We start from the raw sequence: 144,179 nt of genomic DNA, 5'->3' as shown, positions 1-144,179 counted from the left end.
CTTTTACCCGTATCCACTAATAAAATGTATTGACCATTCACTTGCAATACAAAAAAACTAAATTCTTTCCAAAATTGTTGCCGCCTAACTAGACAATCATGTACTGGCTGGCTATTCCGCTAACAGATGACAGCACCTGCTTGATGCCTCTTATGCCTACAGACTATTTGAATTAGGTCATTTGAGTGGGGATTACTGGTTGGGAACTTTCTTTCTGATGAATTTGGAAGATTTACTGAAGCAAGGACCTGAAGATGAAAACTTCATTTCCCATCAGTGCACTTTAACATCCACGGCTGTAATGCCATTGTTTCTCACCAACTGAGTCAAGAATTTATGACTACAAAGTGAATCAGCTCCAAAAGGCAAGATAAAGGCTGGAAAACATTCTCTCTTGGTAAAGCAAATGAAGTGACTAAATTCTAATCACTCACTGGCCTAAAGCTTCAAGGAGGGGGAGGTGGACCAGGTTTCCTTCCACTGCCGTTCTCTTTGTCACCTCAGTGTTTTATAGGGGTATGCAGACATTCAGAAAGAGAGCTTTGCTGAATTCATAAAATTCAGTCTTAAAAAATAACTTGAGAGCAGCTGAAATGAAAAGAACAAATAAAATGCAATTAATTCCACGGAAGCTTGAAATGATTATTTCTTCATTTTGCATTTGAGGATGTATATTGTGTGAGTTTGTCTTGTATTGTTCTACAGGTTTTCTAACTGGCACACCTTTCTTTATGAATGGACTGTCCTTTCCTAAATACTCTCATATGGAGGAACATGCTTCTGATAAGAAGAGCACTAGGGTGTCTTTACTTGACCTTTTATTTTTACTGATGTTTGCTCCTTGGAAATGAATGGGGTTTTTCAATTGAAATGTCTTACTATTGGTCCCACAGGATAAGCCACAGACTCTTCTGCTCAGAGCTGTCACTAGTCAGCTATTCTCCTATCTGCCTTGAAGTAGTTGAATGTTCTGGTCTCAAAGTAGCACCTTCTATGTAGCCATGCTCTTAGCTGCCAGTGTCATCTTGAATCCAAACACCCTCCCGCAAGGGACCGCTGGTTCTGTAGTCAACTAAGGGGAAAAAAACGGTCCATCCATGCTTCCTGATTTAAAATATAAAGGTATATAAAGGTATGGTGTCCCTACACGATTCCCTGCAGTTGAACACTACTTATCTTTGCCGTGTTTCTTCAACTCACTTGCAAGTCATTCATGCGCTACCTTATTGTGAGAATTGCTTGGTTTGAAGATGATTTAAAAGGGTAGGAGAATACTTTTGTGCCTCTGCTATAGGGATGCTTTTCAAATCCACACAAACTTCCTGCAAATGCAAAAGCATTCATCCTGTATTGTCCTAGGCTACAATATAAAAATGTTTTCTGCTCCCAACCTCAAGAGCTGCTGAAACCGGGAGGGGCATCGTTTTTTTCCTTATCTCCTTATCTCTTAACGGGGCCATCCATGTCTTGCCACATGATTCAGAGATGACTCCCTGCAGGAGCCATTTCTGTTTAAAGGCTAATCAAGGAACCACCGCATGACTCAGAACAATTTGAGCCCATTGCAAGATGCTCTGCCCAGGGGGCAGGAGCTAAGCATCCCCAGCTGGATATAATCTGAGTTTTGGGACACCACAAGCAGTCTTTCCACTGGCTTCCTAGAGGAACGGCCACCCTCACCCACTGGTCTTCAGAGGACAAGAGCTACCAGATGGTTTCTACAGGATCACCACTTCAACAAGGCCATTTCATCCGGACTGCTGCCACCACCCTAACTAGCAGGGTGACAGGTTGTATTCTGTCCGTGGTTTTTCTTTTGTATTATTGCATGTATTTGGTTTTTCCCCTTTTCCTAATAAATTGTATTTCTGACTTGGAGTCTTGCTGCCATGCTGGATTTCTTCAGACCGACTAGCTCCTGACACCAACAGCCAGAGTGGGCTGCCCCCAGAAAGCTGGCGAATCCAGGGTGCAGCTGTAGGGCACAGCTGCTCTATGACACAGGTGGACTGCATTGGGGATAGGACTGCGCCGAGGGCAGGGACAAGGAACAGGGAGAGGTCTTCTGTATGTTTTCCAAAGGAGTTTCTTCCCTGGAGGGTCAGGGACACAAAGACACTGACCCAAATGCATACATCAACTTAGAAATGGGGAGAGGTCCCAGAGGAGGATACAATCTTGAACACACTGGGAGCAACTGGGGGTGGACCACAAGGCGGGGAATACAATGTTTAAGCCAATAGGGGACTACAGGGGAGGAGAATAACTTAAACAAACCAATGGGGTTTTGAAGACTATAAAATTGATAGGGAAGTTTCTAGAGAAAGGGGCAGGCTTGGGGAGGGATTGACATTCAGTGGGAGGAGGAAAAGGGAACAAAAGGGCAGGTCTTTGGGGAGATGGACAACTAGGGCAAAAACTAACAACATGGGGGGGAAAGGAACAATCCCTTAATAATAAAATATGCTCCAACAGCACAAAGCAGGAAGTATTATCAAACTGACTACTCAAACTGCATTACAATCAAAAACACACACTGCAACAGCGACAGCATCTCTTGCTGGTTTTGCTTTCAAACCAGAAGAGGTGCCAACCAAAAAATTAGCAAACTTAAAAGTTAATTGGCCGCAGTTTTGATTTCCTTCTTAAATATATTACTGCTTGTCTAATTGGCTTAGCAGCATGTCTGTTCTTAGTGCCAAGCAGGGATTCACTTTGCCAGGCATGGAGGAAGCTTCTAGGAGCTTTTCACAAAAGATTCACTTCTGTGGCTGGCTTCTTCCCTCCCCACCAAAAACCAAGCCATGCAAAACCAACACCTTAACTAATCCCTAGTACTTAGTACGCATCCAATAATTCCTTTTAAACTATACTTTACATTTTTTACCAAATGCCCTGAAAAGAAATGGATCCATAATATTGATCAAAATAGTTCCAGTTCAATAGAAATACTGGGTCATGCAACTCTGGTTTACATAACTAGTTTTTGTACAATCAACAGGAGCTTTTTTCGCCTCTAAAGAAATGTTTCCTGATGGTTTGGATCAGAAGATCCAGTATTGCCATCGTGAGATTTTTGTTTTGAAGGCCATAGGCTGTGCTCAGTGTTTTGGGTATATTCTTTGTTGTGCCTTGCATATATTTTGGATAGAAAGCCAGTAGAGATGATGTCCTTGCTGCAGTAGCCAAGCTAAATAAGGCAGAGCGTCTGGCTGATGTACTGGAGCTGTAGACTATCCACCAGTCGCCCAGGGCGGTGAGGATCTCTAAAGGAATATAGTATTGGCTATGCTCTGGAAGTTTTACAGAGAGAAAGAGCCTCATCGCTCTAATGATTTGTCTCCTGGAGTTCTGAAGAATATGTTGTAAAGAAGAAGGCTGCTGTCTTTCGCAACAATCTTCCGTGCATTCAAGAGGATAATTTAACTTCTTGTCTGAGAATGAAAGAAATATTAGTAGTAATGAGTTCTTTTTTCTCTGGCGGTGCATCACTGATTGAGTTTGGGTAGGTTACATTTTATTTCTTTTTTTTCTTTAAATATTACATCGTAAGGTGTTCCAAATTCCCAAATTCTGCTTCACTTTATTTTGTAGGCCAGACTGGTTCCTCTTGTCTCGGCTGTATTATTGCAGACCATATCTGAATGAATTTCTTTTTTTTTTTCATTTTGAACATTATTAGATTTAAACTGTATGAACAGAACACTTTATTTATCATTATTTTACCAGTTTGGAAGGAAATAGAGAATTTTTAAGAAAATGACGCAACTCCACTTGTGGTTTTCAATGGAAGAGAAGAATAACAATGTCCTACATTCGCAGCATTGTTTGCAGTCATATTGCAGCTAGTTTCCAGCAACTTAGGTCAGGTTCTGGAAGCAGGCACCCATGATAGTATAGAAGTCTAAGCAGTTTCATTTTGGCGGCTTTTCTTGAACAATAGCTAATATGTCTCAACGTTGTGCTGAATCTTGTGGTACAGACTCTTCTTTTGAGGTCTGAACTCCTTGCTGGACTACTGTATCTCAGAATCAGCTACAGTAAACCTGTGTTTCCTTATAGCTTTAAGAATTTGGTTCTAATCTATAAAAGCAAGAAAAGGTTGCCATATTAATACAAGAGAAAGAAAATGTTAGGAAAGCAGTTAATGGCATGGGGTTTTTTCCTACAAATTGGAGCAGAGATTTAGTTGTTTGATGGGGTTTTTTTTTTGCTTCTCAATGGAATTTTAGAAGTGGTTGGGAAAGAAAGTGTGGATTTTTCAGGTTTGCCTTGAAAGAAGAATAACAGGGGAAACTGTTGAAAAGAATTAATCCAGAACTCTATGCCTTTCATACAGAGTTTCAGAAGTGAAAAGCAGGAAGAGACAGTCCAGACAAGATGATTGAATAGAATGAATTCAAAATAGCTTTCTTTTCCCTCTGAATTCCAGCTCTAAAGCTTATTAATATTAAGGTATTAATAGGAAATACATCTGTCCTAGGGTGACATTATGATGCTTGTATCCCCATTCATGTGTTCTGTGAATGTTGGATATTATGTTCTGTACCTTTAAGACTGGCTCTGAAGAGGGAATGTTTTGTTTTGGTTTTCTTATCAGCCTGGCGGGACACAGAGACTGCAGCTTTTGCTTTTCCTGCTTTTGCTTTTCGCTTTGCTCTCTCTCACTCTTGCTTGCTTCGCTTCTGCTTGCTTTTGCTCATTAGCTAGTTTAGCTAAACTGTCCAAATTTCTTCCTGGACCATTTCTCCTTTCCTTTTACTGACCATTTTGAACCTGCTCCGGACTAGGACCTGGGAAACACCGAGAGTTTGCACCTTGTGGCCTGCAGCAGCTGGCGCAGCACTGGAGGGACTGAGAAGAGAGTGAGCACCCCCCCAGGAGAGACTTTCTGAATTTGTCATCTTTTTCAGAGCGGTGTCATCCGGAATTGTTCCTTTTGCGTGCTGGGGGGTGCTGTGCCTATTAAATAAACAGGTTCGTTCCACTTCTCTCTGAGGAATCCTTCCCGAACCAGTTGCGGGGAGGGGCCCTAATTTGGAAATTCTCCTCCAAATTTGCCCTAAACCAGGACAACATCGCAATCTCTAAGATTTAAAAATGGATGATGAAGTTTTATATCCAGTAAAGTGTAAGGCTTCACATTTTAATCTGATTTGCATTTTGGTGAAAGCCGGGCATCCTTTGCAATTTACCAGATAACAAGGGATTTAGAACAGTAAGTATGCAAGTAATCTTTTGGACCCTTCATCTCCCTTCTTATGACAATGAATACATTTATTAAGCTTGTTGTCCTGGCATGTTTTTATTCCATCAGGGGATTTGATCATACAAATGTCTAGTCATTCTTTCCTTGTTTTCAACCACTCTAAGAGCATTAATCAGAACTATTCAGTAGTTCTTGATCTGCAACAGTGACGAGCACTAGACTGGTAAGAGTCAGTGGGCATCAGCAGATCCCCTATGACAGCACATGGCAGGCTGTTCTGGCAGGACTGAAGTTTGAGGGGCTCGAATTCTGTGAAATAGAACATTCGAGGGATGGGAAACATGGCAACAGATTCTGAGCTTTCAACCCACCACATGAGCAAGTAATAAGGCAGGTAATTTTCTGTGGAAATTTCTTTAGCCCCAGTGTTGTGGATGATGATTACTCTTCCTACCTCCTTTGGCCAGCTACCAGCTTTCCCCTCCATTACTCTGCTTCTGGACAGAAAACCAGAAGAAGGGATTTTTGACCAAAACACCTATCAGGACCTTAGAGTGTTTTTTGCTCCAAAATGTTTCAAGGCAGATAGGGAAACAATTCCATTTTCGAGAGTGTGTTGAGAAGACAAGGTTGAAAGTTAAAAACATTGGGTTCTGTTTCTATATATGTTACTGATTGTGCTTATTATCTTAGTCATGTAATATATATATATATATTTGGTAGGGTTTGTTCTTTTTTATTTTTCTTGGGGTTTTTTTCCTTTTTTTTTTTTTTTGATGCATCCTTGAGATAAAAGGCCAAAAGTACAGAAAAGTTCTGTACGGTTAAAATACTTTTGAGATGCCTCATGCTGAAAAACTTGTAGCTACTGCTAAGGCCCATTGGCCAATTCCTGCTTCATTTCTGAGAAGCTATAAAATTCCCATCTGTATTTTAGTTCTAACAATTTGTTGTTATGGTGGAGATGCAACTTAAGAACAACCATTTTTGAATCTGTAGGGATGTATTTACCATTTTATAGCTGCCTTTTCAGTTTCTGAGCCACTATTGAAAAAAAGGAGAAGTATCTACACTGTTTTCAACCTGTAGACCATCCACTACTGTCCACATGCTCAGATTCAAAGGCAAACAAGCCTGTCTGGCCTCATTGGGAGGAATTATTTGCCTTCAAAAGACTAGACTAGTATTTGATTTCCACCAGCAGAGTCCATTGGGCAGCTCCTGTCACCTGCATTTCAATATTTAATCCTCCTCTATGTTTACTGTGCAAAGCTCTTTCAGAATGATGGTGTGCCCACTGTCTCACCAGCTGTGACGTTTGCAGCGAGTCTCCCACGGAAAGGAGCTGTAAAAAAGGCAAGCCAGGGCAGTGATTTCTGTTGCTCAATACCCACAAATCAAAGCTATTTAGTCTAATTTAAGGCTGAAAAAGAATTCAAAATGCCTTCAAAGGATTCAAAAAATCATCAGACAATACTGCAGTTCAGTATTCAGGACAAGAGCATATCCCACAGTGTGGTGGTTTGACAGGAAATGTGTTTTCTGGGATGCTGTGGTTAGGCCAATAAATGTTCAGATTTTAATATTGGCACCTAATGTGGCCATTGGGACATTGGATGTGCCTCTGAGAAAACAGGGTTAAAAGCAGGGCTCTCCCCTGGGAGGCTCTCTTGGGTTCCGGTCAGGGAAAGGTTCAGATCTCCCCTGCCTGGCTGCGGGCTGGGAGGGGCAGGGGAAGCCACCCGGCCGGGTGAGGTAGGCTGGGGCCCTGGCCAGAAGGGAGGTGAAGGCCCCTGCAGGATGGAAGGGTGGAGGAGCACTGAGAGGCATCGGGCAGCCCCCCCCCGCCCCCCCAGGAGAGATAGAGAGAGAGCTGGTGCCTGTTCTTGGCCGGCTGAGAAGGAGAAGAGGGGAGTGCAAGAAGGTGCCTGGCAGGGCAGCCATGGGAGTTCTGGACAGACAGAGCCTCAGATTTTTAACCCTTTTCTTGGATGATGGAAAAATGCTAATCCTCCTGGAGTTGAATGAGAAGAGAGATATAGAGGAGATACGAGGAAATGGGCCACGAGAGAAATAGAGAAGAACGCAGGTGGAAGAGATGATGGAGTAGCTTATGCTGGACTCTTTGTGTGTAGCCATGGACAGAGCCATGTTTCCTTGTGATACAGGGACTGCATTCTAGGGGGAGGCAATGCCTCAGGACCAAGAGGGTTCGGTGTGGGTACCCCTCGGCCCCAGGGGGTGAAAAATATGGGGGGGACAGATGTCCCAAAGTTGAGACTGTGCCTTTTTGCAGTGGGACGAAGCATCCTTAAAAGTCGACCCTAGAAGCAGCTCTGGTCTGTGTTCAGTGGTGAGAGCAGTGGACATGAAAGGAAGAGGTCACCATTGGCACAAGAAGGACTCCTTCTCCTCTTGATGAACTGAGGATTGAGTATTCTGAAGGGTGGTGCTGGACCAAGAGTCGATGATTTGGGGGATGTATTGTATTGGGAATTTGGGGAGGAGGAGGAGGAGATGTATTTGTGAAGTTTTCATTTTCCTTGTGTGTTTCTTTTTTTTTTTTTCTCCTTTCCCTTGTAGTTTAGTTATTTTTTTTTTTCCTAAGTGGGAGCCTGCTTTGCTTATTCCTGGTCACATCTCACAGCAGACACCAGGGAGAGAGTATACTCATGGGGGCAATGGCATTGTCCCAGTGTCAAGCCATGACACACAGGCTGAGAGAATGAGGGCTGTTTAGCCTGGTGAAGAGAAGGTTGCATGGAGACCTCAAAACACCTTCCAATATCTGAAGGGAAGCAGGAGAGGGACTCTTCATTAGCAACTCTGGAGACAGGACAATGGGCAATGGCTTCAAAATGAAAGAGGGCAGGTTGAAATTAGATACTCGGAAGAAATTCTTCCCTGTGAGGGTGGTGAAGCACTGGCACAGAGAGCCTGGAGAAGTTATGGACACCCCAACCTGGTGTTCAAGGCCAGGCTGGATGGGGCTCTGAGCAACCTGAGCAAGTAAAAGGTGTCCCCGCCCATGTCAGAGAACTAGATGGCCTTTAAGGTCTTTGTCTACCCCGGCCATTCTATGATCCTGTGATTCTGCTGTGGTAGCGTTCAGGATGGAGCGTGTTCTGCATGTTGGCCATTTCCAATACACCATTGGTTCCAGGTGCCTTACACTAGCTTGCTCCCTGAAAATTCTGTCAGAATGAAGAACATCTCTCTATATATTAGACACATAATAAATGAAGAAATGGGTTTGCACATTTGTCCACTAAGTTGTGGATGAGGTTGCTGTGAAGTTTCATTTGGTTTTCTTGTTTGCTCATGAGGCCGACGGTCCTTGTGTCAGCTGCCTCAAAGGCAGCATTTGGCTCCTCCACCTCCCTTCTCCCTCCTGCCTCTTTCAATTTCTTTCCCTTGACAATTTAATGTCGTTTTCCCTTTCATACCTGAAAATCCCTGCATGCTTCTGGGCTTTCTCCCTTTTCATACAGATCTTCTTCCACCCTTGACAATCCATACTTTTCATACCATAAGGGCCTGCCCTTCAGGCATAAAAGACTTTGATTCCTTATTATATCTATGGGAATTTAATTAATAGCTTCATGCCTTTTCATAGAAAGAGTAGGGAATTGAGAGCTTGTTGCCTGAAGTACAGAAGGAAGAGAATGAAACATGAATCATGTGGAGTGGAAAAGTTGCTCTCTATTTTCTTCCAAGAACTACCCCAAAAGATGCAGGGGGTGATGAAGCCTGGCTAGATGAGTTTCCCTTCTAATGGAAGGAAACAACCACGCCACTTCATACAAGTCAGTCCTATAGAAGAGAGAAATTCACTTCTGGGAACATTGCAGGATTTGAATGCAGAGTCACACTCATCCTTTGTTGCTTTGTTGTCTGCTTGGCATGGAACACGCTGCTTTGAAGAGGGAAGTGACTAACAGACAGTCCACTTTACAAACACATCTGCTTCCCTCTTCTTCTGAGACCTCAGCACAGAGCCCTCTTTGGCATGGTACTTCAAGGTAAGAAGGAGCGGGCAGAGGGCACTGGGAACAGACAGCAGTTTGCAGGTTGTATAGGAAAGAGGACTGCCCCTTGAATGTGGTGCAAATACAAACTTCCACCAGTTTCAGGGGTACACTTCAGCCAAGCTTGTTGTCCTGGCACATTTTTTCTCTGTGAAAGGCTTTGCGGTATGATCTGGACGACAAGAGACGCAGAATACGGGGCTACGTAGTGCTGAGAAGGTAAGTGCCTGGCCCCAGGGTCTTTTGGCAGAAGCAGTGCACTAGAGCCGTTGGCTGCTGCCACAATGATCTGTGTGAGAAACAGATGCCTAATCCCCTCCGGGAGAGTAAAAGCAGGATTGGTTACAAGAGTCGAAGAGCACTGGGCTGGTGGCTGCCGCATACCAGCTGTAAAAGGAGCATGACTCCTACTGGCCTACCAACCAAACTCATGGTGGCAGTGGTAAGGATTAAAGTTCAGTGAGAGCTATTTGTGCCGCTACCTATGGCCCTTCTGTGGAAACAAATGTGCCTACCTTTAGGTTCCGAGATCCAGAGAACACAATGGTAGTTGCAGCGGAAAAGGGAAGGACAGAGCGCACTGGTGAGCTTGATGTGGCTTACACAGGGCAGGCAGAAGGTGCAGCCCCAGTCTCGCTTTTATTTCTAGAGCCTTTTTCTACGCAAACAGCTGCTGGATGTTTGCAACAAAGATGTGAGTGTGAAAAAGTGAGGGCAGGTCTATGTGGGAAAGAAGATACAAAGCATTGTGCGCAGTTTAAAAGCTGTTTAGAAAAAAAAGGAGTTACTTTGAGAACATCTTCTGTCTTGACACTTCCACCTGTGTGATCTTTAGCTGCTTTGGACATGGCCACAATGAAAGAATGTGAAAATATTTGCGCTGCCAATGTCAGGTTGCACAGGAAAGAGGGTAGGTTGGCAAATGCCTTCTGTCCTGGCACATCTGTCAGTCAGAAGTGCAGCTGAAAACGCTTGGCTGTAGCGATAGTCTCTGTCACTTTGAGAGAATGTGCTGATGCACGTATATGTATCATTGAGAAAGTACGTGAGAATCGCTAGTATGTTTCGTTTGGTTGACAGACTGCAAAGGGACCGTTATGGCCAGCACTGCCTTTTTGTTGTAGGACTTTTTCTTTGAGAGCAGCCGCTGGACATTTTGAAGCTGTTTGGGATCTTCAAGCGTTCGAGTGCAAGATGGTACCTAGATCTTGAGGGAAAGTGCATATCTCCAGGAAGCTGAATGCAGTTCAGTGGGTGCAAGTTACATGTTGAGCAGCTGATGGCCCAGAAAACTTTCTAAAATGAAGAGGCCATGCTGCAATTGCCTTTTATTTTGAAGCTTCTAAACTGTGCAGCCAACAATGAAATGATTCTTTGTAGAGAGCTTTTTGGATAATTGGTTAGCTGAGAAAGGACATTTCGATGTGATACCGATGGATAAGGATAGGAGATACAAGCTGGGAACTAAGCAACCAGTGTCCAATCACTGACAAAGGTCACAGTGACCTTCTCTGAAACGGGAAGACGGGGGAGAAAATCGCTTGCCAGAAAATGTAGATATCTTAGGTAGAGAAGCTGGAAGAATGCAAACATAGAAGCAAAATAATTATTAGAAGATAGAAATAGGTGTGGTTGATCCAAGTGTGCTTTAACCAATAATGAACTCAGCTTTTGCAATATGTATAAGCTTCATTAACACCAATATAAATATGTGTGAGTTTTCAATAAACTTCGGGATTTGCCATTCACGCATATGGTGTGTCGCATTTCTCCCGCCGTTCACGACAATTCTTCTTCCTTCTGGGCTACATGCAGGATCCCATTCTGTCAGTAACCGAGAGCCAGGATCCACAGCGGAGCTCTTGTCCCTCCACTGCTCCCACACGAACGGGGCTGGGCTAGAAAAGTGCTTGTCTTTTTCCTGGGCACTGCCAGCGCTCTTCTAAATAACCACACCACAGCACTGTCAACTCACAAAACCAGGACACGCACCGAGCCCAGCTCACAACTACCCCCAGGACCCAGCCAAGTCAGAAACGTCCCTGCTCTCCAATCAACTGTGTCAGGACAAAAAGATGTCACTGATCTTCCCCTTCCAAGTGGATACTCTTCTTTGCCCCACACTCAAAGGCCGACACCAGATCTTCTGCCCTAACAAACTTTTTCTCTCTCACAGAGCCTGGTAACAAACTTGAAAATGTTGGCCGAGCTCGCAAAACTGTTGGTGGAGAAAGCTCTTTGCTGCCTACAATTTCAATTGCACCCATCAAACTATAAACGTGCACCCTGCTATCGCCACTTTCCTACTCAGCTCTAGGTACCACGGTAAGCCTTCAATCTCTCAGAGTCAGGATCCAAATGGGATGGCACCAGGGACTGCTCACACAGTCCCTAAAGCTACAAGGGACAAAAACCTGTCCTGCAGAGGCCTGGCCTGGCCTCTGCATTGCCACTGACAGTTCAACAACTCTAAGCCAGAGAACTGCCTATTGGGAAAAGCCTTTCAATTCACTGAGACCACCCAAAGTGGCCACCCAAACTTTGCCAAAGGGAGGAGGAACTAGAAGCCCATCTCAAAAGAAATGGCATCCCCTCCTCCAAAATCCAAAGCATCCAGGGCCTGATCCTCTACAAAGGTGTCAGACCACTGTTATTGGGCATTACCTGTGCGGGGCACTAGCTAGGCTGCACACCAAGACCCAGCGCAGCTCTTTACCTTGTCCAAAAGAAGTGTGCTGGCAGAATTTCAAGAAGGCTGCCTTGAGAAAGTGGAAAACACATGCCAAATGGATTCTTGCAGGAAGGAGACTGCCTTCCAAAGATGGATACTGACTCCATGATTGTACAAATTGAGTCAGTGCTTCCAAACCAAATATGCCAGCATAGAAAGTTGCTGCCGCCCTTAAGCTGCACGACACAGCTTCTTATCTGCACCTCCAACACTGGGGCTAAGTTCTTTCCTTCCCATGAGAAAGCATTGCTGTTCTCCTTCAGGAACTTACTGAGCAAAAGTTGCATACCACGTCCGGTACTGACTCTGTCCAACAATGGCTCCTACACAGAAAGGACCAGGACAGAAATGTCTTGCTGTACTATACCTTCCCACGATACCTTATCATCAGCCCTACCAACATTGCCACCATATCTTTTACTTCCCAAGCAAGGAAAGGCACTCCAAGTCACTTGGCTTTGCCTTGCCTCCAGTACCATGCCTAGTTTTCCTAGCCTACCCTACGCTAGCTTTGCTTGCTTGCCTATGTCTGCCTTGCCTAGCCCTTCCAATAACTTCCTGGCTTTGCTTTGCCTTGTCTACCACTCTTTGCCTTGCCTTCCATGCAGGTAAGGCAATGCAAAGCAAGTGTAGGCAATTGTAGGCAAGTCAAGGGACAGGTTGGCAAGACTGAAGCCGTGAGGGGAAAGCAAATGGAGTGGTAGGTGAGACAAGTGCCAGAAGTTAGAGGCAAGGCTGGGCATAGGAGGTAATGGTAACCGGAAGGGCTAGGCAAGGCCAAGCCCTGTAGGAAAACTGCAGGCAGGTCAAATGTGAGGCATGGGTATGCAAGGGAATGCAAAGCAATGGAGAATGAGCAGGGCATGGCAAGGAAACTGGTTGGTTGCCCAATGCAAGGCAAGTGGCAGGTCCATTCAAAGATTGCTGGTACACAAAAGCGGCCCAGACGGACCGCTCTGTCCAGCCTTGATCTTGCATGGGTCATGTCTAATCTGCACCTAAGACACTTGGGTTGCCTGCTTTCCTTTGTATGCAAAAGAACTGTCATTCTGCCCCTGAAGCCCAAGGGTGAAAGATGAACTTTGTGTCCAAACTTCAAGACATGGAAGCATAGATGTCAGAAGAAAGCTGTCAGGACAGATAGGTGTGCTTGCACGTGGCCTCCTCCAGGCTTCTTCTCACAAGCTCCTGAAATGCTGGGCCTTGAGAAAAAATAGCCAGTGGAAGCCTGGAGAATCCTAGGAGAAGCAGGCAGGGCAATGCATGTTGAAGAGATTCCACAAAAAGAGAGGTGGTGAATTCCAGGTGGGGCACTGGTGAGCAAGGTAATGCAAGGCAAGGAAGGGGTTCAAGGGCAAGGCCAGACAAGTGGTGGCTTTGCCAGGCAACACAAAAGAGAGGGAGACAAGGCAATAAGAGTCCTAGAAGGAGAAGGAAATGAAAGATTGGAGCTGGACAAATGGGAAGGAAAAGAAGGATAGGTGAGCAAGTCAATACAAGGCACTGGGTTGCTATGAAGGGCAAGGGAAGGACATGCATGGGTCAGGAAGGCAAGGGAAAAGAAAGGAATTGTCAGCAATGACAAGGAAATGCAAGATTGGGTAGGAAAGGCAAGGCAATGTGGGGGAGGGATAGGCAACACAATGGGTATCTTAACAGGAAATGTCCATGCACAGCAAGGCCGAAGGAGAAGTGGTAGAGAGGTCAAAGTGGGAAATAGGTGAGTGTGTGCAGCTAAGAAAGAAAGAAAGAAAGTGCGTAGCTCTCGTGTCTCTGTGTGTGTGTGTGTGTGTGTGTGTGTGTGTGTGTGTGTGGGAGTGAAGTTTGCAGGATGTAAAGCAAAGAAAGGTGTCTCTTGATTGTGGAGTGAATGGATGTTTTTGAACGTAAGTGGCAAGGTCCAAGCAACCTTTTCATCCTGGTACATCTGTGTCTGTGAGATATAGTCAGAAACGTCTCCTTTTAGATTCAGACTGCAAGCAGGACATAGAATGTGACTGTGTGAATAGCTGAGCAGGAAGGCACATCACATCAGCATGTTTCAACAGAAGCAGTTAGTGCGAGAAGGAGATGGACGTGTGGGACTCCAGCAATATGGCAATGCACTCAGCTGAGAAGCAAAGTGCAATGCCTCGGTGTGTGCTCTGAAAATAAAAGGCTGCAAGGAAAAAGCAAGGGGACAGGCCAGTGAAATCTTTCTGTCCTGGCACACTGAGCTGTTTGAAGGTGAACCGCTGTTTGGTTTCACTAAGGACTCGGAGACATGGAGAGGATGTGCTTGTCCATGTAGCTGAGAAGGAAAGTGAGAAGCACCGGTACGTTTGGCAGAGTTTGTAGGCTGCGAGGAGAAGGTGACGGCCAGGCCTGGCTTTTGGCTGTGGCACTTGTTGCAAGGAAGAAGCTGCTGGATGGTTAAGCTTTTGGGGATCTGCAAGAGTGAAAGACTACGCTGGTACCTCATAAAACTAATGCTTGTTGATCATCTGGCTGAATCTATGACATAAACCAGAAGTGAAATTTCCCCCCATTTCCCTCAGTTTTTTCACCTTTTCATCCAACAGCCTGGGCCTTTTTGAAGCTGCTGTCAAACGCCTTGCCTTGGAAGCTAGAAGTATCTCAGTTCACCTGCTAAGAAACAGGGAAAAGAGCTCAAGTCAATTTCAGAATTGCCCTGAGCAGAGCTGGTGTTTCGGTACCGTAAATTTCCATTGCGAATATGTGCAAAAATCACCATTTTATTAGGCAAACATTTGAAATACACTAGCAGCTTCATCTTCTTGTCGCTGCAGTCCTTGGAAGTTTTGCTATTTACTGAAACAGGAAACAGGTCAAACACAAGAAGCTTAAGAATCCAAGCTCACTGCCATTGTACAAATAGCACAAACTTGATGAATTCAAGTTACCATTGTAACCTACAGAACGGCTCTATTCAAGAAAATGGATGTGTCGTCCTTCACGGGGGCAGAAAACCTTTCTACCACGTGAACTCTGGGAATAATCCATCATGCCTCAGTGTGCTGTGGCTGGTCAGAGAGCTACACGATGGGTCTCTTTGCCTATGGCACTCTCAGGGCTCAAAGCTGCACATAAACTCCCCCTCCTTACAGACATGCTAGTAAAGCCCACCGAAAATGCCGTTCTCCAGACAGCTTACTGAAACCAGCTAGGAGTTCCCAGCATCACGCTGGGCACTTCTGTCCACAGATGGCTTTGCTTTTAATGAACCAGAACAGAGCTGCGTTTTTCTAGTCTTTAGCTCTACTAAGGTATTTGATGTAACATGGCGAGAAAAAATCTCTTTTGACAATGATAATAACAGAGGGGATAATGTACCTTTTGCTGCTATCTTCTTTTGCTGCTCCATTTTGCTTGCTTTGTTATTGCTTTCTGTCAAAGAAACGCCAGCAAAATCCCTCATCAAGTCCTGCTGTGAAGACAGACTGCCAGAAAGGTAGAGAAACTTTGAACCTTTCCAAGACCCTTGTAGCACGTGTCTTGGTCAATTGGTATGCAGATCCTTTCTTCCAGCAGGACTTTTTTGCACCGTTAGCGCGCATTGAACTGAATCCCGTACAAAAGCAGTGAATAGAGGAATTGTTCTCTTTCCATTGGAATGGTGATAAAAATGCATATCAAATAAAAGCATTTTAGAGCAGCAGGAAGATTTTCTATGTAGCTAGCAAATCATAAAAAGATGCATATTTACCGGTGGGGTTCCTCTCGGAATTTCAAAGAATTCCAGACAGAAAACACAGCTTAGTAAACTGCAAATCTAAATCACAGTATCTAGAAAGGTGACATGAAAAAGAGCAAGAGGAAGAAAACCAAAAAGAAAACCAAAGGAAGCCAGAAATAAGGCACAACCTCTCCTCCTTCTCCGCTTACTACAGTACCTTAGAAGTACCTGTGAGTGTCCTAACAGTCACATAAGTAGAAAACTGTGCCAAGAACAATTGTGGAAACTGGAAAACCGTGCTATCCGAACAGAAACATAGGGTTTGCTTTCACGACGATTAAATCTGCATGCAATGCGTACGGTAAGGGTATGTTTTGTATGTTCAAAAACAATTCAAAAATATTTCCAAATTGAAGGGGCTGCTTTTTATTTCTTTTGAATTACTTGGCTAAATATGGTGCACGTTAAAATACTGCAGAGATGTGGTTCATTTTACAGATGCCAACTGCAAAGGAGGCAAGCATTTTGTGTGCTTAAGAAAGTCAAGTATTGGAGAGTGTTTTTGTTACTTCTTTAGAAGGTTAGAATATGCGTAAAAGATGCTAGCTGGGGACTTACAATTAATGAATTATTTACTGTCACTAGGTCAAATGACATTAGCTTTCAAAAAGGAAAAGGAGTCTTATTCCACGTGCCAATGTTAAAGTAGATTAATAAGCCTTCAGCAGAATATGGATATGAAGAGGGATATGACATGAAAGGGTAAGCAACACTGGTGACAGCAAAAGGCTTACCTGCTTCACACAAATACAGGAGATAAAATACTGTTTTTTCACAAACATTGCTATCCAGAGCTTTCCTTGAAAAGTTTCACTGCCAATCATGAGAGTAAAATTCTGAGTGACAGTAAAATTCACTCTATCATGAATAAAATTTACTCAATCATGACAGCAAAATTTGCTCAATGATGAGTAAAATTCTTAGTGTAAGCGAAGTACCTTAAGCAAAGGGTAGCTCAAGCATAACTGGCATTTGATGTCAACAAAGGCAACTTGGCCTGCACGTGTCACATCTACTGCATTCAAAAGCTTACTCTGTCTCAGATTCCTTTTGAGGGATACCAAGGCAAGCCGTTAAACTGCATGAAAATGATGACTTAAAGGAGGATATATTAGAAGCATGGAATAATGGTTAATGTTCTTTTCCTTCCAACTGCTTTGTTTGCCCGTTTAAATTTTTTAAGTCCTTCCTGGTATCACCGTGGTAGCAGTGCAGCAAGTGTTTGGTTGTAAGCTGTCCATATTGCCAGCTTCTGGACTGCCTTCAGAAAACTTCCCACTGGTTTTGTCTAGAAATCACAAGCAGTAGAGATGACAAAGACTGCAGAAACCTTCTCATCTCCTTCTAGAGCAGGAGCGTGTCTTTGACCCACTCTTAACTAGACAACTTTCATCAGTCATGAGAGAGTCTCATGTTCAAGAGCTAAGCAATGACAGCTGTAAATGACAAAAAGCACACTGATATTTTCTTGGGACTCCAGCACAGAGCAATGAAGGAGCTTGAATTCACCTTCTTGGAAAGTTTTAAAATGCACATGAAGTTTAGGAGAGGAGCTAAGCCATGGTAACTTTTGTTGAGTATGTCTGCCTAGACAGAGTTTCCATCACCGCAGAAGGAAGGAATGTCATTTAACTCACATAATCATCTCTAGCTGCTAAGCTGCGCTTACTGCAGATTATCCGCAACATATTTTACGGGGTGAGCTTTTATGTGTAATCCCTGAGTAACATTCCAGAGAGAAGTATTTTGGAGGGGGGGAAAGCCCAACTCTTAACTGTTTCAAATAATGGTTACATTTGAAAGTCAAAAAAGATGTAAAACCTTTCTTTCCTAGACCTATTACCAGCACAAACTGTACCAGAATTTACGACGCTTTTATTATGGCAGCATAACTCTACCGTGGACGCTCTCGCTCTGGACTATTCCTTAAGAAACAAAGTCCCCGAGAGAACTAAAACAAAATTAGCCAAAAATATTGGGCTGGATGATTTCAAAGGCTATGTACTAAAGGCCAAACACTTGTAATAATAGTAATGAGCGGACTAAAAGTTAAAGCATTACTCAGTTCAAAGATATCTTGTTCTCACAGAAGACTGTAAAAAAACTCTATTTTTCTGGGTCTGTTTTGTGCATTTAGATGTACCTTCTACTCCTTTCCACTGTCTGCGAATGTTTATGACAAGGTTGGAGGACCTCATGCAACCTTCTAGAAGTAAAGAAAGACAAGCCAGTCAAGAAAGGCAAAATTGTTAATGGCAGGTGGAAAGAGGGAGGCCAAGAATAGAAAACAAAAGAACAATAATAATTAAACGCCCTCCCTGTCTTCTGTGAAAAGAAAAGGCACAGACAAGAAAGAACTACTGCAAAATTCTCACGAGAAAAACGCACTTGATCTGGCTCAAGTATTTTGTGCTACATTTCTTGCTGTTTTCTCATGCCAAACATCTTAACCATTGAAGGTGTCCCTTTTCTCTTTCTGGAATACAGCTAGGAAGATGGCTGTGTCATTGCTGTCAAGCTGTTATTCTCAGAGGTGTCCAGTTGAAAGTCCTAGATGAACTGCTTTGCTCTGTCTCTTTAATATGGCATGACTTAACCACTTACAGTTTCAGCAGCTGAACTTGCCCAGCCCTACAATTCTTTAATCTTTGAATGGTTATATTAGCTCCTTGGCAACTGGCATTTGTAAGTCCATGCAACTGTGCAGAATTTGCACGATGAGATGATGCCAAATGAGTCATGGCAGTAGATTAACTAGGACATGCAAAGCAGAGAGGAGGGAATGAGAGCACAAGAAGAGGGTACCATCTCCTTTTTTTCTGCAACAGGGCTAACACCGTAGAAATCAAAAGGAACACAAATCCTCCTAGGGGTAGTTCTTGCAAAAAACAAAGACTTCTTTTTGTGTTCACAGATCACAGCAAAATGCGGATGACAAAACCAGGCCATTAAGTCACATACAGTATGAAGCAGTATGAAAGAGGAAAGCAGCTGAGAGCGTCAACCCTGCTGAGTAGTCTCAGTATTCTTCTCGACATTAGCAGAAATTTGAAATGAGTCTCTGAAAATTACAAAGGAGGCAGAAGAAAAGGGAGCAATGACTCCTCTGGCATAGTGTTTCCTAACAGGGATCTTCAAAATGTAAAGATTGTATCATCCTTTCAACTGAAGGAAGGTATTAAAACAACAGGAAGGAAATGGCATCACATGCTAGAAAGACTCTGGGCAGTGTACTTCTAGACAGAAAGGCCACTGATGGAAAACCGACTAAACTGGCACCAATGCAGCAGCATTGTATTAAAGTCCAAAAATACCCACCGCTTCACTCTTTGCCATTCCATTCATATGGACACAGCAGCTCTGCAACATTCCTACTGATCATCTCCTTGGCCAACTGGGAGTGAGGGTCCCTAGTGATGCAGAGTCCCCAGGCAAGTGCAGAGGGGAGCTGCTTTTTTGCAAAAACCAGGCTTTTGAAGCACTCAGGCCTTTATCAGTTCCATAGCTTTAAGCCATAACAAAATTCATTCAACCAACCATCATACGCCACGCTGTGAACACGTGACGATTCTAGAACTTGTTGATCTACCTCTGATTCAGTGGCCTCACCTTCCCATAGTCCTTTTCTACTTAGCCAAAGTATCGGGCCTCAGCCCAAGGCCTTCCTTTTGTAAGCTTCTACCTATATGCAGCAGCAAACCACTATTTTCTTCCGTGCCAAGAGTTTAAGTAGATGATTTGCATCTGCCCTTCCGGTGAAACATAATGGGGAGAGAAAATTCTGTTGGAAATGTTCAGTCATTCAGTTTTCTAGACAGGCCAAATCAAAAGAAAAGCAAGCTATAGGATTGTGTACTTGCTCTTACAAAGCACCTGCTGCCCTCTGACAATGAACTAGCAGAAAACCAGCAAAAATAAGACTTGAGGCAAACAAGCCTTTGAAGGGAATTATGACATGATAAAGAAAGACAACACATTTCCAGCTTGTCGAGATACTTGAAATGTCAGCAAAGGCTTGAGGGCAAAGGCTGAACGAATGGGGAAAGGTTACAAGAATCCCAAGAAAAACATGACCATGGATTAAAAGAATCCCAACAGGTCAACTGACCTGTTGAAGTTTTCAGGAAATCAGTGGCTGCTGATTTAGATAGGCCATTCAAGTTAATTTCCCCGTGCACCTTCCACTCCTTTTTCACCTGTCACCATCACAGGGTGAATTGGGACCATGGAATCACAATTCTTTGGATTCTGTTCTTAGCTTTAGGAGACAACTACAGCAGCTGAAGTAGCTGTTACTGATGTGATACCCAGGAACACAGAGTTGACATATTTCATTCATGTCCAATCACAACTAGCCATATCTAAGAGGATAGGATTGGCCTCTTTTCATGATGCTTTTCTTATTTTACAGCCTGCTATGATTCTGCTGAAACTTTTTCATTAGTTTCTCTCTAAAAAGGAGAAAGTCCAATGTCCCTCCCTACTGGTGCAGGTTTACCATTCGGTTTGTCGAGTCTAAAAATGGAATTGGAACTAGCAGGAATTACTGTGTTTAAAGCATCCGGTCCGTTCAGACAGTCTCCGGTCGATAAAAGCCTAGATGTTATTGGCTAAATACTCTGTTTCCCCCAAGAGCGGACGCACGCAATTTAATCCAACTTTTTATAACAAACTCAAATAATACAGAATCCCGTCATACAAAAGAGTCACAAAGAAGCAGGAAGAATTATCGGACCATTTATGGTAGCAAACTTCTCACCTTCTTTTGGAGTGAGCATAATCTGCTAGCTGAAGTAACAAACTTGAGGACAGAAATCGCCCTACTATTGCGAAGTTGTTGACAAGAGAACCACCTAAGCTGTGTGACTTTCCCTTTTCTATTCATTGGTCAAGCCTAGTAGCCTAAAATTTACGGGCTCAATCAAAGACAAATGCAATCTAGTCAGAGGTCTATGAAAAGTCCAAAACTAATCAGAATTCTTCTTAGACAATGGAAATGGAAGCAGAGCTACCAATTTCCTTGCCACATATCCCTAAAACTCATTCCTTTCTAGTCCTAACTAATGTATAGCCACCAGTACAATCAGGAAAAGATGAAACTTACAGATGTCAGCAAGGGAAGGATTTGAAAGAACTATTCCCATTATTCATCGTCTAGACAGCAACTATCATTAAAATCAGAGCCCTTTTAGAAGGGCTTTCCTTGTGGGAAATTCAGGACTCCAGGACAAGGGAGCGAGAGGATTAAGCAGAAGCCGTTGATTGTTGACATGATGCACTTACACATTCTAAATCTCTGCACACGCCAGGCCCGCATTTTTATCTTGGTGCCTTTGTTATGTCCACACATTCTGTGTGTACCTCTCAGAAGATAGGTTTGGTTACAGTCCAGGCGCTTTGCTGCCCCCCGTTATCGAGTTCTTGTAGTCTTGGAATTTGGTGTCTCAACTTCTCTTTCTTCTTTTAGCACGGCTTATGTCTTAGTAACCTTGATGAATTCCAGAGGGCTCTGAGAAAATTCTGAGAAGAACATATTCCAGCTGGATGGCTGGTGCACCCTGTAGTCTAAGAGGTTCAGCTACATTGCTACAATTTCCCCCTTCTTCATCTTGCACCAGCTAAACCCTTTTCACTGTATTTACTTCCAAGAGGCTCACCAGTTTCATGATGCATGGAATACCAAGAAGCAATATAATAATGACTACTAGTAACAACAAAGTTCCCTTTACAAGATCTTCCAACCATCGAGTTGTTTCCCATCTCTCAAACCATTCCTGCGTAACCCTCTCATTCCCAATCAATTTCTTCATGTTATCTTGTCCTTGTTTGAGTTTCCAGTGAATGACTGCAGAATGGTTAGAGAGGTTCAAAAAACACATTCCTTCAAAATCCTCACACTCTTGCCCATGTGCTAACAAGAAAGCTAGAGCAGCATTATTTTGCAGTGTGCAATGACTAATGGTATCTACACCAGTGAGAAGCTGATTTAAAATCACTGATCTTACCTTGAGTTGGTTGACCACCCAGCACCGCAACTTATTAAGCATACTCAAAGCTTGACCAACAGCGACACCTGCTGTCAGGAATGGCACAATTAATCGAGAGGAGCGCCCAAACCTGTACACAACTGAGGCAAGGGCGTCTTAAGCTTATGCTTCTTCTTTCAGATCCCGGGAGGCGCAGAATCGAGTTCTTCGCGCACAGAGCATTGTGCCGGTGGCGGTACGCTCCGGTGCGGCGCTTGTGCCGAAAGACGCCCGAGACACAATGCCGGTGGTGTTAATATTTGTTTGTCGCGTTTCGGAAGCTGCTGCTAGCCGAGTCCCCCGGAGGCGGAGAAGCGGCTTCCTCGCACACAGAGCATTGGGCCGGTCGCGGTGAGCGCTGGAGAGCGGCTTGTGCCGAAAGACGCCGCGGACCGGCACTTAGCTTCGGAGAGCTGCGTATCTGCGTCTTCTGCGTGTCTTGCCGCTCAACATTCAGCAAAAAGCTTTTCCACCATATCTTGCAAAGAGAAACTCTGCCAGTAAATAAAACATCCAAAACCCTGTTCTAAAGCTTGCACGGAGGTCTGAAAAGAGTTTTGAAATACGGAAAAGATAGTTGTGCAGAACTCGTTCTTTCCGAATATAATAACAATGGAAAAGGCAGGAGAGTGGTTAAGTACTAAGTCTGGATGCTGCCCACACTGTGCCTTCGTGGTGCGGCTTGCATCTTCGCTTTTGGGAAGATGCCGCGCTCTCCGTCTCCCGGAGGCGAAGAAGCGGCTTCTTTGCGCACAGAGCATTGTGCCGAGCGCAGGGAGCTCCTGAGAGCGGTTTGCGCCGAAAGAAGCCGGGGACCGGCACTTAGCTTCGGAGAGCTGCGTATCTGCGTCTTCTGCGTGTCTTGCCGCTCAACACTCAGCAAAAAGCTTTTCCACCATATCTTGCAAAGAGAAACTCTGCCAGTATAGAAAACATCCAAAATCATGTTCTAAACTTGCACGGAGGTCTGCAAAGAGTTTTGCAAGAAGGAAAGTTAGTTGACCAAAACTCGTTCTTTTCGAATATAATATCAGTGGAAAAGCCACGAGAATGGTAAAATACTGTTTTCTCTAAGTCTGAATGCTGCCCACACTGTTCCTGTGTGGTGCGGCTTGCATCTTCGCTTTTGGGAAGATGCCGGTCTCTCCGTCTCCCGGAGGCGAAGAAGCGGCTTCTTTGCGCACAGAGCATTGGGTCGGTCGCGGGGAGCACCTAAGAGCGGTTTGCGCCGAAAGAAGCCGGGGACCGGCACTTAGCTTCGGAGAGCTGCGTATCTGCGTCTTCTGCGTGTCTTGCCGCTCAACACTCAGCAAAAAGCTTTTCCACCATATCTTGCAAAGAGAAACTCTGCCAGTATAGAAAACATCCAAAATCATGTTCTAAACTTGCACGGAGGTCTGCAAAGAGTTTTGCAAGAAGGAAAGCTAGTTGACCAAAACTCGTTCTTTTCGAATATAATATCAGTGGAAAAGGCAGGAGAGTGGTAAAATACTGTTTTCTCTAAGTCTGAATGCTGCCCACACTGTTCCTGTGTGGTGCGGCTTGCATCTTCGCTTTTGGGAAGATGCCGGTCTCTCCGTCTCCCGGAGGCGAAGAAGCGACTTCTTTGCGCACAGAGCATTGTGCCGAGCGCAGGGAGCTCCTGAGAGCGGTTTGCGCCGAAAGAAGCCGGGGACCGGCACTTAGCTTCGGAGAGCTGCGTATCTGCGTCTTCTGCGTGTCTTGCCGCTCAACACTCAGCAAAAAGCTTTTCCACCATATCTTGCAAAGAGAAACTCTGCCAGTATAGAAAACATCCAAAATCATGTTCTAAACTTGCACGGAGGTCTGCAAAGAGTTTTGCAAGAAGGAAAGCTAGTTGACCAAAACTCGTTCTTTTCGAATATAATATCAGTGGAAAAGCCACGAGAATGGTAAAATACTGTTTTCTCTAAGTCTGAATGCTGCCCACACTGTTCCTGTGTGGTGCGGCTTGCATCTTCGCTTTTGGGAAGATGCCGGTCTCTCCGTCTCCCGGAGGCGAAGAAGCGACTTCTTTGCGCACAGAGCATTGAGCCGAGCGCAGGGAGCTCCTAAGAGCGGTTTGTGCCGAAAGAAGCCGGGGACCGGCACTTAGCTTCGGAGAGCTGCGTATCTGCGTCTTCTGCGTGTCTTGCCGCTCAACACTCAGCAAAAAGCTTTTCCACCATATCTTGCAAAGAGAAACTCTGCCAGTATAGAAAACATCCAAAATCATGTTCTAAACTTGCACGGAGGTCTGCAAAGAGTTTTGCAAGAAGGAAAGTTAGTTGACCAAAACTCGTTCTTTTCGAATATAATATCAGTGGAAAAGCCACGAGAATGGTAAAATACTGTTTTCTCTAAGTCTGAATGCTGCCCACACTGTTCCTGTGTGGTGCGGCTTGCATCTTCGCTTTTGGGAAGATGCCGTTCTCTCCGTCTCCCGGAGGCGAAGAAGCGGCTTCTTTGCGCACAGAGCATTGGGTCGGTCGCGGTGAGCACCTAAGAGCGGTTTGCGCCGAAAGAAGCCGGGGACCGGCACTTAGCTTCGGAGAGCTGCGTATCTGCGTCTTCTGCGTGTCTTGCCGCTCAACACTCAGCAAAAAGCTTTTCCACCATATCTTGCAAAGAGAAACTCTGCCAGTATAGAAAACATCCAAAATCATGTTCTAAACATGCACGGAGGTCTGCAAAGAGTTTTGCAAGAAGGAAAGCTAGTTGACCAAAACTCGTTCTTTTCGAATATAATATCAGTGGAAAAGCCACGAGAATGGTAAAATACTGTTTTCTCTAAGTCTGAATGCTGCCCACACTGTTCCTGTGTGGTGCGGCTTGCATCTTCGCTTTTGGGAAGATGTCGTTCTCTCCGTCTCCCGGAGGCGAAGAAGCGACTTCTTTGCGCACAGAGCATTGGGTCGGTCGCGGTGAGCACCTAAGAGCGGTTTGCGCCGAAAGAAGCCGGGGACCGGCACTTAGCTTCGGAGAGCTGCGTATCTGCGTCTTCTGCGTGTCTTGCCGCTCAACACTCAGCAAAAAGCTTTTCCACCATATCTTGCAAAGAGAAACTCTGCCAGTATAGAAAACATCCAAAATCATATTCTAAACTTGCACGGAGGTCTGAAAAGAGTTTTGCAGGAAGGAAAAATAGTTGTCCAAAACTCGTTCTTTTCGAATATAATATCAGTGGAAAAGCCACGAGAATGGTAAAATACTGTTTTCTCTAAGTCTGAATGCTGCCCACACTGTTCCTGTGTGGTGCGGCTTGCATCTTCGCTTTTGGGAAGATGCCGGTCTCTCCGTCTCCCGGAGGCGAAGAAGCGGCTTCTTTGCGCACAGAGCATTGGGTCGGTCGCGGTGAGCACCTAAGAGCGGTTTGCGCCGAAAGAAGCCGGGGACCGGCACTTAGCTTCGGAGAGCTGCGTATCTGCGTCTTCTGCGTGTCTTGCCGCTCAACACTCAGCAAAAAGCTTTTCCACCATATCTTGCAAACAGAAACTCTGCCAGTATAGAAAACATCCAAAATCATGTTCTAAACATGCACGGAGGTCTGCAAAGAGTTTTGCAAGAAGGAAAGCTAGTTGACCAAAACTCGTTCTTTTCGAATATAATATCAGTGGAAAAGCCACGAGAATGGTAAAATACTGTTTTCTCTAAGTCTGAATGCTGCCCACACTGTTCCTGTGTGGTGCGGCTTGCATCTTCGCTTTTGGGAAGATGCCGTTCTCTCCGTCTCCCGGAGGCGAAGAAGCGACTTCTTTGCGCACAGAGCATTGGGTCGGTCGCGGTGAGCACCTAAGAGCGGTTTGCGCCGAAAGAAGCCGGGGACCGGCACTTAGCTTCGGAGAGCTGCGTATCTGCGTCTTCTGCGTGTCTTGCCGCTCAACACTCAGCAAAAAGCTTTTCCACCATATCTTGCAAAGAGAAACTCTGCCAGTATAGAAAACATCCAAAATCATGTTCTAAACTTGCACGGAGGTCTGAAAAGAGTTTTGCAGGAAGGAAAAGATAGTTGTCCAAAACTCGTTCCTTTCGAATATAACATCAGTGGAAAAGGCAGGAGAGTGGTAAAATACTGTTTTCTCTAAGTCTGAATGCTGCCCACAATGTGCTTGTGTGGTGCGGCTTGCATCTTCGCTTTTGGGAAGATGTCGTTCTCTCCGTCTCCCGGAGGCGAAGAAGCGGCTTCTTTGCGCACAGAGCATTGGGTCGGTCGCGGTGAGCACCTAAGAGCGGTTTGCGCCGAAAGAAGCCGGGGACCGGCACTTAGCTTCGGAGAGCTGCGTATCTGCGTCTTCTGCGTGTCTTGCCGCTCAACACTCAGCAAAAAGTTTTTCCACCATATCTTGCAAGGAGAAACTCTGCCAGTATAGAAAACATCCAAAATCATGTTCTAAACTTGCACGGAGGTCTGGAAAGGGTTTTGTAATACGGAAAACGTAATTGTCCAAAACTCGTTCCTTTCGAATATAATAACAATGGAAAAGGCAGGAGAGTGGTAAAATACTGTTTTCTCTAAGTCTGAATGCTGCCCACACTGTTCCTGTGTGGTGCGGCTTGCATCTTCGCTTTTGGGAAGATGCCGTTCTCTCCGTCTCCCGGAGGCGAAGAAGCGGCTTCTTCGCACACAGAGCATTGGGTCGGTCGCGGTGAGCACCTAAGAGCGGTTTGCGCCGAAAGAAGCCGGGGACCGGCACTTAGCTTCGGAGAGCTGCGTATCTGCGTCTTCTGCGTGTCTTGCCGCTCAACACTCAGCAAAAAGCTTTTCCACCATATCTTGCAAAGAGAAACTCTGCCAGTATAGAAAACATCCAAAATCATGTTCTAAACTTGCACGGAGGTCTGAAAAGAGTTTTGTAATACGGAAAACGTAGTTGTCCAAAACTCGTTCCTTTCGAATATAATATCAGTGGAAAAGGCAGGAGAGTGGTAAAATACTGTTTTCTCTAAGTCTGAATGCTGCCCACACTGTTCCTGTGTGGTGCGGCTTGCATCTTCGCTTTTGGGAAGATGCCGGTCTCTCCGTCTCCCGGAGGCGAAGAAGCGGCTTCTTTGCGCACAGAGCATTGGGTCGGTCGCGGTGAGCACCTAAGAGCGGTTTGCGCCGAAAGAAGCCGGGGACCGGCACTTAGCTTCGGAGAGCTGCGTATCTGCGTCTTCTGCGTGTCTTGCCGCTCAACACTCAGCAAAAAGCTTTTCCACCATATCTTGCAAAGAGAAACTCTGCCAGTATAGAAAACATCCAAAATCATGTTCTAAACTTGCACGGAGGTCTGCAAAGAGTTTTCAAGAAGGAAAGTTAGTTGACCAAAACTCGTTCTTTTCGAATATAATATCAGTGGAAAAGCCACGAGAATGGTAAAATACTGTTTTCTCTAAGTCTGAATGCTGCCCACACTGTTCCTGTGTGGTGCGGCTTGCATCTTCGCTTTTGGGAAGATGCCGTTCTCTCCGTCTCCCGGAGGCGAAGAAGCGGCTTCTTTACGCACAGAGCATTGGGTCGGTCGCGGTGAGCACCTAAGAGCGGTTTGCGCCGAAAGAAGCCGGGGACCGGCACTTAGCATCGGAGAGCTCCTTGTCTGCGTCCTCTGCGTGTCTTCCAGCTTAACATTCAGCAAAAATCTTTTCCACCATATCTTGCAAAGAGAAACTCTGCCAGTATAGAAAACATCACCGATATTGTTCCAGAAGTTGCACGGAGGTCTACAAAGAGTTTTGCAGGAAGGAAAAGATAGTTGTCCAAAACTCGTTCCTTTCGAATATACTTACAATGGAACAGGGAGGAGAGCAGTAAAGTACTGTTTTCTCTAAGTCTGAATGCTGCCCACAATGTGCTTGTGTGGTGCGGCTTGCATCTTCGCTTTTGGGAAGATGTCGTTCTCTCCGTCTCCCGGAGGCGAAGAAGCGGCTTCTTTTCGCACAGAGCATTGTTTGGGTCGCGGTGCATTTCGGAGAGCGGCTTGTGCCGAAAGATGCCGGGACCGGCACCTAGCTTCAGAGAACTCCGTATCTGCGTCTTCTGCGTGTCTTCCAGCTTAACATTCAGCAAAAAGCTTTTCCACCATATCTTGCAAGGAGAAATTGTGCCAGTACACAAAACATCCCAGATCTTTTTCTAAAAGATGCACAGAGGTATTCGAACTGTTTAATTAGAAGGAAAAGATAGTTGTCGAAAACTTTTTTTATTCGATTATATTGTGAATGGAAAAGTCAGAAGAGTGGTAAAGTAGTCTTTTCTATTTGTTTGAAAGGTGCTCAGGTTATCCTTGTATTAAGCAGCTTGGTTCTTAGCCTTTCGGAGGGTGCCGCTCTCTCCGTCTCCCGGAGGCGAAGAAGCGGCTTCTTTGCGCACAGAGCATTTTGCAGACCGCCGGGAGCACCTGAGAGCGGTTTTTGCCGAAAGACGCCGGGGACCGGCACTTAGCTTCGGAGAGCTGCGTATCTCTGTCTTCTTAGGTTCTTGTCGTTAAACACTCAGCAAAAATCTTTTCCACCATATCTTGCAAGGAGAACCTGTGCCAGTACACAAAACATCCCCGATCTTCTTCTAAAAGTTGCACAGAGGACTGCAGAGTGTTTATCAAGAAGAAAAACATAGTGTCCCAAAACTCCTTTTATTCGAATATAATGTGAATGAAAGGGCAGGAGAATGCTAAAGTACTCGTTTCTATCAATTTGAAAGCTGCACACGCTATATCGGTGTGCTACGGCTTGCATCTTCGCCTTTGGGAAGTTGCCGTTCTCTCCATCTCCCGGAGGCGAAGAAGCGGCTTCTTCGCGCACAGAGCATTGTGCCGGTGGCGGTGTTCTCCAGAGAGCGGCTTCTGACGAAAGACGCCCTGGCAGGGGGCTTCGTTTCGGAGAGTTCTTTACTCTGCCTTCTGTCTCTCTCATCGCATAAAACTGAGCCAAAAGCTTTTTTACTATGTCTTGCCAGGACAAACTGTGCCCGTACGGAAAGCATCTCCGCTCTTGTTCTAGAAGTTGCACGGAGGTCTGCAGAGTGTTTAGCAAGAAGCAAAAGAAAGTTGTCCAAAACTCCTTCTTTTTGAATGGTAATGTGAATAGAAAAGGCAGGAGAGTGCTAAGGTACTGTTTTCTTTAGGTTTGACAACTGCACACACACTCCCCATGTTGTGCGACTTTTTTCTTGGCTTTTAAAGACGCGGCCGCGGTCTCCGTCTCGCGGAGGCGAAGAAGCCGCTTCTTTGCACACAGAGCATTGTGCCGGTCGCGGTGCGATCCCGAGCACGGCTTCTGCGGAAAGACGCCCGGGAGCGGCCCCTACCTTCGGAGAGCTCCGTATCTCTGAATCTGCGTCTCTTGTCGCCTACATCTTAGCAAAAAGCTTTTCTACTATGTCTCGCAAGGAGAAACTCTCCCAGTACAAAAAGTATCCTTGATCTTTTTCTGGAAGTTGCACGGAGTGTCAGCAGAGTGTTTAGCAAGAAGCAAAAGAACGTTGTCCAAAACCCCTTTTCTTCCAATGTTAATGTGAATTGAAAAGGCAGGAGAATGAGGAAGTGCTGTTTTCTGTACGTTTGAAAGCTGTCACAAGGAGAAACTCTATCAGCACCTCAAGTTTTCCTCCATTTTACTCCCGAGATTTCTTTTGCTGTGCAGTCAAGAAGCACCCTTCGTTCTTAGTTATGCTGCAGGTTGTCTTCAAATGGCTTTGCTTTCTGTCCCCTCCTCCCCATTTCTAACAGGCACAAGCACATTCCCTTCCCGGAACAAAATCCTGGTAATAGAGCCAGGAAGACTACGCTTTGACTTTGAGAGCCACAACTTATTTAAGAGAAAATAGTCCATTCTTTGAGACCCAATATCACACATCTGTGTGCAGGAGGAAGAGGGGTGCGTGCGTGCGTGAATGGGAAGTGTACTCGCCAACAAACTAGAGCCAATATTAGTAACCAACATGTAACAAGTGTGGACGTATATAATTCCCTGCTCTTTTTTGGATCTTTTTTCTTCAAGGTTATTTTGCTTTTAAAAATTTTCTAGTCATTTGAGAGATTCTTCTTTGTTTGTGTGAGAATAGAAATCTCCATAAAGCTTACTACGTAAAAGCAGGCTAATCTTTTGGACTTGATGATGACTATTTGGGAGATGATATTTTCATCTGCATAAATCAATTTCCTTGTTTTGGAACTATTTTTGTCACGGAAAGTAGTAAGTTTCAAGATGTGTTTTTAGAAGGTGCAAAAATTGAGATCCTCATTTGTATCAAAGCCATACAAAGAATATCCCTTAAAACCATCCACTCCATCATTTCATTTTTGTATTTTTGTCTTTTCAATAGCTAGTTCTCACTTTCAGATGGCTTTTAAATGCCCTGTTTTGACACAATTTTGGTATTCATTTCTAAGCTTCAAAATGATATTTAAAGAAGAGTAATTTCCTGTAACTACTTGACAGTTTGCAAATTAACATCAAAGTGGAGGGAGGGAGGGAAGGAAGTGGCAGAAGGACTTGGCAGAAAGAAGGACATAGTGGGAGGAAGGCAGTGAAGGAAGAAAGTGGGGGAAGGAAAGAAAAGAAAGAAAGAAAGAGAGAAAGAAAGAGAGAAAGAAAGAGAGAAAGAAAGAAAGAAAGAAAGAAAGAAAGAAAGAAAGGAAAGGAAGGGAAAAAGAGGGAAAGAGGGAAAGAAGGAACGAGGGAAAGAAAGAAAGGAAGAAAAAAAGAGAAGGAAAGAAAATTCCCAAATGTCAGAAACGTTAAAGATGATAAAATACTTGTGAGTAATTTCCTGTAACTATTTGACAGTTTGCAAATTAACATCAAAGTGGAGGGAGGGAGGGAAGGAAGTGGCAGAAGGACGTGGCAGAAAGAAGGACATAGTGGAAGGAAGGCAGTGAAGGAAGGAAGTGGGAGAAAGAAACAAAAGAAAGAAGGAACGAGAGAAAGAGAAAGAAAGAAAGAAAGAAAGAAAGAAAGAAAGAAAGAGAGAGAAGGGAAGAAAATTCCCAAATGTCAGAAACGTTAAAGATGATAAAATACTTGCGTGTATGATAAAGAGCGAGGAGTAGATATTAGATATAGTATTGCTAAATGGCCCATAAATGTGAGACCCAAACAGTTCAACTCCTTGGATAGCAGTTTCTCAGCATGAATATGTTATTTCTAGCTTCAACTTCTTACTGCTACTGTACAGAATGATTACCATAGAATAATGGAATGGTTGGCTTTGGAAGGGACCTTAAATTCACCTACGTCCTCCCCAGCATGTCATTGTCAGGGACACCTTCTACTAGACCGCCTTAAGCTCAAAGACCCATTCAAGCTGGCCTTGATCACTTCCAGGAATTGGTCACCCACAACATGTTCTAGTGTCTCACAACCATCTTGGCAAGGAATTTCTTCCCAATAGCCAAAGGAAACCTATCCTCTTCAGGTTTTAAAGCCATCCACACTTTTCCTATCGCTCCGTGCCCTTGTGTAGCTCACCTGCCTCCTTCTGGTAGGCTGTCTTCAGCTACTGGAGAGCTGCTCTAACAATTTGCCCGGAGTCTGCTCTTCTCCAGGCTGAGAAAATGCCTGCGGGACTCCGGCTTGATGACAGACTTCTTGTGCTGCACTGGGGGCTCAGACCATTCTTCTTCTTGGAATTGTTGTAGGATGCTCAGCCACTCTTGACTGTGGTACAGGTACACAGTTCATTGTGGTACAGGTAATAAATAGATGATTGTTTTAATAAAGACCCAATTGAAATGATAAGAGCTAAATTTTAACGCAAAATTAATTGGAGAAAGATTCCTAAACCTGTGGCCCGTTACCCCAGCCCATCCATTGATTGTAAATGACATTCCTTGCAGATGTTATGATACATGAACCAAAGGCAAGTGATGGATACTGCTTAAGATAGATGTTCTACCTGCTTACTGCAATATGTTCTTATCAGTCTAAAACAATCCCCCGAACATGAAGAACAAGAGATTACATCATGAAGTAATGAAGTGCTTGGGTTGAAAGTAAAAGGCATTTGAAAGAAATGGGTTTGGGGGCTAACACAGCAAGATCTCAGAAATGGAGTGCCAGCTTAGCTCTCTGCTTCAGAGACAAGTGAAGCAATTCAGAAGCGTCTTCCTGTGAAAAAGGTTGACAGATCTTTCTGCACAACAGTTAACAGCCGGCATCAGAAATGGGTGCAAATAACATACTAGCCACTACAAGTTTATCATCCTGGAGTGGAAGGGCCACTCAGACTCATAGCAGTGGTCTTGCTGCTGTGCCTGTTCAAATAGACAGAAAAGAATGAGGAAAACAAATTTTTCCATCTAGTTTGTTTCAGTATTGGTACAAAGACTATTTTCCCGCCCTCAGGAGACAGCAAAAACAGTCAACAACTGAAATGCTTCAGAAATGGAAATGATCTGAATCACAAATATTTCTTTTCACATCAAAATTAAAGCCCAAGTCATAACTGTCAAACAGATAGAACTATTTAAAGATGAATGTACTATACATACTAAAATATTCCCAGAGATAACTATTGTGTCCTTAGTCTGTTTAAAAGTCTAGACTTCCTGGTAAAAAAACTTGTACAGAGCTGAGGTAGCTCCACGACATTCTCTTTTCAGATTAATTAAACTCTTCAGTCTCACCACCGTTACCAATGGATTTCCGTAAGTCCTTGAAAACCAGTAATTTCCCTTTTTTCCTTCTATGAAAAAAATGACAGTGACAAGAGTTATTTGCACTCCCTATTTTCTGAAAAGCCTGAACATCAAGCCTTAAGAACTTTATCATCAGTTTTACTTCAAACTAAATTGGAAGAGAATGGCAGAAAGAATGGGAGCCTCAAGCAAAAGAATTTAGGCTTCTAATTCTTGGGTTGTCTTCTTACTTACCTAAGACAAGAAGCGGAAAGAGAATAGAGTAGAGTTAGCAGCTGTTGAAGATTTGCACGTACTCTTCCACTCTTCCAAGAGGTCAAGGATGCTTTTCTGGCCCTCTCTCCCTCCACAAGCTGCAGCTTCCTTCAAGGCACAGTCACCTGCTGTGGCATGGAGCTCCCCACGAGCTCCATTGTGTTCCTCCACGGTTCTCCAGGGACTGCTGGGAGACAACCTGCTTGATGATGATGTCCTCCAGGGACTGTGGGGGATTCTTTGCTCTGTCACCTGGAGCACCTTCTCCTCCTTCTTGTCTCACTTTAGGATCATGCAGCTGCTTCTCATACTCCTTTTTTCCCTCACTTGTCACTGCCTATTCATATGTTTTGTACTTCTGACAATATCTTTTCACAAAGACTGATGGGCTCAGTTGCAGAAATGTGTCTTGCTAGAAAATTGGATACTATAGAAAACCATGATTTTACAGAAAAGCATAGTGGAAGTACAAATATACTGCTAAAGAACCGGAAAACTGACAATCATTCATTGTAATACATCCCCTCATTTTGCCTTCTTTCTCCTTAAGATCTGGAAAGACTACTGGGCAGTGAAAAACACTACAGTGTTGTTTCAAAGAAAAGACTTTTTTAGGATTCTAAGGTGTATGTTCCAATTGCTTGAGAAAATTGAGAAAAGGCACTTTGTCTTTTGTGATAAATATCATTAGCCAGTAGGGACAAAGTCTGACCAACAACAAGAGCAGATCAAAATCTGATGAGACCAAGCAATATACCTTGAGTGGCCAGGACAGAACCATTGAGTCGTTGAATCTGTTGAATTGGAAGGACCCCATGCGGATCATCATCAGTCCAACTCCTGGCCCTGCCTGGGGCCATCCTTGAACTCCCAAACTCAGACAGTTGTGATGGTGTGACCACTCCCTGGAGAGACTCTTCCAGTGCCCAGCCATTCTCGGGTTAAAAACTTTTTCCTGATACCCGACCTAAACCTCCCCTGACTCAGCTGCATGCCATTTCATTGAGTCCTGTCTTTGTAGACCTCATTTGAGGACTTTCTAATACCAAGGTGATTCCGCCCCAGAGCAGAGCAGAGAAGAGAAGAGCAGAGCAGAGCAGAGCAGAGCAGAGCAGAGCAGAGCAAGACAATCCCCTCCCTTGCCCAGCTGGTGATGCTGTGCCTGATGCACCCCAGGACAGGCTTGGCCCTCCTGGCTGCCAGGGCACTGCTGATGCACATTCAGCTTGCCATTGGCCAGGAGCCTGGGTCCCTTTCTGCAGTGCTTCTCCCAGCCTCTTGCTCCCTCCCCAGTCTATACACCCACCAGGATTGCCCAGTTGCAGGTGCTGAATCCAGCACTTGCCCTTGTTCCACTCCATCTGGTTGGTGATTGCCTGTGGGAATCCTCAAAAACAGAGGGGTTTGGGAAAGCTGCAAAAGGAAGGCCTCAGAGACAGCAGAACTGTCATTGGAGCTAAGCAGTAGTCATAAGGTTTGTCAGCAGAAAAATTAGATGAGAAGTAGAAAAGTAAGGACAAATGGAACAATGGTCTGTGTATTAATGCTTGTCTAGAATAACTCCCTAAGCTACAGCAAAGTATATCTAGCGCGATGTTAGGTAGTTCTAAGCTTAATAACGGAGCTCTGTGCACTGTATCTTAAGGCTTACAAGCAGGTCTTTTATTCGAAAGAAGCGAGCATTGTTCTAAGCCCAGGTACATGTCTTTATAGTGATTGGATAGAAGTACTGTCAATATGCTTTTGCTTTGTGTGATTGGTCAAAAAACTTTTCAAGTCAGTTGTAACATTAAGTTCTTTGTCTGCTGCTGGGGACGTGAGCTGCTGGCAGCTTCCCATTGTCATCACCATGTAATGAGACTGATGCTGGAAAAAACCCAGCTTGAGACGCCGTCCCCAGCAGTCCCGCCCCTTTTGTGATTTGTGCATAGACTCCCGGCCAGCAAGAATTGCCCATCTCTCCTATTTGGCAAGATCTCTCTGCAAGGTCTCTGTGCCCTCAAGGGAGCTAGTTCACAGCTCCTCCCAATTTAGTGTCTTTGGCAAACTTTCTTAATATTCCTTCAAGTGCTGTGTCCAGGTTGTTCAAAAGATGTTGAAGAGAACTGGCCCAATGATGATACTGTCTTAGCCACTGAAATAAGTGCTTCATACTTCCTCTTGTGCAGAAATCACAACAAATTTCTTTTCTATCCATGTTTTCTTATGCTCATGCTTTTTATCCCAACAGCAGCTGACACGACATTTACAGGCACAGCAACAGCACACTTTTCCTGCTCTTCCTAGACTTAACAATTTTGCAACCGGTCAATCAGTGACCTTTGCAACTAAAGTCAGACCTTCAGCATTTCTCATTAAATGAATGTCTTCAGAAGAAAACTTTGCTGCCTACTCTGTACGACTGGAGAATAGATGATAATGAGTTAGCATCACAATCAGTTAAGTACAGAGCCTATCCTTTAGCAGGGAAAAAATTAAAAGAAGAGCTCTTTTATGCAACAACTATCTGAGAAACAAAACAACTAGGATCTTCCACAGGGTTCCCTGCAGTAGAAATGTACTTGGATGAATGCAGAAGATAAAAGATGTGGTTTTGAAAGGCTATGTCCTTGCTAAGCTAAATTGGATCTCATCCTGTAGATGAAAGATCAAGGAGCTCAAAGCGGAGCTAGAGAGACATGTCCAGATAATGAGATAGAGCAAAGCATTTTCCAAGATAATTAAGCATTCTGGTGGACTGGCCAGTTAGGTTAAATCTGCCACACCCATTCACTTTTGGGGACTGAACTGTGGAGTGCTAAACCGTATCTGCTGCTGTGCAAAGTAAAAGAGATCCATCCAAATTGTACGGTTAGTGTGAACACTCTCACTCTCAATTGTAAAACACTTCATTAGCTATTAATCAGTCTTAGGAACAAAATGAAATAAAGTTGTTATGCCATCTGGGAATGGGAAAACATCTTCAAAATATTTTTTTCTCTATGTTTTCTTCTTTTTTCTTTTTTTCTTTTTTTTTTTTTTAAATCCCACATTATGTGATTGATAACTTCAACCATTCTGGAATGCTTTTAACAGATGAACCCAGCATAGTAGTTTTATTACCGGCTCTTGTCCCTTACATGCTTCAGTACAGGTTTGGAATATACTCCACAGTCAATTCGTGGTTTTTTATCTCTTTTCCCAGAGACAACTTTTAAAGGACTACTTAACCCCTAAAAATCATAATTTCTCTGGTTTCTCCAAGCTTTTTGAGAAAGCTGTTTTGGTTTTGTTTTGGTTTGTTGCTTGTTTTGTTTTATTGCATCGTTCCCAATGTCTTCAGACCTACTACAAGAAGAAGTTAAAAATAGATCTTATTTGAAGAGACTGTTAAAGCTAATGAACTGCCAGTCTTGGTATTTGTATCTTTCTAAATCCTTTAAATTCCAAGGTTGCCCTCCTGAATCCTCAGTTACTTAGAAAACATTGTGTTTAGAAAACAGAGCCAGTTCAATTGCTTCTGCAAACTCACCTTCATTGTATAGGATTGTACTTCAAGAAATCTTGCTTCATTCAAACATTGGAAGTACAGATTTGACATCATCTGTGACCCTTCCATCTGTCTGAACTGTATTTCATTGTGTGAGTTCCTCAGTTGCTTCAAATAAGGACAGAATCTTTTCAATTTGCATAGCATGTTATCTGAAGATCTCCTGTCTGCTTTCTTCACTTGCTTTAATGGGAAGACAAGGGAAATACATTTTGAATGTTATCTTTTAGAGTCTACTTTTACCTACCAGTGTGCTTCTATGGACTAGAACCAATTTCAGCTTGAAAGAAGGTATTGTCACGATCTGCTCATACCAACGGGTTGGTTAACTGGTTGGTTGGTTAACTGATCTGGGAGTGCAACAGACAACCTGGAAAGGGGATTGCAGTATCGATCCAAACAAATGCACCTTTATAGAATGACCACAGCAAATGCCTGAAAGGAATCAGGGAGAGGAAAAGAATAAAACAGAGGGGGAGAAAGAGAGAGGAGTATAGCTACCAAACATGGAGAGACTAAGTCCTCTTAGTCCAGCCAATAGAGTTTGCCTAGTCACGTTGGGAAGATCTCAAAGTCCTGGTGAACTCAAGGTTCTATTATAGTCCATTGCTGAGGGGGGAAACAGAATCTTGAAATGGCTGAGGGGCAATAGATACAATCAAGAAGAAGAAGTCTATTGAAATTGCTGAGGGGGAAAAAGGTATTGAAGACGGGTACAGACAGTCCATGTTCTCAGCAGGATAAGTCAGTATCAGCAGTGAGTGGGACCCACTGTTTCAGGACTGCTTTCTGGGGGAAACCAGTCTAGGTCCTGTAGGCACATCTGTAGGCAACACTCAGCAGGCATCCTGCTTCAGTCAGGCCAGCACCCCTGCATCAGAATTACAGGTGTCTCAGTCTCAGTCCTTGGTAGGGGGGCTTCAACCTCGGTGCCTCACGGTGGTAGTGGAGCAGAGGAAGGATTTTCCATGGGGGGGGCTACCAAGTTGCCCCAGCAAGTTCATCTGGCCAAGAGGTGGGAAAATTCCTGGTCTATTGTCGTGAAGCAGGTGCAAGCATATAGGCTGGGTCGCCCTTTGGCAGGCCCTGCTAGAAGCAGTCACTGAAGACACAGCTGTGAACAATCACTTGGCAGGCCAGAACTCTGCTCAGGGGCCTCAGGATTTTTGGTGTTCATCCATTACTGGCAGGCCAGAGGTCCCATCGGGGTCCTCAGGGTCCTGATATCGGTCCTGTGGACGGTCGTGAGGCAAATGGGGGGAACCTCAGACCGTCTCTCACAGCACCTGGTGACTCACGACAGGCTTCAAAGGGTCTTCATCAGCAGTGTTCTGTACTATTGTTTTATACTTGTCGCACATTGGTAGCATATCCCGGAAAGCAGAGACAATACGTCAGACAGAGAGAGAGAAGGGAAGGACAAGAAAAGATAAAAAAAGGCGGGGGTAAGGAAACAAGAAACAAATGTAATAACAGTAATTTAAACCATATTATTTTGAAACATTTTTTTCAAATATCTGAAACTAATCACAAATAATCAAAGGCAATAAAGCAATAAACAAATCAACAACAGTTCATTTAAAATATTTTTTTTCAAAACAATTCACCAAAAATCAAAAGTAATTTTCTTATAATCTTCAAAGAAAATTGAAGACGATTTCAAAACACATCCTCTCATTTATAGTCGCCTTGTGTCAATAGTCTTGGAGATGGCCACAGTGAAAAGGACATCAGCCAAGTTGTGTGCATTAATTACAGACATCAATTTTGTTAACTCTTTCATCATTCTCTAATTCATAATGAGTAAGATTGCTGATTAAAAAACCCCAATCAAAACGAAACGCAAAAGGGCAATGATGGGATGACACATACTGTTCAGGACTCTTGTGGCAGTAGGTGACCACCCAAAAAGAGTATCCTACCACCTGTGTTCAGCATCTTTTCTTACTCTCTCTATGACATGGTGTATTTCTTTCACATTGTGATGAACAGTTACCAGTGCTTTCTGTCTATTCTTCTTGATCTTCTCCAATATTTCAATGAAGTCCTGATGAAGCAAAGATTGCTTTACCAAAGTAATGTTCATCCCAATGGGAGTAGGTAAATGTCCTGGTTTAGGGCAAATTTGGGAGAAAACCTCCAAAAGGTGGACCCTCCAGAAAACAAACCCACACGGCCCCTCCCCCCAACCGGGTCGGGAAGGATTCCTTGGAAAGAAGTGGAAAGAACCTGTTTCTGTAACAGGCAAAGCACCCCGCAGCACACAAAAGGAACAATACCAGATGGCACCACTCTTTCACCGCTCTGAAAAAGTAGACAACTTCAGAAAGTCTCTCTTGGGAGTGCTCGCTCTGTTATCAGTCTGTCCTGTGCTGGGGTAGCTGCTGCACCTTGGCCACAAGGTGCAAACTCTCGGTGTTTCCCAGGTCCCAGTCCGGAGCAGGTCCGAGTAGGTCCAAAGAAGGGAAAGGAGAAACAGTCCAGGGAAAATTTGGACTGCTTAGCTAAACTAACTAATGAGCAGGAGCAAAAAAGCAAGAGCAAAGCAGGAGCAAAGCCGAAGCAAGAGCAAAGCGAAAAGCAAAGCAAAAAGCAAAAGCAGCACCCATGTACTGCCCTGTCTCTGTGTCGCGCCAGCTGTGGGGGAGCGGCTGATAGCAAAACCAAAACAAAACATTCGCTCTTCACAGCCAGTCTTGAAGGCACAGAACATGATAGCCAGCATCAACAGAACACACGGATGGGGATACAAGCATCATAACGTCACCCTAGGACAGTAATAGTTTGTGAATCAGTCTTTAATTGGATTGAAAAAGGTAATGGGAGGTAACTGGAGCTTCTGAAGAAAAATCACATCCCTCAATTTTGTAAAGTTACAAGCGCAACAATTTGAATGATTTTTACTATCCACTACTGCATTTTCTACAAATACCATATCACAAGCAGTTCTAAAGCACCCACACCCATTGCCTATATATTTAAGGCCTGTTTCGAAAGTCTCGTTCGGATGAATTTCAAAATGACAGATATTTTGTTCTGTGTCCAAACAAACATCCTGAGCTGTAATTGCATTACTTTCACAGATGAAGCCTAGTTCTCGGACAATAGAAGATTCCAAATTAACATGTTGCCATTTTTTACCAAATTCTCAAAATCTTCACTTCCTGAGAAGGTTTCTGAATTTTCTCGGCGGGTATCTGCAAATCAAGACTTTTTAAGTGAGAGATTATTTTCTGCTGATGTTTCCCTACTACCTCTATTTCATCCTTCCCCCCCTCCCCACCACCCCCCCACCCCCCCCCCCCCCCCCCCCGAGTGTCTTAAATGTATTGATTATCAGCTACAGGATCAGCAGGATCAGGTTTGGGTATTTTTTCTAATTCCTCAACTAAAGCATGGTGGGCCAAAGTGGAGGAGTGTTTGTAGCCTTGGGGAAGCCTAGTGCAAGTGTATTGCTGTCCTTTCCCATGTGAAGGCAAAATGGTCCCTATATCTTCTGGCTGTATAGGTATCATAAGGAAGATGTCTTTGACATCCATAGTTGCCATTGCCATGATTGAGTGAGCCTTTTCTTGAATTGATGTTATTAATTCAGCTAAGTTTGGGACCAGTGCTGTAAGAGGGTCTGTGTTGGCTTTAAGCCTGTGAAAATCTACTGTTAATCTCCACTTTCCACTGGCTTTTCAGACTGGCCATACCGGTGAATTAAAAGGAGAATGGTGTGTGAATTATTACCCCTTGGTTTCTCAAGTCCTGTAGAACCGCTTTGATACCTTCTCTGGCACCAGAAGGTAGAGGGTATTGTTTTACATGAGTTGTTTGATTATAGGGTAGGGAGGGTGCGGTTTGAAGCAGCCTAATGTTAAGTGGCAGTGTGCCAAAAGACCACAGAAATCCCACAGAGTCTTCCCACTGCCTCCCATTCCTAGGGAGGACACCATTCCAAGGACACCCATTCCTAATCAATTATTTGGAATGTTCCCAATTACCATTTTGATGACTAGTTGATGCTCATTTCCAGGGAGCCTCAGTTTGGCTAAGGCAACATTCATAGATTCTGTAGTTCCCAGAGCATTAAGAACACAGCATTGTCTCTTAGTTGGAACAATTCCACACCTCTGGGCATCCTTTTTTGTCAGTGCAGAGATTTGAGCGCCAATGTCAATCAAAAAGGTTACTAGTAGCCTGTGGAGGCCCGTGATAGCTGGGCTTAATATATATCCTGATTTATTTTTAGTGAGCATTCTTAAATAAACCCACGCTCCGCCCCTTTGCCCACCTGTAAGCGGCAGAGAGATTTGTTTCCCGAAAACCCTGTTGGTTTTGGTTCACTGCCTGTGTTCCATGGGAGAAGCTGGGGGAGGGTTAGTTTTTGTCCCTGAGAAGGGAGGGGTGCACTGGGTTGAGCCAATGGATTCGGTTTTCGCTGGTGCCAATTATTTATTATTTTCTGCAATTTATCAAGGGGCAAACCATCCATCACCTCTTTGGGGACCCACTTTTGAATTCCCAACAACCACCAACGGTGGCAGTTAGAGATCTGTTTTCCTTTCTCTATATTTTCACTGTGAGGAGCCCCAATAAACCAAACACCTTTGTTATTTTCTGATTTCTATGCCGGGGTTTTTATAGGTCCATATTGTCTACAATAATTAATCAGATCTACTGCAACTTCAGCTCATGTCCAAACTTTATGGCTACTGGCAGGTGAATCAGATTGAGAAGCTGAGGGCTGTGAGGGGGAAGAGTAGGGAGTGAAGCCAGGATCTCTAGGTCCACTTTGGCCAGGGGAATTCCTGAGGAATCTTATCTAGTCTTTCTACAGGATTCAAAGCCATTATGGTTTTCTGTAGAGTCATTGCTGTATGTTTAAGTGTTTCTGGAAGCCCACGAGTTCAATCGGTCATTAGTTCTGGCTTCACAGGTAATTGCATTGGGCCTTCAAAACCAGGAACTAATTTCTTTTCATGAATCTTTTGCAGGCAGGCGGCTTTGTGGACACTTTCTAAGAGCTGGTCGGTGGTGTCAACGATTGCCAGGGGGTCACCCCTTTCCAAAGGATTCATTCTCCCGGCCCAGAAAGACGCACCCTGTGTCAGGGACCATGCATCACGCTTACCTCCTTATCTCCTGTTGTGAAGAAGGCTCCATGTCCCCAGTACCCACTGGCCTCCGGTTAATTTAATTTGATCTCCACCATCGAGGGACACTCGGAGGACATATTTGTCTCTGATTCTTGTGGGAGGCGCCCGAATTCTTTTGACAGCTTAGCTAATTCGGTAGCACTGAACGGTATTTGTTTAGTTGTGATAGGTGGGTCAAGATCCTCTTTCGGCAATGCAGAGAGACAGGGAGACCCACTCGGTAATCAGAATCCAATTTGATTGTGGGATACAAGCACTTACATACCATTGCAGGGAGACTAGTAATGTGTACTACAATGATTAGGTTAAAATCACATCCACAAACTTATGCATATAACAACATCTCTTGCTTGCAGAGTTTCATGGGATTTTCGTTTTCCAGTAAACCCGTTTGATTTAATCTTCTTGCAATCCAGGTCGAATTTTCAAAGTTCCGTTTGTTTATGCCAAGGCATCCTGTTTTCAAATCTCTTATGTTAACCAGGTCCAAAGTGCATCATCTGTCTTATGTCCCCCAACATTCCAACAATCCTCATCATTAAGATAGTTCTATTCTGTTTGAACCAAGGGTCTCAAGCGAGGACAGCAGTATTCTCTCCAATTTTTTACTGCCTCAAGTTCCTGACGGGGACAGATTTGTTTCATGTCAGGAGTTTCCTTTTCCTCTGGCTCTGTAGAGGAATCAGTAGGATGTGAATTCTTAGCAAGTTCCTCTCTAAGGGCAGCTCACAACATATAGATCTCATTTCTATCTTCCTTTAATTCTTTCTGCAAAATTTCAACTAGGTTTTGAAGGGAATCTATTCTTGCTATTTCCTCGTTTCTTTGCTTAAAAAGGGTTTCTATGGCTGCTGTGAGACAAGCTGCCAAAACTGAGCAGAGGATGGTTTTATTTTTGCCCAGTTTAACTTCTGTTTCATGTTGTAAAGAACAAATTCTATCTATGACATTTTCTAAATTAAACCAGCTGTTCTCTGCCCAAACCTCCCCCCTTGGAGAAGGCTTGGCATTCTATTTAGCAAGCAGAGCAGAAAATTCAGCTGTAACTTTTGTGCTAGAGTTTTCAGTCATTTTATGAAGGGACCAAAACCATGACAGGGAGGTGCAAACTTAAGTTAGACAATCTCACAGCCTTTGCTGTGCTCCCCTTTGCTTCCCTGGCTGGGTGAAGAGACCAAATCTCCCTGGGAGGCCCTGCTTAGTTCCTCCAAGTTGTCCCTTCCTTCCCAGACAGTCCAAATTCACACATAAACAAAAACAGTTTCCCCTTTTGCGCTAAGAGATTTTTTGGGAAATTCTAAAGACAGAACCCTCAATAGAGTATGGGGGCGTATTTCACCTGGGCGTGCGCAGTTTGTGGGAAATTCAAAGAGCTTTCCTTGCTTTCCAGCTTCGTTCAACCCTTTCGCGATGAGGGGCTAGGTGTGGCTGAAGCAAATCGTCCTTCCCCTGTTACAGACTACAAACAGCCTTGCAGACCCTTCTGTCGATCAGAATCCTGTCCATGATGCCAATTTAATGTCACGATCCACTCATACCAATGGGGGTGGTGATGGTTGGTTAACTGATCTGGGAGTGCAACAGACAACACGGAAAGGGGATTGCAGTATCAATCCAAACAAATGCACCTTTATAGAATGACCACAGCAAATGCATGAAAGGAATTAGGGAGAGGAAAAGAATAGAAAAGAGGGGGAGAAAGAGAGAGGGAGTTGTCCTAAGCTGATTATATGATGCTTTTAACCCCAATCATCTTGTTCTGTTTATGCTGCATCATAAGTTTTGCACCTTTAAGACTTGTTGCAGAGAGTGAAGGGGGGAGAGAAGAAGCAGCAGTTTGTTTTCAGACCCTGCACTCACTCCTCCACATTCCTGCTCCTGGACTGTGTTGTCTGCGGATGAACAGACAGTGGGACAGAGCTCTCCTTTGCTTTTAGTTAGTTTTAGCTTGCTGAGGCAAGGAAGTTCCCTGGACTGTGGTTTCTTTTCTTTTTTCCCTTTTCTTTGGACCTCTTGAAACCTGCTCTGGACTGAACACCCAGAAGAGCACTGGCAGCTAGCACCTGTGGCCCACCAGGCCGGGCCCGGCCCGCAACATTTCCAGCACCGGAGGGACTGATAAGAGCCTGTGTGAGCTGAACTGCAACCCAGGGAGGGGACTTTCTCAGTTTGTCATCTCTTTTGGAGCAACAAGGGGTTTTATTGTTCAATATTGTTTAGGTTTTATTGTTTAATAAACAGGTTTTTTCCACCTCTTTCCAAGGAGCTATTTTCTCCTGGACCGGTTGGGGGGAGTGTTGCAGTGTGACGCCATTTCCTGTTTCAGGAAACAGGAAAATCCCTCAGGTGTTGGGATAGGTGAAACCTGTCCTTTCCCCTCCCCCTTTGCCCTCCTGCTAAGTGCTGTCCATCAATCTTAACATTCCAGCAGGGTCATGGTGTGGTTGGCAGAAGTTCAAAAGATGCCCCTCAGGTCCGGGCTCATTGGTCTGTCCAAGTGTCTTTATCCTTTGAGCCTTCCCCTCCTCCCACCTGGTTGGTGGCTCACCTGTGCCTTCCCCTGCCCCTGTCCCCGGGCTTAAAAGGAGACGGGACCATGCGGTCTGGATTCTGTTGGGAGCTGTTACAAGATTCAGAGGTCTGTCATCCTGGAATAAACTCTGGATTAAAACTCTACAGCAGAATCCTCTCCTTTTTCTCTTCACCGTCCCCTGAACCTTTTCCACCAGAGGTCAACTGAGTTTCTACTATGCCTGGATTTGTTGCGAGTGCCTAGATGCAGGATGCAGCTGGCCAAATGTATCTCTGAGGTGAAACATCACAGCTGCCACCTTTGGCCCAGCAGCAAGGGTCAGACGAGCCCAGGCACGTCCCACCCGGTAATATTGGGATTAATATTTCATAGGGGAGGGGCCAAATGAATCTGCTTTCCTAGAGGAGCCCCTTTGGGGGTTCTCCCCAAAATTTGCCCTGAACCAAGACAGGAGTATAGCTACCAAATGTGGAGAGACTAAGTCCTCATAGTCCAGCCAACAGAGTTTGCCTAGTCACGTTGGGAAGATAATGGCCCTGCCTGGTTAACTCAAGGTTAAGTCCTGGTGAACTCAAGGTTCTATTATAGTCCATTGCTGAGGGGGGAAACAGAATCTTGAAATGGCTGAGGGGGAACAGATACAATCAAGAAGAAGAAGTCTATTGAAATTGCTGAGGGGGAAAAAGGTATTGAAGACGGGTACAGACAGTCCATGTTCTCAGCAGGATAAGTCAGTATCAGCAGTGAGTGGGACCCACTGTTTCAGGACTGCTTTCTGGGGGAAACCAGTCTAGGTCCTGTAGGCACATCTGTAGGCAACACTCAGTAGGCATCCTGCTTCAGTCAGGCCAGCACCCCTGCATCAGAATTACAGGTGTCTCAGTCTCAGTCCTTGGTAAGGGGGCTTCAACCTCGGTGCCTCACGGTGGTAGTGGAGCAGAGGAAGGATTTTCCATGGGGGGGCTACCAAGTTGCCCCAGCAAGTTCATCTGGCCAAGAGGTGGGAAAATTCCTGGTCTATTGTCGTGAAGCAGGTGCAAGCATATAGGCTGGGTCGCCCTTTGGCAGGCCCTGCTAGAAGCAGTCACTGAAGACACAGCTGTGAACAATCACTTGGCAGGCCAGAATTCTGCTCAGGGGCCTCAGGATTTTTGGTGTTCATCCATTACTGGCAGGCCAGAATTCCCATCGGTGTCTTTAGGGTCCAAGTGTCTGTCCTGGGAATGGTCGTGAGGCAAATGAGGGGAACTTTAGACTGTCTTTCACACATATCAGAAAATCTATTTACTGAAATAGCCAAAAAGAATGCATAGCATTTACAATTGAGGGGGAAAAAGAAAACCAAACTCAAACCGTTGGAGCAATATCATTCTAGAGAATGCCATGTCTCTATGAAAAATACAAAAAAATTTCTGTTTTCAAACGCACCCACAAATCACCATTTTGCATCTTTTTTGTTGTTGTTGTTGTTTGTTTTAAAGCTCTGGCACTTATCTGATTCCTTTTTGAGTTAGTTCAGCTCATTAATCTAGTAAGAAAGCTGCTAAAATTAAACAGAAAAACCTATGGGGAACAGGATGCCACTCCAGCCATGTTGTAGGGAAGCATTAGGTCAGCCTTCTGTCTTGTAGAAATACATCTGTCATATAGGAAAATCAATGCGTAGCACTATCTTATTTTGAACTTTCTCATTGCTACTGGGTTCCTGAATGATCAAGATGGTTTAAACCAAACAACAGCCAGCCCTCTAAGATACTCCCCAAACTATTGCAATGGAATAACTTGATCAGGTGAAGAGCTCACTATGCAAAAGCTGAATATGATGTCAAGAATGCTTTGTTGTGGATTACCATTGTTTGGGATCATTTATCCCTTACCCTCCCATGTAGGTATAGGAAAAAATGAAGAAACCACAAGGCTTTTACAGCTGTTCTTGTATTTTGGGATCGTAAGGACTTGGCTTGGTAAACAAAACTGTGGTGAGTTTTACTATTGACTTTATCGCTGTTTCACTTTGAATTAACTGCTTTGCATTTCAGCTTACCCATCAGTATAATGAGAAGAAGAAGATCTTCCTTCCTGCCCAAAAGATGTTGAATTATGCCTGTGATGTCACGGATTTAAAGACGAAAACCATTGTGATTGAAAGGAAGTATTGGCATGCCACAAGGTAACTGGAGTGAGCTGTCTTTCCTCCTCAGCTTCACTGTGATAGTAGAATTTTAATTAGCAGTTCCAAAACTTTGTCTTAGCATAGTCTGGTGACATATCTCAGTAGAGCAGTGTCCCAGGGTGACTTTATGATGCTTGTATCCCCAGCCATCTGTTCTGTTAATGCTGGATATTCTATTCTCTGCCTTCAAGACTGGTTCTGAGAGCAAAGGTGGGGAGAAGAAGAAGCACGGAGTTTGTTATCACAGGCTGCACTCACTCTTCTAAAAGCAACACTGCTCCACATTCTGTGCTGCACTGTGTTGTCTGGGCACTGACGGAACAGAACAGAGTGTTCTTTGCTTTTCAGTTGGTTTAGCTGGCTGAGGCAGAGTTTTCCCTGGACTGTCTTTTTTTCTTTCCCTTTTCTTGGAACTGTTCAAACCTGCTCCAGACTGGGACCTGGAGAGCACTGAGAGCTTGCACTTTGTGGCCTATGGGGGCCTACTCTGGGCAGCAGCCTTTCCTAGTGCCGGAGGGATTGATAACAGAGCAAGCATCCACAGGAGAGACTTTCTGAATTCGTTGTCTCTTCAGAGCGGCGACTGAGTTTTGTCATCTGGTATTGTTCATTTTTTGTGCTGGGGGGTGCTTTCCCTGTTAAATAAACAGATTTTTTCCACTTCTCTCAGAGGAAATGTTTCCCAGACCAGTTGAGGGGAGGGGCCGTGTAGGTGGGCTTTCTGGGGGGGGCCCCCTGAGACATGAACTTTAAAGAAATTTAGGGTTTTTAGAGGAGCTGAGGTTTTAGTCAGAGATAAGCCTTATTAGAGTTTATCAAAATAAATAGGTAGGCCTTGATGAAGTTAAGAGTTAGTAGTTAACTAATAATTGATTGCTTGTCAACATCATGTTTGCTTAGCTGGGTTTATCATGAAGAATATAGAAACTCATAAATAGCTTTTAGGAACATAAGACAATTGTAGGCCACCTCTGTTCTGAAACCAATTGAAGATGGGGAATGGGAGTTCTACCAATGGGTTCATTTGTCATATTTGCATTGAAAATGTAGAAAGTTCAGAACCAGGAAGACTTCATTTATTTCCTCATTTTGGAACCCCTCCCCATGAAAGGGACCACCGATTCATTTTGAGGAACAAACTACGCGTGCTTAATAGCTTTTGAACTAATTACCATACGAAGTGAGGAATGATGGGATGTACCTAAATTATGAACATGTATTTGTCTTTTGGGTATTCAATACTTGTATAGATAAAAAGACTCTGTTATCACCTCTAAATCACAGTGTGTATTTGGGAGCTATCCCGCACGCTGCCCAGCGTTGCAATAAACATACACTTTCTAATTTTGAACTGTTAGGGAGCCTTTGTCCGTCACAGCTGGATATCAGTACTAGATCAATATTTTTAATAAATCACCCCTTCTTGAGGATTGCTGCCAAATTTGCCCTAAACCAAGACAAGCAGGGTCTGCGATTTAGAGAATGATGGAATCACTTTGGTTGGAAAAGACCTTTAAGAACATTGAGTCTAAATGTAATTAGCAAACACAACCATCAAGAAATGTTTTGCTGTCTGAAGAGAACATGGTTTATCTGGTAAGCTTTGCAAGTATTTGTGTCATCCCAAGCATGCATGTCCAATGCATTAGATGGGTATATAATAAGAAACCTGTGCAAATCAACAGAATGATTCTCAGGGTAGGATATTGGCATGTTTCATCCTTCTTCCCGACTTCTTCCAATGAATTAATTTTACAAAGTAATGATTGGAATTGTTACTCTTTTGACGGTTCTTGTTGTATTACTGACATTTTTGGCATAGGAATGCCAAATAGGTTAATTCACCTAGTTTTTCCGATAAAGACCAAGATTTAGTGTTGCTTAAGCTGGAGGCAGAAATATTTAAATCTTCCAGCCTCCTTCTTAGTACCTAATTTCTCTTACAATATCAGTGCACAATCTTGTCCCTTAAGGTCCAGCTAGCTCAGTTTATACCAACAGGGTGACTTTAGTAGGGCTCACGTCATGCTGCACACAGAAGCCCTCAGGGTGCACCTCTAGCAGACAGTAATTCATGCAGTTGGACCATCCCAGTGCTGACTTTGGATCACCAGAAGAGTAGAACTAGAGAGATTTGATGGAGAGCTCTCTGGAGGAAGTGGCCTGAAGAAGACAGCAGAAATCCCATCTGTGTGTTTGTACAAATAACGTGAATACCATTTACAGGAAAAGATCTTCAAATCGATCTAGCTTTTTCTGCAGATTATTTGTCAACTATCTGCATTACATGGACAGTTCCACTGAGCATCTGAAATACAGCTGCGTTTAAGTGGATTGATTCAGGGTTGGAAAGCAGTGAAATAAAGCTTTTCAGGAATAGCTGACATCCAAGTCCCGCAGAAATTTACCTATTTTTAATGTCCAGATGCTTTTTAAAATAATGGGTGACCATTTAGCTACCTAATAGCTTTAATCAGAAATACAAAGAAAATTTTAAACTCCCATCTTTCATAGCTTGAATATTTTTCTTCGTTTATTTCCTGGTTTCCAATTCAGATCTACAAATCATATGATTAGGTAATGAGAACTCATGCTGTATAAAAATATTTCCTGCTATACTTCCAAGTCAAGGCCATGTTTTTCCCAGAACTGTTTAAAAAAATAAAATTCTATCTGGATTCTCTCTAGCCCACACTCATCATTATACAAAATCATTTAAATATTATATTTTGACTTTACATGGTGCAATTACATTCAGAAATCCAAGGCTCTATTGTTAGATTGTTTGTATGGTTTTCTGGCAATTCTAACTTCCCACAACCACTCTTGGCAGCTATATATTTTTGCAGCAAGGCATCACAGGGGTCTGTGAGAAGTTTTAATGTGAAGCAGAGCTAACATTAAAATACACGTGACATACTCAAAATATTTCACTTCAGAAAGTTACAGTTTGCTTAGATGGAATGAAATATGAAATAAATGAACCTCACACAACATTTCTAAATCTTGGAAATCTACTACCTGAACTTTGAGTCAGTTTGCAGGACAGGACTCTGTAGAAATGCAAATGTGAAGTCCAAGGAATAGAGCAGAAGGTGTATTGGGCAGGGGTACAGAAGATTGCTCTGAAGGGTGATGTAAGCAAGATTGCATCCTATAAAGATAGCAGCTGCTTCTGCTGGTGCCAACATAGAGAATTTGCGCCACCAGCCTAGTTTTCTGGGGACATTTGACCTGTTAACTCTTGAGGGCTTGTAGATGTGAATGAATCTGTCCTTTGAGCTGGTTTTTTCTTTTCAATGTCTATGACCTGACTTGCTATTGCGTACTGTACTGTATCGTTTTATGAACAGACATGTTTCATCTGTTTGAAAGCTGTAGTTGAAAGTGAGCTTGCAATCATGAGTTGGCTGTCAAAAGAATTAATTTTCTGCTTTAAGCAAAATATCAATAGACACAGTCCATCCACTCCTATGATACAGATTCCTTTTGAATTTACAGGTTAATTTGCATCAGTGAGTATAATGCATGTGCAATAAATACACCTTGCTTGGTTTCTAATGATGATAATAGTCCTCTTTGGATTACTCTAAGGATTGAACTCACCATCATTATTTTCCTGTTCTCATTGAACTGTAAAGGAAAAATAGTTTTGCATTAACCAAGGAGTAAAATGCATGGATTTAGCATCATTCTTGCAAGTAGACCTCGATTCTGAAAATACCTCTCAGAAGCTGCATCAAATGGGAAAGCTAGACAGATGGCAGAATGCAGAACCTGCCATTTAGGATCAGGTACAAAATAACACCCAAGAAATTCTTCATGGATGCTGCATAAGTACAAAGATGCCGTTATTTAAAAGAGAAAAATAGTCAATGTGAAACGTGTTTGATGAATAAAAAGCTATGCTAATCAAGAGACTACAGTGCCAAGTGTGCTACAAGGCTTTTTTGTAATTCACATCATTCCCAGCATGAAAAAATACTATTTTTATTGTAGATTGCTTAAGAGTGCACAACAGTTTGGAAAAAAGTGCTTTGCTTTTTCTATTCATAGGAACTGTGTATCATGGTAAGAGATACTGTAGACAGGTTTTGGAAAACAATGTTATTTTGAAGATTCATTCCATTCAGAAATACTTCACATGAAAAAATTTGATCTGCTCTCCATCCTGAAGACTCTTAAAGGAAAATGTCTTTCTTGCATTCTCTTCACACTAGTTCAGGAGCTCAGTCTTACCTGCATTCTAATGCTTTTTGATGTTCCTGATGGCATGGCTTAGACATCCTTGTCTCCATTACCATCATGATTTCCAGATCAAGTGATGAGAATTTTTCTTCAGGATTGGTGAAGTTAAGTGTCATAACATTTTTCTCAAGTCAGTTTGAAGGGTTTTTTTTTGCCAAAGGAATCTCTTCCTTCCTAATGAAAACCATTGGCAATAGCAAACCTACTCAGTTTTTCAGGAAGTCAAATAATACATCTCCACTGTACAAGGTCCTCCCTTTGTTTTTTTTTCACCAGAAGAAAACTGCTGTTTTCTTCTTCTTCTATCACCTTAGACTTACTTTCTTCCAAAATCTTTTTAAACCTTTAGATTTCTCTTTATAGCTAATTACTTTCACAGTGGGCTATAGCATATGTATTTGAAAAGACCATTTGTACATATCCAAATGGCTTACTTCTATTCTATTAAGAAATGGCTGCACTTCTATTAAGGAAACATAAAGGTGTAGTAATATTTTTTCTTCTACAAAATTTAAAAAACCCCAACTATTAAAAATGATACCAGCAAATGATGTCTGTAAGACTGAGGCAGGAGGCTTTTTCCAGAACAATGTGCAGTTCTTCCCAATTCTATTTTTCCCTCCGATTACTTTGTACAAAAATAGTTTTACACAGTCTTCTAATAGTGGCATGTTACTAGTGGGGTAGAGTATTGCCCTGCCAGCATTGGAATTGACTCGACTGTAGTTGCGTTCAAATCTGCTGATGAGACAAGGTTTTTTTGCTGAACGCACTTCAGCAAGCAAGAGAGCTTCTTAGTCTTAAGACGCTATGAGTCCCAGAAGAAGATGAATGAGGTGATGACATGCCTTGTGTTCTGAAGAGAGATCAAAACTTATTTCTGGGGTCACCCCCCCTCTTGCTACAGAAAGAGCACAGAGGGCTTTGAAGCAGCACTTTCACCCTCTTTGCATTCACTAGTAAATCGGAGACAGAGCTTGCCCCAAGGTTTGGGCAAAAATACTCTTTTGATGCAACTCTTCACCAGACAAAATCTCTGGGAAAATTTGCAGTGGCAGAAAGCAAGCCCTTCCTGGGAAATCTACTGAAACGGTTCAGAAGTTACTCCCATTCCCTGTTGCTAACCTCTGCTGTCTAGCTGTCCCATATGTTTGGGACCATGTTGAAATCATTCTAAACAATGTACTGACGCTGCACTGTTGAGTAAACATAGGTCTTTTCCATAGGTGTCAGGGAAAAATATTTCTGTTGGTAAAAATGATAGAAAACAATACCAGCATGGCAGAAAAACAATTACATCAATAGAATGAAGATGCCCAGAATTCTCCTTTTGAAGTTACACACAGTCAATATTTTCTAAAGAAGGTTGTGAAACTTAATAAGGAGTACAGTCCACGTGACTGGTGCACAAGTTCATGTTTCCACCTTACAAAATACATATTATTAAAAGAAAAATGTTCTGCCTTGTAGAAAAGTAACCCATTAGGAATTTGATCAAAGATAGGATTAGATCAAGTATTCCTACAAGACAGTAGTAGTACTAGGAAAAGCCTTTTGGCGTCTATTTAACTACAGGAAACTTGAGAAAGCAGAAGAGTGTCCTTCCCTGCTGCAAGCTGTACTTCCTAGTTGCTAGTGCTGCTTCAACATTGTCTAAAGAAAACTTGCCAAAATAAGACTATTGTATACACGCAACTGTAACTATCCATTCCGCTCCAGCTCATTTTAACTAGCAAGTATGAGTCACACACTCTAATGGAATATTCTAATGCATAGATAGAGTATACCTTCACTAATAAATGGGGACTCTGGAAAAAGGACCAAATGCAGATGAATTTCAGGGAAGGAAATTATTGGAGTGCTAACTGCAGTCCCTCGACGTCACAAGAAATGATGCCTGGTAATCCCAACCAGAAACATATAGAAATCCATTTTCAAATGGGTTGCATCTATGGTCCTCTGTTCTTCCTATATGAAGAAACTGTGTTTTGAATCAATCTTCAAAAAAGTATGCCTAAAGACCTTAGAAGCCTCCAATTCTTTTCTTTTTTTTTTTTTTTTTCCAGAAGCAACTGTCTCAAAACCTTTTTAAAGCTGACATTTTCCCTTAAGATGCCATATTTTAAAAGAGCACCTTGTCATTTAACAGGGTATTCCAAACATCATTTACAAGTTTAGACTGAAAGTAACACTTTTCCTAGTAATCTTTCCTTTTTTGCAGCTCAGTGCTAACATAGGCAGCAAAGAAGAGAACAGACCACAGCTCTTTCTGGAGCATCTTGAACAAATGCCCTTGCTTATGTTCTAATCATTCACTTCACCAAAAGACCTAATGATGAAGAAAAGGTTGTGAAAGCATTACTAGTAGTGCTACATGGCAATGTACGGGTGTGATTTCTCAACTGGAATTTGTATCACATAGATGATACTTGGCAAACAGCAAATGAAGGGGTTTTCTTCAGCTCGCAGACTGATGTTACATGTCAGTAATTTAATAAAAAGATAACAAGAACAAGGTTATTTTTTAACATGTGAATTTAATTACACCCCTGCCATGGACATCTGAATCTTATGAATAGACAGTGTCTGATTTAGAAAAAAAATAAAGAATTATCACAGTTTAAAGAAACATAGGATCATAAACCCTTTGCTGGTGGAACGTAGCCTATTCATTGGTTGAAATGAAGCAGGTAGACAGGACATATGAAATATTGTTTTGTGGATCAAACATTTATTTTCGAAAGTGATGCTGACAGATAGTGAACTCACCAACTTAGATATTGCATGGTAGATAAGGGTACATAACTTGCTCCATCAAGTAATCCCTTGGAACCATCATCCAAGGGGATTTTCCCCTGCATCTGTGAAAATATGCCTACCTTTTTCACAATACTTCTGCAGCAGCATTGTTAGGCCTGATCAGCTGCTATGGAGAGTGAATTATCGGCAGCAAGGTGACTGGCCAGGGCAATTTGCTTCAATGGATTTTGATCTCCCAGATATTTTGCAGACCTGCTTCAGCCCTGCTTGTCAAACACAGCCTTTAAAGGGTGCCAAACAATTGTTAGTCTGTACTGGGCCATATGCTCTTTATTCTCTCCCTCAACTTCTCCATCGCCTCTCATCTGTTTCACATGAGCTATGTTCAAGGTCCACAGGCTACTTTTCACAGAATCTTCAGGCCTGATGCAGTAAGAATGATGACTAGAACACAGCTGGGATCAATTTTCCAGTTTGCATAAAATGCATTCTGCACACAAATCCAATGAGAAGGTCTTCCCCCTATGCCCAGAAAAACCTTCACTCGTACTAGTGTTCTACGTAAACTGCAACTTAGTCTGAAAGAAAAGCTTTTTTCTGAGAGTGTCTAAGAGCTTTGTATGAAGCACAGATATTTGATATATGCAATTTTGAATACCAGAGGAAAAACAAAACCGCACAAAGCTTTTAATGGTACTGGCTTTAATTTTAAATTCCATGCACCTTTTCAAAAAGTGTCAGCTCAAATGCCCATCCACATATTTTAGTCATCTGTAAGTCAGTATTCATAGAAAATGTGATTCAAATCAAAAGAATTTCAAACCTTTCCTCAAAGTTTATATGCCTAGATTTAATACTTCTGACACATATTAGATGAAAGGAAGACTTTTTTTACTGTGGGGGTGCTGGAACACTGGAACAGGTTGCCCAGAGAAGTAGTGGGTGTCCCATCCCTGAAAGTATTCAAGGTCAGGTTGGATGGGGCTTTGAGCAGCAACACAGGAGACTCTTGATGGTAGAGAAACAAAGTTGGAATCTAGAAGAAACTCAGATTCAAGTATAGGAGCAAGTTTTCCCTCAGCTCTTGGGGTAAAATCAAAGTGTTACAAAATTACCTTGATCTGTGATTTTCACTACTGTAACAGGTTAATGAAAACTATGCAGAAGATAGCAAATTTTAAAAGAGAGAAGAATTACAGCATAAAATACATGGGATGGGTTTCTACACGGGACAAAATCTCTGTATTTCAACACTTCCTCATGTCAGGATTTCATGAAGTGCCAAAGAAGGTGTTCATCATCTGCTATGCTGACCTCTGTGTGGGCCTAGGTGTGTGTAGAAGGGGGGCATGTGAAGGGGAGTGTGTATGTTTGCTTAACACTTGTTGTGGCAGATTCATGCCTCAGCTCCATCATTTCTTTTAGAAACTTCACAGAGAGTGGATATGAAGTTTAATATCAACAAGAGATCAATTCCCAAATCATCCATTTTACCCTACCTTATAAATCATATGCTTTGTTGCATATTTTATCAAATAGACTTTCAAGCCACATGGAGAAATGAGAATGTGGAGAATCCCTCCAATGTCTTGCAACTTTTATGCAAATAGAGTTTCAAGAAAGCATAATTTCTTTTAAAATACATCTGGGACAGGCATGATGGTGGTGTCAAGCTGTTGGGGTTTTTGTTGCTGGGAGAAGTTGTACAAAAGGATTGGTTTTTACATTGACTAGTTACTGAATCAAGTGCATGAATCCATTGGAAATTCAACTGGGGGTTCCTTTTTCTAGCAGATTACTTCTACAACGAGCTTGCAGACTGAAGCTGACTCTTTTGCTCTCTTTTTGTTTCTTACCTATTTTCTTGGCTTCTTTACCACTATCTACACAATTTTGGATCTTTTTTCCCAACTAAAATTGTTTCATAGTCTGATAATTAGGATACATTTTTTACAAGGAATTTTTAAAAATCTTTGCTTGAGTTAAGAAGGTTAAGGACTAAGGTCTTTTTCTTACCTCATCAATATTGCGATGGAATTGATAAATAAAGACTAACTCTTTCTTTTTATTTTCAACCCAAGTAGATAGTTCCCATACATTAATACATTTTGTGGACCAATATTTGCCATTCTGATGTAAGTTGTCCCTTCTTAACAATATACATTCTGTGACTATGTTGACAACACTCTTGGTGAAGATCCTAATTGGTCTTAAACACACATAGGGAGAAATTTGCTCAGCCAGTGTCAGTCTTAAGCATGCCTATCAGAAGATCTTTCTATAGCTGGGGAATTTTCCCGCGAAAGGGATTCAGTTATGGAAGAGACACTTATCCCAGAGTTTTGCATTCTTCTTGAGCACTACTTAAGGAACTTAGATCCCATGTCCATTTGGATCTCTCTCTGCACAGATCTTTGTCATGCCAGTGCTTGAAATGCATCTCTAAGAGAATTCACTAGCACAGAATGAACGAGAGTGGAAGGCGTCAGTGGGGCTCACCAGGTCCAACCCCCCTGCTTAAACCAGGATACCTAGAGCCTCTTGCCCAGGATTATATCTGGGTGTACTTTTAATGTCTTCAAAGATCCAGGCTCCACCATCTTTCTGGGCAGTCTGTGCCGTGGTTCAGTCGCCCTCACAGTAAAAAATCATTTGGTGATGTGCACAGGCAATCTCCTGTATTTCAGTGTGTGCCTACTGCCTCTTGTCTTTTCACTGAGCATCCTTGAAAAGACACTGGTTCCCTCCTCTTTGCACACTTCTGGGATGTATGTGTGCTGCCACGTAGATAAATGTCCAAAACCTTCCTGAAGCCCAGGCAGACAATATTCCCTTCATCTACCGGGCAAGTTGATTCATCAGAGGAGTTTAAAAAGTTGTTCAGCATCAAGTTCCCCTGGTAAATCCATGCTGACTAGGTTATTTTGTCCTCCTTCATGTGCCTGGCAATGCTTTCCAGCAATAGCTGCTCCATCAACTTCCTGGGGATAAAAATGACGCTGGCTGGCTGGCTGGCTTGTACTTTTCCAAGTCCTCCTAGTTGCCTTTTTCCAAGATGGGTGACATTTGCTTTCATCCAGTCTTTGGGCACTTTCCTCAGTCACTATGATCCATCAAAAATCATTAGGAGTGGCCTCAGAATAACATCTGCTAACACCCTTGAGACCTGTGGCTGCATCTCAACAGGGCCTGTGGACTTCATGGAATACATACCAATTCAGTGACTATGCCCATAAAAGTTTGCAAGGGATAACAGAACATATTAACAGCTACCTGAAGAGTGAGTGAAAAACTATGGAAGCAATCCAAAAGGACAAAGACTTGAGTTCCCTTTTCAGACAAAGCATCCTATCGTGGAGCTGAGCAGCTTTAGATCTAGGGAAGCTTCCCCTCTGAAAGGATGCAGAAGACATTCTTTTACCCGTATCCACTAATAAAATGTATTGACCATTCACTTGCAATACAAAAAAACTAAATTCTTTCCAAAATTGTTGCCGCCTAACTAGACAATCATGTACTGGCTGGCTATTCCCCTAACAGATGACAGCACCTGCTTGATGCCTCTTATGCCTACAGACTATTTGAATTAGGTCATTTGAGTGGGGATTACTGGTTGGGAACTTTCTTTCTGATGAATTTGGAAGATTTACTGAAGCAAGGACCTGAAGATGAAAACTTCCTTTCCCATCAGTGCACTTTAACATCCACGGCTGTAATGCCATTGTTTCTCACCAACTGAGTCAAGAATTTATGACTACAAAGTGAATCAGCTCCAAAAGGAAAGATAAAGGCTGGAAAACATTCTCTCTTGGTAAAGCAAATGAAGTGACTAAATTCTAATCACTCGCTGGCCTAAAGCTTCAAGGAGGGGGAGGTGGACCAGGTTTCCTTCCACTGCCATTCTCTTTGTCACCTCAGTGTTTTATAGGGGTATGCAGACATTCAGAAAGAGAGCTTTGCTGAATTCATAAAATTCAGTCTTAAAAAATAACTTGAGAGCAGCTGAAATGAAAAGAACAAATAAAATGCAATTAATTCCACGGAAGCTTGAAATGATTATTTCTTCATTTTGCATTTGAGGATGTATATTGTGTGAGTTTGTCTTGTATTGTTCTACAGGTTTTCTAACTGGCACACCTTTCTTTATGAATGGACTGTCCTTTCCTAAATACTCTCATATGGAGGAACATGCTTCTGATAAGAAGAGCACTAGGGTGTCTTTACTTGACCTTTTATTTTTACTGATGTTTGCTCCTTGGAAATGAATGGGGTTTTTCAATTGAAATGTCTTACTATTGGTCCCACAGGATAAGCCACAGACTCTTCTGCTCAGAGCTGTCACTAGTCAGCTATTCTCCTATCTGCCTTGAAGTAGTTGAATGTTCTGGTCTCAAAGTAGCACCTTCTATGTAGCCATGCTCTTAGCTGCCAGTGTCATCTTGAATCCAAACACCCTCCCGCAAGGGACCGCTGGTTCTGTAGTCAACTAAGGGGAAAAAAACGGTCCATCCATGCTTCCTGATTTAAAATATAAAGGTATATAAAGGTATGGTGTCCCTACACGATTCCCTGCAGTTGAACACTACTTATCTTTGCCGTGTTTCTTCAACTCACTTGCAAGTCATTCATGCGCTACCTTATTGTGAGAATTGCTTGGTTTGAAGATGATTTAAAAGGGTAGGAGAATACTTTTGTGCCTCTGCTATAAGGATGCTTTTCAAATCCACACAAACTTCCTGCAAATGCAAAAGCATTCATCCTGTATTGTCCTAGGCTACAATATAAAAATGTTTTCTGCTCCCAACCTCAAGAGCTGCTGAAACCGGGAGGGGCATCGTTTTTTTCCTTATCTCCTTATCTCTTAACGGGGCCATCCATGTCTTGCCACATGATTCAGAGATGACTCCCTGCAGGAGCCATTTCTGTTTAAAGGCTAATCAAGGAACCACCGCATGACTCAGAACAATTTGAGCCCATTGCAAGATGCTCTGCCCAGGGGGCAGGAGCTAAGCATCCCCAGCTGGATATAATCTGAGTTTTGGGACACCACAAGCAGTCTTTCCACTGGCTTCCTAGAGGAACGGCCACCCTCACCCACTGGTCTTCAGAGGACAAGAGCTACCAGATGGTTTCTACAGGATCACCACTTCAACAAGGCCATTTCATCCGGACTGCTGCCACCACCCTAACTAGCAGGGTGACAGGTTGTATTCTGTCCGTGGTTTTTCTTTTGTATTATTGCATGTATTTGGTTTTTCCCCTTTTCCTAATAAATTGTATTTCTGACTTGGAGTCTTGCTGCCATGCTGGATTTCTTCAGACCGACTAGCTCCTGACACCAACAGCCAGAGTGGGCTGCCCCCAGAAAGCTGGCGAATCCAGGGTGCAGCTGTAGGGCACAGCTGCTCTATGACACAGGTGGACTGCATTGGGGATAGGACTGCGCCGAGGGCAGGGACAAGGAACAGGGAGAGGTCTTCTGTATGTTTTCCAAAGGAGTTTCTTCCCTGGAGGGTCAGGGACACAAAGACACTGACCCAAATGCATACATCAACTTAGAAATGGGGAGAGGTCCCAGAGGAGGATACAATCTTGAACACACTGGGAGCAACTGGGGGTGGACCACAAGGCGGGGAATACAATGTTTAAGCCAATAGGGGACTACAGGGGAGGAGAATAACTTAAACAAACCAATGGGGTTTTGAAGACTATAAAATTGATAGGGAAGTTTCTAGAGAAAGGGGCAGGCTTGGGGAGGGATTGACATTCAGTGGGAGGAGGAAAAGGGAACAAAAGGGCAGGTCTTTGGGGAGATGGACAACTAGGGCAAAAACTAACAACATGGGGGGGAAAGGAACAATCCCTTAATAATAAAATATGCTCCAACAGCACAAAGCAGGAAGTATTATCAAACTGACTACTCAAACTGCATTACAATCAAAAACACACACTGCAACAGCGACAGCATCTCTTGCTGGTTTTGCTTTCAAACCAGAAGAGGTGCCAACCAAAAAATTAGCAAACTTAAAAGTTAATTGGCCGCAGTTTTGATTTCCTTCTTAAATATATTACTGCTTGTCTAATTGGCTTAGCAGCATGTCTGTTCTTAGTGCCAAGCAGGGATTCACTTTGCCAGGCATGGAGGAAGCTTCTAGGAGCTTTTCACAAAAGATTCACTTCTGTGGCTGGCTTCTTCCCTCCCCACCAAAAACCAAGCCATGCAAAACCAACACCTTAACTAATCCCTAGTACTTAGTACGCATCCAATAATTCCTTTTAAACTATACTTTACATTTTTTACCAAATGCCCTGAAAAGAAATGGATCCATAATATTGATCAAAATAGTTCCAGTTCAATAGAAATACTGGGTCATGCAACTCTGGTTTACATAACTAGTTTTTGTACAATCAACAGGAGCTTTTTTCGCCTCTAAAGAAATGTTTCCTGATGGTTTGGATCAGAAGATCCAGTATTGCCATCGTGAGATTTTTGTTTTGAAGGCCATAGGCTGTGCTCAGTGTTTTGGGTATATTCTTTGTTGTGCCTTGCATATATTTTGGATAGAAAGCCAGTAGAGATGATGTCCTTGCTGCAGTAGCCAAGCTAAATAAGGCAGAGTGTCTGGCTGATGTACTGGAGCTGTAGACTATCCACCAGTCGCCCAGGGCGGTGAGGATCTCTAAAGGAATATAGTATTGGCTATGCTCTGGAAGTTTTACAGAGAGAAAGAGCCTCATCGCTCTAATGATTTGTCTCCTGGAGTTCTGAAGAATATGTTGTAAAGAAGAAGGCTGCTGTCTTTCGCAACAATCTTCCGTGCATTCAAGAGGATAATTTAACTTCTTGTCTGAGAATGAAAGAAATATTAGTAGTAATGAGTTCTTTTTTCTCTGGCGGTGCATCACTGATTGAGTTTGGGTAGGTTACATTTTATTTCTTTTTTTTCTTTAAATATTACATCGTAAGGTGTTCCAAATTCCCAAATTCTGCTTCACTTTATTTTGTAGGCCAGACTGGTTCCTCTTGTCTCGGCTGTATTATTGCAGACCATATCTGAATGAATTTCTTTTTTTTTTTCATTTTGAACATTATTAGATTTAAACTGTATGAACAGAACACTTTATTTATCATTATTTTACCAGTTTGGAAGGAAATAGAGAATTTTTAAGAAAATGACGCAACTCCACTTGTGGTTTTCAATGGAAGAGAAGAATAACAATGTCCTACATTCGCAGCATTGTTTGCAGTCATATTGCAGCTAGTTTCCAGCAACTTAGGTCAGGTTCTGGAAGCAGGCACCCATGATAGTATAGAAGTCTAAGCAGTTTCATTTTGGCGGCTTTTCTTGAACAATAGCTAATATGTCTCAACGTTGTGCTGAATCTTGTGGTACAGACTCTTCTTTTGAGGTCTGAACTCCTTGCTGGACTACTGTATCTCAGAATCAGCTACAGTAAACCTGTGTTTCCTTATAGCTTTAAGAATTTGGTTCTAATCTATAAAAGCAAGAAAAGGTTGCCATATTAATACAAGAGAAAGAAAATGTTAGGAAAGCAGTTAATGGCATGGGGTTTTTTCCTACAAATTGGAGCAGAGATTTAGTTGTTTGATGGGGTTTTTTTTTTGCTTCTCAATGGAATTTTAGAAGTGGTTGGGAAAGAAAGTGTGGATTTTTCAGGTTTGCCTTTAAAGAAGAATAACAGGGGAAACTGTTGAAAAGAATTAATCCAGAACTCTATGCCTTTCATACAGAGTTTCAGAAGTGAAAAGCAGGAAGAGACAGTCCAGACAAGATGATTGAATAGAATGAATTCAAAATAGCTTTCTTTTCCCTCTGAATTCCAGCTCTAAAGCTTATTAATATGAAGGTATTAATAGGAAATACATCTGTCCTAGGGTGACATTATGATGCTTGTATCCCCATTCATGTGTTCTGTGAATGTTGGATATTATGTTCTGTACCTTTAAGACTGGCTCTGAAGAGGGAATGTTTTGTTTTGGTTTTCTTATCAGCCTGGCGGGACACAGAGACTGCAGCTTTTGCTTTTCCTGCTTTTGCTTTTCGCTTTGCTCTCTCTCACTCTTGCTTGCTTCGCTTCTGCTTGCTTTTGCTCATTAGCTAGTTTAGCTAAACTGTCCAAATTTCTTCCTGGACCATTTCTCCTTTCCTTTTACTGACCATTTTGAACCTGCTCCGGACTGGGACCTGGGAAACACCGAGAGTTTGCACCTTGTGGCCTGCAGCAGCTGGCGCAGCACTGGAGGGACTGAGAAGAGAGTGAGCACCCCCCCAAGAGAGACTTTCTGAATTTGTCATCTTTTTCAGAGCGGTGTCATCCGGAATTGTTCCTTTTGCGTGCTGGGGGGTGCTGTGCCTATTAAATAAACAGGTTCGTTCCACTTCTCTCTGAGGAATCCTTCCCGAACCAGTTGCGGGGAGGGGCCCTAATTTGGAAATTCTCCTCCAAATTTGCCCTAAACCAGGACAACATCGCAATCTCTAAGATTTAAAAATGGATGATGAAGTTTTATATCCAGTAAAGTGTAAGGCTTCACATTTTAATCTGATTTGCATTTTGGTGAAAGCCGGGCATCCTTTGCAATTTACCAGATAACAAGGGATTTAGAACAGTAAGTATGCAAGTAATCTTTTGGACCCTTCATCTCCCTTCTTATGACAATGAATACATTTATTAAGCTTGTTGTCCTGGCCTGTTTTTATTCCATCAGGGGATTTGATCATACAAATGTCTAGTCATTCTTTCCTTGTTTTCAACCACTCTAAGAGCATTCATCAGAACTATTCAGTAGTTCTTGATCTGCAACAGTGACGAGCACTAGACTGGTAAGAGTCAGTGGGCATCAGCAGATCCCCTATGACAGCACATGGCAGGCTGTTCTGGCAGGACTGAAGTTTGAGGGGCTCGAATTCTGTGAAATAGAACATTCGAGGGATGGGAAACATGGCAACAGATTCTGAGCTTTCAACCCACCACATGAGCAAGTAATAAGGCAGGTAATTTTCTGTGGAAATTTCTTTAGCCCCAGTGTTGTGGATGATGATTACTCTTCCTACCTCCTTTGGCCAGCTACCAGCTTTCCCCTCCATTACTCTGCTTCTGGACAGAAAACCAGAAGAAGGGATTTTTGACCAAAACACCTATCAGGACCTTAGAGTGTTTTTTGCTCCAAAATGTTTCAAGGCAGATAGGGAAACAATTCCATTTTCGAGAGTGTGTTGAGAAGACAAGGTTGAAAGTTAAAAACATTGGGTTCTGTTTCTATATATGTTACTGATTGTGCTTATTATCTTAGTCATGTAATATATATATATATATTTGGTAGGGTTTGTTCTTTTTTATTTTTCTTGGGGTTTTTTTCCTTTTTTTTTTTTTTTTGATGCATCCTTGAGATAAAAGGCCAAAAGTACAGAAAAGTTCTGTACGGTTAAAATACTTTTGAGATGCCTCATGCTGAAAAACTTGTAGCTACTGCTAAGGCCCATTGGCCAATTCCTGCTTCATTTCTGAGAAGCTATAAAATTCCCATCTGTATTTTAGTTCTAACAATTTGTTGTTATGGTGGAGATGCAACTTAAGAACAACCATTTTTGAATCTGTAGGGATGTATTTACCATTTTATAGCTGCCTTTTCAGTTTCTGAGCCACTATTGAAAAAAAGGAGAAGTATCTACACTGTTTTCAACCTGTAGACCATCCACTACTGTCCACATGCTCAGATTCAAAGGCAAACAAGCCTGTCTGGCCTCATTGGGAGGAATTATTTGCCTTCAAAAGACTAGACTAGTATTTGATTTCCACCAGCAGAGTCCATTGGGCAGCTCCTGTCACCTGCATTTCAATATTTAATCCTCCTCTATGTTTACTGTGCAAAGCTCTTTCAGAATGATGGTGTGCCCACTGTCTCACCAGCTGTGACGTTTGCAGCGAGTCTCCCACGGAAAGGAGCTGTAAAAAAGGCAAGCCAGGGCAGTGATTTCTGTTGCTCAATACCCACAAATCAAAGCTATTTAGTCTAATTTAAGGCTGAAAAAGAATTCAAAATGCCTTCAAAGGATTCAAAAAATCATCAGACAATACTGCAGTTCAGTATTCAGGACAAGAGCATATCCCACAGTGTGGTGGTTTGACAGGAAATGTGTTTTCTGGGATGCTGTGGTTAGGCCAATAAATGTTCAGATTTTAATATTGGCACCTAATGTGGCCATTGGGACATTGGATGTGCCTCTGAGAAAACAGGGTTAAAAGCAGGGCTCTCCCCTGGGAGGCTCTCTTGGGTTCCGGTCAGGGAAAGGTTCAGATCTCCCCTGCCTGGCTGCGGGCTGGGAGGGGCAGGGGAAGCCACCCGGCCGGGTGAGGTAGGCTGGGGCCCTGGCCAGAAGGGAGGTGAAGGCCCCTGCAGGATGGAAGGGTGGAGGAGCACTGAGAGGCATCGGGCAGCCCCCCCCCCGCCCCCCCAGGAGAGATAGAGAGAGAGCTGGTGCCTGTTCTTGGCCGGCTGAGAAGGAGAAGAGGGGAGTGCAAGAAGGTGCCTGGCAGGGCAGCCATGGGAGTTCTGGACAGACAGAGCCTCAGATTTTTAACCCTTTTCTTGGATGATGGAAAAATGCTAATCCTCCTGGAGTTGAATGAGAAGAGAGATATAGAGGAGATACGAGGAAATGGGCCACGAGAGAAATAGAGAAGAACGCAGGTGGAAGAGATGATGGAGTAGCTTATGCTGGACTCTTTGTGTGTAGCCATGGACAGAGCCATGTTTCCTTGTGATACAGGGACTGCATTCTAGGGGGAGGCAATGCCTCAGGACCAAGAGGGTTCGGTGTGGGTACCCCTCGGCCCCAGGGGGTGAAAAATATGGGGGGGACAGATGTCCCAAAGTTGAGACTGTGCCTTTTTGCAGTGGGACGAAGCATCCTTAAAAGTCGACCCTAGAAGCAGCTCTGGTCTGTGTTCAGTGGTGAGAGCAGTGGACATGAAAGGAAGAGGTCACCATTGGCACAAGAAGGACTCCTTCTCCTCTTGATGAACTGAGGATTGAGTATTCTGAAGGGTGGTGCTGGACCAAGAGTCGATGATTTGGGGATGTATTGTATTGGGAATTTGGGGAGGAGGAGGAGGAGATGTATTTGTGAAGTTTTCATTTTCCTTGTGTGTTTCTTTTTTTTTTTTCTCCTTTCCCTTGTAGTTTAGTTATTTTTTTTTTTCCTAAGTGGGAGCCTGCTTTGCTTATTCCTGGTCACATCTCACAGCAGACACCAGGGAGAGAGTATACTCATGGGGGCAATGGCATTGTCCCAGTGTCAAGCCATGACACACAGGCTGAGAGAATGAGGGCTGTTTAGCCTGGTGAAGAGAAGGTTGCATGGAGACCTCACAACACCTTCCAATATCTGAAGGGAAGCAGGAGAGGGACTCTTCATTAGCAACTCTGGAGACAGGACAATGGGCAATGGCTTCAAAATGAAAGAGGGCAGGTTGAAATTAGATACTCGGAAGAAATTCTTCCCTGTGAGGGTGGTGAAGCACTGGCACAGAGAGCCTGGAGAAGTTATGGACACCCCAACCTGGTGTTCAAGGCCAGGCTGGATGGGGCTCTGAGCAACCTGAGCAAGTAAAAGGTGTCCCCGCCCATGTCAGAGAACTAGATGGCCTTTAAGGTCTTTGTCTACCCCGGCCATTCTATGATCCTGTGATTCTGCTGTGGTAGCGTTCAGGATGGAGTGTGTTCTGCATGTTGGCCATTTCCAATACACCATTGGTTCCAGGTGCCTTACACTAGCTTGCTCCCTGAAAATTCTGTCAGAATGAAGAACATCTCTCTATATATTAGACACATAATAAATGAAGAAATGGGTTTGCACATTTGTCCACTAAGTTGTGGATGAGGTTGCTGTGAAGTTTCATTTGGTTTTCTTGTTTGCTCATGAGGCCGACGGTCCTCGTGTCAGCTGCCTCAAAGGCAGCATTTGGCTCCTCCACCTCCCTTCTCCCTCCTGCCTCTTTCAATTTCTTTCCCTTGACAATTTAATGTCGTTTTCCCTTTCATACCTGAAAATCCCTGCATGCTTCTGGGCTTTCTCCCTTTTCATACAGATCTTCTTCCACCCTTGACAATCCATACTTTTCATACCATAAGGGCCTGCCCTTCAGGCATAAAAGACTTTGATTCCTTATTATATCTATGGGAATTTAATTAATAGCTTCATGCCTTTTCATAGAAAGAGTAGGGAATTGAGAGCTTGTTGCCTGAAGTACAGAAGGAAGAGAATGAAACATGAATCATGTGGAGTGGAAAAGTTGCTCTCTATTTTCTTCCAAGAACTACCCCAAAAGATGCAGGGGGTGATGAAGCCTGGCTAGATGAGTTTCCCTTCTAATGGAAGGAAACAACCACGCCACTTCATACAAGTCAGTCCTATAGAAGAGAGAAATTCACTTCTGGGAACATTGCAGGATTTGAATGCAGAGTCACACTCATCCTTTGTTGCTTTGTTGTCTGCTTGGCATGGAACACGCTGCTTTGAAGAGGGAAGTGACTAACAGACAGTCCACTTTACAAACACATCTGCTTCCCTCTTCTTCTGAGACCTCAGCACAGAGCCCTCTTTGGCATGGTACTTCAAGGTAAGAAGGAGCGGGCAGAGGGCACTGGGAACAGACAGCAGTTTGCAGGTTGTATAGGAAAGAGGACTGCCCCTTGAATGTGGTGCAAATACAAACTTCCACCAGTTTCAGGGGTACACTTCAGCCAAGCTTGTTGTCCTGGCACATTTTTTCTCTGTGAAAGGCTTTGCGGTATGATCTGGACGACAAGAGACGCAGAATACGGGGCTACGTAGTGCTGAGAAGGTAAGTGCCTGGCCCCAGGGTCTTTTGGCAGAAGCAGTGCACTAGAGCCGTTGGCTGCTGCCACAATGATCTGTGTGAGAAACAGATGCCTAATCCCCTCCGGGAGAGTAAAAGCAGGATTGGTTACAAGAGTCGAAGAGCACTGGGCTGGTGGCTGCCGCATACCAGCTGTAAAAGGAGCATGACTCCTACTGGCCTACCAACCAAACTCATGGTGGCAGTGGTAAGGATTAAAGTTCAGTGAGAGCTATTTGTGCCGCTACCTATGGCCCTTCTGTGGAAACAAATGTGCCTACCTTTAGGTTCCGAGATCCAGAGAACACAATGGTAGTTGCAGCGGAAAAGGGAAGGACAGAGCGCACTGGTGAGCTTGATGTGGCTTACACAGGGCAGGCAGAAGGTGCAGCCCCAGTCTCGCTTTTATTTCTAGAGCCTTTTTCTACGCAAACAGCTGCTGGATGTTTGCAACAAAGATGTGAGTGTGAAAAAGTGAGGGCAGGTCTATGTGGGAAAGAAGATACAAAGCATTGTGCGCAGTTTAAAAGCTGTTTAGAAAAAAAAGGAGTTACTTTGAGAACATCTTCTGTCTTGACACTTCCACCTGTGTGATCTTTAGCTGCTTTGGACATGGCCACAATGAAAGAATGTGAAAATATTTGCGCTGCCAATGTCAGGTTGCACAGGAAAGAGGGTAGGTTGGCAAATGCCTTCTGTCCTGGCACATCTGTCAGTCAGAAGTGCAGCTGAAAACGCTTGGCTGTAGCGATAGTCTCTGTCACTTTGAGAGAATGTGCTGATGCACGTATATATATCATTGAGAAAGTACGTGAGAATCGCTAGTATGTTTCGTTTGGTTGACAGACTGCAAAGGGACCGTTATGGCCAGCACTGCCTTTTTGTTGTAGGACTTTTTCTTTGAGAGCAGCCGCTGGACATTTTGAAGCTGTTTGGGATCTTCAAGCGTTCGAGTGCAAGATGGTACCTAGATCTTGAGGGAAAGTGCATATCTCCAGGAAGCTGAATGCAGTTCAGTGGGTGCAAGTTACATGTTGAGCAGCTGATGGCCCAGAAAACTTTCTAAAATGAAGAGGCCATGCTGCAATTGCCTTTTATTTTGAAGCTTCTAAACTGTGCAGCCAACAATGAAATGATTCTTTGTAGAGAGCTTTTTGGATAATTGGTTAGCTGAGAAAGGACATTTCGATGTGATACCGATGGATAAGGATAGGGGATACAAGCTGGGAACTAAGCAACCAGTGTCCAATCACTGACAAAGGTCACAGTGACCTTCTCTGAAACGGGAAGACGGGGGAGAAAATCGCTTGCCAGAAAATGTAGATATCTTAGGTAGAGAAGCTGGAAGAATGCAAACATAGAAGCAAAATAATTATTAGAAGATAGAAGTAGGTGTGGTTGATCCAAGTGTGCTTTAACCAATAATGAACTCAGCTTTTGCAATATGTATAAGCTTCATTAACACCAATATAAATATGTGTGAGTTTTCAATAAACTTCGGGATTTGCCATTCACGCATATGGTGTGTCGCATTTCTCCCGCCGTTCACGACAATTCTTCTTCCTTCTGGGCTACATGCAGGATCCCATTCTGTCAGTACCCGAGAGCCAGGATCCACAGCGGAGCTCTTGTCCCTCCACTGCTCCCACACGAACGGGGCTGGGCTAGAAAAGTGCTTGTCTTTTTCCTGGGCACTGCCAGCGCTCTTCTAAATAACCACACCACAGCATTGTCAACTCACAAAACCAGGACACGCACTGAGCCCAGCTCACAACTACCCCCAGGACCCAGCCAAGTCAGAAACGTCCCTGCTCTCCAATCAACTGTGTCAGGACAAAAAGATGTCACTGATCTTCCCCTTCCAAGTGGATACTCTTCTTTGCCCCACACTCAAAGGCCGACACCAGATCTTCTGCCCTAACAAACTTTTTCTCTCTCACAGAGCCTGGTAACAAACTTGAAAATGTTGGCCGAGCTCGCAAAACTGTTGGTGGAGAAAGCTCTTTGCTGCCTACAATTTCAATTGCACCCATCAAACTATAAACGTGCACCCTGCTATCGCCACTTTCCTTCTCAGCTCTAGGTACCACGGTAAGCCTTCAATCTCTCAGAGTCAGGATCCAAATGGGATGGCACCAGGGACTGCTCACACAGTCCCTAAAGCTACAAGGGACAAAAACCTGTCCTGCAGAGGCCTGGCCTGGCCTCTGCATTGCCACTGACAGTTCAACAACTCTAAGCCAGAGAACTGCCTATTGGGAAAAGCCTTTCAATTCACTGAGACCACCCAAAGTGGCCACCCAAACTTTGCCAAAGGGAGGAGGAACTAGAAGCCCATCTCAAAAGAAATGGCATCCCCTCCTCCAAAATCCAAAGCATCCAGGGCCTGATCCTCTACAAAGGTGTCAGACCACTGTTATTGGGCATTACCTGTGCGGGGCACTAGCTAGGCTGCACACCAAGACCCAGCGCAGCTCTTTACCTTGTCCAAAAGAAGTGTGCTGGCAGAATTTCAAGAAGGCTGCCTTGAGAAAGTGGAAAACACATGCCAAATGGATTCTTGCAGGAAGGAGACTGCCTTCCAAAGATGGATACTGACTCCATGATTGTACAAATTGAGTCAGTGCTTCCAAACCAAATATGCCAGCATAGAAAGTTGCTGCCGCCCTTAAGCTGCACGACACAGCTTCTTATCTGCACCTCCAACACTGGGGCTAAGTTCTTTCCTTCCCATGAGAAAGCATTGCTGTTCTCCTTCAGGAACTTACTGAGCAAAAGTTGCATACCACGTCCGGTACTGACTCTGTCCAACAATGGCTCCTACACAGAAAGGACCAGGACAGAAATGTCTTGCTGTACTATACCTTCCCACGATACCTTATCATCAGCCCTACCAACATTGCCACCATATCTTTTACTTCCCAAGCAAGGAAAGGCACTCCAAGTCACTTGGCTTTGCCTTGCCTCCAGTACCATGCCTAGTTTTCCTAGCCTACCCTACCCTAGCTTTGCTTGCTTGCCTATGTCTGCCTTGCCTAGCCCTTCCAATAACTTCCTGGCTTTGCTTTGCCTTGTCTACCACTCTTTGCCTTGCCTTCCATGCAGGTAAGGCAATGCAAAGCAAGTGTAGGCAATTGTAGGCAAGTCAAGGGACAGGTTGGCAAGACTGAAGCCGTGAGGGGAAAGCAAATGGAGTGGTAGGTGAGACAAGTGCCAGAAGTTAGAGGCAAGGCTGGGCATAGGAGGTAATGGTAACCGGAAGGGCTAGGCAAGGCCAAGCCCTGTAGGAAAACTGCAGGCAGGTCAAATGTGAGGCATGGGTATGCAAGGGAATGCAAAGCAATGGAGAATGAGCAGGGCATGGCAAGGAAACTGGTTGGTTGCCCAATGCAAGGCAAGTGGCAGGTCCATTCAAAGATTGCTGGTACACAAAAGCGGCCCGGACGGACCGCTCTGTCCAGCCTTGATCTTGCATGGGTCATGTCTAATCTGCACCTAAGACACTTGGGTTGCCTGCTTTCCTTTGTATGCAAAAGAACTGTCATTCTGCCCCTGAAGCCCAAGGGTGAAAGATGAACTTTGTGTCCAAACTTCAAGACATGGAAGCATAGATGTCAGAAGAAAGCTGTCAGGACAGATAGGTGTGCTTGCACGTGGCCTCCTCCAGGCTTCTTCTCACAAGCTCCTGAAACGCTGGGCCTTGAGAAAAAATAGCCAGTGGAAGCCTGGAGAATCCTAGGAGAAGCAGGCAGGGCAATGCATGTTGAAGAGATTCCACAAAAAGAGAGGTGGTGAATTCCAGGTGGGGCACTGGTGAGCAAGGTAATGCAAGGCAAGGAAGGGGTTCAAGGGCAAGGCCAGACAAGTGGTGGCTTTGCCAGGCAACACAAAAGAGAGGGAGACAAGGCAATAAGAGTCCTAGAAGGAGAAGGAAATGAAAGATTGGAGCTGGACAAATGGGAAGGAAAAGAAGGATAGGTGAGCAAGTCAATACAAGGCACTGGGTTGCTATGAAGGGCAAGGGAAGGACATGCATGGGTCAGGAAGGCAAGGGAAAAGAAAGGAATTGTCAGCAATGACAAGGAAATGCAAGATTGGGTAGGAAAGGCAAGGCAATGTGGGGGAGGGATAGGCAACACAATGGGTATCTTAACAGGAAATGTCCATGCACAGCAAGGCCGAAGGAGAAGTGGTAGAGAGGTCAAAGTGGGAAATAGGTGAGTGTGTGCAGCTAAGAAAGAAAGAAAGAAAGTGCGTAGCTCTCGTGTCTGTGTGTGTGTGTGTGTGTGTGTGTGTGTGTGGGAGTGAAGTTTGCAGGATGTAAAGCAAAGAAAGGTGTCTCTTGATTGTGGAGTGAATGGATGTTTTTGAATGTAAGTGGCAAGGTCCAAGCAACCTTTTCATCCTGGTACATCTGTGTCTGTGAGACATAGTCAGAAACGTCTCCTTTTAGATTCAGACTGCAAGCAGGACATAGAATGTGACTGTGTGAATAGCTGAGCAGGAAGGCACATCACATCAGCATGTTTCAACAGAAGCAGTTAGTGCGAGAAGGAGATGGACGTGTGGGACTCCAGCAATATGGCAATGCACTCAGCTGAGAAGCAAAGTGCAATGCCTCGGTGTGTGCTCTGAAAATAAAAGGCTGCAAGGAAAAAGCAAGGGGACAGGCCAGTGAAATCTTTCTGTCCTGGCACACTGAGCTGTTTGAAGGTGAACCGCTGTTTGGTTTCACTAAGGACTCGGAGACATGGAGAGGATGTGCTTGTCCATGTAGCTGAGAAGGAAAGTGAGAAGCACCGGTACGTTTGGTAGAGTTTGTAGGCTGCGAGGAGAAGGTGACGGCCAGGCCTGGCTTTTGGCTGTGGCACTTGTTGCAAGGAAGAAGCTGCTGGATGGTTAAGCTTTTGGGGATCTGCAAGAGTGAAAGACTACGCTGGTACCTCATAAAACTAATGCTTGTTGATCATCTGGCTGAATCTATGACATAAACCAGAAGTGAAATTTCCCCCCATTTCCCTCAGTTTTTTCACCTTTTCATCCAACAGCCTGGGCCTTTTTGAAGCTGCTGTCAAACGCCTTGCCTTGGAAGCTAGAAGTATCTCAGTTCACCTGCTAAGAAACAGGGAAAAGAGCTCAAGTCAATTTCAGAATTGCCCTGAGCAGAGCTGGTGTTTCGGTACCGTAAATTTCCATTGCGAATATGTGCAAAAATCACCATTTTATTAGGCAAACATTTGAAATACACTAGCAGCTTCATCTTCTTGTCGCTGCAGTCCTTGGAAGTTTTGCTATTTACTGAAACAGGAAACAGGTCAAACACAAGAAGCTTAAGAATCCAAGCTCACTGCCATTGTACAAATAGCACAAACTTGATGAATTCAAGTTACCATTGTAACCTACAGAACGGCTCTATTCAAGAAAATGGATGTGTCGTCCTTCACGGGGGCAGAAAACCTTTCTACCACGTGAACTCTGGGAATAATCCATCATGCCTCAGTGTGCTGTGGCTGGTCAGAGAGCTACACGATGGGTCTCTTTGCCTATGGCACTCTCAGGGCTCAAAGCTGCCCATAAACTCCCCCTCCTTACAGACACGCTAGTAAAGCCCACCGAAAATGCCGTTCTCCAGACAGCTTACTGAAACCAGCTAGGAGTTCCCAGCATCACGCTGGGCACTTCTGTCCACAGATGGCTTTGCTTTTAATGAACCAGAACAGAGCTGCGTTTTTCTAGTCTTTAGCTCTACTAAGGTATTTGATGTAACATGGCGAGAAAAAATCTCTTTTGACAATGATAATAACAGAGGGGATAATGTACCTTTTGCTGCTATCTTCTTTTGCTGCTCCATTTTGCTTGCTTTGTTATTGCTTTCTGTCAAAGAAACGCCAGCAAAATCCCTCATCAAGTCCTGCTGTGAAGACAGACTGCCAGAAAGGTAGAGAAACTTTGAACCTTTCCAAGACCCTTGTAGCACGTGTCTTGGTCAATTGGTATGCAGATCCTTTCTTCCAGCAGGACTTTTTTGCACCGTTAGCGCGCATTGAACTGAATCCCGTACAAAAGCAGTGAATAGAGGAATTGTTCTCTTTCCATTGGAATGGTGATAAAAATGCATATCAAATAAAAGCATTTTAGAGCAGCAGGAAGATTTTCTATGTAGCTAGCAAATCATAAAAAGATGCATATTTACCGGTGGGGTTCCTCTCGGAATTTCAAAGAATTCCAGACAGAAAACACAGCTTAGTAAACTGCAAATCTAAATCACAGTATCTAGAAAGGTGACATGAAAAAGAGCAAGAGGAAGAAAACCAAAAAGAAAACCAAAGGAAGCCAGAAATAAGGCACAACCTCTCCTCCTTCTCCGCTTACTACAGTACCTTAGAAGTACCTGTGAGTGTCCTAACAGTCACATAAGTAGAAAACTGTGCCAAGAACAATTGTGGAAACTGGAAAACCGTGCTATCCGAACAGAAACATAGGGTTTGCTTTCACGACGATTAAATCTGCATGCAATGCGTACGGTAAGGGTATGTTTTGTATGTTCAAAAACAATTCAAAAATATTTCCAAATTGAAGGGGCTGCTTTTTATTTCTTTTGAATTACTTGGCTAAATATGGTGCACGTTAAAATACTGCAGAGATGTGGTTCATTTTACAGATGCCAACTGCAAAGGAGGCAAGCATTTTGTGTGCTTAAGAAAGTCAAGTATTGGAGAGTGTTTTTGTTACTTCTTTAGAAGGTTAGAATATGCGTAAAAGATGCTAGCTGGGGACTTACAATTAATGAATTATTTACTGTCACTAGGTCAAATGACATTAGCTTTCAAAAAGGAAAAGGAGTCTTATTCCACGTGCCAATGTTAAAGTAGATTAATAAGCCTTCAGCAGAATATGGATATGAAGAGGGATATGACATGAAAGGGTAAGCAACACTGGTGACAGCAAAAGGCTTACCTGCTTCACACAAATACAGGAGATAAAATACTGTTTTTTCACAAACATTGCTATCCAGAGCTTTCCTTGAAAAGTTTCACTGCCAATCATGAGAGTAAAATTCTGAGTGACAGTAAAATTCACTCTATCATGAATAAAATTTACTCAATCATGACAGCAAAATTTGCTCAATGATGAGTAAAATTCTTAGTGTAAGCGAAGTACCTTAAGCAAAGGGTAGCTCAAGCATAACTGGCATTTGATGTCAACAAAGGCAACTTGGCCTGCACGTGTCACATCTACTGCATTCAAAAGCTTACTCTGTCTCAGATTCCTTTTGAGGGATACCAAGGCAAGCCGTTAAACTGCATGAAAATGATGACTTAAAGGAGGATATATTAGAAGCATGGAATAATGGTTAATGTTCTTTTCCTTCCAACTGCTTTGTTTGCCCGTTTAAATTTTTTAAGTCCTTCCTGGTATCACCGTGGTAGCAGTGCAGCAAGTGTTTGGTTGTAAGCTGTCCATATTGCCAGCTTCTGGACTGCCTTCAGAAAACTTCCCACTGGTTTTGTCTAGAAATCACAAGCAGTAGAGATGACAAAGACTGCAGAAACCTTCTCATCTCCTTCTAGAGCAGGAGCGTGTCTTTGACCCACTCTTAACTAGACAACTTTCATCAGTCATGAGAGAGTCTCATGTTCAAGAGCTAAGCAATGACAGCTGTAAATGACAAAAAGCACACTGATATTTTCTTGGGACTCCAGCACAGAGCAATGAAGGAGCTTGAATTCACCTTCTTGGAAAGTTTTAAAATGCACATGAAGTTTAGGAGAGGAGCTAAGCCATGGTAACTTTTGTTGAGTATGTCTGCCTAGACAGAGTTTCCATCACCGCAGAAGGAAGGAATGTCATTTAACTCACATAATCATCTCTAGCTGCTACGCTGCGCTTACTGCAGATTATCCGCAACATATTTTACGGGGTGAGCTTTTATGTGTAATCCCTGAGTAACATTCCAGAGAGAAGTATTTTGGAGGGGGGGAAAGCCCAACTCTTAACTGTTTCAAATAATGGTTACATTTGAAAGTCAAAAAAGATGTAAAACCTTTCTTTCCTAGACCTATTACCAGCACAAACTGTACCAGAATTTACGACGCTTTTATTATGGCAGCATAACTCTAACGTGGACGCTCTCGCTCTGGACTATTCCTTAAGAAACAAAGTCCCCGAGAGAACTAAAACAAAATTAGCCAAAAATATTGGGCTGGATGATTTCAAAGGCTATGTACTAAAGGCCAAACACTTGTAATAATAGTAATGAGCGGACTAAAAGTTAAAGCATTACTCAGTTCAAAGATATCTTGTTCTCACAGAAGACTGTAAAAAAACTCTATTTTTCTGGGTCTGTTTTGTGCATTTAGATGTACCTTCTACTCCTTTCCACTGTCTGCGAATGTTTATGACAAGGTTGGAGGACCTCATGCAACCTTCTAGAAGTAAAGAAAGACAAGCCAGTCAAGAAAGGCAAAATTGTTAATGGCAGGTGGAAAGAGGGAGGCCAAGAATAGAAAACAAAAGAACAATAATAATTAAATGCCCTCCCTGTCTTCTGTGAAAAGAAAAGGCACAGACAAGAAAGAACTACTGCAAAATTCTCACGAGAAAAACGCACTTGATCTGGCTCAAGTATTTTGTGCTACATTTCTTGCTGTTTTCTCATGCCAAACATCTTAACCATTGAAGGTGTCCCTTTTCTCTTTCTGGAATACAGCTAGGAAGATGGCTGTGTCATTGCTGTCAAGCTGTTATTCTCAGAGGTGTCCAGTTGAAAGTCCTAGATGAACTGCTTTGCTCTGTCTCTTTAATATGGCATGACTTAACCACTTACAGTTTCAGCAGCTGAACTTGCCCAGCCCTACAATTCTTTAATCTTTGAATGGTTATATTAGCTCCTTGGCAACTGGCATTTGTAAGTCCATGCAACTGTGCAGAATTTGCACGATGAGATGATGCCAAATGAGTCATGGCAGTAGATTAACTAGGACATGCAAAGCAGAGAGGAGGGAATGAGAGCACAAGAAGAGGGTACAATCTCCTTTTTTTCTGCAACAGGGCTAACACCGTAGAAATCAAAAGGAACACAAATCCTCCTAGGGGTAGTTCTTGCAAAAAACAAAGACTTCTTTTTGTGTTCACAGATCACAGCAAAATGCGGATGACAAAACCAGGCCATTAAGTCACATACAGTATGAAGCAGTATGAAAGAGGAAAGCAGCTGAGAGCGTCAACCCTGCTGAGTAGTCTCAGTATTCTTCTCGACATTAGCAGAAATTTGAAATGAGTCTCTGAAAATTACAAAGGAGGCAGAAGAAAAGGGAGCAATGACTCCTCTGGCATAGTGTTTCCTAACAGGGATCTTCAAAATGTAAAGATTGTATCATCCTTTCAACTGAAGGAAGGTATTAAAACAACAGGAAGGAAATGGCATCACATGCTAGAAAGACTCTGGGCAGTGTACTTCTAGACAGAAAGGCCACTGATGGAAAACCGACTAAACTGGCACCAATGCAGCAGCATTGTATTAAAGTCCAAAAATACCCACCGCTTCACTCTTTGCCATTCCATTCATATGGACACAGCAGCTCTGCAACATTCCTACTGATCATCTCCTTGGCCAACTGGGAGTGAGGGTCCCTAGTGATGCAGAGTCCCCAGGCAAGTGCAGAGGGGAGCTGCTTTTTTGCAAAAACCAGGCTTTTGAAGCACTCAGGCCTTTATCAGTTCCATAGCTTTAAGCCATAACAAAATTCATTCAACCAACCATCATACGCCACGCTGTGAACACGTGACGATTCTAGAACTTGTTGATCTACCTCTGATTCAGCGGCCTCACCTTCCCATAGTCCTTTTCTACTTAGCCAAAGTATCGGGCCTCAGCCCAAGGCCTTCCTTTTGTAAGCTTCTACCTATATGCAGCAGCAAACCACTATTTTCTTCCGTGCCAAGAGTTTAAATAGATGATTTGCATCTGCCCTTCCGGTGAAACATAATGGGGAGAGAAAATTCTGTTGGAAATGTTCAGTCATTCAGTTTTCTAGACAGGCCAAATCAAAAGAAAAGCAAGCTATAGGATTGTGTACTTGCTCTTACAAAGCACCTGCTGCCCTCTGACAATGAACTAGCAGAAAACCAGCAAAAATAAGACTTGAGGCAAACAAGCCTTTGAAGGGAATTATGACATGATAAAGAAAGACAACACATTTCCAGCTTGTCGAGATACTTGAAATGTCAGCAAAGGCTTGAGGGCAAAGGCTGAACGAATGGGGAAAGGTTACAAGAATCCCAAGAAAAACATGACCATGGATTAAAAGAATCCCAACAGGTCAACTGACCTGTTGAAGTTTTCAGGAAATCAGTGGCTGCTGATTTAGATAGGCCATTCAAGTTAATTTCCCCGTGCACCTTCCACTCCTTTTTCACCTGTCACCATCACAGGGTGAATTGGGACCATGGAATCACAATTCTTTGGATTCTGTTCTTAGCTTTAGGAGACAACTACAGCAGCTGAAGTAGCTGTTACTGATGTGATACCCAGGAACACAGAGTTGACATATTTCATTCATGTCCAATCACAACTAGCCATATCTAAGAGGATAGGATTGGCCTCTTTTCATGATGCTTTTCTTATTTTACAGCCTGCTATGATTCTGCTGAAACTTTTTCATTAGTTTCTCTCTAAAAAGGAGAAAGTCCAATGTCCCTCCCTACTGGTGCAGGTTTACCATTCGGTTTGTCGAGTCTAAAAATGGAATTGGAACTAGCAGGAATTACTGTGTTTAAAGCATCCGGTCCGTTCAGACAGTCTCCGGTCGATAAAAGCCTAGATGTTATTGGCTAAATACTCTGTTTCCCCCAAGAGCGGACGCACGCAATTTAATCCAACTTTTTATAACAAACTCAAATAATACAGAATCCCGTCATACAAAAGAGTCACAAAGAAGCAGGAAGAATTATCGGACCATTTATGGTAGCAAACTTCTCACCTTCTTTTGGAGTGAGCATAATCTGCTAGCTGAAGTAACAAACTTGAGGACAGAAATCGCCCTACTATTGAGAAGTTGTTGACAAGAGAACCACCTAAGCTGTGTGACTTTCCCTTTTCTATTCATTGGTCAAGCCTAGTAGCCTAAAATTTACGGGCTCAATCAAAGACAAATGCAATCTAGTCAGAGGTCTATGAAAAGTCCAAAACTAATCAGAATTCTTCTTAGACAATGGAAATGGAAGCAGAGCTACCAATTTCCTTGCCACATATCCCTAAAACTCATTCCTTTCTAGTCCTAACTAATGTATAGCCACCAGTACAATCAGGAAAAGATGAAACTTACAGATGTCAGCAAGGGAAGGATTTGAAAGAACTATTCCCATTATTCATCGTCTAGACAGCAACTATCATTAAAATCAGAGCCCTTTTAGAAGGGCTTTCCTTGTGGGAAATTCAGGACTCCAGGACAAGGGAGCGAGAGGATTAAGCAGAAGCCGTTGATTGTTGACATGATGCACTTACACATTCTAAATCTCTGCACACGCCAGGCCCGCATTTTTATCTTGGTGCCTTTGTTATGTCCACACATTCTGTGTGTACCTCTCAGAAGATAGGTTTGGTTACAGTCCAGGCGCTTTGCTGCCCCCCGTTATCGAGTTCTTGTAGTCTTGGAATTTGGTGTCTCAACTTCTCTTTCTTCTTTTAGCACGGCTTATGTCTTAGTAACCTTGATGAATTCCAGAGGGCTCTGAGAAAATTCTGAGAAGAACATATTCCAGCTGGATGGCTGGTGCACCCTGTAGTCTAAGAGGTTCAGCTACATTGCTACAATTTCCCCCTTCTTCATCTTGCACCAGCTAAACCCTTTTCACTGTATTTACTTCCAAGAGGCTCACCAGTTTCATGATGCATGGAATACCAAGAAGCAATATAATAATGACTACTAGTAACAACAAAGTTCCCTTTACAAGATCTTCCAACCATCGAGTTGTTTCCCATCTCTCAAACCATTCCTGCGTAACCCTCTCATTCCCAATCAATTTCTTCATGTTATCTTGTCCTTGTTTGAGTTTCCAGTGAATGACTGCAGAATGGTTAGAGAGGTTCAAAAAACACATTCCTTCAAAATCCTCACACTCTTGCCCATGTGCTAACAAGAAAGCTAGAGCAGCATTATTTTGCAGTGTGCAATGACTAATGGTATCTACACCAGTGAGAAGCTGATTTAAAATCACTGATCTTACCTTGAGTTGGTTGACCACCCAGCACCGCAACTTATTAAGCATACTCAAAGCTTGACCAACAGCGACACCTGCTGTCAGGAATGGCACAATTAATCGAGAGGAGCGCCCAAACCTGTACACAACTGAGGCAAGGGCGTCTTAAGCTTATGCTTCTTCTTTCAGATCCCGGGAGGCGCAGAATCGAGTTCTTCGCGCACAGAGCATTGTGCCGGTGGCGGTACGCTCCGGTGCGGCGCTTGTGCCGAAAGACGCCCGAGACACAATGCCGGTGGTGTTAATATTTGTTTGTCGCGTTTCGGAAGCTGCTGCTAGCCGAGTCCCCCGGAGGCGGAGAAGCGGCTTCTTCGCACACAGAGCATTGGGCCGGTCGCGGTGAGCGCTGGAGAGCGGCTTGTGCCGAAAGACGCCGCGGACCGGCACTTAGCTTCGGAGAGCTGCGTATCTGCGTCTTCTGCGTGTCTTGCCGCTCAACATTCAGCAAAAAGCTTTTCCACCATATCTTGCAAAGAGAAACTCTGCCAGTAAATAAAACATCCAAAACCCTGTTCTAAAGCTTGCACGGAGGTCTGAAAAGAGTTTTGAAATACGGAAAAGATAGTTGTGCAGAACTCGTTCTTTCCGAATATAATAACAATGGAAAAGGCAGGAGAGTGGTTAAGTACTAAGTCTGGATGCTGCCCACACTGTGCCTTCGTGGTGCGGCTTGCATCTTCGCTTTTGGGAAGATGCCGCGCTCTCCGTCTCCCGGAGGCGAAGAAGCGGCTTCTTTGCGCACAGAGCATTGTGCCGAGCGCAGGGAGCTCCTGAGAGCGGTTTGCGCCGAAAGAAGCCGGGGACCGGCACTTAGCTTCGGAGAGCTGCGTATCTGCGTCTTCTGCGTGTCTTGCCGCTCAACACTCAGCAAAAAGCTTTTCCACCATATCTTGCAAAGAGAAACTCTGCCAGTATAGAAAACATCCAAAATCATGTTCTAAACTTGCACGGAGGTCTGCAAAGAGTTTTGCAAGAAGGAAAGTTAGTTGACCAAAACTCGTTCTTTTCGAATATAATATCAGTGGAAAAGCCACGAGAATGGTAAAATACTGTTTTCTCTAAGTCTGAATGCTGCCCACACTGTTCCTGTGTGGTGCGGCTTGCATCTTCGCTTTTGGGAAGATGCCGGTCTCTCCGTCTCCCGGAGGCGAAGAAGCGGCTTCTTTGCGCACAGAGCATTGGGTCGGTCGCGGGGAGCACCTAAGAGCGGTTTGCGCCGAAAGAAGCCGGGGACCGGCACTTAGCTTCGGAGAGCTGCGTATCTGCGTCTTCTGCGTGTCTTGCCGCTCAACACTCAGCAAAAAGCTTTTCCACCATATCTTGCAAAGAGAAACTCTGCCAGTATAGAAAACATCCAAAATCATGTTCTAAACTTGCACGGAGGTCTGAAAAGAGTTTTGCAGGAAGGAGAAGATAGTTGACCAAAACTCGTTCTTTTCGAATATAATATCAGTGGAAAAGGCAGGAGAGTGGTAAAATACTGTTTTCTCTAAGTCTGAATGCTGCCCACAATGTGCTTGTGTGGTGCGGCTTGCATCTTCGCTTTTGGGAAGATGCCGCGCTCTCCGTCTCCCGGAGGCGAAGAAGCGGCTTCTTTGCGCACAGAGCATTGTGCCGAGCGCAGGGAGCTCCTAAGAGCGGTTTGTGCCGAAAGAAGCCGGGGACCGGCACTTAGCATCGGAGAGCTGCGTATCTGCGTCTTCTGCGTGTCTTGCCGCTCAACACTCAGCAAAAAGCTTTTCCACCATATCTTGCAAAGAGAAACTCTGCCAGTATAGAAAACATCCAAAATCATGTTCTAAACTTGCACGGAGGTCTGCAAAGAGTTTTGCAAGAAGGAAAGCTAGTTGACCAAAACTCGTTCTTTTCGAATATAATATCAGTGGAAAAGCCACGAGAATGGTAAAATACTGTTTTCTCTAAGTCTGAATGCTGCCCACACTGTTCCTGTGTGGTGCGGCTTGCATCTTCGCTTTTGGGAAGATGCCGGTCTCTCCGTCTCCCGGAGGCGAAGAAGCGGCTTCTTTGCGCACAGAGCATTGGGTCGGTCGCGGGGAGCACCTAAGAGCGGTTTGCGCCGAAAGAAGCCGGGGACCGGCACTTAGCTTCGGAGAGCTGCGTATCTGCGTCTTCTGCGTGTCTTGCCGCTCAACACTCAGCAAAAAGCTTTTCCACCATATCTTGCAAAGAGAAACTCTGCCAGTATAGAAAACATCCAAAATCATGTTCTAAACTTGCACGGAGGTCTGAAAAGAGTTTTGCAGGAAGGAGAAGATAGTTGACCAAAACTCGTTCTTTTCGAATATAACATCAGTGGAAAAGGCAGGAAAGTGGTAAAATACTGTTTTCTCTAAGTCTGAATGCTGCCCACAATGTGCTTGTGTGGTGCGGCTTGCATCTTCGCTTTTGGGAAGATGCCGGTCTCTCCGTCTCCCGGAGGCGAAGAAGCGGCTTCTTTGCGCACAGAGCATTGTGCCGAGCGCAGGGAGCTCCTAAGAGCGGTTTGTGCCGAAAGAAGCCGGGGACCGGCACTTAGCATCGGAGAGCTGCGTATCTGCGTCTTCTGCGTGTCTTGCCGCTCAACACTCAGCAAAAAGCTTTTCCACCATATCTTGCAAAGAGAAACTCTGCCAGTATAGAAAACATCCAAAATCATGTTCTAAACTTGCACGGAGGTCTGCAAAGAGTTTTGCAAGAAGGAAAGCTAGTTGACCAAAACTCGTTCTTTTCGAATATAATATCAGTGGAAAAGCCACGAGAATGGTAAAATACTGTTTTCTCTAAGTCTGAATGCTGCCCACACTGTTCCTGTGTGGTGCGGCTTGCATCTTCGCTTTTGGGAAGATGCCGGTCTCTCCGTCTCCCGGAGGCGAAGAAGCGGCTTCTTTGCGCACAGAGCATTGGGTCGGTCGCGGTGAGCACCTAAGAGCGGTTTGCGCCGAAAGAAGCCGGGGACCGGCACTTAGCTTCGGAGAGCTGCGTATCTGCGTCTTCTGCGTGTCTTGCCGCTCAACACTCAGCAAAAAGCTTTTCCACCATATCTTGCAAAGAGAAACTCTGCCAGTATAGAAAACATCACCGATATTGTTCCAGAAGTTGCACGGAGGTCTACAAAGAGTTTTGCAGGAAGGAAAAGATAGTTGTCCAAAACTCGTTCCTTTCGAATATACTAACAATGGAACAGGGAGGAGAGCAGTAAAGTACTGTTTTCTCTAAGTCTGAATGCTGCCCACAATGTGCTTGTGTGGTGCAGCTTGCATCTTCGCCTTTGGGAAGCTGCCACTCGCCGAGTCTCCCGGAGGCGAAGAAGCGGCTTCTTTTCGCACAGAGCATTGTTTGGGTCGCGGTGCATTTCGGAGAGCGGCTTGTGCCGAAAGATGCCGGGACCGGCACCTAGCTTCGGAGAGCTCCGTATCTGCGTCTTCTGCGTGTCTTCCAGCTTAACATTCAGCAAAAAGCTTTTCCACCATATCTTGCAAGGAGAAATTGTGCCAGTACACAAAACATCCCAGATCTTTTTCTAAAAGATGCACAGAGGTATTCGAACTGTTTAATTAGAAGGAAAAGATAGTTGTCGAAAACTTTTTTTATTCGATTATATTGTGAATGGAAAAGTCAGAAGAGTGGTAAAGTAGTCTTTTCTATTTGCTTGAAAGGTGCTCAGGTTATCCTTGTATTAGGCAGCTTGGTTCTTAGCCTTTCGGAGGGTGCCGCTCTCTCCGTCTCCCGGAGGCGAAGAAGCGGCTTCTTTGCGCACAGAGCATTTTGCAGACCGCCGGGAGCACCTGAGAGCGGTTTTTGCCGAAAGACGCCGGGGACCGGCACTTAGCTTCGGAGAGCTGCGTATCTCTGTCTTCTTAGGTTCTTGTCGTTAAACACTCAGCAAAAATCTTTTCCACCATATCTTGCAAGGAGAACCTGTGCCAGTACACAAAACATCCCCGATCTTCTTCTAAAAGTTGCACAGAGGACTGCAGAATGTTTATCAAGAAGAAAAACATAGTGTCCCAAAACTCCTTTTATTCGAATATAATGTGAATGAAAGGGCAGGAGAATGCTAAAGTACTCGTTTTTATCAATTTGAAAGCTGCACACGCTATATCGGTGTGCTGCGGCTTGCATCTTCGCCTTTGGGAAGTTGCCGTTCTCTCCATCTCCCGGAGGCGAAGAAGCGGCTTCTTCGCGCACAGAGCATTGTGCCGGTGGCGGTGTTCTCCGGAGAGCGGCTTGTGACGAAAGACGCCCTGGCAGGGGGCTTCGTTTCGGAGAGTTCTTTACTCTGCCTTCTGTCTCTCTCGTCGCATAAAACTGAGCCAAAAGGTTTTTTACTATGTCTTGCCAGGACAAACTGTGCCCGTACGGAAAGCATCTCCGCTCTTGTTCTAGAAGTTGCACGGAGGTCTGCAGAGTGTTTAGCAAGAAGCAAAAGAAAGTTGTCCAAAACTCCTTCTTTTTGAATGGTAATGTGAATGGAAAAGGCAGGAGAGTGCTAAGGTACTGTTTTCTTTAGGTTTGACAACTGCATACACACTCCCCATGTTGTGCGACTTTTTTCTTGGCTTTTAAAGACGCGGCCGCGGTCTCCGTCTCCCGGAGGCGAAGAAGCCGCTTCTTTGCACACAGAGCATTGTGCCGGTCGCGGTGCGATCCCGAGCACGGCTTCTGCGGAAAGACGCCCGGGAGCGGCCCCTACCTTCGGAGAGCTCCGTATCTCTGAATCTGCGTCTCCTGCCGCCTACATCTTAGCAAAAAGCTTTTCTACTATGTCTCGCAAGGAGAAACTCTCCCAGTACAAAAAACATCCTTGATCTTTTTCTGGAAGTTGCACGGAGTGTCAGCAGAGTGTTTAGCAAGAAGCAAAAGAACGTTGTCCAAAACCCCTTTTCTTGCAATGTTAATGTGAATAGAAAAGGCAGGAGAATGAGGAAGTGCTGTTTTCTGTACGTTTGAAAGCTGTCACAAGGAGAAACTCTATCAGCACCTCAAGTTTTCCTCCATTTTACTCCCGAGATTTCTTTTGCTGTGCAGTCAAGAAGCACCCTTCGTTCTTAGTTATGCTGCAGGTTGTCTTCAAATGGCTTTGCTTTCTGTCCCCTCCTCCCCATTTCTAACAGGCACAAGCACATTCCCTTCCCGGAACAAAATCCTGGTAATAGAGCCAGGAAGACTACGCTTTGACTTTGAGAGCCACAACTTATTTAAGAGAAAATAGTCCATTCTTTGAGACCCAATATCACACATCTGTGTGCAGGAGGAAGAGGGGTGCGTGCGTGCGTGAATGGGAAGTGTACTCGCCAACAAACTAGAGCCAATATTAGTAACCAACATGTAACAAGTGTGGACGTATATAATTCCCTGCTCTTTTTTGGATCTTTTTTCTTCAAGGTTATTTTGCTTTTAAAAATTTTCTAGTCATTTGAGAGATTCTTCTTTGTTTGTGTGAGAATAGAAATCTCCATAAAGCTTACTACGTAAAAGCAGGCTAATCTTTTGGACTTGATGATGACTATTTGGGAGATGATATTTTCATCTGCATAAATCAATTTCCTTGTTTTGGAAATATTTTTGTCACGGAAAGTAGTAAGTTTCAAGATGTGTTTTTAGAAGGTGCAAAAATTGAGATCCTCATTTGTATCAAAGCCATACAAAGAATATCCCTTAAAACCATCCACTCCATCATTTCATTTTTGTATTTTTGTCTTTTCAATAGCTAGTTCTCACTTTCAGATGGCTTTTAAATGCCCTGTTTTGACACAATTTTGGTATTCATTTCTAAGCTTCAAAATGATATTTAAAGAAGAGTAATTTCCTGTAACTACTTGACAGTTTGCAAATTAACATCAAAGTGGAGGGAGGGAGGGAAGGAAGTGGCAGAAGGACTTGGCAGAAAGAAGGACATAGTGGGAGGAAGGCAGTGAAGGAAGAAAGTGGGGGAAGGAAAGAAAAGAAAGAAAGAAAGAGAGAAAGAAAGAGAGAAAGAAAGAGAGAAAGAAAGAAAGAAAGAAAGAAAGAAAGAAAGAAAGAAAGAAAGAAAGGAAAGGAAGGGAAAAAGAGGGAAAGAGGGAAAGAAGGAACGAGGGAAAGAAAGAAAGGAAGAAAAAAAGAGAAGGAAAGAAAATTCCCAAATGTCAGAAACGTTAAAGATGATAAAATACTTGTGAGTAATTTCCTGTAACTATTTGACAGTTTGCAAATTAACATCAAAGTGGAGGGAGGGAGGGAAGGAAGTGGCAGAAGGACGTGGCAGAAAGAAGGACATAGTGGAAGGAAGGCAGTGAAGGAAGGAAGTGGGAGAAAGAAACAAAAGAAAGAAGGAACGAGAGAAAGAGAAAAAAAGAAAGAAAGAAAGAAAGAAAGAAAGAAAGAAAGAAAGAGAGAGAAGGGAAGAAAATTCCCAAATGTCAGAAACGTTAAAGATGATAAAATACTTGCGTGTATGATAAAGAGCGAGGAGTAGATATTAGATATAGTATTGCTAAATGGCCCATAAATGTGAGACCCAAACAGTTCAACTCCTTGGATAGCAGTTTCTCAGCATGAATATGTTATTTCTAGCTTCAACTTCTTACTGCTACTGTACAGAATGATTACCATAGAATAATGGAATGGTTGGCTTTGGAAGGGACCTTAAATTCACCTACGTCCTCCCCAGCATGTCATTGTCAGGGACACCTTCCACTAGACCGCCTTAAGCTCAAAGACCCATTCAAGCTGGCCTTGATCACTTCCAGGAATTGGTCACCCACAACATGTTCTAGTGTCTCACAACCATCTTGGCAAGGAATTTCTTCCCAATAGCCAAAGGAAACCTATCCTCTTCAGGTTTTAAAGCCATCCACACTTTTCCTATCGCTCCGTGCCCTTGTGTAGCTCACCTGCCTCCTTCTGGTAGGCTGTCTTCAGCTACTGGAGAGCTGCTCTAACAATTTGCCCGGAGTCTGCTCTTCTCCAGGCTGAGAAAACGCCTGCGGGACTCCGGCTTGATGACAGACTTCTTGTGCTGCACTGGGGGCTCAGACCATTCTTCTTCTTGGAATTGTTGTAGGATGCTCAGCCACTCTTGACTGTGGTACAGGTACACTGGTCATTGTGGTACAGGTAATAAATAGATGATTGTTTTAATAAAGACCCAATTGAAATGATAAGAGCTAAATTTTAACGCAAAATTAATTGGAGAAAGATTCCTAAACCTGTGGCCCGTTACCCCAGCCCATCCATTGATTGTAAATGACATTCCTTGCAGATGTTATGATACATGAACCAAAGCCAAGTGATGGATACTGCTTAAGATAGATGTTCTACCTGCTTACTGCAATATGTTCTTATCAGTCTAAAACAATCCCCCGAACATGAAGAACAAGAGATTACATCATGAAGTAATGAAGTGCTTGGGTTGAAAGTAAAAGGCATTTGAAAGAAATGGGTTTGGGGGCTAACACAGCAAGATCTCAGAAATGGAGTGCCAGCTTAGGTCTCTGCTTCAGAGACAAGTGAAGCAATTCAGAAGCGTCTTCCTGTGAAAAAGGTTGACAGATCTTTCTGCACAACAGTTAACAGCCGGCATCAGAAATGGGTGCAAATAACATACTAGCCACTACAAGTTTATCATCCTGGAGTGGAAGGGCCACTCAGACTCATAGCAGTGGTCTTGCTGCTGTGCCTGTTCAAATAGACAGAAAAGAATGAGGAAAACAAATTTTTCCATCTAGTTTGTTTCAGTATTGGTACAAAGACTATTTTCCCGCCCTCAGGAGACAGCAAAAACAGTCAACAACTGAAATGCTTCAGAAATGGAAATGATCTGAATCACAAATATTTCTTTTCACATCAAAATTAATGCCCAAGTCATAACTGTCAAACAGATAGAACTATTTAAAGATGAATGTACTATACATACTAAAATATTCCCAGAGATAACTATTGTGTCCTTAGTCTGTTTAAAAGTCTAGACTTCCTGGTAAAAAAACTTGTACAGAGCTGAGGTAGCTCCACAACATTCTCTTTTCAGTTTAATTAAACTCTTCAGTCTCACCACCGTTGCCAATGGATTTCCGTAAGTCCTTGAAAACCAGTAATTTCCCTTTTTTCCTTCTATGAAAAAAAGACAGTGACAAGAGTTATTTGCACTCCCTATTTTCTGAAAAGCCTGAACATCAAGCCTTAAGAACTTTATCATCAGTTTTACTTCAAACTAAATTGGAAGAGAATGGCAGAAAGAATGGGAGCCTCAAGCAAAAGAATTTAGGCTTCTAATTCTTGGGTTGTCTTCTTACTTACCTAAGACAAGAAGCGGAAAGAGAATAGATTAGAGTTAGCAGCTGTTGAAGATTTGCACGTACTCTTCCACTCTTCCAAGAGGTCAAGGATGCTTTTCTGGCCCTCTCTCCCTCCACAAGCTGCAGCTTTCTTCAAGGCACAGTCACCTGCTGTGGCATGGAGCTCCCCACGAGCTCCATTGTGTTCCTCCACGGTTCTCCAGGGACTGCTGGGAGACAACCTGCTTGATGATGATGTCCTCCAGGGACTGTGGGGGATTCTTTGCTCTGTCACCTGGAGCACCTTCTCCTCCTTCTTGTCTCACTTTAGGATCATGCAGCTGCTTCTCATACTCCTTTTTTCCCTCACTTGTCACTGCCTATTCATATGTTTTGTACTTCTGACAATATCTTTTCACAAAGACTGATGGGCTCAGTTGCAGAAATGTGTCTTGCTAGAAAATTGGATACTATAGAAAACCATGATTTTACAGAAAAGCATAGTGGAAGTACAAATATACTGCTAAAGAACCGGAAAACTGACAATCATTCATTGTAATACGTCCCCTCATTTTGCCTTCTTTCTCCTTAAGATCTGGAAAGACTACTGGGCAGTGAAAAACACTACAGTGTTGTTTCAAAGAAAAGACTTTTTTCGGATTCTAAGGCGTATGTTCCAATTGCTTGAGAAAATTGAGAAAAGGCACTTTGTCTTTTGTGATAAATATCATTAGCCAGTAGGGACAAAGTCTGACCAACAACAAGAGCAGATCAAAATCTGATGAGACCAAGCAATATACCTTGAGTGGCCAGGACAGAACCATTGAGTCGTTGAATCTGTTGAATTGGAAGGACCCCATGCGGATCATCATCAGTCCAACTCCTGGCCCTGCCTGGGGGCATCCTTGAACTCCCAAACTCAGACAGTTGTGATGGTGTGACCACTCCCTGGAGAGACTCTTCCAGTGCCCAGCCATTCTCGGGTTAAAAACTTTTTCCTGATACCCGACCTAAACCTCCCCTGACTCAGCTGCATGCCATTTCATTGAGTCCTGTCTTTGTAGACCTCATTTGAGGACTTTCTAATACCAAGGTGATTCCGCCCCAGAGCAGAGAAGAGAAGAGCAGAGCAGAGCAGAGCAGAGCAGAGCAGAGCAAGACAATCCCCTCCCTTGCCCAGCTGGTGATGCTGTGCCTGATGCACCCCAGGACAGGCTTGGCCCTCCTGGCTGCCAGGGCACTGCTGATGCACATTCAGCTTGCCATTGGCCAGGAGCCTGGGTCCCTTTCTGCAGTGCTTCTCCCAGCCTCTTGCTCCCTCCCCAGTCTATACACCCACCAGGATTGCCCAGTTGCAGGTGCTGAATCCAGCACTTGCCCTTGTTCCACTCCATCTGGTTGGTGATTGCCTGTGGGAATCCTCAAAAACAGAGGGGTTTGGGAAAGCTGCAAAAGGAAGGCCTCAGAGACAGCAGAACTGTCATTGGAGCTAAGCAGTAGTCATAAGGTTTGTCAGCAGAAAAATTAGATGAGAAGTAGAAAAGTAAGGACAAATGGAACAATGGTCTGTGTATTAATGCTTGTCTAGAATAACTCCCTAAGCTACAGCAAAGTATATCTAGCGCGATGTTAGGTAGTTCTAAGCTTAATAACGGAGCTCTGTGCACTGTATCTTAAGGCTTACAAGCAGGTCTTTTATTCGAAAGAAGCGAGCATTGTTCTAAGCCCAGGTACATGTCTTTATAGTGATTGGATAGAAGTACTGTCAATATGCTTTTGCTTTGTGTGATTGGTCAAAAAACTTTTCAAGTCAGTTGTAACATTAAGTTCTTTGTCTGCTGCTGGGGACGTGAGCTGCTGGCAGCTTCCCATTGTCATCACCATGTAATGAGACTGATGCTGGAAAAAACCCAGCTTGAGACGCCGTCCCCAGCAGTCCCGCCCCTTTTGTGATTTGTGCATAGACTCCCGGCCAGCAAGAATTGCCCATCTCTCCTATTTGGCAAGATCTCTCTGCAAGGTCTCTGTGCCCTCAAGGGAGTTAGTTCACAGCTCCTCCCAATTTAGTGTCTTTGGCAAACTTTCTTAATATTCCTTCAAGTGCTGTGTCCAGGTTGTTCAAAAGATGTTGAAGAGAACTGGCCCAATGATGATACTGTCTTAGCCACTGAAATAAGTGCTTCATACTTCCTCTTGTGCAGAAATCACAACAAATTTCTTTTCTATCCATGTTTTCTTATGCTCATGCTTTTTATCCCAACAGCAGCTGACACGACATTTACAGGCACAGCAACAGCACACTTTTCCTGCTCTTACTAGACTTAACAATTTTGCAACCGGTCAATCAGTGGCCTTTGCAACTAAAGTCAGACCTTCAGCATTTCTCATTAAATGAATGTCTTCAGAAGAAAACTTTGCTGCCTACTCTGTACGACTGGAGAATAGATGATAATGAGTTAGCATCACAATCAGTTAAGTACAGAGCCTATACTTTAGCAGGGAAAAAATTAAAAGAAGAGCTCTTTTATGCAACAACTATCTGAGAAACAAAACAACTAGGATCTTCCACAGGGTTCCCTGCAGTAGAAATGTACTTGGATGAATGCAGAAGATAAAAGATGTGGTTTTGAAAGGCTATGTCCTTGGTAAGCTAAATTGGATCTCATCCTGTAGATGAAAGATCAAGGAGCTCAAAGCGGAGCTAGAGAGACATGTCCAGATAATGAGATAGAGCAAAGCATTTTCCAAGATAATTAAGCATTCTGGTGGACTGGCCAGTTAGGTTAAATCTGCCACACCCATTCACTTTTGGGGACTGAACTGTGGAGTGCTAAACCGTATCTGCTGCTGTGCAAAGTAAAAGAGATCCATCCAAATTGTACGGTTAGTGTGAACACTCTCACTCTCAATTGTAAAACACTTCATAAGCTATTAATCAGTCTTAGGAACAAAATGAAATAAAGTTGTTATGCCATCTGGGAATGGGAAAACATCTTCAAAATATTTTTTTCTCTATGTTTTCTTCTTTTTTCTTTTTTTCTTTTTTTTTTTTTTAAATCCCACATTATGTGATTGATAATTTCAACCATTCTGGAATGCTTTTAACAGATGAACCCAGCATAGTAGTTTTATTACCGGCTCTTGTCCCTTACATGCTTCAGTACAGGTTTGGAATATACTCCACAGTCAATTAGTGGTTTTTTATCTCTTTTCCCAGAGACAACTTTTAAAGGACTACTTAACCCCTAAAAATCATAATTTCTCTGGTTTCTCCAAGCTTTTTGAGAAAGCTGTTTCGGTTTTGTTTTGGTTTGTTGTTTGTTTTGTTTTATTGCATCGTTCCCAATGTCTTCAGACCTACTACAAGAAGAAGTTAAAAATAGATCTTATTTGAAGAGACTGTTAAAGCTAATGAACTGCCAGTCTTGGTATTTGTATCTTTCTAAATCCTTTAAATTCCAAGCTTGCCTTCCTGAATCCTCAGTTACTTAGAAAACATTGTGTTTAGAAAACAGAGCCAGTTCAATTGCTTCTGCAAACTCACCTTCATTGTATAGGATTGTACTTCAAGAAATCTTGCTTCATTCAAACATTGGAAGTACAGATTTGACATCATCTGTGACCCTTCCATCTGTCTGAACTGTATTTCATTGTGTGAGTTCCTCAGTTGCTTCAAATAAGGACAGAATCTTTTCAATTTGCATAGCATGTTATCTGAAGATCTCCTGTCTGCTTTCTTCACTTGCTTTAATGGGAAGACAAGGGAAATACATTTTGAATGTTATCTTTTAGAGTCTACTTTTACCTACCAGTGTGCTTCTATGGACTAGAACCAATTTCAGCTTGAAAGAAGGTATTGTCACGATCCACTCATACCAACGGATTGGTTAACTGGTTGGTTGGTTAACTGATCTGGGAGTGCAACAGACAACCTGGAAAGGGGATTGCAGTATCAATCTAAACAAATGCACCTTTATAGAATGACCACAGCAAATGCCTGAAAGGAGTCAGGGAGAGGAAAAGAATAAAAAAGAGGGGGAGAAAGAGAGAGGAGTATAGCTACCAAACATGGAGAGACTAAGTCCTCTTAGTCCGGCCGATAGAGTTTGCCTAGTCACGTTGGGAAGGTCTCAAAGTCCTGGTGAACTCAAGGTTCTATTATAGTCCATTGCTGAGGGGGGAAACAGAATCTTGAAATGGCTGAGGGGGAATAGATACAATCAAGAAGAAGAAGTCTATTGAAATTGCTGAGGGGGAAAAAGGTATTGAAGACGGGTACAGACAGTCCATGTTCTCAGCAGGATAAGTCAGTATCAGCAGTGAGTGGGACCCACTGTTTCAGGACTGCTTTCTGGGGGAAACCAGTCTAGGTCCTGTAGGCACATCTGTAGGCAACACTCAGCAGGCATCCTGCTTCAGTCAGGCCAGCACCCCTGCATCAGAATTACAGGTGTCTCAGTCTCAGTCCTTGGTAGGGGGGCTTCAACCTCGGTGCCTCACGGTGGTAGTGGAGCAGAGGAAGGATTTTCCATGGGGGGGCTACCAAGTTGCCCCAGCAAGTTCATCTGGCCAAGAGGTGGGAAAATTCCTGGTCTATTGTCGTGAAGCAGGTGCAAGCATATAGGCTGGGTCGCCCTTTGGCAGGCCCTGCTAGAAGCAGTCACTGAAGACACAGCTGTGAACAATCCCTTGGCAGGCCAGAATTCTGCTCAGGGGCCTCAGGATTTTTGGTGTTCATCCATTACTGGCACGCCAGAGGTCCCATCGGGGTCCTCAGGGTCCTGATATCGGTCCTGTGGACGGTCGTGAGGCAAATGGGGGGAACCTCAGACCGTCTCTCACAGCACCTGGTGACTCACGACAGGCTTCAAAGGGTCTTCATCAGCAGTGTTCTGTACTATTGTTGTATACTTGTCGCACATTGGTAGCATATCCCGGAAAGCAGAGACAATACATCAGACAGAGAGAGAGGAGGGAAGGACAAGAAAAGATAAAAAAAGGCGGGGGTAAGGACACAAGAAACAAATATAATAACAGTAATTTAAACCATATTATTTTGAAACATTTTTTTCAAATATCTGAAACTAATCACAAATAATCAAAGGCAATAAAGCAATAAACAAATCAACAACAGTTCATTTAAAATATTTTTTTTTCAAAACAATTCACCAAAAATCAAAAGTAATTTTCTTATAATCTTCAAAGAAAATTGAAGACGATTTCAAAACACATCCTCTCATTTGTAGTCGCCTTGTGTCAATAGTCTTGGAGATGGCCACAGTGAAAAGGACATCAGCCCAGTTGTGTGCATTAATTACAGACATCAATTTTGTTAACTCTTTCATCATTCTCCAATTCATAATGAGTAAGATTGCTGATTAAAAAACCCCAATCAAAACGAAACGCAAAAGGACAATGATGGGATGACACATACTGTTCAGGACTCTTGTGGCAGTAGGTGACCACCCAAAAAGAGTATCCTACCACCTGTGTTCAGCATCTTTTCTTACTCTCTCTATGACATGGTGTATTTCTTTCACATTGTGATGAACAGTTACCAGTGCTTTCTGTCTATTCTTCTTGATCTTCTCCAATATTTCAATGAAGTCCTGATGAAGCAAAGATTGCTTTACCAAAGTAATGTTCATCCCAATGGGAGTAGGTAAATGTCCTGGTTTAGGGCAAATTTGGGAGAAAACCTCCAAAAGGTGGACCCTCCAGAAAACAAACCCACACGGCCCCTCCCCCCAACCGGGTCAGGAAGGATTCCTTGGAAAGAAGTGGAAAGAACCTGTTTCTGTAACAGGCAAAGCACCCCGCAGCACACAAAAGGAACAATACCAGATGGCACCACTCTTTCACCGCTCTGAAAAAGTAGACAACTTCAGAAAGTCTCTCTTGGGAGTGCTCGCTCTGTTATCAGTCTGTCCTGTGCTGGGGTAGCTGCTGCACCTTGGCCACAAGGTGCAAACTCTCGGTGTTTCCCAGGTCCCAGTCCGGAGCAGGTCCGAGTAGGTCCAAAGAAGGGAAAGGAGAAACAGTCCAGGGAAAATTTGGACTGCTTAGCTAAACTAACTAATGAGCAGGAGCAAAAAAGCAAGAGCAAAGCAGGAGCAAAGCCGAAGCAAGAGCAAAGCGAAAAGCAAAGCAAAAAGCAAAAGCAGCACCCATGTACTGCCCCGTCTCTGTGTCGCGCCAGCTGTGGGGGAGCGGCTGATAGCAAAACCAAAACAAAACATTCGCTCTTCACAGCCAGTCTTGAAGGCACAGAACATGATAGCCAGCATCAACAGAACACACGGATGGGGATACAAGCATCATAACGTCACCCTAGGACAGTAATAGTTTGTGAATCAGTCTTTAATTGGATTGAAAAAGGTAATGGGAGGTAACTGGAGCTTCTGAAGAAAAATCACATCCCTCAATTTTGTAAAGTTACAAGCGCAACAATTTGAATGATTTTTACTATCCACTACTGCATTTTCTACAAATACCATATCACAAGCAGTTCTAAAGCACCCACACCCATTGCCTATATATTTAAGGCCTGTTTCGAAAGTCTCGTTCGGATGAATTTCAAAATGACAGATATTTTGTTCTGTGTCCAAACAAACATCCTGAGCTGTAATTGCATTACTTTCACAGATGAAGCCTAGTTCTCGGACAATAGAAGATTCCAAATTAACATGTTGCCATTTTTTACCAGTTTGATGGGCCCATTCTCTATGTTCAGAAAGATTGGGAATAGCTCCATCATGATTTAGCCCTAATGCAATAATAGGAAATCTCAAATGCACTGAGGCATTGCGTACGGTTAACACAAGAGCTGTGGCTGTGTTTGTAATGGGGTGATAAGTAAAATTCACCAAGTTCCACCAGGACTGGAATTCTCTTTCAAAATCAGTGGCACTGTCCCAAATTCTTTTCTGAATTTCAGCAGGAAAATTGCCTTCACCTTCTCTTATCATTGAGGCAGCAACTGACTGCATCGACAATTGTGCCTGGATACAGCTAAGAGCCAAAGAAAGGTTGTTTTGTGTAGCACCGAGTGCATCAGTCTACCAATTTGCGATCACTTACATTTACCTTTTCCCAAGCTGGTAATATGTTTGATAGCAAGCACTGCTGTGTTCCCAAAGCCAATAAGGATGATTGCAGTGGTTGTTTTAATTTGGTCAAATCTCTAACCACTTTGTGGCAGCCAATTTATCCATTAGTGTACTTCAGAATCAATACTATTTAGAATTCCAAAACCTGTTCCCAAAACACCGGTTATGTCTCTTAGTGTCTGTTTTTAAAGAAAAAACGGACTTTCTGGTTTTGCAGCCAGGTGGTCCAACCCTCAAAGGAAGTCCGCAAAAAAGGCAAACAGGCCGGCTGAATTTCTGAGACATTGTTTTGCATCATCAGCAATTTGACTTGTTTAAGAGACCGTGCCAGATTGAACAATATGTGTTGTTGACCAGTTTTCCTGATTATATATGGTCCAATTTCAAAACTTCTCAGGCTAAGCATAAGCGGTGCTTGGGCTGGAGTGGTGGTAGTAGAAGGTTGGTTCATACCATTTCTTATCAACTTAAAAGAAAAGCCTTCACTAGTTTTGGACCAAAGACAAACTACTTCTGCAGTTTGTGTTAATGTAAAATTGTGCCAACAGTCTTGTACGCTTGGGGGCGTACAAACCTGTTCACGCTTATTTGTCTGATCTGTCAAAACACTGATTGAGATTGCTTTGCTATAAGCAGTTTCACAAATCCTTCGGCTAATTCCTTCTCCCACTCCCCCTTGAAGCTGCCAGGCTTTTTGTTTTTCCCATTCCTGCCAAGTGAACAAAAGCTTGGGACCAAGGCCACATTGACTAAGGGGACTCTCAGTCCCTTCTGCCCACTCGGATGTAACTACTGTACTCAATGTCAGCTTTGTGCTCTCAGTCCCTTCTACCCATTGGGGTGTAACTATGGTGCTCAGTGTGGGCTTCATGCTCTCAGTCCCGTCTATTCCACTGGGATGTAACTACGGTACTCAGCGTGGGTTTTGTTATAGCGTCTATCTTAAATTTATGAGCTAAGCCTTTTCAACCTAACAGGTTGGTCAAGTTATTTTGCCAGCGGCATGTCACTTAAGTCGGTTTAGTTAACGTCAAATTATGCCAGCAATCAATTGGTTCATTTTTACAATCCTTTGTACTTGCAACATTGTTCGTTTTGCGACCTAGAGTGTAATTACCAACATACTCCTGGCAGCAACACAGAGTAAGGGGAATTTGTTTGGCACACTCCCACTTGTTTGTAGGACACAGTCTCGCTGAAGGGATATCCAAATCATTTTTCCCATCTGGTTCCATAAAATTTCCGGCAACTGTGATGGAGGTGGATTTCTCATAGAGAGATCCTTCCATTTTTCTGCATGCTTCCACAATCGACTCACCAATTGTTCCAGTTAGGGCTCTAGTCCAGTCCTTCTGATCCCATCCCCACTCACTTGGACCATATACCTGGGGGTCATGCAGCACTATAGGCTCTAGGTTTGGGTGGCCACCCTTGGGATACGCTCCTAGAACATTAGTGGGATGGAGGGTAGCTTCAGACCACAACCACTCAGCAGGATCCTGTCCATGGAATTGTGGTAGGATGCAGAAAAGCATCACCAGTGTTATCATGGTTCAGATGATTTTCATGTTCCTCAGGGTTCTTCTGTAAAAGTAAAAACAACAGAAATCCTTCCACTGAGGCCAGAAAAGAGTTAAAATGGATAGGATTATCCAGCATGTATTTATCCAATGCTCTTTCCCTAGAGCATCAGAGGCTACCCATGCCTATTTCTTCAGAGGGGTTTTCAGCACTAGTGCTACTTCCCCTACAGTAGGGAGGTCCACCAGAACAGGTTGTCCAGGGTAATGTGCTGGACTTTTTGAATCGTCAGGTCGCCGTAGTAAGGGAACGATGCTTGGAGCTGTTGGGCAAAAGGCAGTGATTTTGGGACATCCATTCCCCCCCCATCTACTGTTCATTCTTTTAACAGCTTCCCATAACCGATCGTCCCAATTTCCCTCCCGGGGCTTCAGAAGTCCTTTCAAAAAACCCTTGGTCCTTTCTAAGATCCCCTTAGCTTGAGGGTAGTGGAAAGGGCTGTGGAAAGACCGCTTAATTCCTTCACCTTTTGCCCAATGCTGTACACCTCTAGCAGTGAAGTGGGACCTGTGATCAGATTGAATTTCCTGTGGCTTTGGGAAAGTTCCAAACCACCCCTGCAAAGCTTTAACCGCATTATCACCTGTAGCTCTTTTCAAAGCATCAGCTTGAACCAACCCAGATACAATTTCTACTCCTACTAGCACAAAGTGTTTACCTCCTGACTTCTTAAAGGGGCCAATATAGTCTACCTGCCACGCGTCCCATAAGCCTTTACCCTTTCTTAAATGCAGAGGGTCATCTTCTCAAGGATGTCTCTCCAGTCACCTGTGACATTGCTCGCAGGCTGATACGCATGTTTTACACATTTCCCTGGTAACCAGCCAACCACAAGCATGAGCTTCTTTGTACAAATCTTTCGCACCTGTGTGCTGTCTTTTTCCATGCAGCCATTCTAATAGTTGATCCCAGTCCTCAGGAATGAGTTCCTTTTTCAGGGGGCTGAGCCTTGCTAGTTCATCAGCTCTATTCTTCCACTCTCCTGCTGGATTTCCATCTGTTTGCTGAGAAGCTACCCAACCAATAGCAATATTTCCTTGGCTTGCAACATCTAAAATTTCTTGCCCCTTTTCCTTTTGCCACACTGGAATTCTGTGAACTTCCCAATCATTTTGCTGCCAGAAAGGAAGCCACTCGGTACAACCTTTGTACACTGTGTAAGAGTCGGTGTAAATGCAGGCAAGAGAAATGTTCTGTGCCTCACATCGGAAAACACTCCAAACAGCTATGAGTTCCCCAGCCTGAGCGCTGCCTTCCCCTTTGGTAATGATTCTTTCACCAAATGAATTGTGTAAGACAGCTGTTCTAGATCTCCATACCTTCCCTTCCCGTTTTGCAGAGGCATCTGTGAACCAAGAACTTGCTGCTTGTTCGGGGGAGAAAGGAAGGGCAGCTTTGATTACAGAGGCAGATTTATCTTGGCTGCTAACCAGGCTCTCAGTGCCTTGGCTTGTTAGATTTTTAGCAGCATCTTCCGTTCTTGAGACGGTATTACAATAGCCTTCCATCTGAGCATACCATTTCCTAACTGAGGCCCTTTGGGCTACCCCGTCAGGTGGGGGGGAGGGGTGGGGCTCCCATTAGTGACGATTTTGATAACTTTGAAACGGCTTCTTAATACAATAAGCTCTTGTCATGCAATTTTTTCCTCTTCTAGGAGAGCTAAGCTAACTACAAACAACCCCTTTTCCCAGGTAGTGTATCTTTTCTCAGCATCTTTGAAACCACAGGAATAAAAACCAAGAGGCCCCGTTGGACCCTCGGGACCCCACTGCCAAATGTGTACTGATAGCCCTGAGGAGGCAAATCCCCATTCCACCTGAAAGGGATCTGTGGGATGGATAGGGCCTAGTGCTTGGTGAGCTGTTGCCTCAAAAATCAGTAATTGCAATGCTTCTTCCTGAGAAGGAGTCCAATCCCATTTCATTCTTTTCCTCAGCAAGTCAAAAAGCGGCCTAGCAATTATTGAGAAATCTGGGAAGTGTTTTCTCCAGAACACTAATAGTCCTAGAGCTTGCTGGAGATCTTTCCTCAATTCAGGCCTTTGAAACTGATCTACTAAAGAGGTTAGGGTATTGGGTGGAATACATGTCATGCCTCCTTTCCACCAAATTCTCAAAATCTTCACTTCCTGAGAAGGTTTCTGAATTTTCTCGGCGGGTATCTGCAAATCAAGACTTTTTAAGTGAGAGATTATTTTCTGCTGATGTTTCCCTACTACCTCTATTTCATCCTTCCCCCCCTCCCCACCACCCCCCCCCCCCCCCCCCGAGTGTCTTAAATGTATTGATTATCAGCTACAGGATCAGCAGGATCAGGTTTGGGTATTTTTTCTAATTCCTCAACTAAAGCATGGTGGGCCAAAGTGGAGGAGTGTTTGTAGCCTTGGGGAAGCCTAGTGCAAGTGTATTGCCGTCCTTTCCCATGTGAAGGCAAAATGGTCCCTATATCTTCTGGCTGTATAGGTATCATAAGGAAGATGTCTTTGACATCCATAGTTGCCATTGCCATGATTGAGTGAGCCTTTTCTTGAATTGATGTTATTAATTCAGCTAAGTTTGGGACCAGTGCTGTAAGAGGGTCTGTGTTGGCTTTAAGCCTGCGAAAATCTACTGTTAATCTCCACTTTCCACTGGCTTTTCAGACTGGCCATACCGGTGAATTAAAAGGAGAATGTGTGTGAATTATTACCCCTTGGTTTCTCAAGTCCTGTAGAACCGCTTTGATACCTTCTCTGGCACCAGAAGGTAGAGGGTATTGTTTTACATGAGTTGTTTGATTATAGGGTAGGGAGGGTGCGGTTTGAAGCAGCCTAATGTTAAGTGGCAGTGTGCCAAAAGACCACAGAAATCCCACAGAGTCTTCCCACTGCCTCCCAGCAAGGACACCCATTCCTAATCAGTTATTTGGAATGTTCCCAATTACCATTTTGATGACTAGTTGATGCTCATTTCCAGGGAGCCTCAGTTTGGCTAAGGCAACATTCATAGATTCTGTAGTTCCCAGAGCATTAAGAACACAGCATTGTCTCTTAGTTGGAACAATTCCACACCTCTGGGCATCCTTTTTTGTCAGTGCAGAGATTTGAGCGCCAATGTCAATCAAAAAGGTTACTAGTAGCCTGTGGAGGCCCGTGATAGCTGGGCTTAATATATATCCTGATTTATTTTTAGTGAGCATTCTTAAATAAACCCACGCTCCGCCCCTTTGCCCACCTGTAAGCGGCAGAGAGATTTGTTTCCCGAAAACCCTGTTGGTTTTGGTTCACTGCCTGTGTTCTGTGGGAGAGGCTGGGGGAGGGTTAGTTTTTGTCCCTGAGAAGGGAGGGGTGCACTGGGTTGAGCCAATGGATTCGGTTTTCGCTGGTGCCAATTATTTATTATTTTCTGCAATTTATCAAGGGGCAAACCATCCATCACCTCTTTGGGGACCCACTTTTGAATTCCCAACAACCACCAACGGTGGCAGTTAGAGATCTGTTTTCCTTTCTCTATATTTTCACTGTGAGGAGCCCCAATAAACCAAACACCTTTGTTATTTTCTGATTTCTATGCCGGGGTTTTTATAGGTCCATATTGTCTACAATAATTAATCAGATCTACTGCAACTTCAGCTCATGTCCAAACTTTATGGCTACTGGCAGGTGAATCAGATTGAGAAGCTGAGGGCTGTGAGGGGGAAGAGTAGGGAGTGAAGCCAGGATCTCTAGGTCCACTTTGGCCAGGGGAATTCCTGAGGAATCTTATCTAGTCTTTCTACAGGATTCAAAGCCATTATGGTTTTCTGTAGAGTCATTGCTGTATGTTTAAGTGTTTCTGGAAGCCCACGAGTTCAATCGGTCATTAGTTCTGGCTTCACAGGTAATTGCATTGGGCCTTCAAAACCAGGAACTAATTTCTTTTCATGAATCTTTTGCAGGCAGGCGGCTTTGTGGACACTTTCTAAGAGCTGGTCGGTGGTGTCAACGATTGCCAGGGGGTCACCCCTTTCCAAAGGATTCATTCTCCCGGCCCAGAAAGACGCACCCTGTGTCAGGGACCATGCATCACGCTTACCTCCTTATCTCCTGTTGTGAAGAAGGCTCCATGTCCCTAGTACCCACTGGCCTCCGGTTAATTTAATTTGATCTCCACCATCGAGGGACACTCGGAGGACATATTTGTCTCTGATTCTTGTGGGAGGCGCCCGAATTCTTTTGACAGCTTAGCTAATTCGGTAGCACTGAACGGTATTTGTTTAGTTGTGATAGGTGGGTCAAGATCCTCTTTCGGCAATGCAGAGAGACAGGGAGACCCACTCGGTAATCAGAATCCAATTTGATTGTGGGATACAAGCACTTACATACCATTGCAGGGAGACTAGTAATGTGTACTACAATGATTAGGTTAAAATCACATCAACAAACTTATGCATATAACAACATCTCTTGCTTGCAGAGTTTCATGGGATTTTCTTTTTCCAGTAAACCCGTTTGATTTAATCTTCTTGCAATCCAGGTCGAATTTTCAAAGTTCCGTTTGTTTATGCCAAGGCATCCTGTTTTCAAATCTCTTATGTTAACCAGGTCCAAAGTGCATCATCTATCTTATGTCCCCCAACATTCCAACAATCCTCATCATTAAGATAGTTCTATTCTGTTTGAACCAAGGGTCTCAAGCGAGGACAGCAGTAGTCTCTCCAATTTTTTACTGCCTCAAGTTCCTGACGGGGATAGATTTGTTTCATGTCAGGAGTTTCCTTTTCCTCTGGCTCTGTAGAGGAATCAGTAGGATGTGAATTCTTAGCAAGTTCCTCTCTAAGGGCAGCTCGCAACATATAGATCTCATTTCTATCTTCCTTTAATTCTTTCTGCAAAATTTCAACTAGGTTTTGAAGGGAATCTATTCTTGCTATTTCCTCGTTTCTTTGCTTAAAAAGGGTTTCTATGGCTGCTGTGAGACAAGCTGCCAAAACTGAGCAGAGGATGGTTTTATTTTTGCCCAGTTTAACTTCTGTTTCATGTTGTAAAGAACAAATTCTATCTATGACATTTTCTAAATTAAACCAGCTGTTCTCTGCCCAAACCTCCCCCCTTGGAGAAGGCTTGGCATTCTATTTAGCAAGCAGAGCAGAAAATTCAGCTGTAACTTTTGTGCTAGAGTTTTCAGTCATTTTATGAAGGGACCAAAACCATGACAGGGAGGTGCAAACTTAAGTTAGACAATCTCACAGCCTTTGCTGTGCTCCCCTTTGCTTCCCTGGCTGGGTGAAGAGACCAAATCTCCCTGGGAGGCCCTGCTTAGTTCCTTCAAGTTGTCCCTTCCTTCCCAGACAGTCCAAATTCACACATAAACAAAAACAGTTTCCCCTTTTGCGCTAAGAGATTTTTTGGGAAATTCTAAAGACAGAACCCTCAATAGAGTATGGGGGCGTATTTCACCTGGGCGTGCGCAGTTTGTGGGAAATTCAAAGAGCTTTCCTTGCTTTCCAGCTTCGTTCAACCCTTTCGCGATGAGGGGCTAGGTGTGGCTGAAGCAAATCGTCCTTCCCCTGTTACAGACTACAAACAGCCTTGCAGACCCTTCTGTCGATCAGAATCCTGTCCATGATGCCAATTTAATGTCACGATCCGCTCATACCAATGGGGGTGGTGATGGTTGGTTAACTGATCTGGGAGTGCAACAGACAACACGGAAAGGGGATTGCAGTATCAATCCAAACAAATGCACCTTTATAGAATGACCACAGCAAATGCATGAAAGGAATTAGGGAGAGGAAAAGAATAGAAAAGAGGGGGAAAAAGAGAGAGGGAGTTGTCCTAAGCTGATTATATGATGCTTTTAACCCCAATCATCTTGTTCTGTTTATGCTGCATCATAAGTTTTGCACCTTTAAGACTTGTTGCAGAGAGTGAAGGGGGGAGAGAAGAAGCAGTAGCTTGTTTTCAGACACTGCACTCACTCCTCCACATTCCTGCTCCTGGACTGTGTTGTCTGCGGATGAACAGACAGTGGGACAGAGCTCTCCTTTGCTTTTAGTTAGTTTTAGCTTGCTGAGGCAAGGAAGTTCCCTGGACTGTGGTTTCTTTTCTTTTTTCCCTTTTCTTTGGACCTCTTGAAACCTGCTCTGGACTGAACACCCAGAAGAGCACTGGCAGCTAGCACCTGTGGCCCACCAGGCCGGGCCCGGCCCGCAACATTTCCAGCACCGGAGGGCCTGATAAGAGCCTGTGTGAGCTGAACTGCAACCCAGGGAGGGGACTTTCTCAGTTTGTCATCTCTTTTGGAGCAACAAGGGGTTTTATTGTTCAATATTGTTTAGGTTTTATTGTTTAATAAACAGGTTTTTTCCACCTCTTTCCAAGAAGCTATTTTCTCCTGGACCGGTTGGGGGGAGTGTTGCAGTGTGACGCCATTTCCTGTTTCAGGAAACAGGAAAATCCCTCAGGTGTTGGGATAGGTGAAACCTGTCCTTTCCCCTCCCCCTTTGCCCTCCTGCTAAGTGCTGTCCATCAATCTTAACATTCCAGCAGGGTCATGGTGTGGTTGGCAGAAGTTCAAAAGATGCCCCTCAGGTCCGGGCTCATTGGTCTGTCCAAGTGTCTTTATCCTTTGAGCCTTCCCCTCCTCCCACCTGGTTGGTGGCTCACCTGTGCCTTCCCCTGCCCCTGTCCCCGGGCTTAAAAGGAGACGGGACCATGCGGTCTGGATTCTGTTGGGAGCTGTTACAAGATTCAGAGGTCTGTCATCCTGGAATAAACTCTGGATTAAAACTCTACAGCAGAATCCTCTCCTTTTTCTCTTCACCGTCCCCTGAACCTTTTCCACCAGAGGTCAACTGAGTTTCTACTATGCCTGGATTTGTTGCGAGTGCCTAGATGCAGGATGCAGCTGGCCAAATGTATCTCTGAGGTGAAACATCACAGCTGCCACCTTTGGCCCAGCAGCAAGGGTCAGACGAGCCCAGGCACGTCCCACCCGGTAATATTGGGATTAATATTTCATAGGGGAGGGGCCAAATGAATCTGCTTTCCTAGAGGAGCCCCTTTGGGGGTTCTCCCCAAAATTTGCCCTGAACCAAGACAGGAGTATAGCTACCAAATGTGGAGAGACTAAGTCCTCATAGTCCAGCCAACAGAGTTTGCCTAGTCACGTTGGGAAGATAATGGCCCTGCCTGGTTAACTCAAGGTTAAGTCCTGGTGAACTCAAGGTTCTATTATAGTCCATTGCTGAGGGGGGAAACAGAATCTTGAAATGGCTGAGGGGGAACAGATACAATCAAGAAGAAGAAGTCTATTGAAATTGCTGAGGGGGAAAAAGGTATTGAAGACGGGTACAGACAATCCATGTTCTCAGCAGGATAAGTCAGTATCAGCAGTGAGTGGGACCCACTGTTTCAGGACTGCTTTCTGGGGGAAACCAGTCTAGGTCCTGTAGGCACATCTGTAGGCAACACTCAGCAGGCATCCTGCTTCAGTCAGGCCAGCACCCCTGCATCAGAATTACAGGTGTCTCAGTCTCAGTCCTTGGTAGGGGGGCTTCAACCTCGGTGCCTCACGGTGGTAGTGGAGCAGAGGAAGGATTTTCCATGGGGGGGCTACCAAGTTGCCCCAGCAAGTTCATCTGGCCAAGAGGTGGGAAAATTCCTGGTCTATTGTCGTGAAGCAGGTGCAAGCATATAGGCTGGGTCGCCCTTTGGCAGGCCCTGCTAGAAGCAGTCACTGAAGACACAGCTGTGAACAATCACTTGGCAGGCCAGAATTCTGCTCAGGGGCCTCAGGATTTTTGGTGTTCATCCATTACTGGCAGGCCAGAATTCCCATCGGGGTCTTTAGGGTCCAAGTGTCTGTCCTGGGAATGGTCGTGAGGCAAATGAGGGGAATTTTAGACTGTCTTTCACACATATCAGAAAATCTATTTACTGAAATAGCCAAAAAGAATGCATAACATTTACAATTGAGGGGGAAAAAGAAAACCAAACTCAAACCGTTGGAGCAATATCATTCTAGAGAATGCCATGTCTCTATGAAAAATACAAAAAAATTTCTGTTTTCAAACGCACCCACAAATCACCATTTTGCATCTTTTTTGTTGTTGTTGTTTTTGTTTGTTTTAAAGCTCTGGCACTTATCTGATTCCTTTTTGAGTTAGTGCAGCTCATTAATCTAGTAAGAAAGCTGCTAAAATTAAACGGAAAAACCTATGGGGAACAGGATGCCACTCCAGCCATGTTGTAGGGAAGCATTAGGTCAGCCTTCTGTCTTGTAGAAATACATCTGTCATATAGGAAAATCAATGCGTAGCACTATCTTATTTTGAACTTTCTCATTGCTACTGGGTTCCTGAATGATCAAGATGGTTTAAACCAAACAACAGCCAGCCCTCTAAGATACTCCCCAAACTATTGCAATGGAATAACTTGATCAGGTGAAGAGCTCACTATGCAAAAGCTGAATATGATGTCAAGAATGCTTTGTTGTGGATTACCATTGTTTGGGATCATTTATCCCTTACCCTCCCATGTAGGTATAGGAAAAAATGAAGAAACCACAAGGCTTTTACAGCTGTTCTTGTATTTTGGGATCGTAAGGACTTGGCTTGGTAAACAAAACTGTGGTGAGTTTTACTATTGACTTTATCGCTGTTTCACTTTGAATTAACTGCTTTGCATTTCAGCTTACCCATCAGTATAATGAGAAGAAGAAGATCTTCCTTCCTGCCCAAAAGATGTTGAATTATGCCTGTGATGTCACGGATTTAAAGACGAAAACCATTGTGATTGAAAGGAAGTATTGGCATGCCACAAGGTAACTGGAGTGAGCTGTCTTTCCTCCTCAGCTTCACTGTGATAGTAGAATTTTAATTAGCAGTTCCAAAACTTTGTCTTAGCATAGTCTGGTGACATATCTCAGTAGAGCAGTGTCCTAGGGTGACTTTATGATGCTTGTATCCCCAGCCATCTGTTCTGTGTATGCTGGATATTCTATTCTCTGCCTTCAAGACTGGTTCTGAGAGCAAAGGTGGGGAGAAGAAGAAGCACGGAGTTTGTTATCACAGGCTGCACTCACTCTTCTAAAAGCAACACTGCTCCACATTCTGTGCTGCACTGTGTTGTCTGGGCACTGATGGAGCAGAACAGAGTGTTCTTTGCTTTTCAGTTGGTTTAGCTGGCTGAGGCAGAGTTTTCCCTGGACTGTCTTTTTTTCTTTCCCTTTTCTTGGAACTGTTCAAACCTGCTCCAGACTGGGACCTGGAGAGCACTGAGAGCTTGCACTTTGTGGCCTATGGGGGCCTACTCTGGGCAGCAGCCTTTCCTAGTGCCGGAGGGATTGATAACAGAGCAAGCATCCACAGGAGAGACTTTCTGAATTCGTTGTCTCTTCAGAGCGGCGACTGAGTTTTGTCATCTGGTATTGTTCATTTTTTGTGCTGGGGGGTGCTTTCCCTGTTAAATAAACAGATTTTTTCCACTTCTCTCAGAGGAAATGTTTCCCAGACCAGTTGAGGGGAGGGGCCGTGTAGGTGGGCTTTCTGGGGGGGGCCCCCTGAGACATGAACTTTAAAGAAATTTAGGGTTTTTAGAGGAGCTGAGGTTTTAGTCAGAGATAAGCCTTATTAGAGTTTATCAAAATAAATAGGTAGGCCTTGATGAAGTTAAGAGTTAGTAGTTAACTAATAATTGATTGCTTGTCAACATCATGTTTGCTTAGCTGGGTTTATCATGAAGAATATAGAAACTCATAAATAGCTTTTAGGAACATAAGACAATTGTAGGCCACCTCTGTTCTGAAACCAATTGAAGATGGGGAATGGGAGTTCTACCAATGGGTTCATTTGTCATATTTGCATTGAAAATGTAGAAAGTTCAGAACCAGGAAGACTTCATTTATTTCCTCATTTTGGAACCCCTCCCCATGAAAGGGACCACCGATTCATTTTGAGGAACAAACTACGCGTGCTTAATAGCTTTTGAACTAATTACCATACGAAGTGAGGAATGATGGGATGTACCTAAATTATGAACATGTATTTGTCTTTTGGGTATTCAATACTTGTATAGATAAAAAGACTCTGTTATCACCTCTAAATCACAGTGTGTATTTGGGAGCTATCCCGCACGCTGCCCAGCGTTGCAATAAACATACACTTTCTAATTTTGAACTGTTAGGGAGCCTTTGTCCGTCACAGCTGGATATCAGTACTAGATCAATATTTTTAATAAATCACCCCTTCTTGAGGATTGCTGCCAAATTTGCCCTAAACCAAGACAAGCAGGGTCTGCGATTTAGAGAAAGATGGAATCACTTTGGTTGGAAAAGACCTTTAAGAACATTGAGTCTAAATGTAATTAGCAAACACAACCATCAAGAAATGTTTTGCTGTCTGAAGAGAACATGGTTTATCTGGTAAGCTTTGCAAGTATTTGTGTCATCCCAAGCATGCATGTCCAATGCATTAGATGGGTATATAATAAGAAACCTGTGCAAATCAACAGAATGATTCTCAGGGTAGGATATTGGCATGTTTCATCCTTCTTCCCGACTTCTTCCAATGAATTACTTTTACAAAGTAAGGATTGGAATTGTTACTCTTTTGACGGTTCTTGTTGTATTACTGACATTTTTGGCATAGGAATGCCAAATAGGTTAATTCACCTAGTTTTTCCGATAAAGACCAAGATTTAGTGTTGCTTAAGCTGGAGGCAGAAATATTTAAATCTTCCAGCCTCCTTCTTAGTACCTAATTTCTCTTACAATATCAGTGCACAATCTTGTCCCTTAAGGTCCAGCTAGCTCAGTTTATACCAACAGGGTGACTTTAGTAGGGCTCACGTCATGCTGCACACAGAAGCCCTCAGGGTGCACCTCTAGCAGACAGTAATTCATGCAGTTGGACCATCCCAGTGCTGACTTTGGATCACCAGAAGAGTAGAACTAGAGAGATTTGATGGAGAGCTCTCTGGAGGAAGTGGCCTGAAGAAGACAGCAGAAATCCCATCTGTGTGTTTGTACAAATAACGTGAATACCATTTACAGGAAAAGATCTTCAAATCGATCTAGCTTTTTCTGCAGATTATTTGTCAACTATCTGCATTACATGGACAGTTCCACTGAGCATCTGAAATACAGCTGCGTTTAAGTGGATTGATTCAGGGTTGGAAAGCAGTGAAATAAAGCTTTTCAGGAATAGCTGACATCCAAGTCCCGCAGAAATTTACCTATTTTTAATGTCCAGATGCTTTTTAAAATAATGGGTGACCATTTAGCTACCTAATAGCTTTAATCAGAAATACAAAGAAAATTTTAAACTCCCATCTTTCATAGCTTGAATATTTTTCTTCGTTTATTTCCTGGTTTCCAATTCAGGTCTACAAATCATATGATTAGGTAATGAGAACTCATGCTGTATAAAAATATTTCCTGCTATACTTCCAAGTCAAGGCCATGTTTTTCCCAGAACTGTTTAAAAAAATAAAATTCTATCTGGATTCTCTCTAGCCGACACTCATCATTATACAAAATCATTTAAATATTATATTTTGACTTTACATGGTGCAATTACATTCAGAAATCCAAGGCTCTATTGTTAGATTGTTTGTATGGTTTTCTGGCAATTCTAACTTCCCACAACCACTCTTGGCAGCTATATATTTTTGCAGCAAGGCATCACAGGGGTCTGTGAGAAGTTTTAATGTGAAGCAGAGCTAACATTAAAATACACGTGACATACTCAAAATATTTCACTTCAGAAAGTTACAGTTTGCTTAGATGGAATGAAATATGAAATAAATGAACCTCACACAACATTTCTAAATCTTGGAAATCTACTACCTGAACTTTGAGTCAGTTTGCAGGACAGGACTCTGTAGAAATGCAAATGTGAAGTCCAAGGAATAGAGCAGAAGGTGTATTGGGCAGGGGTACAGAAGATTGCTCTGAAGGGTGATGTAAGCAAGATTGCATCCTATAAAGATAGCAGCTGCTTCTGCTGGTGCCAACATAGAGAATTTGCGCCACCAGCCTAGTTTTCTGGGGACATTTGACCTGTACACTCTTGAGGGCTTGTAGATGTGAATGAATCTGTCCTTTGATCTGTTTTTTTCTTTTCAATGTCTATGACCTGACTTGCTATTGTGTACTGTACTGTATCGTTTTATGAACAGACATGTTTCATCTGTTTGAAAGCTGTAGTTGAAAGTGAGCTTGCAATCATGAGTTGGCTGTCAAAAGAATTAATTTTCTGCTTTAAGCAAAATATCAATAGACACAGTCCATCCACTCCTATGATACAGATTCCTTTTGAATTTACAGGTTAATTTGCATCAGTGAGTATAATGCATGTGCAATAAATACACCTTGCTTGGTTTCTAATGATGATAATAGTCCTCTTTGGATTACTCTAAGGATTGAACTCACCATCATTATTTTCCTGTTCTCATTGAACTGTAAAGGAAAAATAGTTTTGCATTAACCAAGGAGTAAAATGCATGGATTTAGCATCATTCTTGCAAGTAGTCCTCGATTCTGAAAATACCTCTCAGAAGCTGCATCAAATGGGAAAGCTAGACAGATGGCAGAATGCATCTGATGGCAGAACCTGCCATTTAGGATCAGGTACAAAATAACACCCAAGAAATTCTTCATGGATGCTGCATAAGTACAAAGACGCCGTTATTTAAAAGAGAAAAATAGTCAATGTGAAACGTGTTTGATGAATAAAAAGCTATGCTAATCAAGAGACTACAGTGCCAAGGGTGCTACAAGGCTTTTTTGTAATTCACATCATTCCCAGCATGAAAAAATACTATTTTTATTGTAGATTGCTTAAGAGTGCACAACAGTTTGGAAAAAAGTGCTTTGCTTTTTCTATTCATAGGAACTGTGTATCATGGTAAGAGATCCTGTAGACAGGTTTTGGAAAACAATGTTATTTTGAAGATTCATTCCATTCAGAAATACTTCACATGAAAAAATTTGATCTGCTCTCCATCCTGAAGACTCTTAAAGGAAAATGTCTTTCTTGCATTCTCTTCACACTAGTTCAGGAGCTCAGTCTTACCTGCATTCTAATGCTTTTTTATGTTCCTGATGGCATGGCTTAGACATCCTTGTCTCCATTACCATCATGATTTCCAGATCAAGTGATGAGAATTTTTCTTCAGGATTGGTGAAGTTAAGTGTCATAACATTTTTCTCAAGTCAGTTTGAAGGGGTTTTTTTTGCCAAAGGAATCTCTTCCTTCCTAATGAAAACCATTGGCAATAGCAAACCTACTCAGTTTTTCAGGAAGTCAAATAATACATCTCCACTGTACAAGGTCCTCCCTTTGTTTTTTTTTCACCAGAAGAAAACTGCTGTTTTCTTCTTCTTCTATCACCTTAGACTTACTTTCTTCCAAAATCTTTTTAAACCTTTAGATTTCTCTTTATAGCTAATTACTTTCACAGTGGGCTATAGCATATGTATTTGAAAAGACCATTTGTACATATCCAAATGGCTTACTTCTATTCTATTAAGAAATGGCTGCACTTCTATTAAGGAAACATAAAGGTGCAGTAATAATTTTTCTTCTACAAAATTTAAAAAACCCCAACTATTAAAAATGATACCAGCAAATGATGTCTGTAAGACTGAGGCAGGAGGCTTTTTCCAGAACAATGTGCAGTTCTTCCCAATTCTATTTTTCCCTCCGATTACTTTGTACAAAAATAGTTTTACACAGTCTTCTAATAGTGGCATGTTACTAGTGGGGTAGAGTATTGCCCTGCCAGCATTGGAATTGACTCGACTGTAGTTGCGTTCAAATCTGCTGATGAGACAAGGTTTTTTTGCTGAACGCACTTCAGCAAGCAAGAGAGCTTCTTAGTCTTAAGACGCTATGAGTCCCAGAAGAAGATGAATGAGGTGATGACATGCCTTGTGTTCTGAAGAGAGATCAAAACTTATTTCTGGGGTCACCCCCCCTCTTGCTACAGAAAGAGCACAGAGGGCTTTGAAGCAGCACTTTCACCCTCTTTGCATTCACTAGTAAATTGGAGACAGAGCTTGCCCCAAGGTTTGGGCAAAAATACTCTTTTGATGCAACTCTTCACCAGACAAAATCTCTGGGAAAATTTGCAGTGGCAGAAAGCAAGCCCTTCCTGGGAAATCTACTGAAACGGTTCAGAAGTTACTCCCATTCCCTGTTGCTAACCTCTGCTGTCTAGCTGTCCCATATGTTTGGGACCATGTTGAAATCATTCTAAACAATGTACTGACGCTGCACTGTTGAGTAAACATAGGTCTTTTCCATAGGTGTCAGGGAAAAATATTTCTGTTGGTAAAAATGATAGAAAACAATACCAGCATGGCAGAAAAACAATTACATCAATAGAATGAAGATGCCCAGAATTCTCCTTTTGAAGTTACACACAGTCAATATTTTCTAAAGAAGGTTGTGAAACTTAATAAGGAGTACAGTCCACGTGACTGGTGCACAAGTTCATGTTTCCACCTTACAAAATACATATTATTAAAAGAAAAATGTTCTGCCTTGTAGAAAAGTAACCCATTAGGAATTTGATCAAAGATAGGATTAGATCAAGTATTCCTACAAGACAGTAGTAGTACTAGGAAAAGCCTTTTGGCGTCTATTTAACTACAGGAAACTTGAGAAAGCAGAAGAGTGTCCTTCCCTGCTGCAAGCTGTACTTCCTAGTTGCTAGTGCTGCTTCAACATTGTCTAAAGAAAACTTGCCAAAATAAGACTATTGTATACACGCAACTGTAACTATCCATTCCGCTCCAGCTCATTTTAACTAGCAAGTATGAGTCACACACTCTAATGGAATATTCTAATGCATAGATAGAGTATACCTTCACTAATAAATGGGGACTCTGGAAAAAGGACCAAATGCAGATGAATTTCAGGGAAGGAAATTATTGGAGTGCTAACTGCAGTCCCTCGACTTCACAAGAAATGATGCCTGGTAATCCCAACCAGAAACATATAGAAATCCATTTTCAAATGGGTTGCATCTATGGTCCTCTGTTCTTCCTATATGAAGAAACTGTGTTTTGAATCAATCTTCAAAATAGTATGCCTAAAGACCTTAGAAGCCTCCAATTCTTTTCTTTTTTTTTTTTTTTTCCAGAAGCAACTGTCTCAAAACCTTTTTAAAGCTGACATTTTCCCTTAAGATGCCATATTTTAAAAGAGCACCTTGTCATTTAACAGGGTATTCCAAACATCATTTACAAGTTTAGACTGAAAGTAACACTTTTCCTAGTAATCTTTCCTTTTTTGCAGCTCAGTGCTAACATAGGCAGCAAAGAAGAGAACAGACCACAGCTCTTTCTGGAGCATCTTGAACAAATGCCCTTGCTTATGTTCTAATCATTCACTTCACCAAAAGACCTAATGATGAAGAAAAGGTTGTGAAAGCATTACTAGTAGTGCTACATGGCAATGTACGGGTGTGATTTCTCAACTGGAATTTGTATCACATAGATGATACTTGGCAAACAGCAAATGAAGGGGTTTTCTTCAGCTCGCAGACTGATGTTACATGTCAGTAATTTAATAAAAAGATAACAAGAACAAGGTTATTTTTTAACATGTGAATTTAATTACACCCCTGCCATGGACATCTGAATCTTATGAATAGACAGTGTCTGATTTAGAAAAAAATAAAGAATTATCACAGTTTAAAGAAACATAGGATCATAAACCCTTTGCTGGTGGAACGTAGTCTATTCATTGGTTGAAATGAAGCAGGTAGACAGGACATATGAAATATTGTTTTGTGGATCAAACATTTATTTTCGAAAGTGATGCTGACAGATAGTGAACTCACCAACTTAGATATTGCACGGTAGATAAGGGTACATAACTTGCTCCATCAAGTAATCCCTTGGAACCATCATCCAAGGGGATTTTCCCCTGCATCTGTGAAAATATGCCTACCTTTTTCACAATACTTCTGCAGCAGCATTGTTAGGCCTGATCAGCTGCTATGGAGAGTGAATTATCGGCAGCAAGGTGACTGGCCAGGGCAATTTGCTTCAATGGATTTTGATCTCCCAGATATTTTGCAGACCTGCTTCAGCCCTGCTTGTCAAACACAGCCTTTAAAGGGTGCCAAACAATTGTTAGTCTGTACTGGGCCATATGCTCTTTATTCTCTCCCTCAACTTCTCCATCGCCTCTCATCTGTTTCACATGAGCTATGTTCAAGGTCCACAGGCTACTTTTCACAGAATCTTCAGGCCTGATGCAGTAAGAATGATGACTAGAACACAGCTGGGATCAATTTTCCAGTTTGCATAAAATGCATTCTGCACACAAATCCAATGAGAAGGTGTTCCCCCTATGCCCAGAAAAACCTTCACTCGTACTAGTGTTCTACGTAAACTGCAACTTAGTCTGAAAGAAAAGCTTTTTTCTGAGAGTGTCTAAGAGCTTTGTACGAAGCACAGATATTTGATATATGCAATTTTGAATACCAGAGGAAAAACAAAACCGCACAAAGCTTTTAATGGTACTGGCTTTAATTTTAAATTCCATGCACCTTTTCAAAAAGTGTCAGCTCAAATGCCCATCCACATATTTTAGTCATCTGTAAGTCAGTATTCATAGAAAATGTGATTCAAATCAAAAGAATTTCAAACCTTTCCTCAAAGTTTATATGCCTAGATTTAATACTTCTGACACATATTAGATGAAAGGAAGACTTTTTTTACTGTGGAGGTGCTGGAACACTGGAACAGGTTGCCCAGAGAAGTAGTGGGTGTCCCATCCCTGAAAGTATTCAAGGTCAGGTTGGATGGGGCTTTGAGCAGCAACACAGGAGACTCTTGATGGTAGAGAAACAAAGTTGGAATCTAGAAGAAACTCAGATTCAAGTATAGGAGCAAGTTTTCCCACAGCTCTTGGGGTAAAATCAAAGTGTTACAAAATTACCTTGATCTGTGATTTTCACTACTGTAACAGGTTAATGAAAACTATGCAGAAGATAGCAAATTTTAAAAGAGAGAAGAATTACAGCATAAAATACATGGGATGGGTTTCTACACGGGACAAAATCTCTGTATTTCAACACTTCCTCATGTCAGGATTTCATGAAGTGCCAAAGAAGGTGTTCATCATCTGCTATGCTGACCTCTGTGTGGGCCTAGGTGTGTGTAGAAGGGGGGCATGTGAAGGCGAGTGTGTATGTTTGCTTAACACTTGTTGTGGCAGATTCATGCCTCAGCTCCATCATTTCTTTTAGAAACTTCACAGAGAGTGGATATGAAGTTTAATATCAACAAGAGATCAATTCCCAAATCATCCATTTTACCCTACCTTATAAATCATATGCTTTGTTGCATATTTTATCAAATAGACTTTCAAGCCACATGGAGAAATGAGAATGTGGAGAATCCCTCCAATGTCTTGCAACTTTTATGCAAATAGAGTTTCAAGAAAGCATAATTTCTTTTAAAATACATCTGGGACAGGCATGATGGTGGTGTCAAGCTGTTGGGGTTTTTGTTGCTGGGAGAAGTTGTACAAAAGGATTGGTTTTTACATTGACTAGTTACTGAATCAAGTGCATGAATCCATTGGAAATTCAACTGGGGGTTCCTTTTTCTAGCAGATTACTTCTAGAACGAGCTTGCAGACTGAAGCTGACTCTTTTGCTCTCTTTTTGTTTCTTACCTATTTTCTTGGCTTCTTTACCACTATCTACACAATTTTGGATCTTTTTTCCCAACTAAAATTGTTTCATAGTCTGATAATTAGGATACATTTTTTACAAGGAATTTTTAAAAATCTTTGCTTGAGTTAAGAAGGTTAAGGACTAAGGTCTTTTTCTTACCTCATCAATATTGCGATGGAATTGATAAATAAAGACTAACTCTTTCTTTTTATTTTCAACCCAAGTAGATAGTTCCCATACATTAATACATTTTGTGGACCAATATTTGCCATTCTGATGTAAGTTGTCCCTTCTTAACAATATACATTCTGTGACTATGTTGACAACACTCTTGGTGAAGATCCTAATTGGTCTTAAACACACATAGGGAGAAATTTGCTCAGCCAGTGTCAGTCTTAAGCATGCCTATCAGAAGATCTTTCTATAGCTGGGGAATTTTCCCATGAAAGGGATTCAGTTATGGAAGAGACACTTATCCCAGAGTTTTGCATTCTTCTTGAGCACTACTTAAGGAACTTAGATCCCATATCCATTTGGATCTCTCTCTGCACAGATCTTTGTCATGCCAGTGCTTGAAATGCATCTCTAAGAGAATTCACTAGCACAGAATGAACGAGAGTGGAAGGCGTCAGTGGGGCTCACCAGGTCCAACCCCCCTGCTTAAACCAGGATACCTAGAGCCTCTTGCCCAGGATTATATCTGGGTGTACTTTTAATGTCTTCAAAGATCCAGGCTCCACCATCTTTCTGGGCAGTCTGTGCCGTGGTTCAGTCGCCCTCACAGTAAAAAATCATTTGGTGATGTGCACAGGCAATCTCCTGTATTTCAGTGTGTGCCTACTGCCTCTTGTCTTTTCACTGAGCATCCTTGAAAAGACACTGGTTCCCTCCTCTTTGCACACTTCTGGGATATATGTGTGCTGCCACGTAGATAAATGTCCAAAACCTTCCTGAAGCCCAGGCAGACAATATTCCCTTCATCTACCGGGCAAGTTGATTCATCAGAGGAGTTTAAAAAGTTGTTCAGCATCAAGTTCCCCTGGTAAATCCATGCTGACTAGGTTATTTTGTCCTCCTTCATGTGCCTGGCAATGCTTTCCAGCAATAGCTGCTCCATCAACTTCCTGGGGATAAAAATGACGCTGGCTGGCTGGCTGGCTTGTACTTTTCCAAGTCCTCCTAGTTGCCTCTTTCCAAGATGGGTGACATTTGCTTTCATCCAGTCTTTGGGCACTTTCCTCAGTCACTATGATCCATCAAAAATCATTAGGAGTGGCCTCAGAATAACATCTGCTAACACCCTTGAGACCTGTGGCTGCATCTCAACAGGGCCTGTGGACTTCATGGAATACATACCAATTCAGTGACTATGCCCATAAAAGTTTGCAAGGGATAACAGAACATATTAACAGCTACCTGAAGAGTGAGTGAAAAACTATGGAAGCAATCCAAAAGGACAAAGACTTGAGTTCCCTTTTCAGACAAAGCATCCTATCGTGGAGCTGAGCAGCTTTAGATCTAGGGAAGCTTCCCCTCTGAAAGGATGCAGAAGACATTCTTTTACCCGTATCCACTAATAAAATGTATTGACCATTCACTTGCAATACAAAAAAACTAAATTCTTTCCAAAATTGTTGCCGCCTAACTAGACAATCATGTACTGGCTGGCTATTCCCCTAACAGATGACAGCACCTGCTTGATGCCTCTTATGCCTACAAACTATTTGAATTAGGTCATTTGAGTGGGGATTACTGGTTGGGAACTTTCTTTCTGATGAATTTGGAAGATTTACTGAAGCAAGGACCTGAAGATGAAAACTTCATTGCCCATCAGTGCACTTTAACATCCACGGCTGTAATGCCATTGTTTCTCACCAACTGAGTCAAGAATTTATGACTACAAAGTGGATCAGCTCCAAAAGGAAAGATAAAGGCTGGAAAACATTCTCTCTTGGTAAAGCAAATGAAGTGACTAAATTCTAATCACTCGCTGGCCTAAAGCTTCAAGGAGGGGGAGGTGGACCAGGTTTCCTTCCACTGCCGTTCTCTTTGTCACCTCAGTGTTTTATAGGGGTATGCAGACATTCAGAAAGAGAGCTTTGCTGAATTCATAAAATTCAGTCTTAAAAAATAACTTGAGAGCAGCTGAAATGAAAAGAACAAATAAAATGCAATTAATTCCACGGAAGCTTGAAATGATTATTTCTTCATTTTGCATTTGAGGATGTATATTGTGTGAGTTTGTCTTGTATTGTTCTACAGGTTTTCTAACTGGCACACCTTTCTTTATGAATGGACTGTCCTTTCCTAAATACTCTCATATGGAGGAACATGCTTCTGATAAGAAGAGCACTAGGGTGTCTTTACTTGACCTTTTATTTTTACTGATGTTTGCTCCTTGGAAATGAATGGGGTTTTTCAATTGAAATGTCTTACTATTGGTCCCACAGGATAAGCCACAGACTCTTCTGCTCAGAGCTGTCACTAGTCAGCTATTCTCCTATCTGCCTTGAAGTAGTTGAATGTTCTGGTCTCAAAGTAGCACCTTCTATGTAGCCATGCTCTTAGCTGCCAGTGTCATCTTGAATCCAAACACCCTCCCGCAAGGGACCGCTGGTTCTGTAGTCAACTAAGGGGAAAAAAACGGTCCATCCATGCTTCCTGATTTAAAATATAAAGGTATATAAAGGTATGGTGTCCCTACACGATTCTCTGCAGTTGAACACTACTTATCTTTGCCGTGTTTCTTCAACTCACTTGCAAGTCATTCATGCGCTACCTTATTGTGAGAATTGCTTGGTTTGAAGATGATTTAAAAGGGTAGGAGAATACTTTTGTGCCTCTGCTATAGGGATGCTTTTCAAATCCACACAAACTTCCTGCAAATGCAAAAGCATTCATCCTGTATTGTCCTAGGCTACAATATAAAAATGTTTTCTGCTCCCAACCTCAAGAGCTGCTGAAACCGGGAGGGGCATCGTTTTTTTCCTTATCTCCTTATCTCTTAACGGGGCCATCCATGTCTTGCCACATGATTCAGAGATGACTCCCTGCAGGAGCCATTTCTGTTTAAAGGCTAATCAAGGAACCACCGCATGACTCAGAACAATTTGAGCCCATTGCAAGATGCTCTGCCCAGGGGGCAGGAGCTAAGCATCCCCAGCTGGATATAATCTGAGTTTTGGGACACCACAAGCAGTCTTTCCACTGGCTTCCTAGAGGAACGGCCACCCTCACCCACTGGTCTTCAGAGGACAAGAGCTACCAGATGGTTTCTACAGGATCACCACTTCAACAAGGCCATTTCATCCGGACTGCTGCCACCACCCTAACTAGCAGGGTGACAGGTTGTATTCTGTCCGTGGTTTTTCTTTTGTATTATTGCATGTATTTGGTTTTTCCCCTTTTCCTAATAAATTGTATTTCTGACTTGGAGTCTTGCTGCCATGCTGGATTTCTTCAGACCGACTAGCTCCTGACACCAACAGCCAGAGTGGGCTGCCCCCAGAAAGCTGGCGAATCCAGGGTGCAGCTGTAGGGCACAGCTGCTCTATGGCACAGGTGGACTGCATTGGGGATAGGACTGCGCCGAGGGCAGGGACAAGGAACAGGGAGAGGTCTTCTGTATGTTTTCCAAAGGAGTTTCTTCCCTGGAGGGTCAGGGACACAAAGACACTGACCCAAATGCATACATCAACTTAGAAATGGGGAGAGGTCCCAGAGGAGGATACAATCTTGAACACACTGGGAGCAACTGGGGGTGGACCACAAGGCGGGGAATACAATGTTTAAACCAATAGGGGACTACAGGGGAGGAGAATAACTTAAACAAACCAATGGGGTTTTGAAGACTATAAAATTGATAGGGAAGTTTCTAGAGAAAGGGGCAGGCTTGGGGAGGGATTGACATTCAGTGGGAGGAGGAAAAGGGAACAAAAGGGCAGGTCTTTGGGGAGATGGACAACTAGGGCAAAAACTAACAACATGGGGGGGAAAGGAACAATCCCTTAATAATAAAATATGCTCCAACAGCACAAAGCAGGAAGTATTATCAAACTGACTACTCAAACTGCATTACAATCAAAAACACACACTGCAACAGCGACAGCATCTCTTGCTGGTTTTGCTTTCAAACCAGAAGAGGCGCCAACCAAAAAATTAGCAAACTTAAAAGTTAATTGGCCGCAGTTTTGATTTCCTTCTTAAATATATTACTGCTTGTCTAATTGGCTTAGCAGCATGTCTGTTCTTAGTGCCAAGCAGGGATTCACTTTGCCAGGCATGGAGGAAGCTTCTAGGAGCTTTTCACAAAAGATTCACTTCTGTGGCTGGCTTCTTCCCTCCCCACCAAAAACCAAGCCATGCAAAACCAACACCTTAACTAATCCCTAGTACTTAGTACGCATCCAATAATTCCTTTTAAACTATACTTTACATTTTTTACCAAATGCCCTGAAAAGAAATGGATCCATAATATTGATCAAAATAGTTCCAGTTCAATAGAAATACTGGGTCATGCAACTCTGGTTTACATCACTATTTTTTGTACAATCAACAGGAGCTTTTTTCGCCTCTAAAGAAATGTTTCCCGATGGTTTGGATCAGAAGATCCAGTATTGCCATTGTGAGATTTTTGTTTTGAAGGCCATAGGCTGTGCTCAGTGTTTTGGGTATATTCTTTGTTGTGCCTTGCATATATTTTGGATAGAAAGCCAGTAGAGATGATGTCCTTGCTGCAGTAGCCAAGCTAAATAAGGCAGAGCGTCTGGCTGATGTACTGGAGCTGTAGACTATCCACCAGTCGCCCAGGGCGGTGAGGATCTCTAAAGGAATATAGTATTGGCTATGCTCTGGAAGTTTTACAGAGAGAAAGAGCCTCATCGCTCTAATGATTTGTCTCCTGGAGTTCTGAAGAATATGTTGTAAAGAAGAAGGCTGCTGTCTTTCGCAACAATCTTCCGTGCATTCAAGAGGATAATTTAACTTCTTGTCTGAGAATGAAAGAAATATTAGTAGTAATGAGTTCTTTTTTCTCTGGCGGTGCATCACTGATTGAGTTTGGGTAGGTTACATTTTATTTCTTTTTTTTCTTTAAATATTACATCGTAAGGTGTTCCAAATTCCCAAATTCTGCTTCACTTTATTTTGTAGGCCAGACTGGTTCCTCTTGTCTCGGCTGTATTATTGCAGACCATATCTGAATGAATTTCTTTTTTTTTTTCATTTTGAACATTATTAGATTTAAACTGTATGAACAGAACACTTTATTTATCATTATTTTACCAGTTTGGAAGGAAATAGAGAATTTTTAAGAAAATGACGCAACTCCACTTGTGGTTTTCAATGGAAGAGAAGAATAACAATGTCCTACATTCGCAGCATTGTTTGCAGTCATATTGCAGCTAGTTTCCAGCAACTTAGGTCAGGTTCTGGAAGCAGGCACCCATGATAGTATAGAAGTCTAAGCAGTTTCATTTTGGCGGCTTTTCTTGAACAATAGCTAATATGTCTCAACGTTGTGCTGAATCTTGTGGTACAGACTCTTCTTTTGAGGTCTGAACTCCTTGCTGGACTACTGTATCTCAGAATCAGCTACAGTAAACCTGTGTTTCCTTATAGCTTTAAGAATTTGGTTCTAATCTATAAAAGCAAGAAAAGGTTGCCATATTAATACAAGAGAAAGAAAATGTTAGGAAAGCAGTTAATGGCATGGGGTTTTTTCCTACAAATTGGAGCAGAGATTTAGTTGTTTGATGGGGTTTTTTTTTTGCTTCTCAATGGAATTTTAGAAGTGGTTGGGAAAGAAAGTGTGGACTTTTCAGGTTTGCCTTTAAAGAAGAATAACAGGGGAAACTGTTGAAAAGAATTAATCCAGAACTCTATGCCTTTCATACAGAGTTTCAGAAGTGAAAAGCAGGAAGAGACAGTCCAGACAAGATGATTGAATAGAATGAATTCAAAATAGCTTTCTTTTCCCTCTGAATTCCAGCTCTAAAGCTTATTAATATTAAGGTATTAATAGGAAATACATCTGTCCTAGGGTGACATTATGATGCTTGTATCCCCATTCATGTGTTCTGTGAATGTTGGATATTATGTTCTGTACCTTTAAGACTGGCTCTGAAGAGGGAATGTTTTGTTTTGGTTTTCTTATCAGCCTGGCGGGACACAGAGACTGCAGCTTTTGCTTTTCCTGCTTTTGCTTTTCGCTTTGCTCTCTCTCACTCTTGCTTGCTTCGCTTCTGCTTGCTTTTGCTCATTAGCTAGTTTAGCTAAACTGTCCAAATTTCTTCCTGGACCATTTCTCCTTTCCTTTTACTGACCATTTTGAACCTGCTCCGGACTGGGACCTGGGAAACACCGAGAGTTTGCACCTTGTGGCCTGCAGCAGCTGGCGCAGCACTGGAGGGACTGAGAAGAGAGTGAGCACCCCCCCAAGAGAGACTTTCTGAATTTGTCATCTTTTTCAGAGCGGTGTCATCCGGAATTGTTCCTTTTGCGTGCTGGGGGGTGCTGTGCCTATTAAATAAACAGGTTCGTTCCACTTCTCTCTGAGGAATCCTTCCCGAACCAGTTGCGGGGAGGGGCCCTAATTTGGAAATTCTCCTCCAAATTTGCCCTAAACCAGGACAACATCGCAATCTCTAAGATTTAAAAATGGATGATGAAGTTTTATATCCAGTAAAGTGTAAGGCTTCACATTTTAATCTGATTTGCATTTTGGTGAAAGCCGGGCATCCTTTGCAATTTACCAGATAACAAGGGATTTAGAACAGTAAGTATGCAAGTAATCTTTTGGACCCTTCATCTCCCTTCTTATGACAATGAATACATTTATTAAGCTTGTTGTCCTGGCCTGTTTTTATTCCATCAGGGGATTTGATCATACAAATGTCTAGTCATTCTTTCCTTGTTTTCAACCACTCTAAGAGCATTCATCAGAACTATTCAGTAGTTCTTGATCTGCAACAGTGACGAGCACTAGACTGGTAAGAGTCAGTGGGCATCAGCAGATCCCCTATGACAGCACATGGCAGGCTGTTCTGGCAGGACTGATGTTTGAGAGGCTCGAATTCTGTGAAATAGAACATTCGAGGGATGGGAAACATGGCAACAGATTCTGAGCTTTCAACCCAACCCATGAACAAGTAATAAGGCAGGTAATTTTCTGTGGAAATTTCTTTAGCCCCAGTGTTGTGGATGATGATTACTCTTCCTACCTCCTTTGGCCAGCTACCAGCTTTCCCCTCCATTACTCTGCTTCTGGACAGAAAACCAGAAGAAGGGATTTTTGACCAAAACACCTATCAGGACCTTAGAGTGTTTTTTGCTCCAAAATGTTTCAAGGCAGATAGGGAAACAATTCCATTTTCGAGAGTGTGTTGAGAAGACAAGGTTGAAAGTTAAAAACATTGGGTTCTGTTTCTATATATGTTACTGATTGTGCTTATTATCTTAGTCATGTAATATATATATATATATTTGGTAGGGTTTGTTCTTTTTTATTTTTCTTGGGGTTTTTTTCCTTTTTTTTTTTTTTGATGCATCCTTGAGATAAAAGGCCAAAAGTACAGAAAAGTTCTGTACGGTTAAAATACTTTTGAGATGCCTCATGCTGAAAAACTTGTAGCTACTGCTAAGGCCCATTGGCCAATTCCTGCTTCATTTCTGAGAAGCTATAAAATTCCCATCTGTATTTTAGTTCTAACAATTTGTTGTTATGGTGGAGATGCAACTTAAGAACAACCATTTTTGAATCTGTAGGGATGTATTTACCATTTTATAGCTGCCTTTTCAGTTTCTGAGCCACTATTGAAAAAAAGGAGAAGTATCTACACTGTTTTCAACCTGTAGACCATCCACTACTGTCCACATGCTCAGATTCAAAGGCAAACAAGCCTGTCTGGCCTCATTGGGAGGAATTATTTGCCTTCAAAAGACTAGACTAGTATTTGATTTCCACCAGCAGAGTCCATTGGGCAGCTCCTGTCACCTGCATTTCAATATTTAATCCTCCTCTATGTTTACTGTGCAAAGCTCTTTCAGAATGATGGTGTGCCCACTGTCTCACCAGCTGTGACGTTTGCAGCGAGTCTCCCACGGAAAGGAGCTGTAAAAAAGGCAAGCCAGGGCAGTGATTTCTGTTGCTCAATACCCACAAATCAAAGCTATTTAGTCTAATTTAAGGCTGAAAAAGAATTCAAAATGCCTTCAAAGGATTCAAAAAATCATCAGACAATACTGCAGTTCAGTATTCAGGACAAGAGCATATCCCACAGTGTGGTGGTTTGACAGGAAATGTGTTTTCTGGGATGCTGTGGTTAGGCCAATGGATGTTCAGATTTTAATATTGGCACCTAATGTGGCCATTGGGACATTGGATGCGCCTCTGAGAAAACAGGGTTAAAAGCAGGGCTCTCCCCTGGGAGGCTCTCTTGGGTTCCGGTCAGGGAAAGGTTCAGATCTCCCCTGCCTGGCTGCGGGCTGGGCGGGGCAGGGGAAGCCACCCGGCCGGGTGAGGTAGGCTGGGGCCCTGGCCAGAAGGGAGGTGAAGGCCCCTGCAGGATGGAAGGGTGGAGGAGCACTGAGAGGCATCGGGCAGCCCCCCCCCGCCCCCCCAGGAGAGATAGAGAGAGAGCTGGTGCCTGTTCTTGGCCGGCTGAGAAGGAGAAGAGGGGAGTGCAAGAAGGTGCCTGGCAGGGCAGCCATGGGAGTTCTGGACAGACAGAGCCTCAGATTTTTAACCCTTTTCTTGGATGATGGAAAAATGCTAATCCTCCTGGAGTTGAATGAGAAGAGAGATATAGAGGAGATACGAGGAAATGGGCCACGAGAGAAATAGAGAAGAACGCAGGTGGAAGAGATGATGGAGTAGCTTATGCTGGACTCTTTGTGTGTAGCCATGGACAGAGCCATGTTTCCTTGTGATACAGGGACTGCATTCTAGGGGGAGGCAATGCCTCAGGACCAAGAGGGTTCGGTGTGGGTACCCCTCGGCCCCAGGGGGTGAAAAATATGGGGGGGACAGATGTCCCAAAGTTGAGACTGTGCCTTTTTGCAGTGGGACGAAGCATCCTTAAAAGTCGACCCTAGAAGCAGCTCTGGTCTGTGTTCAGTGGTGAGAGCAGTGGACATGAAAGGAAGAGGTCACCATTGGCACAAGAAGGACTCCTTCTCCTCTTGATGAACTGAGGATTGAGTATTCTGAAGGGTGGTGCTGGACCAAGAGTCGATGATTTGGGGGATGTATTGTATTGGGAATTTGGGGAGGAGGAGGAGGAGATGTATTTGTGAAGTTTTCATTTTCCTTGTGTGTTTCTTTTTTTTTTTTTCTCCTTTCCCTTGTAGTTTAGTTAATATTTTTTTTTTCCTAAGTGGGAGCCTGCTTTGCTTATTCCTGGTCACATCTCACAGCAGAAACCAGGGAGAGAGTATACTCATGGGGGCAATGGCATTGTCCCAGTGTCAAGCCATGACACACAGGCTGAGAGAATGAGGGCTGTTTAGCCTGGTGAAGAGAAGGTTGCATGGAGACCTCACAACACCTTCCAATATCTGAAGGGAAGCAGGAGAGGGACTCTTCATTAGCAACTCTGGAGACAGGACAATGGGCAATGGCTTCAAAATGAAAGAGGGCAGGTTGAAATTAGATACTCGGAAGAAATTCTTCCCTGTGAGGGTGGTGAAGCACTGGCACAGAGAGCCTGGAGAAGTTATGGACACCCCAACCTGGTGTTCAAGGCCAGGCTGGATGGGGCTCTGAGCAACCTGAGCAAGTAAAAGGTGTCCCCGCCCATGTCAGAGAACTAGATGGCCTTTAAGGTCTTTGTCTACCCCGGCCATTCTATGATCCTGTGATTCTGCTGTGGTAGCGTTCAGGATGGAGCGTGTTCTGCATGTTGGCCATTTCCAATACACCATTGGTTCCAGGTGCCTTACACTAGCTTGCTCCCTGAAAATTCTGTCAGAATGAAGAACATCTCTCTATATATTAGACACATAATAAATGAAGAAATGGGTTTGCACATTTGTCCACTAAGTTGTGGATGAGGTTGCTGTGAAGTTTCATTTGGTTTTCTTGTTTGCTCATGAGGCCGACGGTCCTCGTGTCAGCTGCCTCAAAGGCAGCATTTGGCTCCTCCACCTCCCTTCTCCCTCCTGCCTCTTTCAATTTCTTTCCCTTGACAATTTAATGTCGTTTTCCCTTTCATACCTGAAAATCCCTGCATGCTTCTGGGCTTTCTCCCTTTTCATAGAGATCTTCTTCCACCCTTGACAATCCATACTTTTCATACCATAAGGGCCTGCCCTTCAGGCATAAAAGACTTTGATTCCTTATTATATCTATGGGAATTTAATTAATAGCTTCATGCCTTTTCATAGAAAGAGTAGGGAATTGAGAGCTTGTTGCCTGAAGTACAGAAGGAAGAGAATGAAACATGAATCATGTGGAGTGGAAAAGTTGCTCTCTATTTTCTTCCAAGAACTACCCCAAAAGATGCAGGGGGTGATGAAGCCTGGCTAGATGAGTTTCCCTTCTAATGGAAGGAAACAACCACGCCACTTCATACAAGTCAGTCCTATAGAAGAGAGAAATTCACTTCTGGGAACATTGCAGGATTTGAATGCAGAGTCACACTCATCCTTTGTTGCTTTGTTGTCTGCTTGGCATGGAACACGCTGCTTTGAAGAGGGAAGTGACTAACAGACAGTCCACTTTACAAACACATCTGCTTCCCTCTTCTTCTGAGACCTCAGCACAGAGCCCTCTTTGGCATGGTACTTCAAGGTAAGAAGGAGCGGGCAGAGGGCACTGGGAACAGACAGCAGTTTGCAGGTTGTATAGGAAAGAGGACTGCCCCTTGAATGTGGTGCAAATACAAACTTCCACCAGTTTCAGGGGTACACTTCAGCCAAGCTTGTTGTCCTGGCACATTTTTTCTCTGTGAAAGGCTTTGCGGTATGATCTGGACGACAAGAGACGCAGAATACGGGGCTACGTAGTGCTGAGAAGGTAAGTGCCTGGCCCCAGGGTCTTTTGGCAGAAGCAGTGCACTAGAGCCGTTGGCTGCTGCCACAATGATCTGTGTGAGAAACAGATGCCTAATCCCCTCCGGGAGAGTAAAAGCAGGATTGGTTACAAGAGTCGAAGAGCACTGGGCTGGTGGCTGCCGCATACCAGCTGTAAAAGGAGCATGACTCCTACTGGCCTACCAACCAAACTCATGGTGGCAGTGGTAAGGATTAAAGTTCAGTGAGAGCTATTTGTGCCGCTACCTATGGCCCTTCTGTGGAAACAAATGTGCCTACCTTTAGGTTCCGAGATCCAGAGAACACAATGGTAGTTGCAGCGGAAAAGGGAAGGACAGAGCGCACTGGTGAGCTTGATGTGGCTTACACAGGGCAGGCAGAAGGTGCAGCCCCAGTCTCGCTTTTATTTCTAGAGCCTTTTTCTACGCAAACAGCTGCTGGATGTTTGCAACAAAGATGTGAGTGTGAAAAAGTGAGGGCAGGTCTATGTGGGAAAGAAGATACAAAGCATTGTGCGCAGTTTAAAAGCTGTTTAGAAAAAAAAGGAGTTACTTTGAGAACATCTTCTGTCTTGACACTTCCACCTGTGTGATCTTTAGCTGCTTTGGACATGGCCACAATGAAAGAATGTGAAAATATTTGCGCTGCCAATGTCAGGTTGCACAGGAAAGAGGGTAGGTTGGCAAATGCCTTCTGTCCTGGCACATCTGTCAGTCAGAAGTGCAGCTGAAAACGCTTGGCTGTAGCGATAGTCTCTGTCACTTTGAGAGAATGTGCTGATGCACGTATATATATCATTGAGAAAGTACGTGAGAATCGCTAGTATGTTTCGTTTGGTTGACAGACTGCAAAGGGACCGTTATGGCCAGCACTGCCTTTTTGTTGTAGGACTTTTTCTTTGAGAGCAGCCGCTGGACATTTTGAAGCTGTTTGGGATCTTCAAGCGTTCGAGTGCAAGATGGTACCTAGATCTTGAGGGAAAGTGCATATCTCCAGGAAGCTGAATGCAGTTCAGTGGGTGCAAGTTACATGTTGAGCAGCTGATGGCCCAGAAAACTTTCTAAAATGAAGAGGCCATGCTGCAATTGCCTTTTATTTTGAAGCTTCTAAACTGTGCAGCCAACAATGAAATGATTCTTTGTAGAGAGCTTTTTGGATAATTGGTTAGCTGAGAAAGGACATTTCGATGTGATACCGATGGATAAGGATAGGGGATACAAGCTGGGAACTAAGCAACCAGTGTCCAATCACTGACAAAGGTCACAGTGACCTTCTCTGAAACGGGAAGACGGGGGAGAAAATCGCTTGCCAGAAAATGTAGATATCTTAGGTAGAGAAGCTGGAAGAATGCAAACATAGAAGCAAAATAATTATTAGAAGATAGAAGTAGGTGTGGTTGATCCAAGTGTGCTTTAACCAATAATGAACTCAGCTTTTGCAATATGTATAAGCTTCATTAACACCAATATAAATATGTGTGAGTTTTCAATAAACTTCGGGATTTGCCATTCACGCATATGGTGTGTCGCATTTCTCCCGCCGTTCACGACAATTCTTCTTCCTTCTGGGCTACATGCAGGATCCCATTCTGTCAGTGCCCGAGAGCCAGGATCCACAGCGGAGCTCTTGTCCCTCCACTGCTCCCACACGAACGGGGCTGGGCTAGAAAAGTGCTTGTCTTTTTCCTGGGCACTGCCAGCGCTCTTCTAAATAACCACACCACAGCACTGTCAACTCACAAAACCAGGACACGCACCGAGCCCAGCTCACAACTACCCCCAGGACCCAGCCAAGTCAGAAACGTCCCTGCTCTCCAATCAACTGTGTCAGGACAAAAAGATGTCACTGATCTTCCCCTTCCAAGTGGATACTCTTCTTTGCCCCACACTCAAAGGCCGACACCAGATCTTCTGCCCTAACAAACTTTTTCTCTCTCACAGAGCCTGGTAACAAACTTGAAAATGTTGGCCGAGCTCGCAAAACTGTTGGTGGAGAAAGCTCTTTGCTGCCTACAATTTCAATTGCACCCATCAAACTATAAACGTGCACCCTGCTATCGCCACTTTCCTACTCAGCTCTAGGTACCACGGTAAGCCTTCAATCTCTCAGAGTCAGGATCCAAATGGGATGGCACCAGGGACTGCTCACACAGTCCCTAAAGCTACAAGGGACAAAAACCTGTCCTGCAGAGGCCTGGCCTGGCCTCTGCATTGCCACTGACAGTTCAACAACTCTAAGCCAGAGAACTGCCTATTGGGAAAAGCCTTTCAATTCACTGAGACCACCCAAAGTGGCCACCCAAACTTTGCCAAAGGGAGGAGGAACTAGAAGCCCATCTCAAAAGAAATGGCATCCCCTCCTCCAAAATCCAAAGCATCCAGGGCCTGATCCTCTACAAAGGTGTCAGACCACTGTTATTGGGCATTACCTGTGCGGGGCACTAGCTAGGCTGCACACCAAGACCCAGCGCAGCTCTTTACCTTGTCCAAAAGAAGTGTGCTGGCAGAATTTCAAGAAGGCTGCCTTGAGAAAGTGGAAAACACATGCCAAATGGATTCTTGCAGGAAGGAGACTGCCTTCCAAAGATGGATACCGACTCCATGATTGTACAAATTGAGTCAGTGCTTCCAAACCAAATATGCCAGCATAGAAAGTTGCTGCCGCCCTTAAGCTGCACGACACAGCTTCTTATCTGCACCTCCAGCACTGGGGCTAAGTTCTTTCCTTCCCATGAGAAAGCATTGCTGTTCTCCTTCAGGAACTTACTGAGCAAAAGTTGCATACCACGTCCGGTACTGACTCTGTCCAACAATGGCTCCTACACAGAAAGGACCAGGACAGAAATGTCTTGCTGTACTATACCTTCCCACGATACCTTATCATCAGCCCTACCAACATTGCCACCATATCTTTTACTTCCCAAGCAAGGAAAGGCACTCCAAGTCACTTGGCTTTGCCTTGCCTCCAGTACCATGCCTAGTTTTCCTAGCCTACCCTACGCTAGCTTTGCTTGCTTGCCTATGTCTGCCTTGCCTAGCCCTTCCAATAACTTCCTGGCTTTGCTTTGCCTTGTCTACCACTCTTTGCCCTGCCTTCCATGCAGGTAAGGCAATGCAAAGCAAGTGTAGGCAATTGTAGGCAAGTCAAGGGACAGGTTGGCAAGACTGAAGCCGTGAGGGGAAAGCAAATGGAGTGGTAGGTGAGACAAGTGCCAGAAGTTAGAGGCAAGGCTGGGCATAGGAGGTAATGGTAACCGGAAGGGCTAGGCAAGGCCAAGCCCTGTAGGAAAACTGCAGGCAGGTCAAATGTGAGGCATGGGTATGCAAGGGAATGCAAAGCAATGGAGAATGAGCAGGGCATGGCAAGGAAACTGGTTGGTTGCCCAATGCAAGGCAAGTGGCAGGTCCATTCAAAGATTGCTGGTACACAAAAGCGGCCCGGACGGACCGCTCTGTCCAGCCTTGATCTTGCATGGGTCATGTCTAATCTGCACCTAAGACACTTGGGTTGCCTGCTTTCCTTTGTATGCAAAAGAACTGTCATTCTGCCCCTGAAGCCCAAGGGTGAAAGATGAACTTTGTGTCCAAAATTCAAGACATGGAAGGATAGATGTCAGAAGAAAGCTGTCAGGACAGATAGGTGTGCTTGCACGTGGCCTCCTCCAGGCTTCTTCTCACAAGCTCCTGAAATGCTGGGCCTTGAGAAAAAATAGCCAGTGGAAGCCTGGAGAATCCTAGGAGAAGCAGGCAGGGCAATGCATGTTGAAGAGATTCCACAAAAAGAGAGGTGGTGAATTCCAGGTGGGGCACTGGTGAGCAAGGTAATGCAAGGCAAGGAAGGGGTTCAAGGGCAAGGCCAGACAAGTGGTGGCTTTGCCAGGCAACACAAAAGAGAGGGAGACAAGGCAATAAGAGTCCTAGAAGGAGAAGGAAATGAAAGATTGGAGCTGGACAAATGGGAAGGAAAAGAAGGATAGGTGAGCAAGTCAATACAAGGCACTGGGTTGCTATGAGGGCAAGGGAAGGACATGCATGGGTCAGGAAGGCAAGGGAAAAGAAAGGAATTGTCAGCAATGACAAGGAAATGCAAGATTGGGTAGGAAAGGCAAGGCAATGTGGGGGAGGGATAGGCAACACAATGGGTATCTTAACAGGAAATGTCCATGCACAGCAAGGCCGAAGGAGAAGTGGTAGAGAGGTCAAGGTGGGAAATAGGTGAGTGTGTGCAGCTAAGAAAGAAAGAAAGAAAGTGCGTAGCTCTCGTGTCTCTGTGTGTGTGTGTGTGTGTGTGTGTGTGTGTGTGTGTGGGAGTGAAGTTTGCAGGATGTAAAGCAAAGAAAGGTGTCTCTTGATTGTGGAGTGAATGGATGTTTTTGAATGTAAGTGGCAAGGTCCAAGCAACCTTTTCATCCTGGTACATCTGTGTCTGTGAGATATAGTCAGAAACGTCTCCTTTTAGATTCAGACTGCAAGCAGGACATAGAATGTGACTGTGTGAATAGCTGAGCAGGAAGGCACATCACATCAGCATGTTTCAACAGAAGCAGTTAGTGCGAGAAGGAGATGGACGTGTGGGACTCCAGCAATATGGCAATGCACTCAGCTGAGAAGCAAAGTGCAATGCCTCGGTGTGTGCTCTGAAAATAAAAGGCTGCAAGGAAAAAGCAAGGGGACAGGCCAGTGAAATCTTTCTGTCCTGGCACACTGAGCTGTTTGAAGGTGAACCGCTGTTTGGTTTCACTAAGGACTCGGAGACATGGAGAGGATGTGCTTGTCCATGTAGCTGAGAAGGAAAGTGAGAAGCACCGGTACGTTTGGCAGAGTTTGTAGGCTGCGAGGAGAAGGTGACGGCCAGGCCTGGCTTTTGGCTGTGGCACTTGTTGCAAGGAAGAAGCTGCTGGATGGTTAAGCTTTTGGGGATCTGCAAGAGTGAAAGACTACGCTGGTACCTCATAAAACTAATGCTTGTTGATCATCTGGCTGAATCTATGACATAAACCAGAAGTGAAATTTCCCCCCATTTCCCTCAGTTTTTTCACCTTTTCATCCAACAGCCTGGGCCTTTTTGAAGCTGCTGTCAAACGCCTTGCCTTGGAAGCTAGAAGTATCTCAGTTCACCTGCTAAGAAACAGGGAAAAGAGCTCAAGTCAATTTCAGAATTGCCCTGAGCAGAGCTGGTGTTTCGGTACCGTAAATTTCCATTGCGAACATGTGCAAAAATCACCATTTTATTAGGCAAACATTTGAAATACACTAGCAGCTTCATCTTCTTGTCGCTGCAGTCCTTGGAAGTTTTGCTATTTACTGAAACAGGAAACAGGTCAAACACGAGAAGCTTAAGAATCCAAGCTCACTGCCATTGTACAAATAGCACAAACTTGATGAATTCAAGTTACCATTGTAACCTACAGAACGGCTCTATTCAAGAAAATGGATGTGTCGTCCTTCACGGGGGCAGAAAACCTTTCTACCACGTGAACTCTGGGAATAATCCATCATGCCTCAGTGTGCTGTGGCTGGTCAGAGAGCTACACGATGGGTCTCTTTGCCTATGGCACTCTCAGGGCTCAAAGCTGCCCATAAACTCCCCCTCCTTACAGACACGCTAGTAAAGCCCACCGAAAATGCCGTTCTCCAGACAGCTTACTGAAACCAGCTAGGAGTTCCCAGCATCACGCTGGGCACTTCTGTCCACAGATGGCTTTGCTTTTAATGAACCAGAACAGAGCTGCGTTTTTCTAGTCTTTAGCTCTACTAAGGTATTTGATGTAACATGGCGAGAAAAAATCTCTTTCGACAATGATAATAACAGAGGGGATAATGTACCTTTTGCTGCTATCTTCTTTTGCTGCTCCATTTTGCTTGCTTTGTTATTGCTTTCTGTCAAAGAAACGCCAGCAAAATCCCTCATCAAGTCCTGCTGTGAAGACAGACTGCCAGAAAGGTAGAGAAACTTTGAACCTTTCCAAGACCCTTGTAGCACATGTCTTGGTCAATTGGTATGCAGATCCTTTCTTCCAGCAGGACTTTTTTGCACCGTTAGCACACATTGAACTGAATCCCGTACAAAAGCAGTGAATAGAGGAATTGTTCTCTTTCCATTGGAATGGTGATAAAAATGCATATCAAATAAAAGCATTTTAGAGCAGCAGGAAGATTTTCTATGTAGCTAGCAAATCATAAAAAGATGCATATTTACCGGTGGGGTTCCTCTCGGAATTTCAAAGAATTCCAGACAGAAAACACAGCTTAGTAAACTGCAAATCTAAATCACAGTATCTAGAAAGGTGACATGAAAAAGAGCAAGAGGAAGAAAACCAAAAAGAAAACCAAAGGAAGCCAGAAATAAGGCACAACCTCTCCTCCTTCTCCGCTTACTACAGTACCTTAGAAGTACCTGTGAGTGTCCCAACAGGCACATAAGTAGAAAACTGTGCCAAGAACAATTGTGGAAACTGGAAAACCGTGCTATCCGAACAGAAACATAGGGTTTGCTTTCACGACGATTAAATCTGCATGCAATGCGTACGGTAAGGGTATGTTTTGTATGTTCAAAAACAATTCAAAAATATTTCCAAATTGAAGGGGCTGCTTTTTATTTCTTTTGAATTACTTGGCTAAATATGGTGCACGTTAAAATACTGCAGAGATGTGGTTCATTTTACAGATGCCAACTGCAAAGGAGGCAAGCATTTTTTGTGCTTAAGAAAGTCAAGTATTGGAGAGTGTTTTTGTTACTTCTTTAGAAGGTTAGAATATGCGTAAAAGATGCTAGCTGGGGACTTACAATTAATGAATTATTTACTGTCACTAGGTCAAATGACATTAGCTTTCAAAAAGGAAAAGGAGTCTTATTCCACGTGCCAATGTTAAAGTAGATTAATAAGCCTTCAGCAGAATATGGATATGAAGAGGGATATGACATGAAAGGGTAAGCAACACTGGTGACAGCAAAAGGCTTACCTGCTTCACACAAATACAGGAGATAAAATACTGTTTTTTCACAAACATTGCTATCCAGAGCTTTCCTTGAAAAGTTTCACTGCCAATCATGAGAGTAAAATTCTGAGTGACAGTAAAATTCACTCTATCATGAATAAAATTTACTCAATCATGACAGCAAAATTTGCTCAATGATGAGTAAAATTCTTAGTGTAAGCGAAGTACCTTAAGCAAAGGGTAGCTCAAGCATAACTGGCATTTGATGTCAACAAAGGCAACTTGGCCTGCACGTGTCACATCTACTGCATTCAAAAGCTTACTCTGTCTCAGATTTCCTTTTGAGGGATACCAAGGCAAGCCGTTAAACTGCATGAAAATGATGACTTAAAGGAGGATATATTAGAAGCATGGAATAATGGTTAATGTTCTTTTCCTTCCAACTGCTTTGTTTGCCCGTTTAAATTTTTTAAGTCCTTCCTGGTATCACCGTGGTAGCAGTGCAGCAAGTGTTTGGTTGTAAGCTGTCCATATTGCCAGCTTCTGGACTGCCTTCAGAAAACTTCCCACTGGTTTTGTCTAGAAATCACAAGCAGTAGAGATGACAAAGACTGCAGAAACCTTCTCATCTCCTTCTAGAGCAGGAGCGTGTCTTTGACCCACTCTTAACTAGACAACTTTCATCAGTCATGAGAGAGTCTCATGTTCAAGAGCTAAGCAATGACAGCTGTAAATGACAAAAAGCACACTGATATTTTCTTGGGACTCCAGCACAGAGCAATGAAGGAGCTTGAATTCACCTTCTTGGAAAGTTTTAAAATGCACATGAAGTTTAGGAGAGGAGCTAAGCCATGGTAACTTTTGTTGAGTATGTCTGCCTAGACAGAGTTTCCATCACCGCAGAAGGAAGGAATGTCATTTAACTCACATAATCATCTCTAGCTGCTAAGCTGCGCTTACTGCAGATTATCCGCAACATATTTTACGGGGTGAGCTTTTATGTGTAATCCCTGAGTAACATTCCAGAGAGAAGTATTTTGGAGGGGGGGAAAGCCCAACTCTTAACTGTTTCAAATAATGGTTACATTTGAAAGTCAAAAAAGATGTAAAACCTTTCTTTCCTAGACCTATTACCAGCACAAACTGTACCAGAATTTACGACGCTTTTATTATGGCAGCATAACTCTACCGTGGACGCTCTCGCTCTGGACTATTCCTTAAGAAACAAAGTCCCCGAGAGAACTAAAACAAAATTAGCCAAAAATATTGGGCTGGATGATTTCAAAGGCTATGTACTAAAGGCCAAACACTTGTAATAATAGTAATGAGCGGACTAAAAGTTAAAGCATTACTCAGTTCAAAGATATCTTGTTCTCACAGAAGACTGTAAAAAAACTCTATTTTTCTGGGTCTGTTTTGTGCATTTAGATGTACCTTCTACTCCTTTCCACTGTCTGCGAATGTTTATGACAAGGTTGGAGGACCTCATGCAACCTTCTAGAAGTAAAGAAAGACAAGCCAGTCAAGAAAGGCAAAATTGTTAATGGCAGGTGGAAAGAGGGAGGCCAAGAATAGAAAACAAAAGAACAATAATAATTAAACGCCCTCCCTGTCTTCTGTGAAAAGAAAAGGCACAGACAAGAAAGAACTACTGCAAAATTCTCACGAGAAAAACGCACTTGATCTGGCTCAAGTATTTTGTGCTACATTTCTTGCTGTTTTCTCATGCCAAACATCTTAACCATTGAAGGTGTCCCTTTTCTCTTTCTGGAATACAGCTAGGAAGATGGCTGTGTCATTGCTGTCAAGCTGTTATTCTCAGAGGTGTCCAGTTGAAAGTCCTAGATGAACTGCTTTGCTCTGTCTCTTTAATATGGCATGACTTAACCACTTACAGTTTCAGCAGCTGAACTTGCCCAGCCCTACAATTCTTTAATCTTTGAATGGTTATATTAGCTCCTTGGCAACTGGCATTTGTAAGTCCATGCAACTGTGCAGAATTTGCACGATGAGATGATGCCAAATGAGTCATGGCAGTAGATTAACTAGGACATGCAAAGCAGAGAGGAGGGAATGAGAGCACAAGAAGAGGGTACCATCTCCTTTTTTTCTGCAACAGGGCTAACACCGTAGAAATCAAAAGGAACACAAATCCTCCTAGGGGTAGTTCTTGCAAAAAACAAAGACTTCTTTTTGTGTTCACAGATCACAGCAAAATGCGGATGACAAAACCAGGCCATTAAGTCACATACAGTATGAAGCAGTATGAAAGAGGAAAGCAGCTGAGAGCGTCAACCCTGCTGAGTAGTCTCAGTATTCTTCTCGACATTAGCAGAAATTTGAAATGAGTCTCTGAAAATTACAAAGGAGGCAGAAGAAAAGGGAGCAATGACTCCTCTGGCATAGTGTTTCCTAACAGGGATCTTCAAAATGTAAAGATTGTATCATCCTTTCAACTGAAGGAAGGTATTAAAACAACAGGAAGGAAATGGCATCACATGCTAGAAAGACTCTGGGCAGTGTACTTCTAGACAGAAAGGCCACTGATGGAAAACCGACTAAACTGGCACCAATGCAGCAGCATTGTATTAAAGTCCAAAAATACCCACCGCTTCACTCTTTGCCATTCCATTCATATGGACACAGCAGCTCTGCAACATTCCTACTGATCATCTCCTTGGCCAACTGGGAGTGAGGGTCCCTAGTGATGCAGAGTCCCCAGGCAAGTGCAGAGGGGAGCTGCTTTTTTGCAAAAACCAGGCTTTTGAAGCACTCAGGCCTTTATCAGTTCCATAGCTTTAAGCCATAACAAAATTCATTCAACCAACCATCATACGCCACGCTGTGAACACGTGACGATTCTAGAACTTGTTGATCTACCTCTGATTCAGCGGCCTCACCTTCCCATAGTCCTTTTCTACTTAGCCAAAGTATCGGGCCTCAGCCCAAGGCCTTCCTTTTGTAAGCTTCTACCTATATGCAGCAGCAAACCACTATTTTCTTCCGTGCCAAGAGTTTAAGTAGATGATTTGCATCTGCCCTTCCGGTGAAACATAATGGGGAGAGAAAATTCTGTTGGAAATGTTCAGTCATTCAGTTTTCTAGACAGGCCAAATCAAAAGAAAAGCAAGCTATAGGATTGTGTACTTGCTCTTACAAAGCACCTGCTGCCCTCTGACAATGAACTAGCAGAAAACCAGCAAAAATAAGACTTGAGGCAAACAAGCCTTTGAAGGGAATTATGACATGATAAAGAAAGACAACACATTTCCAGCTTGTCGAGATACTTGAAATGTCAGCAAAGGCTTGAGGGCAAAGGCTGAACGAATGGGGAAAGGTTACAAGAATCCCAAGAAAAACATGACCATGGATTAAAAGAATCCCAACAGGTCAACTGACCTGTTGAAGTTTTCAGGAAATCAGTGGCTGCTGATTTAGATAGGCCATTCAAGTTAATTTCCCCGTGCACCTTCCACTCCTTTTTCACCTGTCACCATCACAGGGTGAATTGGGACCATGGAATCACAATTCTTTGGATTCTGTTCTTAGCTTTAGGAGACAACTACAGCAGCTGAAGTAGCTGTTACTGATGTGATACCCAGGAACACAGAGTTGACATATTTCATTCATGTCCAATCACAACTAGCCATATCTAAGAGGATAGGATTGGCCTCTTTTCATGATGCTTTTCTTATTTTACAGCCTGCTATGATTCTGCTGAAACTTTTTCATTAGTTTCTCTCTAAAAAGGAGAAAGTCCAATGTCCCTCCCTACTGGTGCAGGTTTACCATTCGGTTTGTCGAGTCTAAAAATGGAATTGGAACTAGCAGGAATTACTGTGTTTAAAGCATCCGGTCCGTTCAGACAGTCTCCGGTCGATAAAAGCCTAGATGTTATTGGCTAAATACTCTGTTTCCCCCAAGAGCGGACGCACGCAATTTAATCCAACTTTTTATAACAAACTCAAATAATACAGAATCCCGTCATACAAAAGAGTCACAAAGAAGCAGGAAGAATTATCGGACCATTTATGGTAGCAAACTTCTCACCTTCTTTTGGAGTGAGCATAATCTGCTAGCTGAAGTAACAAACTTGAGGACAGAAATCGCCCTACTATTGAGAAGTTGTTGACAAGAGAACCACCTAAGCTGTGTGACTTTCCCTTTTCTATTCATTGGTCAAGCCTAGTAGCCTAAAATTTACGGGCTCAATCAAAGACAAATGCAATCTAGTCAGAGGTCTATGAAAAGTCCAAAACTAATCAGAATTCTTCTTAGACAATGGAAATGGAAGCAGAGCTACCAATTTCCTTGCCACATATCCCTAAAACTCATTCCTTTCTAGTCCTAACTAATGTATAGCCACCAGTACAGTCAGGAAAAGATGAAACTTACAGATGTCAGCAAGGGAAGGATTTGAAAGAACTATTCCCATTATTCATCGTCTAGACAGCAACTATCATTAAAATCAGAGCCCTTTTAGAAGGGCTTTCCTTGTGGGAAATTCAGGACTCCAGGACAAGGGAGCGAGAGGATTAAGCAGAAGCCGTTGATTGTTGACATGATGCACTTACACATTCTAAATCTCTGCACACGCCAGGCCCGCATTTTTATCTTGGTGCCTTTGTTATGTCCACACATTCTGTGTGTACCTCTCAGAAGATAGGTTTGGTTACAGTCCAGGCGCTTTGCTGCCCCCCGTTATCGAGTTCTTGTAGTCTTGGAATTTGGTGTCTCAACTTCTCTTTCTTCTTTTAGCACGGCTTATGTCTTAGTAACCTTGATGAATTCCAGAGGGCTCTGAGAAAATTCTGAGAAGAACATATTCCAGCTGGATGGCTGGTGCACCCTGTAGTCTAAGAGGTTCAGCTACATTGCTACAATTTCCCCCTTCTTCATCTTGCACCAGCTAAACCCTTTTCACTGTATTTACTTCCAAGAGGCTCACCAGTTTCATGATGCATGGAATACCAAGAAGCAATATAATAATGACTACTAGTAACAACAAAGTTCCCTTTACAAGATCTTCCAACCATCGAGTTGTTTCCCATCTCTCAAACCATTCCTGCGTAACCCTCTCATTCCCAATCAATTTCTTCATGTTATCTTGTCCTTGTTTGAGTTTCCAGTGAATGACTGCAGAATGGTTAGAGAGGTTCAAAAAACACATTCCTTCAAAATCCTCACACTCTTGCCCATGTGCTAACAAGAAAGCTAGAGCAGCATTATTTTGCAGTGTGCAATGACTAATGGTATCTACACCAGTGAGAAGCTGATTTAAAATCACTGATCTTACCTTGAGTTGGTTGACCACCCAGCACCGCAACTTATTAAGCATACTCAAAGCTTGACCAACAGCGACACCTGCTGTCAGGAATGGCACAATTAATCGAGAGGAGCGCCCAAACCTGTACACAACTGAGGCAAGGGCGTCTTAAGCTTATGCTTCTTCTTTCAGATCCCGGGAGGCGCAGAATCGAGTTCTTCGCGCACAGAGCATTGTGCCGGTGGCGGTACGCTCCGGTGCGGCGCTTGTGCCGAAAGACGCCCGAGACACAATGCCGGTGGTGTTAATATTTGTTTGTCGCGTTTCGGAAGCTGCTGCTAGCCGAGTCCCCCGGAGGCGGAGAAGCGGCTTCTTCGCACACAGAGCATTGGGCCGGTCGCGGTGAGCGCTGGAGAGCGGCTTGTGCCGAAAGACGCCGCGGACCGGCACTTAGCTTCGGAGAGCTGCGTATCTGCGTCTTCTGCGTGTCTTGCCGCTCAACATTCAGCAAAAAGCTTTTCCACCATATCTTGCAAAGAGAAACTCTGCCAGTAAATAAAACATCCAAAACCCTGTTCTAAAGCTTGCACGGAGGTCTGAAAAGAGTTTTGAAATACGGAAAAGATAGTTGTGCAGAACTCGTTCTTTCCGAATATAATAACAATGGAAAAGGCAGGAGAGTGGTTAAGTACTAAGTCTGGATGCTGCCCACACTGTGCCTTCGTGGTGCGGCTTGCATCTTCGCTTTTGGGAAGATGCCGCGCTCTCCGTCTCCCGGAGGCGAAGAAGCGGCTTCTTTGCGCACAGAGCATTGTGCCGAGCGCAGGGAGCTCCTGAGAGCGGTTTGCGCCGAAAGAAGCCGGGGACCGGCACTTAGCTTCGGAGAGCTGCGTATCTGCGTCTTCTGCGTGTCTTGCCGCTCAACACTCAGCAAAAAGCTTTTCCACCATATCTTGCAAAGAGAAACTCTGCCAGTATAGAAAACATCCAAAATCATGTTCTAAACATGCACGGAGGTCTGCAAAGAGTTTTGCAAGAAGGAAAGTTAGTTGACCAAAACTCGTTCTTTTCGAATATAATATCAGTGGAAAAGCCACGAGAATGGTAAAATACTGTTTTCTCTAAGTCTGAATGCTGCCCACACTGTTCCTGTGTGGTGCGGCTTGCATCTTCGCTTTTGGGAAGATGCCGGTCTCTCCGTCTCCCGGAGGCGAAGAAGCGGCTTCTTTGCGCACAGAGCATTGAGCCGAGCGCAGGGAGCTCCTAAGAGCGGTTTGTGCCGAAAGAAGCCGGGGACCGGCACTTAGCTTCGGAGAGCTGCGTATCTGCGTCTTCTGCGTGTCTTGCCGCTCAACACTCAGCAAAAAGCTTTTCCACCATATCTTGCAAAGAGAAACTCTGCCAGTATAGAAAACATCCAAAATCATGTTCTAAACTTGCACGGAGGTCTGGAAAGAGTTTTGCAAGAAGGAAAGTTAGTTGACCAAAACTCGTTCTTTTCGAATATAATATCAGTGGAAAAGCCACGAGAATGGTAAAATACTGTTTTCTCTAAGTCTGAATGCTGCCCACACTGTTCCTGTGTGGTGCGGCTTGCATCTTCGCTTTTGGGAAGATGCCGGTCTCTCCGTCTCCCGGAGGCGAAGAAGCGGCTTCTTTGCGCACAGAGCATTGGGTCGGTCGCGGTGAGCACCTAAGAGCGGTTTGCGCCGAAAGAAGCCGGGGACCGGCACTTAGCTTCGGAGAGCTGCGTATCTGCGTCTTCTGCGTGTCTTGCCGCTCAACACTCAGCAAAAAGCTTTTCCACCATATCTTGCAAAGAGAAACTCTGCCAGTATAGAAAACATCCAAAATCATGTTCTAAACATGCACGGAGGTCTGCAAAGAGTTTTGCAAGAAGGAAAGCTAGTTGACCAAAACTCGTTCTTTTCGAATATAATATCAGTGGAAAAGCCACGAGAATGGTAAAATACTGTTTTCTCTAAGTCTGAATGCTGCCCACACTGTTCCTGTGTGGTGCGGCTTGCATCTTCGCTTTTGGGAAGATGTCGTTCTCTCCGTCTCCCGGAGGCGAAGAAGCGGCTTCTTTGCGCACAGAGCATTGGGTCGGTCGCGGTGAGCACCTAAGAGCGGTTTGCGCCGAAAGAAGCCGGGGACCGGCACTTAGCTTCGGAGAGCTGCGTATCTGCGTCTTCTGCGTGTCTTGCCGCTCAACACTCAGCAAAAAGCTTTTCCACCATATCTTGCAAAGAGAAACTCTGCCAGTATAGAAAACATCCAAAATCATGTTCTAAACTTGCACGGAGGTCTGGAAAGAGTTTTGCAAGAAGGAAAGTTAGTTGACCAAAACTCGTTCTTTTCGAATATAATATCAGTGGAAAAGCCACGAGAATGGTAAAATACTGTTTTCTCTAAGTCTGAATGCTGCCCACACTGTTCCTGTGTGGTGCGGCTTGCATCTTCGCTTTTGGGAAGATGCCGTTCTCTCCGTCTCCCGGAGGCGAAGAAGCGGCTTCTTTGCGCACAGAGCATTGGGTCGGTCGCGGTGAGCACCTAAGAGCGGTTTGCGCCGAAAGAAGCCGGGGACCGGCACTTAGCTTCGGAGAGCTGCGTATCTGCGTCTTCTGCGTGTCTTGCCGCTCAACACTCAGCAAAAAGCTTTTCCACCATATCTTGCAAAGAGAAACTCTGCCAGTATAGAAAAAATCCAAAATCATGTTCTAAACATGCACGGAGGTCTGCAAAGAGTTTTGCAAGAAGGAAAGCTAGTTGTCCAAAACTCGTTCTTTTCGAATATAATATCAGTGGAAAAGCCACGAGAATGGTAAAATACTGTTTTCTCTAAGTCTGAATGCTGCCCACACTGTTCCTGTGTGGTGCGGCTTGCATCTTCGCTTTTGGGAAGATGCCGTTCTCTCCGTCTCCCGGAGGCGAAGAAGCGACTTCTTTGCGCACAGAGCATTGGGTCGGTCGCGGTGAGCACCTAAGAGCGGTTTGCGCCGAAAGAAGCCGGGGACCGGCACTTAGCTTCGGAGAGCTGCGTATCTGCGTCTTCTGCGTGTCTTGCCGCTCAACACTCAGCAAAAAGCTTTTCCACCATATCTTGCAAAGAGAAACTCTGCCAGTATAGAAAACATCCAAAATCATGTTCTAAACTTGCACGGAGGTCTGAAAAGAGTTTTGCAGGAAGGAAAAGATAGTTGTCCAAAACTCGTTCCTTTCGAATATAACATCAGTGGAAAAGGCAGGAGAGTGGTAAAATACTGTTTTCTCTAAGTCTGAATGCTGCCCACAATGTGCTTGTGTGGTGCGGCTTGCATCTTCGCTTTTGGGAAGATGTCGTTCTCTCCGTCTCCCGGAGGCGAAGAAGCGGCTTCTTTGCGCACAGAGCATTGGGTCGGTCGCGGTGAGCACCTAAGAGCGGTTTGCGCCGAAAGAAGCCGGGGACCGGCACTTAGCTTCGGAGAGCTGCGTATCTGCGTCTTCTGCGTGTCTTGCCGCTCAACACTCAGCAAAAAGTTTTTCCACCATATCTTGCAAGGAGAAACTCTGCCAGTATAGAAAACATCCAAAATCATGTTCTAAACTTGCACGGAGGTCTGAAAAGGGTTTTGTAATACGGAAAACGTAGTTGTCCAAAACTCGTTCTTTTCGAATATAATAACAATGGAAAAGGCAGGAGAGTGGTAAAATACTGTTTTCTCTAAGTCTGAATGCTGCCCACACTGTTCCTGTGTGGTGCGGCTTGCATCTTCGCTTTTGGGAAGATGCCGTTCTCTCCGTCTCCCGGAGGCGAAGAAGCGGCTTCTTCGCACACAGAGCATTGGGTCGGTCGCGGTGAGCACCTAAGAGCGGTTTGCGCCGAAAGAAGCCGGGGACCGGCACTTAGCTTCGGAGAGCTGCGTATCTGCGTCTTCTGCGTGTCTTGCCGCTCAACACTCAGCAAAAAGCTTTTCCACCATATCTTGCAAAGAGAAACTCTGCCAGTATAGAAAACATCCAAAATCATGTTCTAAACTTGCACGGAGGTCTGAAAAGAGTTTTGCAGGAAGGAAAAGATAGTTGACCAAAACTCGTTCTTTTCGAATATAACATCAGTGGAAAAGGCAGGAGAGTGGTAAAATACTGTTTTCTCTAAGTCTGAATGCTGCCCACAATGTGCTTGTGTGGTGCGGCTTGCATCTTCGCTTTTGGGAAGATGTCGTTCTCTCCGTCTCCCGGAGGCGAAGAAGCGGCTTCTTTGCGCACAGAGCATTGGGTCGGTCGCGGTGAGCACCTAAGAGCGGTTTGTGTCGAAAGAAGCCGGGGACCGGCACTTAGCTTCGGAGAGCTCCTTGTCTGCGTCCTCTGCGTGTCTTCCAGCTTAACATTCAGCAAAAATCTTTTCCACCATATCTTGCAAAGAGAAACTGTGCCAGTATAGAAAACATCACCGATATTGTTCCAGAAGTTGCACGGACGTCTACAAAGAGTTTTGCAGGAAGGAAAAGATAATTGTCCAAAACTCGTTCCTTTCGAATATACTAACAATGGAACAGGGAGGAGAGCAGTAAAGTACTGTTTTCTCTAAGTCTGAATGCTGCCCACAATGTGCTTGTGTGGTGCAGCTTGCATCTTCGCCTTTGGGAAGCTGCCACTCGCCGAGTCTCCCGGAGGCGAAGAAGCGGCTTCTTTTCGCACAGAGCATTGTTTGGGTCGCGGTGCATTTCGGAGAGCGGCTTGTGCCGAAAGATGCCGGGACCGGCACCTAGCTTCAGAGAACTCCGTATCTGCGTCTTCTGCTTGTCTTCCAGCTTAACATTCAGCAAAAAGCTTTTCCACCATATCTTGCAAGGAGAAATTGTGCCAGTACACAAAACATCCCAGATCTTTTTCTAAAAGATGCACAGAGGTATTCGAACTGTTTAATTAGAAGGAAAAGATAGTTGTCGAAAACTTTTTTTATTCGATTATATTGTGAATGGAAAAGTCAGAAGAGTGGTAAAGTAGTCTTTTCTATTTGCTTGAAAGGTGCTCAGGTTATCCTTGTATTAAGCAGCTTGGTTCTTAGCCTTTCGGAGGGTGCCGCTCTCTCCGTCTCCCGGAGGCGAAGAAGCGGCTTCTTTGCGCACAGAGCATTTTGCAGACCGCCGGGAGCACCTGAGAGCGGTTTTTGCCGAAAGACGCCGGGGACCGGCACTTAGCTTCGGAGAGCTGCGTATCTCTGTCTTCTTAGGTTCTTGTCGTTAAACACTCAGCAAAAATCTTTTCCACCATATCTTGCAAGGAGAACCTGTGCCAGTACACAAAACATCCCCGATCTTCTTCTAAAAGGTGCACAGAGGACTGCAGAGTGTTTATCAAGAAGAAAAACATAGTGTCCCAAAACTCTTTTTATTCGAATATAATGTGAATGAAAGGGCAGGAGAATGCTAAAGTACTCGTTTCTATCAATTTGAAAGCTGCACACGCTATATCGGTGTGCTGCGGCTTGCATCTTCGCCTTTGGGAAGTTGCCGTTCTCTCCATCTCCCGGAGGCGAAGAAGCGGCTTCTTCGCGCACAGAGCATTGTGCCGGTGGCGGTGTTCTCCAGAGAGCGGCTTCTGACGAAAGACGCCCTGGCAGGGGGCTTCGTTTCGGAGAGTTCTTTACTCTGCCTTCTGTCTCTCTCATCGCATAAAACTGAGCCAAAAGCTTTTTTACTATGTCTTGCCAGGACAAACTGTGCCCGTACGGAAAGCATCTCCGCTCTTGTTCTAGAAGTTGCACGGAGGTCTGCAGAGTGTTTAGCAAGAAGCAAAAGAAAGTTGTCCAAAACTCCTTCTTTTTGAATGGTAATGTGAATAGAAAAGGCAGGAGAGTGCTAAGGTACTGTTTTCTTTAGGTTTGACAACTGCACACACACTCCCCATGTTGTGCGACTTTTTTCTTGGCTTTTAAAGACGCGGCCGCGGTCTCCGTCTCCCGGAGGCGAAGAAGCCGCTTCTTTGCACACAGAGCATTGTGCCGGTCGCGGTGCGATCCCGAGCACGGCTTCTGCGGAAAGACGCCCGGGAGCGGCCCCTACCTTCGGAGAGCTCCGTATCTCTGAATCTGCGTCTCTTGTCGCCTACATCTTAGCAAAAAGCTTTTCTACTATGTCTCGCAAGGAGAAACTCTCCCAGTACAAAAAGTATCCTTGATCTTTTTCTGGAAGTTGCACGGAGTGTCAGCAGAGTGTTTAGCAAGAAGCAAAAGAACGTTGTCCAAAACCCCTTTTCTTCCAATGTTAATGTGAATTGAAAAGGCAGGAGAATGAGGAAGTGCTGTTTTCTGTACGTTTGAAAGCTGTCACAAGGAGAAACTCTATCAGCACCTCAAGTTTTCCTCCATTTTACTCCCGAGATTTCTTTTGCTGTGCAGTCAAGAAGCACCCTTCGTTCTTAGTTATGCTGCAGGTTGTCTTCAAATGGCTTTGCTTTCTGTCCCCTCCTCCCCATTTCTAACAGGCACAAGCACATTCCCTTCCCGGAACAAAATCCTGGTAATAGAGCCAGGAAGACTACGCTTTGACTTTGAGAGCCACAACTTATTTAAAAGAAAATAGTCCATTCTTTGAGACCCAATATCACACATCTGTGTGCAGGAGGAAGAGGGGTGCGTGCGTGCGTGAATGGGAAGTGTACTCGCCAACAAACTAGAGCCAATATTAGTAACCAACATGTAACAAGTGTGGACGTATATAATTCCCTGCTCTTTTTTGGATCTTTTTTCTTCAAGGTTATTTTGCTTTTAAAAATTTTCTAGTCATTTGAGAGATTCTTCTTTGTTTGTGTGAGAATAGAAATCTCCATAAAGCTTACTACGTAAAAGCAGGCTAATCTTTTGGACTTGATGATGACTATTTGGGAGATGATATTTTCATCTGCATAAATCAATTTCCTTGTTTTGGAACTATTTTTGTCACGGAAAGTAGTAAGTTTCAAGATGTGTTTTTAGAAGGTGCAAAAATTGAGATCCTCATTTGTATCAAAGCCATACAAAGAATATCCCTTAAAACCATCCACTCCATCATTTCATTTTTGTATTTTTGTCTTTTCAATAGCTAGTTCTCACTTTCAGATGGCTTTTAAATGCCCTGTTTTGACACAATTTTGGTATTCATTTCTAAGCTTCAAAATGATATTTAAAGAAGAGTAATTTCCTGTAACTATTTGACAGTTTGCAAATTAACATCAAAGTGGAGGGAGGGAGGGAAGGAAGTGGCAGAAGGACGTGGCAGAAAGAAGGACATAGTGGAAGGAAGGCAGTGAAGGAAGGAAGTGGGAGAAAGAAACAAAAGAAAGAAGGAACGAGAGAAAGAGAAAAAAAGAAAGAAAGAAAGAAAGAAAGAAAGAAAGAGAGAGAAGGGAAGAAAATTCCCAAATGTCAGAAACGTTAAAGATGATAAAATACTTGCGTGTATGATAAAGAGCGAGGAGTAGATATTAGATATAGTATTGCTAAATGGCCCATAAATGTGAGACCCAAACAGTTCAACTCCTTGGATAGCAGTTTCTCAGCATGAATATGTTATTTCTAGCTTCAACTTCTTACTGCTACTGTACAGAATGATTACCATAGAATAATGGAATGGTTGGCTTTGGAAGGGACCTTAAATTCACCTACGTCCTCCCCAGCATGTCATTGTCAGGGACACCTTCCACTAGACCGCCTTAAGCTCAAAGACCCATTCAAGCTGGCCTTGATCACTTCCAGGAATTGGTCACCCACAACATGTTCTAGTGTCTCACAACCATCTTGGCAAGGAATTTCTTCCCAATAGCCAAAGGAAACCTATCCTCTTCAGGTTTTAAAGCCATCCACACTTTTCCTATCGCTCCGTGCCCTTGTGTAGCTCACCTGCCTCCTTCTGGTAGGCTGTCTTCAGCTACTGGAGAGCTGCTCTAACAATTTGCCCGGAGTCTGCTCTTCTCCAGGCTGAGAAAACGCCTGCGGGACTCCGGCTTGATGACAGACTTCTTGTGCTGCACTGGGGGCTCAGACCATTCTTCTTCTTGGAATTGTTGTAGGATGCTCAGCCACTGTTGACTGTGGTACAGGTACACTGGTCATTGTGGTACAGGTAATAAATAGATGATTGTTTTAATAAAGACCCAATTGAAATGATAAGAGCTAAATTTTAACGCAAAATTAATTGGAGAAAGATTCCTAAACCTGTGGCCCGTTACCCCAGCCCATCCA

Source organism: Agelaius tricolor, unplaced genomic scaffold (genome assembly GCF_023055355.1).
Source record: "Agelaius tricolor isolate 1412-34295 unplaced genomic scaffold, bAgeTri1.0.p SCAF_30, whole genome shotgun sequence".
In the NCBI taxonomy this organism is placed as follows: domain Eukaryota; kingdom Metazoa; phylum Chordata; class Aves; order Passeriformes; family Icteridae; genus Agelaius; species Agelaius tricolor.
This window is presented reverse-complemented; position numbering follows the sequence as displayed.